The sequence below is a fragment of the Phasianus colchicus genome, chromosome 3 (genome assembly GCF_987193195.1).
Source record: "Phasianus colchicus chromosome 3, bPhaCol1.hap1.1, whole genome shotgun sequence".
Lineage (NCBI taxonomy): Eukaryota > Metazoa > Chordata > Aves > Galliformes > Phasianidae > Phasianus > Phasianus colchicus.
In genome coordinates, this window is record NC_143438.1 from 90,109,281 (window position 1) to 90,253,459 (window position 144,179).

Here is a 144,179-nt window from a genome sequence, read left to right on the forward strand (position 1 = left end):
TATTTGAGTGTACTGTTTTTGGCTGGGATTGCATTGATTTTCATCATTAGCTCTAAGGTGCTACATTTTGGATTTGTGACCAAAACATTGCTGATAATACGCTGATATTTTAGCTATTGCTGAACCGTGTTTACACAGTGTCAAAGCCTTTCACATTTCACTGCCTCACCAATAGCTAGGTGCACAAGAAGGTGGAAGGTGACACAGTCAGGACAGCTGTCCCCAAGTGACTGAAAGGGCATTCTATATTGTATAATGTCTTGCTCATCAATAAATCTGAGACAAAGAAGAACAGGGGGGCATTTGGAGCTATGGTATTTGTCTTTCCAAGTTATGTGTGATGAAGCCCTGCTTTCCTGGACCTACCTACAGGTAGGAAGCAGTAAATAAATTTCATATTTTGTTTTGCTTGCATACACAGCGTATTATCAGCAATGTTTTGGTCAATGTTTTGCTTTCATACACAGCTTTTATTTTACCTATGAAGCTGTCTTTATCTCAACTTGTGAGCTTTCTCATTTTAGCCCTTCTGATTCTTTTCCCCAAACACAGGGAAGCTGCCTGCTGGGGTTAAACCTCAAGAATGAATCAAGAATTTTTGCAGAAAGTTTGGTAGGGTGAAGAGTCCAAAAATTATCCAAACCTCAGTGATATGCAAAACACCAGCTAGAACCTCTACTAAGTGGCTGAATGTTTCATACCTTTGACATGAAATAGTACTGTCTACTTCCTTGAACATTAACAAGATACAGTTATTTTCATAGGTTCGTGGAATCACAGAATCATAGAAGATCCCAAGTTGGAAGAGACCCACGAGGATCATTAAGTCCAATTCCTTTGAAATATCCCAGCTCACTTCTTCCCATTCCTCCCCCAAAAAATCAGCATTTTTTTCCACTGATTCTTAATGTATGTGTTTGTTTCTGGGATCCTACTTTTTGGTACTTTATTCAGAAGCTCCTTGAGTCTTTGGGTTTATGGATAATTGAATTGGAAGCAAATTGGCCTCGGTCCCATGTCCTAAATTTGTATTCCTGCAAGAATTCTTTTACATTTAGTAGGCACTACCATACCCATGATCCTTCTTTTAGAAAAAGCATTACTGATATCATTTATCCTAAATATGTAGATAATTCATATTTCCGATATCTCAAACTTAAAAAGGATTAGTAGATATTAAAAGACAAAGAGATAGAATGTCCGCATGTCCACACAACCTTTTGTTTCAGTAGGAAGTCAGGCTAGAATTAAAGAAATCTACCATGATTTCTACTCATTTTCTGCATTCCAATTTATAGAAACTATTTCTGTAAGGACACAATTAAGAGCTATCAGTACGAATATAAATTATCACAAGGGAATCACTTCAAGAAAAGTGACTGCAAACATCTGCATTCTGTTTCCCTGTAGGCTAAGACTCCCATGGAATTCAACATACATCTCACAACCATATTATTAAGAAGCAGTTAACCAAAAAGCCAATCCAGAAGCACAGTGAACCACAACTACTGTGCCAGATCGTGTGAACAGACATGGAATAGCATCTCTATTTTTGCTTCCAAATTTGTCAAGTTTAGGTGCATTTTGCCTCACCAAAAAAGAAAACAAAACAAAAAAAAGGCCAATTCAGTTTACTCTGGATGCACAGGGCAGCAGATATAGAAAACAAAAGGAGCCAAAGGAATCTAACTTGCTAGTGGTGCTGCTCTTCCCACAAAGAAATGAGAAGATTACGAGCTTAGCCTAAAATAACAGCTTTCACAAATGCCGGCCTATCTGCCCACAGGGGACTTCCATTCATGCAAACTTTCCTTCACGACTGTGTACACTTGAATTATTTGATTTTGTCTTCTTTTTCTTTGTCTTTTCGAATGAAGGCTGAGAATATCAAGTCTTTACAGTTGATTCTGGCAGCGGGGACTTGTTCTAAGAAAAACATCAGCCATTATGTGACTCACAGCTGTGTCACAAAACTTCACAAGAATACCAGTACCAGCCTTTCAGACTGCTTTGTTCAAGTATCTATACCATTTTTAAGGTGTTCAGAAGGCTCTCTCTTTTCTGCCTATGCCTTCACTTACATTAAATCAGATAAGCTTGTCATAAATATTTAATTGCCAGCAAAGCCTACAGCGTGGTCTTGGTTCATATTAACATGCCTTTTCCTGGTGCCATTAAATGTGTGGGAAGATGACTTAACCATATGGATTTAAGTTGTTTATTACCCTGTCAAAGAGCTGTCATTCTGAACCTTTGCTTTCACAGTCCTCTTGCCTTACTTGGGTCTTGAAAGATTTCTGTAGTATCACAACGTTGCAATTCAAAGGAGCTTTTCAGCTTTTAGAAATGCATTAGTACTACTATCTCCCTTTTCCTCTAATTCTCTCCCTCTCTTCACCTGTGCAGTTAGCCAGATGGTAACTAAGGCAACCTGGGTTTATAGCGGGATGTGCAGACCATGCAGTGTGCTGTAACTCTCTAATTCACATTTCTGTAAGAACCTGTGGCATAAACAAAACAGGAATAGAAGAGCTAGTCATGCATAATACAGCTATCCCAATCTTCAGTATGAAACCTGCAATGGGTTAAATAGATCCTCTAATTTCCCTCTTCAGATACAGACTTGGCATCAGCCATCTCCAGAGACTGCCTATAGCATATTTTTGGAAATGGCACTGCTTTTTCTCCTGGTTTGCCACTACTTAATTTCCAGTTTGATGGTTTAAATAAATAAATAAACAAGAAAAAAAAGAGAATTTAATTTAACTAGATGATCTTAGAAGTCTTTTCCAACTCTAATTATTCTGTGATTCCTTGAAAAAATAAAATCTGCTTGCCTCAAAAATGAAACCCCTTAGTTTGGGATTTAATCCTGCTCTTAGCTAGTCATTGGATAAACCTTACCCAATAGCTAGTGTGAAAGCTGATGTTTTGTGTTGCTGCAACACTAGGAAATAGAAGTGAGATTTGCAAGAGGTAAGGAGCTATCTCTCCAGGGATTCATAGGGTGGTGGAAAATCTGGATGAAATGGGTCTCACAAGCAGAATAGATCACTCCTGTGTCTTAAGGTAGTGGAGTATATACTCTGTTAATAAATACCATCAGAGTAGTTTCCAAAGTAAAGGAAGATAAATTCATTTCAGAAGCCATTTGAGGTAAAAAACTCATTTTGTTCCTCTCCTCCTCAGTGCAGCTTTTTGGAGACCTGTTTCAATACATCTCATGTGCCACAACCAGAGGATCAGAAACAAAGCACGTTGTTTTCATTTTGTGTCTGGACAGCATCAGCCTAGAACTAGAAGCACTTGTCTTCTTTTTAGATTGCTAAAGAAAGATTTGAAAGAGCTGTTTGGGAAAGGTTATTCAAGGTTGGCCAGATTTGGAAAAGGATGTAGGAAAACATTACAGTGTGCTCAAATCTAAGCCAGTGTCTGGCCTTCGCCAAGGCACTCACTGAGCTAAACTCAGGGAGTATCTCAGGTGCCTGTGCACAGTCATGTCCAGGAGTTTGACTCTGTGAGCCTTATGAGTCCCTTCCAACTCTGGATTTCTATGATTCCTATGATAGGACAATACAGTTTTACAAAATAATAATAAAAAATAACAGTTAAAAGAACACACAAAAATGCAATAGAGAAGCCTCCTGTTTCAACGAATGTGACAATATCCTTTCTACTGTTTGGCTGACGTTTTCTTGCAGAGATACTCAAGCTGGATAAAGTTTTGAACTCTGCAACATCAATGTCACCAGTGGTTTGATGATGAAAGCTATAACTGTGATACTTTGCAAACCTAGGAAACAAAAGTACTGCGATCAAGCATAGAAGATGAAGCTGCAGAAAGCTAGGGGGTCATGCAAGCTATGATGTCTGTACTACACACAAGAAATTCAATCCCTTCTCCCAAATAAGAGCCCTACACACTACATTCTGGGTGAAGTGATATTATGTGTCTGATGCCTAGACGTTTATCGAAGCCCAGGATTACAAACTGTAAATCATTTAGCCTGCTCTAGATAAGTATCACTTCCAAATCGGATTATAATTTGCAAAGGAACAACATGTTCAGGGCAAAACCGTGTCAGGCACTGAGATAAGGTTTCCAAGAGGCTCCTCCCCATGTTCGCTTTGTAGATGATGAACCCAAGTGTGGGAAACATTTTAGTAACACATGCACTGAAAAAAAAAAAAAAAAAAAAAAAGCATTTTTTAATTCACCTGGAGACAAATGTGATTTATCAAATATCCCAAGAAAATTGCCATAGGAAGCTGAGGAAGACTGTGCAACAAGCAGCTGTGTATAGTGCTTTGGTACACAAGTATGTTACTAATATCTCTGTTGTTAAGTCTTGTCTCCCCGTGTGTTGTGGGAAAAAAAAGCTACGGCATTCACCGCTCTGCCAGTGACCATCCTTTGAATGTATTTTCATTTCCCCATTTCCCCTGTGATGCATTTGTCTATGTCCAGTGGAACAATCAGTTCTGACTCAGAGGGATGCTGGGTGCAAACAGCATCTTCCCAGTGGAAGCAAGAGAGGAAGTTTCTCCAGCACGAGATGCAGATGGTCTCAGGCAGTCTTTGCCAGCTTCGCAGAAAATCTGGAATATAAATGAAGGAAACACAGGTCTCCCTCCTGCCCCTGCTTCTCTCAACGACGTCGATGGAGTGAGTCAGTGCTGAGCTGCTGTTGCTGCGTCATCACTTCAGTCATCAGGGAAAAGCCCGAGTCACAAGGAGAAGCTTAAGCCATCTTGTTAGTCCTCAGCAGAGTGCTGAGGTGGGCAGGGGAGGATGACACTCAGCAGTGGGCTCCGCTTCAACTCACTCAGAAGATTAAGCTGTTTTGATGAAAAGGCATCATCTTCCCCTTGAGTCTCTTCACTGCCAAACTTTGCATCAACCTGCAAGACATTAATGCCATCCATAGCTAGATAAGAAAAAAAGTTTTGGCCGTTTAATTCCAGCTCTTGATGACATTAAAACAAAAACTGGAAGTGAACAGACACAATTGTGGTTGAGTTTTATGTTGAGCTCAGTGTGGAGATATGGGAGGTTATGGGAAGATCTGGATCCTTTCCTTGGCTCTGCTACAAGCTTGAGTGAACTGGGTTAGCCACTGACACTCAGTTTTTGTCTTGACCAAAGAGGCGCTTCAAGCCATTTCTTGAGCATCAACATTCATGTAATCTACATACTGGGACACTTAACCTACATTTCTGGGATTGTTTAATCTGGAGAATAGAAGGCTCGGGAAAAACTTTATTGCTTCCTACAACCACCTGAAAGGAGGTTGTAGCGAGGTGGGAGTTGCCCTCTTCTCCAATGTAACGGTCATAGGACAAGAGGGAATAGCCTCAAGTTGCACCAGGTTGGATACTAGGAAAAACTTCTCTGAAAGAGTAGTCAGACACTGCAAAAGACTGCCCAGGGACATGGTGGAGTCACCATCCCTGGCAGTGTTCAAGTAAAAGTAGATGTGGTTCATAGGGACATAGTTTAGTGGCCAATATTAGCAATAGATGGATTCCTGGACTAGATGCTCTGAGAGGTCTTTTCCAACCTTGATGATTTCATGATTCAATGATTATAGGATGCTTGGGAATATAAGTTTCTATCAGACACGCACTCAGAAAATACCACCATTGCAGTATTTGTTCAAGACCTCCAGCTGATGAGCCATTCAGAGCAGCTCTGAGAACAGTCTCAGATCAGGCCAGAGCAGAATTTGTCCTGCCCATCTTACCAGTAGGTTTGAATTTTGGATGCAGCATTTGCACATTGAACGTCTCATAGTACAGGAACACTTGTGAACATTTAAGGACTTGTGATGCATGAGAGCATCATCAACGTTTCTGAATTCCACATGGATATACAGCAAGATACTCCAGGTGGGCCTCTTATATTCTAAAGAGATTCAACAGATTATCATTTGACTGAGATTTTTTCCTTTATATGAACCTGGATTTGCTCTCCTTGACTTCATTTCTATCTTCTATTTTATTCTGGCGCCTGCACTTTACTACTGAACTTTTCAAGTATGCATTACTTCTCTTGATTTATGAGGTGAGAGAGAGTGACAAGCCTCACTAATCACTCTATGTCAGACCTCAACATCAAATTTTCAGAAAGATCAAGGAGAATCTGCCATGAGAGTCACAGTCTCTTAAGAGTAACTGACGCTGAAGCTGGATTTATAATAGCCAACCCCACTCATGGCAGCATGAATTTCTGCCTATATTTGGGAAGTATAGGGGTCATGTCCTCCTGCTCCGTGAAAAAGATCAGGGCCCAGAAGGACTGATCTATTTTACTTAGTGATTCTTCTTCCTACTATCTCTGAACAACAAATTCTCCTGTTTCAGTTGGCTATCTCAGGCTTTCCTGTATGAGGGCATCATAGTCCTGTAGTTTCCTAGTGTAACTACAGAAGACTCAACAGGTATTGCTGCAGCTCAGAGCTGTCTCACATAAGGGAAGCACAAGGCCTTAGCCTTAGGGCAGTGTGAGGATTCATTAACTCATGTTTACTTAGTGCTAAGTATTAATTATTAAGCCAAGCTGCCAGTGAAGGGAATGAAAGATCTTGGCTTTCTGAATGGTAGGGCAAGCACTTCTTAGAAGACTCCCACAGCCTCTTTGACAGATATGTGGTGTGACATGGCATCAAGAAAACTGCAGCTGTGTTTTTTCCTATGTCATATAGCTAATTAAACTCATGAGCCTCACCAAATAGTGTGGTGCTTTGAATAGCTGAAGCTCTGTAACAAGGCTTAATGATGACAACTGCAAAGACAACATCTAATAATCGGTGCATATTTTTTTAACGTTTTTTGTGTGTGTGTGAGTGCGCGTGTATAAAAGGAGAGGGAGAAGCATAAAGAAAGAAATGAGTATTTCTATTTTACAAACAGTTACATCACCAGAATAGCAGCAAAGCCTAATAAAGATAGGACTCTACTGAGCAAAATAGTAAAGAGACAGCCCCTGATTGATGTCTTCTATTCTGCAGCTGAAGGGAGTGGGGAACGCCAGCCATGGTGGCAGGTTTCCATTTGCTCCACAAGTGCTTGGTAACTTCATTGGTGAATGCAAGTCTGCCATTCAACAAAAAGAGCATCCTAAAAAACAGAAACAACAAGGACTGTGTCGGTCTGTTACCCCTTTCTGCCCAGTTCTGGACTTATCTCCTTTAGACTGGAAACAAAAGGTGTCAGGGGCCACACAAGCTCTTCACTGGCCTATTTTGTGTACTCAACATGCCTCAGCACAATGGTAACCTCAGAACGCTATAAAGGTCAATGTTTTACAAAATGAGTGTATTTCAACTTGTAAACACAGAGAGCAGCCAGACATCTGGCTATATGGATATCTTTTCTGCTTTGAAAATTATCGCTGAGGTTCAGAGCACATTGATGTGAATGAGGCTTTAGTCAGAATTTTATCATTATGGACCCTAATAACACGCTTGTTATTACTTATAACTCCAGGTCATCCTCTCCCACTGATGAATTTATCTCCCTCAACTCTAAGCATGTGGGTGTGAACAAATAAAAATAGTCTAAAATACTGCTCTGCTCTCACACCATTGACCTCTCACATGGATAAACTGCAGCTATCCGAAGTCAGTTGGTGCTCAGGAGTCAGGATTAACTTTTTTATTCTTGCCAGGGAACTTTTAGTGTTCAGGAAGAGTGAGATGGAATTATCTTCATTATTTTTCCTTCTTGTTTTATCATTAGCACTGCTAGGTATGCTGTATCGTTTATTAGTAATAGTAGTAGTGGCCTAGCAATAATGATATTAACAAGGGCATGATTCTTAGGCACTGTAGTCACGAGTTCACCTTTACTCTTATCTGAAAAATAAATCTCCCAAAGCACCTCAGTTTAGTCACACTAGGGAAACCAGATCAGATTCGGGAGGGGGATTTTCTGCTGATGCATTTCTCACTTGAAACTAGCATGGCATCTCTAGCACATTTCCCCAAGGTATCAAGACACTATCAGATGACAATGGCACTTAGTGAGAGCCAACTCAATCAACACTGGAGATAGAAAAACAAAATACAACCAAATGAGTAAGGAAGAAGCACAAGGAGATCATCATTTGTAGCATACAGGCTCTGCTGATTTAGTGTCAGTAGTTAACTGGTTCTGTAAGGCAACCACTTATGTGTAACTGATAGGTAGTAAAAAGAATTATTTGATGATTATCCCATTGCCTTTCCATTACTGGCTTGACCTGATAAGAAGCAGCTCCTCTATCCATCACAGCTTTGACCGTTCTAACTGAACTCATTTTTCAGACCACTATCAGCCAGCCTTGGCTATTTTTACTCCTAGATTTATGGGGCAAATTCATCCCCTAAACTCAATTTCTTTGATGAAAGCTTTTCAGAGTTTTTTTTTCCCCCTTTCTCCACTGCCTGTGAGTTATACTTTGCTTTCTCTGTCCCAGGTGTGAGTCCCAGAAGGTTATCTGCATCTGCAGGGAGATTGCATTGCCTTCCTATATTTCTTTCTAACTACAGAAGTTATTTTCAGAAATAATGTTTTTCATTCAAATTTCACTATAAACTTCAGGAAGTAAGGTAGGATCTGTATTTGTCTATGCGGGTTGCTGTTTTCCTTCTCCCTACTAGACCTTGGATCTGCTGGTGATACATGAGCTTGTACAGAACAGAGGATATCAGTGAACAACATGCTGGAGGATGTTCACAATTGACTTGCATTGTTACTTCAGTTACTTCTGTTGAGCAGACTCAGGTACTGCTATCTGTGTTAGGCACTTTGCAAACAGCTTATCAGTCAGTTTGAACAACAGACAGTGTGTGACTGATAAAATAACTTCAACAGAACAGAAGAAAATGTGGATGCCCCATACCCAGAAGTCTCCAAGGCCATTTGGATGGCAATTCAAGCAACTTTGTCTGGTGGGTGGTAACCTTGCTCTGCAGTGATGCAGTGATGCCCAGTGAAGGGATTGGAACTGGATATCTTTAGGTTCCCTTTGAACCCAAATCACTCTGTGATTCTATGATCTTACAACCTATTAAAAAATCATGTCAGACCTAGAATTTGTGACCTTACAAGCTTCTTGACATTGAGGTATGATGCCTTCTGTTGAATTTGTAGCTAGTGTTTAGCACTTTGGCTTTCACTTTGTCTTCAGATGTTATGCCAGGAATAAAATAAGCTAGGAAGTACACTGTTCCTTATACTACCATTCCAAAGGGCAGAGCTGGAGCTCAGGCCTAACACAGGTCTCATCCATATCAAGCTTCATATCTCAACCACTCACTGCTGCACTGTCTCCACAGAGGCAGCCAGCTCAACCATGGCAATGCCACTCTCTAAACTGTGTACCCCATATGGAGCCTGTGGAGATAAGAGGAGGCAGGAGCCCATTCCCCCTGTTCTGGCACTTGTGTATATGGGAGACAGGCTGGTACAGTTGGAGGCCTTTTATTTAGTTAGATTAGGTATGAAGGAACACAAGCACTACTCGTGCCCCAGGAGATCTGATTTAACTTTTGCCTTTGGCAGAGTACAGAAATTTAAAACCAAAAGCCCAGGTTCCCAGGTGGTTATATGGGATGCCTGCAATCAATTCTGAGTTTTCAAGTCATTTTTTTGTCTAGCCTTTTTTCGCCTAAGCAATACTTTGCATCTTGATTTGAAATATCATGGCTTGTTTTAAGAGAACGAAGCTCCAAAACCCAAAAAGTGATAATTCTCTGTAGTAATCAGATCACTCATAGTTTCATGGCAGTTCTCAATTCCTGTTTATAAACCACACACTGAGGCCCTGAGTAGTGATTGTCCATCAGGAGAGAGCATCAGTGCACTCGCCCACCATCCCAAGAAGTGACTGCACACTTGCACTATGGCACTATAACTCACTGCTGGGCTGACTCATCATAATTTTTTCCCCCCAAAGGCCCCCCTATACTGAGATAAGGCCACCATTTTTATTTAAGACATCTACAGTGCTTATATGTGAGATATGGATTTCTTTCCTTCACTCACCAGCAACCTGGGGAAAGCAGTGACTTTGAAAGTGGCTGATGGGAGTGGGCAGAAGAGCAGGCACCATCTTGTTGCAGGGCATAGATAAGTGTTAATTGATACCAAGAGTTAAAAAAGGCTTCAGATAAAAACTGCACAGTAATAAATGTTTCCTATTCCCTCACAAGGCATCCCCAGCTCCTTGTCTGATGACAGTCCCCCTTGGTTGTCCAGCTTTCTCTTCCCACCAAGCTTCTTCCCATTTCTCCTTCTGGCTTTCTACTCCCACCCTCCTATGCTGCACACTTTTCTATGCATCTGCCTGTAATTAGGCTCTCCTTTGGAAGAAAATCCCTGCTTAACCCCCCTCCTTCTCTACATCAAGAGAAGGACCAACACACTCAAGGAAAGATCCAAAAGCCTATCAGCACATGCATTTACAATCAGGCCTAATACTCTTCACTACTTTTATTTTACTGGTGACAGTATCTGCTACCAAGCTACTTAATTAAAAGAACAAGACCCTCTCTGTAGCTGCACATGCTGATATTGGTTCTCAGGCAAATTGAAATACCTCAGTGTATTCTTGTGCCAGCAAGCCATGCAGTTCAGTGTGGGTTAGTTCTTCCAAAGAGAGGGCCATCTTCTCAGGATTCGGGGTCCCCATCCCATACCGTCTGTTGCCTACATCTCTGCAAAGTTGCCGTAGAGTCCTTGCAAAATCAGTGATCTCAGCACAAGGCTCCCAGGTCACTGTTGCACACCAAAATCTTAACAGTGACCAAGAGAAACTTCTCCTTGGTCCCAAGTACCATGATGCTGCCTGGCGTCCAGTAGGCTCTATGGAGATGTATATCATAGAATCACAGAATGACTTGGGTTGGAAGGGGCCTCGAAGATCATCTAGTTCCAAATCCCCTGGCATGGGGGTGGAACTAGATGATCTTCAAGGTCTCTGATATTACCATTCTTGATGATACCTTTGAGTCTCTTCCAACTCAGGATATTCTATGATTCCCATGGGATTTCCCAGGAATTCTGAACTGTTGGATCATCTCAGTAAATTAATTCTCAGGACTGGAAAGCACTGTTATTAGCCAGCCATATCACTATCTCAAGCTGGTCTAAGGTAAAAGCAAACACTTGTAATGTGAGATAGAGCACACACTGTAGGAATAGATAATACAGTTTAGTGAGACATTTCTATAAATATACTACTTTCTAGTCTAGCAGGTTTTGAAGTTTCTTTCACACTCTGTGGTTCAGCTAATAAGCTGAGAGATGCTCCTCAGCCTTCCTATTCAAGGACTCATACAACTCATTCACCATCTGGCTGCCTCACAAAAGGCAACCTGTGCATACAGCCCTGTGCTCTTTTATAATTTAAGTTCTTTCTTGCAGTTTTCTTCAGATCTAAATATTTCCCACCCAATCAGGAAGTGTGTTGCAGCATCCTAACCCCACACCGTGGCATGATCCTGATAGCATTCAAAAGAGTAATGTCTTTTGGACAAAGCCTGGTGCAATTTCTGTTTGTCCAGATGGTCAATAAAGATATTTAATAAATATCCTTGTGGTCAGGGGCTATCAGTAAAGGCGTTATTAAGAATATCATTAAGATTAATGAATGTTCCTGTGGTCAGATGATAAATTATTAAGTCACTGTAAAAGAAATATTCTTCCCTGCACCATCTCTAGTCAAGTGCCAAAGTGAAGCTTTGTTATTCATCTTCAGAATCATATAAATTGTCAATACCTTTTTATCCAGTTAAATAAATGGTTCTGAGGTGTGTGGCCTATTGTTGCATTTTGATCAAGTCCATAATGACCTGTCAAGCAATCTGAGATGAAATGACCCACAAATTCTGGTGTTAATGGAAACAGCAACAGAGCAATGCTAGACTTATCCTACCACTAACCAGACTGCATCCCAGCTGGTGAGCTTCTGTATGAGAAATATAAGAATGCCAAAAGAAAATGTAGATCTAATGGAGTCTTACCCCTGGAATCTAACCAGACAGAGACATTCTCAGGGTCATGATTTAGTGGAGGGTTGTTAGTTAGGGTAGTATGGTTAGGTTGTGGTTGGACTCGATGATCTTTAAGGTCTTTTCCAACCTGAGTGATTCTATGATTCTATGATTCTGTGATTCAACAATGAGCACAGAGCAGTCCACTATCAGCTCTGTGGCTATTAGTCCTTCTTTGGCACATGATTTGCTGATAGGTAAGTTTATTTATACCACACTTCTTTGAAAGACTCTTTATTCTTGGACTTTGCTGTATTTTCCCACTTTCAAAAGCTACATTGTTTAATATCTCAATAGGATTGTGCATCAGCTATAGGAGGTTGCTCAGGGCCACATCAGTTGGATTTTTATTATCTCCAAGTATAACTCACACACAGCTTGTTGTCCTCCGGGTTCTCCATGTCTTTTTCTGCAAAGTTGTGTTTAAGCCATTCCACAGCACATACTGGTTCCTGGAGTTATTACTCCCCTGAGGTAGGACTTCACACTTCCCTTTGTGGAACTTCACGAGGTTCAGTGACATCAGCAGTGGAATTGAATGCACCCTCCACAAGTTTGTAGATGACACCAATTGTGGGGTGCAGTTGACATGCCCAAGAAATGTGTTGTCATCCAGAGGGACCTAGACAGGCTTGAACAGTAGGATCTCATGATGTTCAGCAAGACAAGTGCAAGGCCTTGCAAATGGGTCGAGGCATTCCCACTACCAATACAAGCTGAGCAATCTAAGGTTGGAGCACAACTGAAAAGTTCCTGGGGTACTGGTGGATGGAAAGCTGGACATGAGCCAGCAATGTGCCCAGAAAGCCAGTTGCATCCTGAGCTGCATCAAAAGAAGCATGGCCAGCTGGGAGAGGGAGGTGAGGGAGGTCAGGCACTGGAACAGGTTGCCCAAAGACACTGTGGATGCTCCCTTCCTGGAGGCATTCAAGGCCAGGTTGGATGGGAATGTGAACACCCTGGTCTAGTGGGAGGTGTCCCCTATAGCAGGGGGGTTGGAACTAGATTATCTTAAAGGTCCCTTCCAACCCAAACCATTCTGTGATTCTATGCTTCTCTGATCCTGCCCCTCTATTCTCCACTGATGAGGCCTCACCTGGAGTACTGCATGCAGATGTGGAGTCCTCAGTACAGGAGATACATGGACCTGTTAGTGCATGTCCAAAGGAGGGCCACAAAAATGATCCAAGGGATGGAACACCTCTCCTAGGAGGACAGGCTGAGAGAGTTGGGGCTGTTCAGCCTGGAGAAGAGAAGGCTCCAAGGTGACCTGACAGCAAACTTCCATTATCTAACTGGGGGGCTATAAGAAGGAAGGGGGCAGACTCGTTAGGAGGATCTGTGGTGATAGACAAGAGGAAATGATTTCAAACTTAAAGAGGGTGGATTTAGGTTGGATGTAATAACATTTTTTTTTACAGTGAAGGAGGGTGAGGCACTGGAACAGGCTGCAAAGAGAGGTGGTGGATGCCTTCTCCCTGAAGACGTTAAAGGTCAGGTTGGATGGAGCTCTGAGTAACCTGATCTAGCTGTAGGTGTCTTCATTCATTGTAGGGGAGTTGGACTAGATGACCTTTAAGGATTCTTTCCAGCTCTAAGGATTCTATGATTCTAAGATGTTTATGATTCTAAGATTCTAGGATCCATTTCTCCAGCCTGTTGAAGACCCTCTGAATGTCAGCAAAGCCCTCTGGTCTCTGAAACTGACCTCCCGGTTTTGTATTGTATAGGACATTTTAAATTCTTCTTCAGGACATCTCATTTCCATACTTTCAGTCAGAAGAGTAGAAATTAGATAACACAGAAAGTAATTTTCAAGGGTCAAAGTTCTTTATTTGTTCTGGATCGGAGAACAGCTTTCCCTCATATTTTGCTATCCTTCATTGCTCATGAAAAGATCGTATTAAAATACCACAGCCCTGGTGCACGCACTTTGTTTTAGCCTCTCTGCATGTTAATATTATTAGTATTGATTTTCTGAGATTCTGCAGCAGAGATGACAAAGGGGTCTCTCTCTGTCTCATGCTGTCTCCACAGCACTCCACTCACACGTCATTGCTTTCGCAAATACAAAAGCTCCATCTCAATTCTCCACACGCCACAGAAATTTACTAGCAATGAACCTTGAAAACAAGCCACCTTACAGCTCAAATCTTTTTTTAAAAAAATTATTCACTTTGCATTGGCTTGAGTTTTTTGGCTGCGCACTCTGCAAGGAGCCTCTGCCCCTTCCCTTATATCACCTCTCATCCTATCACTGTTACCTAGGAAAAGAGGCCAACCACCTCCTCACCACAATCTCCTTTCAGGTAGTTGTAGAGAGTGGTGTGATGAAGTCTCTCCTCAGTCTCATCTTCTCCAGACTAAACTATCCCAGTTCCCTCAGCCACTCCCCATAAGACTTGTGCTCCAGACCCTCTCCAGGATCTCATTGTCTTCCTTGTAGTGAGGGGCCCAAAAATGAACACAGTACTCGAGGTGCAGCCTCACCAGTGTCAAGTACAGTGTTCAGAAATGTCATTTTATTTGTCAGTTTGTAAAATAATGAATCTAATATGCTTATTTTCTTCAACATTTTCTCTTTCTTCCTCACCTAGACTTTATACCTTTTTGTTTAAAGAGCTGAGACTTCAGTTCATAATAATAGTAATAAAAATAACAACTGCAAAAATAAAAAATTACTAAGAATGCTTTCATTGCTATTAGAGAAAACAAATAAATGCCTGCTAACTTTCATAGAACCGTAGAATGGCTTGGATTGGAAGGGACCTTGAAGATCATCTATTTCCAACTCTCTGCCATGAGGACAGGGTCACCAACCACCAGTTCAGGCTGCCCAAGGCCCCATCCAACCTGACCTAGAAGACCTCTGGGGATGGGGCATCCACAGCTTCTCTGGAAATTCTGTGCCAGTGCCACACTGCCCTCTGGATAATAAATTTTTTCCTAACATCTAATCTTAATCTCCCTTCTTTTATGTTAAAGCCATTCATCCTTGCCCTACCACTGTTAAATTTCAGGTGCTCTGACTCTTTTGATACTTCCACGGTGTTCCATGAATCTCTGTGCAAATCAGTTTCCCTTGTATTCTTCAACCAGATGATCTCCTGTGGATCCTTTCCAAACTGTATTATCCTCTGACTGTGGTACACTAATGCAATTGGCTAATGATGCTTGAGTTGGACATTTTATCTCAAAAGTTATATCCTTGTCTGGCTGTCATGATATCAAAGGTCTCCAGTCACTGATGTAAACAGGAAATACTGAGCTCAGTTAAGTGTACTTAACTCTGAGGTGACCTGATAGCAGCCTTTCAGTATCTAAAGGTGGAAGAAAGAAGAGGTCAGACTCTTTAGGAGGGTCTTTGGTGATAGACAAGAGGAAATGATTTCAAACTTCAAGAGGGTAGATTTAGGTTGGATATAAGGAAAAAGTCTTTTACAGTGAAGGTGGGGTGAGGTACTGAAGCAGGCTGTCCAGAGATGTGGACACCCCATCTGTGGAGACATTCAAGGCAAAGCTGGGCCAGGCTCTGGACAACCAGATCTAGCTGTGGATGTCCCTGTTCACTGCAGAGAATTTGGACTAGATGACATTTAGAGGTCCCTTCCAACTCCAAGGATTCTATGATTCTGTGGTTCTATACGCAGTGGAGAAAAGGAGCTTCTTGATCTGCTTGTGACAGGGAATCATAGAATAACAAAATAATTCAGGTCAAAAGGGGAACTGATCATATGGGAATCATCCCATCTTTCAAATGCTGAGACAGCTCTACTGAAAATCAATTGATCTGCACTGGTCTAAAATGAAGGGATGAATTTACCACATCCTTCTGTGCATTCACAGGATGTTGTATTTTCTCAGCAGTAATCCTCAGTGTAACAAGTCTTCAACATCCCTGCATCATTTCCTGACTTGCTTTTCTTTACATGTGTACATCAGTAATGCCTTTCAAGAGGCAGAGAAAAAATACCCCATATCCCAGCATCTACTCTTGATACCTCACTGGTATATTGCCATGGAAACAAGGAAAGTTTGAAATAAAGGCAAATGTGCTCACTTTTCTTATTTTTCAGTAGGGACTTCAAAATTTACAGTGATATTAAACAAGCTGTGTACCATCTGCTTATTGAAAATTGAATGCAAACGTTTCTTTTCTGGCTTCTGGAGTTGTAAATTACAGCCATGGCATATGCCCTCAAGAGCATTCTTAGAGGTGGTGTGTGAGTTCATACAGCTTTCTGTCCAGAAGTTTAATATATGAAAAACAGTGTCATCCTTCAGCAGTGGATGGCATGGAACAGACTGAACCAAAATGGAAGGAGACAAGTACTGGAGACAAGCAGAGCCAAGAAATCAGCTGCTGACAGAGAATCTAGAATGTTTAAGTCACACAGCCTCCTGGTTATCTTTCAGGAAGGGGCATTTTTTCAGATGGATGAAGTGTGTAAAAGAGTCTTCACAAGTGTACAAGCATCATTTTTCTCTTCTGGGGTCACTGTCTCCGTGAATAAGTTGAGTCAAGCTCTTCTAAACCAGAAAGTTGAGTCCTCTGCTTCCAGAGAGAGCAGTCTGAGTCTCCCAGATGATGTGGATGATTTATTCAGATTTCTTTCTAATAAGAGACAACAGAGTGTGTTTTTTGATTAAGTCAATGGGGATAAGTCAGTTAATTGGAGGATGCCAATGTTCCATGTACAGCATCATTTCTGGCAACTCCCACTGAAGTCTAGAAGGGATTTTGGTCTCTCTTGAAGTCATATGCCATAGACCTAAGCCTGTCTTAGAAAGAATCCTGTTACTTTTCAGATCCCTAATCTCTCTCACAATATTGAGAATTCCACTAAAGGAAACTTTTGGCATCACTTTGAACACTTTATGACCCAGACACTTGCCTGTCTCTCCAGGGTGGGGTACTGCTCTCTGCTCAAGAACCACTGTTATGGAGCACAAAGATATTCCTGAGGTGAGACAGTTCATACTCAACACTAGGCCTCCAGCAACTTCCCAGGGGACCGGCAAGATATGGCAACAATGATGATTGCAGTTGCTTCTCTGCCCCAAAATTCCCAAGCCCTTTCCCAAGTTATTGATCAAAGAGCATACAGCTCTCCCAGTTTCCATGCAGTCAGGAGCGGGGTTGGCATGGAAAGGCTGACTTTCAGCTGTCCTTATGTACAGAGTCTTCTTCCCCTAGAAGGAGAGGGCACAGCCCACTTCTTTTTTTTTGCTCCCCACTCAGCATGCAGCTCTGCTTTGCAGGCAGCAACCATTGCAGGGCCATTTATCTCCTGCATGACTTTGCCTTTCCCCAGCGAGAGGCATTCGGGTAGCACTTGCAAACAGATTGTGTTTTGTTGCTGTTTCTCTGGTAATCAGACAGTTACACTAATAATCATGTCCTTAACAACCTTGGCTCCTGTTTTTCACAGTCTTCTTTGAGAATGAGAGCACCCTGTTCATTCAGCCATCCATCACTTCATCACCCTGAATGATTAATGTCTGCCTACACAGCCTTCACACAGCTCTCCCAGAGAGGCCCTGAAGCCACATGTACAAGGTCTTGTGTCCAGGAGAAAATAGGCATGAATAGGGTGATAATTACCAGTGCCCCCACGGCCCAGAAAGCCAGTTGTATCCTGGGCTGCATCAAAAGACGTGTGGCCATCAGGGCAAGGATGATGATCTTGTCCCTCTACTCTGCCCTGATGAGGACTCACCCGCAGTACTGTGTCCAGATGTGGAGTCCTCAGTACAGGAGAGACATGGACCTGTGTCCAGAGGAGGGCAACAAAAACGAACCAAGAGATGAAACACCTCTCCTGAAAGGACAGAATGAAAGAGCTGGGGCTGTTCAGCTTGGAGAACAGACGATGATCTTTGAGGTTTTTTCCAACCCAAGCCATTCAATGATTCTATGATTCTATCTATCAAACTAGTCTTGATTGCAGGCGACTCTTTTCTGTTTCATGCTGAGGTAGTTAGCCTGGCCAAGGGCCAAACTCCTACCCAGCTGCTCTCTCTGTGCCCCTCCTCAATAGGACATGGAAAGGAATTAGGATGAGAAAGTTGTGGGTTAAGATAAGGACAGGGAGATCAGTTGCAAACTGCTGTCATAGGCAAAACAGATTTTAGCTCAGGAAAATTAATTTAATTTATTGTCAGTTAAAATAAACAGTGATGAGATCCCCTCTCAGTCTTCTCTCCTCCAGGCTGAACGTTTCCAGGTCTCTCAGACTTTCCTCATAAGATGCTCCAGGCCACTCATAATCTTCGTGATCATCTTCTAAACTCTCTCTAGAATCTCTCTGTCTTTCTTGAAGTGGAGAGGTCAGAACTGGACATGGAATTCCAGATACGACTTCACCAGGGTGTAGTAGAGAGGGAGACAGCCCTCCCTCAACCTCTTTGCAATGCATCCCACGGTTTCATTGGCCTTTTTGCCACAAGGGCACACTGCTGGCTCATGGCAAACCCATTATCCAGATAGATTTAGACTGTGAGAACAACAACAACAAAAAAAATTAAGCAACACTTCTCTCCCTTTCCCAGGCCCAGTTTTGCTCCATATCCCCTGGTCCCTTAGCAGTGCAGAGAATGGGAAGGGGATTGCACTCAGCCCATCCCCATCCCTCCGGGCTGTTCCTTCCTCCTCACACACTTCCCTGCTTGAGTGGGACCCTGCCACAGCCAACAGCCCTTCAGGTGCACCCTGCTCCCGTGGGGCTCCTCTCAGCCACAGCTCCTTTGGGAAATGTCCCCCTGCAGTGGTGTGGGCAAGAGAAAAGTTAACTTGCTTATGACTACATGGGTGCTTTCATTGTGGGTTTGTTAGGATTTTTCCATTAATTCATAGGAAGACTCTCAAGACAGTGGTACATATTAACAGATTACAAACACTTCAAGGGAGCAATTTGCCTCAGTGCTGTCCGCCTAGATGAATGGCCTCATTTTTGCATGGCATTAAGCACAACTGCAGTCAGAATAACATAGAATTATGAATAGAAGACTGAAGAAAGAACAGGGAGCACTTTCTGCACTTGCTTTTTTCTCTGCCTTGAAACAACCTCAGTTCTACTGGTGTATTTGGAACAACCTCAATTCTGCTGATTCCCAGGTGGGTCCATTAGCTGTCTTAACCCAAATGTGTTTTGTTAGAAGCTAGTAGCAGTTGAAATGGGAAGAGTACTTCTGTTCCTGCTCTTTGAAAAAGCAATGGATGTGAGCTGGCTTTTCCACATTGCAATTTTTGACTGGGTATTGGAGAAAACCAGTTTTCTACAGAGACCTGAGTGAAATGGCACCAACCTGAATTTGCAGTTGACACAACAGAAGGTAGGGATGCCATCCAGAGGGACCCATACAGGCTCAAAAAGTGGGCACATGGAAATCTAATGAGGTTTAACGAGGCCGAGTGCAAGGTGTTGCACATGGGTCAAGGCAATCCCAGATGTGAGTACAGACTCTGCCCTTGTGAGACCCTAGCTGCAGTACTGGGCCCCCAGCACAGGAAGGATACAGAGCTGTAGGAATAAAACAAGAGGAGGACCAGGAAGATGATCTAAGGGCTGGAACACCTATGGAGAAAGGTTGAGAAAGATGGGCTTGTTTAGCTTGGAGAAGACAGGGTTCCAGGAAGACCTTATTGCGGCCATCCAGTATTTGAAGGGAGCTCACAAGCAGAAGGAGGACCAACTTATTACATGGTCTGACAAAGACAGGACAAAGAGAAATGGCTTTAAACTAATAAAGGAGATATTTAGGTTAGAAGTTAGGAAAATATTTTTTTTTTGGAGGGTGGCGAATCAGGTTGCCCATAGAGGTTGTGGATGCCTCTGGAGACATTCAAGGCCAGGTTGGATGGTGCCCTGGGCAACCTAATCTGATGATTGGCAACCCTTTTCATGGCAGAGGGCTTGTAAATAGTTGAACTTTAAGTTCCTTTTCAACTCAAGTCATTTTATGAATCTATGCTTCTATAGAACAGGTCTTCAATTCATTTGGACTTTCACATACCTGTAGGGCAGGCTTCCAGAACTCTGCCTTTCATTCAGTCTCTGGTTGTCTAGTTATACTTCTTGTCAGTGGATCTGTCAAACTCAATTGACCTGTCTGCTTCTTGGAAGCCTCACAAAACTGTCTCGCAAAGCCACACTGGTCTACAAGCCACTGCAGGAAGAGACTCAACTGGAGAACATCCACAGGACAACAAACATGGTGTGATTTCTGTTCTAGATTTCTCTCTTTCTGTCCCTCACCCTCAGAAGAGCAGACACTAATCATTGCCTCTAACAGCTCTGGGTGATTAATATAAGTTATTTAGCACCTGGGGATTCACCTTCACACAGAGATCGATGGTTTGGATGTTTTCTACATTATTGCCCTTTCAGCAATTACCTCCCACAGATACTTGCACTCGTGTTAATGAGCCAGAAGTTATTAGCATCCGTAACCACCATCTACATGTTTTACAGCTACAGGAAGGCTCTTTCTTTATGACCACATCTTACAGGCAAGCAAATCTACAATATGAATGGAAAAGTCTTTTTTGGAGGCATTTTGGAAAGGAAGAAAAATAAAGGTGAATTTTGTTAGTGTTAGGATGGGAAGGGTAACATGAATATGAAATCAGTACCAAGGACAGTTCAGGTCTTTGGTGGTGCAAACAGTGCTGGGATTTGCCCAGTTCTAAATGTTATGGTTTCTGTTTAATTGGGTATAATGCTTCATCCTGGAAGAGTGGGAAAAAACAACAGGGAAGAGTGTGAATAGCTCAGGCAGGAACACCGTACAAATAGAACTAGCACAGTGGTGTAATTTGCACATTTGCTAGATTGACTCAAATGAGCAAACTTCAGCATCAGACCAGGATGTATGAAGATTAAACTGCTTTACACAGTGCTAGAAAATGACCTGCTGAAAGAAGCTCTACAGAGCTCCCAGGTGTCCTGGTGAACAACAGGTTGGCCATGAGCCAGCAATGTGCAATTGTGGCCAAGGACAATGGTACCCTGGGGTGCATTAAAAAGAGAGTGGCCAGCACGTCAAAGGTGGTGATTCTCCTCCTCTACTCTGCCCTCATGAGACCACATTTAGAATACTGTGTCCAGTTCTAGTCTCCTCAGTTCAAGAAAGACAGGGAACTGCTGGAGAGAGTCCAGTGGAGGGCAACAGAAGTGATAAAGGGCCTGCTCAGCATGAAGGAGACTGAGAGGGGGATCTTATGAATACTTTTAAATATCTATAAGATTTGGAGCCAAGTGAATGGGGCCAGACTCTTTTTGGTGGTGCCCAGTGACAGGGGAAGGGACAACAGGCACAAACTGGAACACAGTCAACAGAAACACTTTGTTTTGGTTCATACCATCCCAACACTCATACTGGACAGACAGCGTCTTACAATGGCAAAGCCAGTATAGAATGGAAGGAGATTGTGTTTTTGCACTATCTTGAGAAAATTCTTTCGATTCTTATCTTCAAAGGCAGAGAAGAGTACATTCCCTAAGAAATTTTTGAGGTGATTGCATGTTTTAGCATCCTTTTATTTATACAAGCAATTTTTTATAATGTAGAAATTATGAAAGGAAAGCATAGCAATAGGATAAATGTGAGCATCAAAAAAGTTTTTTTACAATAAGGACGGTGAAGCACTGGAACAGGTTGTCCAGATACATGGTGGATGACTTGTCAATGGAGACATTCAAGGTAAGGCTGGATGGGACTCTGAGCACCCTGAGGTAGCTTCCTTTTCACAGGTCCTCTACAGCAGAATTGTGCAAAGTGGGTACAGAGCAAGGGCTCTGAAATTCCTTGTGATCAAAATGTATTGGATGCCCTCCTTTTATTCAATCCCAGCTCAGCCAGAGCTGTAACACATAACCATAATGCTAAGAAATGGCAGCTTGTCTGAATCTGTATCAAGTGTTAAAGCCAAGAGTTTCCATTAATAGTCACTATGTAAGCGGCATAGTACATCGACTTCATCTATGGGAACATTTTCTTCCCTTCCTTCAAGTCAGAATTCCCAGCAGTGAACTGCTAGAGCCAAAGTTAGGCAGAATATAAGGAGCAACAAGTCCTTTGTACCTCCTTCAGTGGCTGAACTTCAACTGAAACCTCTACCAAAGGATTTCCAGAACTTTGGTTTTCTGCCTTATAATCTGTTTTTTTGTTTGTTTGTTTGTTTGTTTTCCTGACTGAAGATCCTAGAAACGTAACTTTCTTTTTCCTAAAAAGTTTTAATATATATATGTAACTGAACTAAATGTTTCCTTCTCTTGGTTCTCAATGTTTTGGTTTCTGTTTAATTGGGTATTGCTTTGTCCTGGTGGAATGAGAAAGCACAACACAGAAGAGCTCATTTACCTGTTCTGTACTGCTCATTATTTTGTATGCTTCCAACACAGTTCCTTCATTTTTTCCCTGTCATATGTCACTGCTTTTACAATAGGCCAACTGAACTGAAGACATTACCTTAGGAGAGAAGGATGCAGCTATTTGGTCACAGCATGAACACAGAGATCCATTTTCAGCAAGTGAAATATTTTGTTTGCTGTCAGCTAGTTGAAACATACTGAGCAGGCTCTCACATTTTGCTGTAGGATGCTTAATTTCTTTCCACTTCTTAGACAGGACCCAGGCACATAGTGGTAGACAAACTTCGAGTAGTCAAGCATATGTGACTTTGATTCAGATTTATAAAGCTCATAGAATCATCGAATCATTAAGGTGGGAAAGGACCATTAAGTCCAACCATCAACCCACCACCACCATGTCCATTAACCACGTCCCTCAGTGACACAACTACGCTTTTCTTGAACACCTCCAGGAACAGTGACTTCACCACCCCACTGGGCAGCCTGCTCCAATACCTCACCAAGATTTTTATATGCCTACAAGATGTTGGATTTCTTAAGTTTTATTTTTATTTTTCTATTTTCCAGATGTCTATCTTGCCTGTCGCTCTTTTTCAGATTCTTCTGTGTATGCCTCTGCTACCTGGGTCCCTTTTAAAATGTGGTTTTCAAGTCTTTATTATTGATTGCTCAATTAATTACTCTAAAAGGCTTTTTTTGCTTGCAAAAGGAGTGGATGGGGTTCAATGACTCTTTGGCTTCTCTTTCTATGCTGGATAAATTGAGATTACAAAATATGCTTGTAAATACCACTTCCAAACCAAATAAATTTTTGATCCTAATTGCTTGCAGAGATGTTATCTGATGTAGCACAGAAAATGTATATGAGATTGCCCAGTTATATTTATCTCTGTGCTTAAAGTGCTTGTTCTTTCTGTGCCTTAAAAGTTTCTGTCTTCCCCATTACATAATGAAGTCTTTCTGAGCATTTTTCATTGTTGCTTTAATGTAGGCCAGGTTGTACATAAAGCTATGTCCCACCATATAGGATATGTTTGCCCTGTTCATTCATTTGTAAGCGAGCCTCATAAACAACAAGAATGACCATCTAATCTACAGATCAGAGCTATGACAACCGGTGAGTTGCAGTGGGCAGAAATCACATGATAAGGACAATGTGATGTCCTGTATCTGACATCAGTTGAGTTTTAACTGGAAGGGAACAACAGTAAAGGTTGCCCAAAGCTCTTGTCCCAAATAAGAAATCATGCCTGTGCCTTGCAGTAGCAGGGAGCTAAAACTAGTATGGAGACTGATTTCCTATCTTCTGCTAGGAAGCATTAGATAATTCTATGAGTGAAACTCACAGGAGGTTATGCTGTTGAATTCAGTGTCCTAAGATCTTACTCCACAAAGGTGAGGTGGGGGCAGTCCCAACAGTTCACCATACACTGACTGTCCTCAGAAGTGCTTCCCTAAACACGTTCCTTTTCCTTATTCCGTGCTGTAATCTTTTGGGCACAGCATGGTTGGATATTCGATGAAGGTTCATACTTCACTCTGCACGTACTTTTGTCAAAAAAGCTTTTATTGCAATGCAAAATATCCTCTGTATATGACATCTTTCTTCCCCCCAACCCCCTTAAATTTAATGAGTAATCCTTTCTGGGTTTTTACATTGTGTTTCTTGAGTGTATGTATGAATATATATACATATCTATATATCTATCAATCTATAGATATTATATTAATACAATCATATATAAATCTGGACCTATATCATATATATACACATAGCACTAGATATGTGTGTGTGTGCATATGCATATATATACATTATATATACACTGTATGCACAGATATGCACACACATACATACTGTATTATCATAAACATCTGTTGGTTGTCAAGGAACTTTTCTTTAACAAAATAGGTTCCATCAGTGGATTTTACTTCTGTAGTGCAATTTTACAGGAAGTTAACATTTCCACATTCAATATAAAAGAAACAATATACATTTGAAAACGTGCCATAGGATTTTTAATGAAAAAATTAGAAAAGTGCATTATTTTACAACACTACAGTAAATGATTCTGTTTTTTTTTTCTTCTCTGTAAAGACATTGTAAAATATATACAGGGTTGCTTAGTGCATTCATTACAAAAGAAAGATGCAATCCCTTGCATAAATTACATATTGTACAGGGGTTCGCTGTCTACTTGGACTTGTAAACATTTGTGTGATACAGTTTTCATTCTTTATGTAAGCTGCAATACATCTTATTTTCATTTCACTGTTGTTGCATTCTAACTCCAGTACGGCATTCTAAGGCCATGTGTGAAGGCATCCTCTCCCATTATGGAGGCAGCCAGAAAAAGAAATGAAAACACAAGAGTTTTTAATTTGGTTCTCTGTAATCAAGTTATCATTGATTTCACAAATCACATCTTGATGCTTATGACCTTCTCTTTCTCCTTTGCTAGGACCAGCTCAACAACTATGTTGAAGTTAGAGGTCTGAAATGAGCAGAGAAAACTGCTTACAGGAGGTAAATTCTCAGTGCAGTCCACAGCCAAGCATCTATAGCATGCCTCTTTCCAAAGGACTATGCTTCCAATGCTCTGTGTGCTGCACAGAAAACGTATCAACCAGGGCAGAAATGTAGAGACTTTTGCTCTGTGTCAGGCTGTCGAGGGCCTTTAGAATGCCGTCAATATGCCATCGGTAAGTACTCATATGCACATTCAAAGAAGTACAAAAATGCACCAAAAAGTGTCAAGAGATCCAAAAGAGACATAGCATCAACACACACTCACAAACACACACATACACACACGCTTCTGTCTGAGCAGGAAGGCTCAGTCTCCAAAGTAGGAATCACAATTTAATTTCAACATGTATGTGTGTTTGGAAGAAATCCAAGAATTTCCATACAAACTCCTTAGGTCCCAAATTGAACACTTTTATCCCTGTTTCTCTTAGATGAACAGTTTGTTGATGTAAGAAATTGCACCTTGAAGAGACAGTATCCACATTCTTTTGGCCTACTGGAAACAACTTTTAAGCCCCCCTCCCATTCCCCTTTGACCTATCCAGCTCCAAATAATTTCCTTTGCCGTTACAACACTGAGATCAAAAGTTTTAGTCCATACTCCTCAATGGCAACAAACAGCCACACAAATCTTAACAAGTCAAGGGAAGAGGAAAAAGAAAACAGTTTTTCTTCCACAGATCACTCCTGACCAAGCGAAAAAGCAGCAGCTGGATTATTGGTTGTACAGCACATTATAAGAACCTTCCTGCTTTTACCTTCTATAAAGGAAATTCTGATTAGGGTTGCATTGTAAAGAATGAGCCAGTCTCTCATTACTTCTCTTTATTAGCTACTTGTTAAAAAAGTCTGTAGTAGACAGAACTCCTTCTGAAACATTCATGAGTTTGTTTTTATCATACAGGGTTCAACCCAACAGTGTCTGCACCCAAACTAACTTTGGGTGGACTGACCAAACTTGTTAAAGACTGAGCACAACTAACAACTTGGGCACAACGTACGTGCAGCTGAGCAGTCAAAAAGGAAGTAAATCAGCATGAGATCAGGATCACTAAGTTGTGTTGAGTTCTCAGTGGTGAACACACCAGATTCTGTTGCACTGATCTTCAGAAAAGAATAGAAACAGCTCAGTATTAACAATAAAGAGAAGTTTCCTACTGTTGTCTCTGACTGCAGTTATCATTCCATGCTGAGAATTGAAAATATATGCTAAGAAGGAGCAGTATGATATCCATCTTTGCTGGAAAATGTATGTGACAGGAATTCTACAAAGAGTAGTCACATGGAAAGAGATGTCATTGAAAAGCAACTGGAGCCAAGAAGCTGAAAACTGCTTCAAATCAGAGAGATCAGAGAAGCATACAAATCTCTTTAAAAGATACACCAGAAAAAAAATGACTGTGGATCTGTCCAAAGGCTCTGCCACCAACACAATAGAAAATCTGGCTTCTTTGTGATGTTGGGGAGATTTGTTTCCTGTAACAGGAGGTATGGTGCCTCAAAAGAAGTCACAAATGAGAAAAAAAAAAGAAAAGAAAAAAAAAAAGATAAACGTTAATCTGCCTCCTTTTTCAAAGTACAAATTGCTTGAGTATTGCTTCCACCTCTCTTTCATAATACTGCAATTCTTCTCTAAGCCAAATGCTGAGCAATGAGACCCACCACGCACTAATTTCACAATCCTAGACAGACACTTGCTTGTAAATCTTTGCAACTCACCTATGAAGAGGAAAAGCAGTGTTATTCATATCTTACAAAAGAAATGCAGATGGCCCTACCCTTGGATTCCCAGGCATTTGCTGCTCTGAGCTCTTGCCCGGTGCACTAGAAACATGTGTTAGAAATAAGCCTCAACCTTCAGCACCCTCACTCAGAAGCCAGGAAGAAATCTACTCTGTTGCTCTGTTAACCTTACTCAGAGAGGGCTTGGGAAGATACACTATAAAATCAGCTCCCTCATCAATCCAGCTTGTGATGGAGGAACTCAGTTGTACCATCTCCATTCGCCAGTTTGCAAACCATCCCTATGCTCAGCCCTGCCAGGCTGACAGATTTGGGCTCTTCCTTAGAAGCACCAGCTATCTCACATAGCACAGCTGAGAACCTTCAGGATGCTCTAAAAGGGTACCAGTATCATGCTCCATCCTGAAATACTCAACCCTCTAGATCATGCCATCTCTGTAAGACACACCACTGGTTCTTTTCTCTGCAAGTAAGACCACATCAGGCTGAAAGCCGACCTCCACAAATACATTTAAACCGCTATTTAGTTCAGTGGGAGTTAAACACATCACTCCATATATCAGACCTGAGCTAAAATCCTTTCCTCGCATGCTCCCATGAGCACCTCCAGTCAATGTGCCAAGATGACATTGTCAACAGGGCACCTGTGGCATGACCTCCATGTCAGCAGTGACACTACCAAACAGGCCTTTTGGAAACTAGACTTCAGACTTAGATTTCAGACTCTGGGAGGCCAAATCATCTACATGCTCTACTTCAGCTAATCTAATTAAATAATGTTATCAAATTAATTAGCCTTTTAACAATAATTATGAATAATAATGAATGATTATGGAGATGTAGTATCAAAGATGAGCAAGGACACCACAATCCAAGTCTTTCTGAGCCACAGTACAGATTTTAATCAGGTGACAGGATGGATGATGTTGCTGATCTCTTCCAAGGATAGCAGAGGGAAGAGGCTTTGGGAGACACAATTTTTCCTGTTCTCAGTTTAGCATCAACATCGTAATGTGGTCTCACCAATGACAATCCACTCCACCATGAAACTGCTACGCTCCATCCTTCCCACTCCTTCCTGCCACTCCTGCCTGGGAGGACAGTGGTAGATGGCTAGCAAAAAGGCTAAACAAGAAAACACGTGGTTTCTCCTTAATTTGGAACCACATCACAGACTTTATCTACCTACAGTGAGTAAAGCACTGTGTCTTTCTCTGAAAAGTGGATTTCACCCATGCAGGTTTGTGCACTTCGCGTTTTGTATTTGACTCCCCACATCTTGTTTTTAATCAATCTGTAGATTTCTTTTGTCAGTAGTAATTAGAGTGGAACATTTCCTTCCCCAGGGTGCAGTTCTGTAACCTAATGCTTTTCATTAATACATGACGGGGGAAAGTACAGAATGTGGTGATCCTGGGTTTGAACATACATCTACAAAATGGCAAGCTAATGAGTTAATGTCTGAGTAGGGAAGGGGGGGGAAATACAGAAAAAGCCAGAGGGGCCACTGCCTGTGCAATGGATCTTTCTTCTAGCCTCAAGTATACCGCTCTGGATAGAGCAATTACTGCAAGCTGTTCCACAGACCAGATAAACGATGAATCAAAGCCAGGCTAGCGGTATCAGAACTCATGCACAAGGAAGATGCATTATGGTGCATAGTTTCAATTATTATATTTGCTTGTTCCACTTGTGAATTAGCCAGCTATAATAAATGTTATCATGCTGCTGTTTGCTCTGCATTTCTCAAAGTGAACTAAAAGACGAAAGAGCTTCAAACTGTGAATATTAATTACTAATAAAATTGCAGTATTAATTTTTCTTTTCTCTCTTTTTTTTTTGTCTTCCCAATCTCTTTTGAGTCTTAATGTATGACAGCACTCCTTACATGGTCAGAAAGTAAGGTGAAGGAGGGCTCTGGGATATTTGCTAATTACAGTGTTCACAAAAGGAGAGACAACAGAATGCTGAAGACTCTGGGGATAATATTTCAAGCCTAAAATTAGCAGCCAGCTTTGGTTGCCTGGATTCCATAAAGCAAACTACAATCGCATTGCCTAAGTTGTACATGTTGACTGCTATCTTCAAGTCTTTCTACTCCCATCATTAGGTTTAGGAAAATTTATTCATGGCAAGAACTAGTTGGATACAGATATATCTCAGAGTATGTAAAAAGAGTCTCTGATTGCAGTTTCAGTAAGACATGTATAAATAGAGACTCATCCTAGTTTTGGGTGTTGCAACCAAATTGACTAGCTTACCATACTGAAAGACTACATGACAAAAAAAATTGCTCTTGAGATTTTTATTTCTCTTTAGCTTACCAGTTCACAGCAACATAAAGACACCAACTCCAGAGGATAGTCCGGCTAGGGCCAGCTCAACAGCTGTAACATTCACCTCGGGTATGCAAAACATATCAGCATTACTCAGGCTGAACAGCATCTTGCTTTCACTGAAGAAAGCAGCAAAAACCTGACGCACGGATCAGGAGAGTCATGAATGTGAACTCAGATATGAGTTAGGAAACAGGAGTGGTGAGCAAAAATCATCCACAAGACAATTTTTGTTCAAGCTAGTAAGGCCAAGTCTGAGCAGAGAACATCTCCCACTCTGATTCTACCCAGATCAAAGCATAACAGTCTTCAGAATCACCTCACTGGTGTTTCTGATTGGAAACTACCCCTCCTCTTGAGAACACTGTCTTTCTTTTCATGGTGAAAGGTTTTTTTGCCACATAGATGTTATCTATATCTTAAATAATTGCAAACTGCGTTTTTTGGAGAAAGCTGCCAACAGTTTTCATGGCTCTAATTCAGTCTCAGAGCTCAGATTAACTAGCGTAAGCATCCCAAAGTGCCTTCCATCTGTAATCAATTTCTCTGTGTCCAATGTCATTATTCTATTTATTCTTATTTTGGTGCATCATTATGGTGGTTAATCCTTTTCACATGGTTTGTCTTACTGAAGTTCCCAAAATAAGGTTTGATATTAAAGACAGATGACAGGCAGGCTGCTTAGAAAGACTATTTTTTTTCCAGCTCTGTGAGTATTATGCAGTTCTAGTTGTTGACAGTAGCAGTGGCACGATTCTCATTGTAATTTGTGCAGATTCCAGTCAATAACAGTGTCTTGTTGAAATATGCATTAAAAAGTCCATAACATTACTGTAATGGACACACTCCAACACATCTCTCTGGTCTCGCTTCCTCATAAAGATTTTAAATGACTGTCTTAATTGGATCCTAATATTAACAGGAATATTACATAAAGCTAAATGAGGACATAAACTTCAACTGAAAGCTACTTCCACCCAAGCCCTTGCTCTCTGGTCCACAGAGGAGCAAATCATTCTGGAACATTTCCCTTCTCCATCCCGATTACACTGGCTGCTCCTTTTTAAGCTTTCTACATTGAATGATTCCTTTTTTTTTTCCCCGAACAAAAGCTTCAAACTATCACCGAAAACAAGAAATTACCTTGCTCAAGATGAATGCACAGAAATCGAGATTATTGCTCTAGCATTTCTTCGATCGAAGCACTAGGAAACTAATGAGACAACCTATAATACAGTAGATTAATTTAGTCACTTTTTTTTTCCTTTAAGCTGATGATTCTGTTCTAATGAGCTACTACAGAGGAATCCAAAAAGAAGTCTATTGCTGAATATCACTGTACATCTTCTCCATACAGTAACAACCAAGAACCTATTCTGTATCCTTTAACTAACATCCAGACACCCCATCTTGATAAGTTCCATTACAATTATCCCTGTAAAGCATACATATATATACAAAGTTCTGGCAAAGAAGCCCTAGTTAGGTCAGTTGGGATCTTCCTTGTGTAGTGATGCAGACCAAGCAGAGTTGTGCCTCTACAGTTCTATTGTTTCCCCTTTTGTTTCCACATCACAGCATGCTCAGACAAAGCTATTTTGGTGCTGCACTGATCAAACTGATTTTTTTTTCTTTTTCCTTTGATAATAATATGAAATATGATAGGATAATAGGGTTGTTATGTAATCAAAGTTGACAGCAGGGAGCTAAATTTGTGTTGTTTTGATGAACAGCACATTAGCGTGACATAAATAGATTAATCTGATTTATTATTATTATTTCTAATGCTTAATAATAGGGGAAATGAGACTCTGGGGAATGACAGTGCATCACAAAGTGATATCAAAAGTCTGTGTGCTATGGAAACATAGGTTAGGTACTTTGGATATTAGAATGTCTTCTCATAAGACATTCTAAAGAGTGAGTAGAGAGCAAGAAAGGCTCTCCTGAAAGAAATAATAACTTAAGTGGAATAAAACCAATAGCGTATCAGAGAAAATATACTATGAAAAGCAGCACTGTGAGAAGAAAGCTGATATTCACATAGGTCAGTAAGTAGTCAGAAATGGAACAGACAAAAATCACCTTTCACTGACTGATTTTGCGCGTTCTGCTGGAAAGCTGGTATTAACCCTGACAAAAGCAACTTTTTTATAATGCTGCCTGTCCTAGCTCCAGACAGCCCAAGCCATTATTCACACATCAGTCAAGTACCACAAAAAAAAGAGAGAAGCATTTTCAGCATATTTTGCCTGGTTTACTGATGCTTCACACAAGCGTTCTTGTATCTATGGCTGCTCACAAAGAAAAGTTCTGTAGGAGTTCATGTGAATATCTGAATGCAAGGAGGCTTGCAAAGGAAATGTCCTGCCACTTCAAAATCTCATGCGCACCAGAAATATAGAATGGGCAGAATCGTGAGTTCTTCAGACAGAAAGCAGAACTGTATGAAAATAGTTTTAAATCCTAAGGAATGCAGACACTTTTCCCAAATGCTCTCCCACAAACTCACTGTCTGAAAAGTATGGCTATGGATATGGCCCCTTCCTATCAGCACACATACATTTCATCATCCACATCCATAAACTATGGCTATGCTACACAAGAGCATTTAGAAAGCCACTGTGTTTTAACACAGAGACTCTAACTGGCAGATAACCCATGACCCTCTGGATAAGTTGCTCCCCTGGTTAAACACTACCTGTACTAAAATACATCCTTCATTTAACTTCATTTATGGTTTCAGAGAGGAGAATGAGTAATAGCTCAGCTGGAATATGTAACAGCTTTGAAATTCTGGAGTTCAACACGATTTACAGCACATTTAAAATTACTTTTGTATGCAGCAGAAATAGAATTTTCTTTTTCTAAAAGGAAGAAATGAAAAGTGAAGCGATGCTTTCAAAAACGTAACTGGTTTTTGACAAAACTGTTCAAAGTTTTGGTTACAAGTCCTGTTAAAAACGTTCTTCTTCAATAGGCAGATGGCATTTCACCCTCCTGAAATCTGTAACATCCCAAAGATTTCCTGCTTTTCCCAAGTGTCATGTATACATCAGCACTTCCACATGATGTGGACGTGTACATACTCTTTCTTATCTCCTTAGCAGGAAAAGAAACCTACAATTATTTGCAGTTCTGGGATACTGTCAGCAAATCTATGAAAGAGAATTTGACAGCACTGTGAACCCTATGGGCCACTCTTCAGAAACTAGCTTCTAGGTGGTTTTCACTGGAGTGCTTTAATACATCCTGAAGCTGCTTTTCTAGGTACTCTTGCTTCAACACTTTTGCCCTCAGCATTTGCCTCAGGACATGGTGCAAGCAGCACATCATTAATGCACCCAGCATGCTCTCCTACTACACTGACAAAAGTAATTCCCATATGCTAGGCTAGAAAAGTCCATTCTCATCCATCCTCATTACATTATTATCATCCTCGTTATTTTTTCACTAATCTTAATGGAGATTTTCATGCCACAGCATTTTAAAATCCCAAAGGAAGTTACATGTTGAACTTATAGGTACGGATCCTTGCTTTTCATTTACTTGTTGAAACACAAATATCAAAATTAGGAGAACACAAACGTGTTTGATATTGTTAATAACTTAAAGTCAAGGAGAACAGAGAAAGAAGGGCATATATATATCCTTATATTCCTTTTAATGCTCTTCATAGATGCCCTTTTGAAAGGATATCAATGTCCATTAGCACACAGAGCTCAGAACTGGGTTTTTTGTGAAAACATACTATCTACCAAAAAAAAAAAAAGAAAAAATTAAAATATAGAGGATTATTGCTTTTACACTGAAAGCACAAAATAGTAGAATCAGCAGGAGGTGCATAGTGCCAAAAAAAGATGTGCTTTGTATGACAAATTAACACAGAAGGCGATTTAAAAGATAGGATTAAATCAAAGACAATGTTGCAGGTTTATAAAATTCCCAGTCCTACCCCCGTGAAATCAGAGATAAATCTCCCAAAGCAGTAAATCTTATGTAATCACTGCAAATTCCTATTGTCTTAAAAGGGAGCTGGATTAGGCCTCTAATTTGGTTTTGTAAAGTCTGTTTGGTCCAGATGAGTAACCAAGCAATGGACGATCTCCAAGGAACAACTCTATCACATGGTCTCAACATTGCCTACTACAGCTTGCCAATGCAATCACTCCCAGTGTTAACCTCTAAACACTGGAGTAAAGCTGATTTTGCCCATGAGTGCTAAATGCATTTTGCCTTTCCACATAGCAAAGAAGCAACATCACGTCTAATCTCACAAGTTCCCAGTGAGCCAAACACAAGATACTGTCCCTTGAATTCTTCCTGAGACCAACAAAGGCTTTCCATTATTTACAAATCAAAAGCATTTAGAGACAATCATCTTTATTTTTATTTAAAACAAGGAATGCTCTGTCACTATTATATAAGAAAAAATATACATCCACCTATTTATACCCATCCTAATCCAAGCATTCCAAAAAATAGAATTCCTATTCATGCAGGTAATTGCTGCACAATAAAATAATAATAATAAAATAAAAATAATATTATTAATAATAATTTTTATAAATAAAATAAAAACAACAAAACACACTCCTTAGTTCCAACAGTTCTTCCAATTTACCTTAAATAATTCCATCTGCAGATTGTTGGAACAGTTTCAAATGATGAAAGTAAATATAGTTAAATCAATAGGATTACTTGCTTTTGATTATTAATTCCATTGCTAGTTTTTCTTGTGTTTTTATTATGCATACCAGTTTTACAAAGTGCATGCTTTATTTTACTTTTTAAATTTTGAACTGGCAAGTTAAAATGATCCATCATTTCCTGCCTTTTTGTAATGATAATACAATCTAAAATCTAGCATTAAAAAATTTATCATGATACACCTGGTATATTGACTGCTTATGGCGCATGCTTGTCTTGGCAAATAAAAAAAAACAAATTGGCTCCCCTCCCCACCTCCCCATTCTGTTTGGAAGCAATCAAAAAGATAAAAGCAGGCTGGAACACAATTGCCTCAAGGGAAAAAAATAATACCTGATGCTTTAATTTTTGTCGCATGGCACTAGTTGTGGACTTGCACGCGCACGCACCCACACACACCCAACACACACACAAGCACGCACGCACACTGCAACCTGCCCATGAGGAAAATAGTTTATTAGGTCAGGAGTGCCAGTGGCACATGAAGGCTCCCAGCTGTGTGTGCAACTTTGGATTTGGTACCCACTTCACGTCACCTTGAATCCTCTGACATCCACCGAGGGGGTAATGTAAGGCATACTTTGCTGGAACAGTAATAATCCATGCTTCATGCTCAAGAGCTGAGTCTCAGAGGAGGACTGGCTTTCTCTACTCCCTTTGGCCTCACTCCGTCTCACTCAAGGAACAAAAAAACCAAAACAACAGAGAAGGACTGGAGAAAACAAGGAAAGCAAAAGAAGACAAATCACTTTAAATGGACTTTCGCCTTCTCATCAGCCTGTGGTTATCTGTAAAGCTGTGCAACCCAGGTGAGATGGAGCTGACAGGAGATGGGAAAAGGCTGTTTTTTAATGTGCTTGGCGAGATCTCCTCTATCTTGTAAGAGATGGAGTGAAAGTACTGGGGGTTCAGCTTCGAGCTGAACGAATTTTGGTGGGACACCACCCGGCTGGTGTACTCATGGGACCTGTAACACATGCAGGAACAAACTGACTGAAGGTCTGTTACTTCGGCCTTGTACCGTGGCCGACCATGCTGGGAGTCCTCTTGGATGTGGATAATCATGCTGTTGCGGTTCCCTGCCAGGGACGCCCGTTCCTCAGCATCCCGCCTCTCGTCCTCACTGTTCATGGTTAAGAACCTGAGAACAACCAGATTTAGAAATGCCCCAATGACTGTCAACCCCACTAGAATGTACATAAAGCTAAAAGCCACGTAGAGAGGCTTCTTTTGAAGGGCCCCTTTGGTCTGCAGGGCCACATAGTCTCCAAAACCTATCGTAGTCAATGTTATAAAGCAGTAATAGTAAGCATGGAAAAAGCTCCATTCCTCGTACTGGGAAAAGGCTGCTGCTCCAATGCAGAGTGTTCCCATGCAGGAGAAGAAACCCACAGTGACCATGTTTTCCATGGAGACCTCGGTGCTCCTCATCCCACAGCACTTTTTGATGCGTTTCAAGAGGTACTTGACGAAGGTGTTCATACGCTCGCCCAAGCTCTGGAACATGACGAGTGTCAGTGGGATCCCCAGGACCGCATAGAACATGCAAAAGGCCTTTCCCGCGTCTGTTCCTGGGGCAGCATGTCCGTAACCTGGGAGGGACAATGAAAACACAGGACAGTCAGCAATTAGTGGATTACCACAGCTCCCTTTTCAGACAGGCTGCACGAATCACAGTGACTCCAATGCTGCAGGCAGGTCCAAAGCAACAGCAGCTATGAGGGCATCACAGTCACAGGATTTTCACATTTTCTTCACACATATCCCGTAGCCAAAGCAAACATTACACATTAAAATAGGATTGTACACACGGGACTGGGAAAGATGAAAGAATCAGCAATCCGCCTTACTTCTGCAGTCTTCTAAATACTGCATTTATTTGCTAAAGAAATTTCATGTTCATCCTGCATCACACGCAATACTGTAAATATTGAAAATAGGTGACCTCGACAATATTTGTGAAAGGAGTTGGTGTTGCCCTGCCCCAAAACCAGAATATACCAATAGCATCTGAATTTTGTGTCTGCTGGCAATGGCGAGTCAACAATATTGTTGCCAGCAGACACAGAACAAAGGAAGTCTTTTTAAAACTGTCTTCTATACAGAACAAACCTTTCTCGCAGGCACCATTCTGAAAGCCACTCATTTCTGAAAACTGGAAAGTCACAGGATTTTAATATCTTCTCTACCTTCAGTTACTGAAGAATAAAGAACTTACCAGCATCTCTTAAGAGTTTTACAACTTCTTCAAACAATCTGGGAAATGTTATTTTGCCACAATGCTAAACTAATCCAGGACAGAGAATGTGTCATGTTTCATAGCATACTTTCCAGAAAGTAAAATCACAGCTAGACCCTCATTCTAAATCCAACAAGCATAGGGGTTTCTGTTTCAAAATGATGTCAATTTTTTCACATCACACTGCTTTACATTTCTTAAGATGGCAAGTGATAGTACCAGAGCTTCCAAAATAGGATGGCTGGGAGTCATGCAGGCATGTTATGCAATGACCATGTGGGTACTACTATATAGATTTCCCTTAAAGACAATGAACAGAAATCCTTACTTCTCAAGTGCAGTATTTCTCATCTACATCTAGATGCCTAAAACAAGTCACTAACTTATTCTCAGGATACACCTATTTCACTACAGTGATTATAACTGAAATCACTACAGACTTCAGCTGAAGATTAAAATACATAAGTCTAGGGATCTACATGTGTAGTCCAGGCTACTTTTATAGTCAACAAAGATTTAATGAAAATAGGCAGTGATGAGTTACTTAACTGCCATTCCAACACCTGTCTACTGTACATTATGCTGTAGAGACACTGCTGACTGTTCCACTGACTGTATTCTCTAGGTCCCCATCAGACTGACTAGATACCTAATGACTTCAGAACATTCTGGGTATCTACTGCGTAAGTTCACAACCACATGGAAACACGCAAACATCCGCATTTTCATTAAAAGCAGAACTCCACCTTCAGTGGCTACCACCAACGTAGGTGCCTGCACTGTAGATACTGAAGATTAAAATCCATACAGAGGCATCTAGCATAATTTGAAACCCCTTAGTTACCATGATATCCATACAAGGATGGTTAAGGAAACACTTGGTATACAGCCGACAATCTTCAAATTGAAAAGCAACAACAGAACAAAGAAAATAAAATGAAAGAAAAAAAACAAAGAAAATAAAATAAACTGGGCTAAGGAAGTAAGCATAACTTTTTGGAGGATGCAAGAACGTCCTCCAAAAAGTTATGCTTACTTCCTTAGCTCAGTTGCTAGTTACTGGAACATGCATGGGAGGTAAGAAATTATTTGCAAACGAAATATATAAATTAAAAACAGGAAGCTCTTTTCAGGTGACAAAACAAATTGTTTCATCAGTTATAATGGGATAGGTAGCCTGTTCTTTGTAAAAAGCAGTTTCCAAATTACCTGCAAGTGGAAGTGTCTTCAATAGATGGATGCTGAATTTGTTCCACCTGACTGTCCCTCAATAAAGGCTATAATTGCCTCTCATTACTAAGCTTTTGAACTACAGGGGTGTTAATTAAAGCAGGGACATCTTCTCATTTTATAGTTTTAGTTACAGCTGATAAAGAGAAGGAAAGCTTCAGAAAATGTTATTTTCCAGATGGTTACAGAGATGGCAGTTGGTGGAAACAGCTTTCACTTTGGGTTCTAAAGAAAAGGGTTGGGGTGAAAAAAGACTTCTTTTGATATCACTATATTCCTCTCACTAAAGATATCCACAGAGACAGTTTAGAGATATAATATTATAAAACATTAATATTATATACTTACACACTATGTTATTGTTGAACTTCTAACATTTATCACAGACTTTGTAATTAACTCAAATTTAGTACTCTTAAGAAAGGAATATACTATATCCTTGTTCTACAGATAGCAAAGCACAGACAAAGGCAGGCTGTAATTTCTGTCCAATTCACATAAGTAGACAAAAATCCAGAAATTTGTATTTCTATTTTGTCCCATTTCATACTCAATACTACAATATCAGATACATGCCTTTTCCCATATTTTGACTACGACATTGGAGAAACGGAAGGACTTTAGTCATGAAGCTGAAATTAGATTTTGCAATGTTGCAAATAGTTTCATATATAGGGGATCAGAGAAAAATGCATTTCTCTAGTGCAATGCTGCTTTATGGAATAGTCACCTTAGTCATTGCTTTCAGCAATCTAGAAAGATAGAAATCCAAACACACGAAAGAAAGACTAAACTCTCTATTTAAGAATCAGTCCAATACACACAATAATATTTGAAAAGCAAGTTCCATCAGTACATGATCTCTGAAATTCAGTAGATCTCAAATCTAAAACAAAACACCATTGTCTTAACATCAGAGAATGCCCCTAGGAAAATTGAGAAGGTTGGTAATTGCAAGAGCAAGAGGGGCACAGAAAATCATCAAATATCCCCTCCTCAGTGCATTGGAGCTTACTTGTGTCAAGGAAAGACATAAGCAGAAGAAACTGCTTTGGTAGCAGATCTCAGCCTTTAAGTCCAGTGTAAATTCCTCCTCAAAAATGCTACTGCCCTTTGCCAGAGTGTAAAGAGATGGCTTCACATGAACTGCAACGAATGCAAGAATGCAAGGCTTCAAGAGAAATATAACATTGGTATTTCTTACTCTTCTGTGACTAAGGAGGAAGACCAAACAGAAGTCCTTGAATAAAAGAGATAGCAAATGCATCACATAACAAGCCAAGAAACTGGGATAGCAGTGAAAAATATATAGAGAGAACGTCATATTGGGTCACTGCTAGGTTAATACTAGCTATACTCCTCTAGTACACTATCAAGTTTGCTGAGGTCCCACAATACAGCAATATGACCTCAGCAGGCAGATTTGTCTACTATTCAATGAGATATCATTTGAATGATCAACAACAGCCATTAGTAGTCTCTCTTTTATAATCCCTCTCAGATGGTTTGGCTATCAAGACAGAACTCATTTGGTTTGGCATGAAGAACAGTTAAGCATGAAGAAATATAGTGTCTCAGAGTGTCATTCCAGTTCCAGAGGATGGAGCACCAATCCATCACAAAAACGATCTTCTCCCAATTATGGAAGAGCTGTGCTACAAGCATCAAGCAAAACTGCAGGAAGGTGTTGGCAGGACAGACAAAGAGTCAGAGCACGGAGGCTGACATCAGATTAGTACTCTTGATGGCTTTTTTGCCATTAATTTTTTTCCAGCCCTTCTCTATTCTTTGACCATACCTCTTAATGACCAAGTGCACCAATATTTAATTATATAAATACAGTTTTCTGGCTTTCAAGAGCATAGCTATGAAAGCCAGTGGAAAATCCACCCAGCCACCTTCAACTATGTTTTCCATGGTAGCTTTCAAATGAGACACAGAATGAAATACTTCATTACAATTCATGTGTGAGGTGGACAACCCCAATTGCTTCCTTTCACTTCCTAAGGGACACGGTGCAGTATAGTGTGCAGAAGAATTCAGTGCTGATTCAGCCACTCTGAATCCAAGTGACCAAAAGAAGATGGATAGGGAAGAGTATAAGAACAGAGTGCAACGTTATGCCTCCGAGTATTCAAGCGCTCAGCTTTATCTTCAGGTGCTCATGGACTTCCAAAGCCAGACATGGTTTCATTGATTTTAGTAATGAATAATGAATTTCTTACCCATGGGTTTGGGCATTCCTCCTTGAACCTGTATGAACTTTCAGCACCTGCAACATCCTGCAGCAAGAAGGCCCGTACATCAACAAAAAAATTACCATCACTTCTTTATTCTAAAATTCTCTCCCACTGTTTCTTGAATCCCCACTACCACTATGGAAGAGACCAGTGACAGTCATTCTTAACCTTTTTTGTGCCACTCATGAATTTATTTACATTCTCAAGACAAATGTCATGCCTTGGTATCTTGCACTTGGGCCCTGAGCAAATATCTCTGGCACTGACAGACTCACGTGGATAGAGCAGCTTGCTTAGATCTACATCAGTGATCTTTGCACCATGCTCAGCTGCAGGGTACAGACAGGCCCAGAAAATCTGTCATGTCTTCCAACATAACTTCTCCTGAATAATACTTTACTTCTAGAGCAAACATTGTCTGAATAAACAATGCTTTTACAGTGATGCAGACTACAAAGAACAAATGAATACATAACAAAAATAAAGAATTATTGGGAAAAATCCTGAATACTTCTAGTATGTTGTAACTACCTCTAAGACTGCATGGTGATTCCAGTGCTAGCAAGCTAAACTGGGGCAATGGATGGATTCCAGTACCAATCTGTGGCTATCCTCACTGTTAAATCAGCATAGATCCCACCATTCCACCACGTTTTTAACTTGGGCCAATCAGAATTGTCCAGATGTGTCTCTAGATGAGCACTGGTACCAGACCAAAATCTTGGTCACTGTCAAAGAATAAAAATAAAATGTGGCAGTGATAAACTACTTATAGTTTATGTTCAGGAGTGTGTGTAGCTGCAGTACGGCTAAATCTCAACTTCACATTTAGTGTACAACAGGTTTTAGATGTAATGAATCTTGAAGCAACACTGTGTTATTCATGAGGGATGTTTTTTTCTCTCAGGAGTAGGTTTCTCCATTCATTTATCTACACATCATTCACCCCCGTGACAGACATTTGGGCATGGTCGCCTTTGACAACAGCCTCCAGAAAGAAATGAACTACTCCATCCCCATGAGTCAAACCTTTCTTACTCATGCTGGCAGCAACTCTGGACATGAGATAACAAAAAGAAGATAACAGCAACGTTGCTCCAATGGGCAAGCATAATTCAGATTAAAACAACTTCCTGATGTCATACATTCACTTTGGAGGTTCAGCTGTGCCAGGGAAACTGCCACAGAAAACAGTCTGGCTCTTGCTGGATTTGCTGCTTATGCTTTCAATGTGGAAAAGAAACACTGTCTCCACAGTACAGGATGGACTGGGGAGATGAATCATCTGGGTAACTGGTACTCACCAGTAACTCATTTATTAGGACATAAGCATTCTCTTGCAAGTAAATCAAGAACAAATCACTGGTTCTGCTGTAAGTGGATAAAAGTTGCTGTGTTAAAAATGCCAACTTCCTAGCACGTAAGCAACTGCTCCCTTTTCTTTCTACCCATGTCTGGGCTATCTCTAATCCTGCCACATTTCCTCTTAAGCATCTCCAGGATCCCCTTTCTCTTTCATTCCCTTTTCAATCAATATCACTGCAGAATATCACCTTCATAATCTCTCCTAGTTTTGTTGGGGTTTCCCCTTCCATCCTGCCCAAAAGACAGTTGTGATAGGTCAAAGCATTGTACACAGCTCTCTACAGGGAGAACTCTGGGAGGATATCATTGTGTGCTGAAAAGAAATACATTATGTAGGAGGAGACAGGATGTGCTCACCTAACGTGCAACATAAGATCTGAAATCCCTTTCACCTCTCTTCTATTATGACTGCTACCACATCCTAACTGTACAGGTAAGGCCATGCCATGCTGGAAATTACATGCACTGCTTTACATTGCATCAAGCCCTACAGAAGATCTATTCCAGATGCCCGAGGACACAGTTGGCTTCTCTTGTTTTCTTCTCCCCATGAGCACTGAAGTCTTTTCTTTTTGATGTTGGAATCAAACAATCAGAGCATTCATAAAAAACAGATTCCAAGGCAGCTTTTAATAAATAAGCATGGACAGTGCCCAGCAAGGAAATGAGAAGAAATAGTTTTGCTGTGTGATCATATGACTGGCACGTCAGGGGAAAGCTGAAGCCATTCTTATAATGGGTGAGCGGCCAGCCCTGACCCATGTTCTGACCCATCAGTCAGGACAGATAGAGGACTCAGCCTCAAAAATTGCCCCAGAGCAGTAACTTCTGCTGGTCAGCAAGCTCAGCAAATGACAGCCCATCAGGAGAGCTGAAGGGCTATAGAAAAAGACTGATAAGACCAATAATTACCAAGTCATCCAATGGCAGCTTCCATGCCACCCATCCTCACTGCCTCCATTTGTCTGGTCTGCAGTCACCACACACCACCTCCTGCCTTGCAGAACTTGAGCCTCCTGCCCTGAATCATTACTGATAGCAATTGTTTTCCACAATTTTTCTTCCACACTTACGTGCAGTAAAAATCAGCATGGTAAATATTTTTCATTGCCCAAATTGCTGGTATAACTTACAGGTACTAACTGACTATATACTATTAGAAGTCACAATCATAGGAAAACTAATATGTAAACCATCCATGGGAAACTGCCTAAGAACACAATCCTGAACTCTTGTAGCCATGATGAAGCAAGAACCAAAACCATGAAATGGCCAAACTTCTGGGTAATGCTTCTGTGGCACAGCTTGAAAGACAATATATTTCTCAAACTACTTTAAATTATAGTGGTTCAAAGGGAGCAATTTATTTTAGTGAAACACAGTCATGTACTGTTACACTCATTTTGGATGCAGAGTAGGGCTTAGAACTTTGTTACAGGCATTACCTATAAGAAGGTGCCTGTATGGGAACTACTGAGTCACGGCCTGAACCTCTGATTGATCACCTGAGGCAAGCAATGATTCAAACAGGGGAGCACAGGTGAAGGCAATTCACCTGTGCTGCCTGAAGGGGTGGAGCCTGGCTCCATCTCTCCTAGACCCATTTAAGAGCTGACTACCAGGAGGGAAGGATCTTTTCTGGAGATCCTCTCTGCTGGAGTTTTGTAAGTGAGCCCAGGATATGGGTAAGCATCCTATCCTCTTTTTGTTTTTATAACCTGCTTTGTCTAACTCTCTTGTTTATTTCATAATTATAACATCTTAATATTAATTGATTGTACAATTGATTATACAGTACCCTGCTGATTCCTCTTGGATTTTTAGAGGACCAAGGCAAATAATGCATCCCAATAAGGCTCTCAATAAGGTTACTTCCATAGGACATGTTGGAGAACAGTGTTTCTGAAGTCCTCAGACTGCTTACACTAGATTTTCCTCATCCTTCCCTGCCTGGAGTCTATCAATTTGTACACAGGATGGTCTCTCCTTTGTCCTGCTGTATGACTACCTGGGACAGTGGGGATAAAAATCTGTTCAATTCATTGGGGTAGAGTAGTTGGAAGTGCTGATCATTCACTTGTGTGCCTATCAGAGCTGTGTGACCCAGCCTTGCCACCGTCTCCACAGCTGAGGGTCCTTCTTTGTTGACTCTAGGAAAGATATTCTTCCTTAACCTCAAACCACAACACAGCTCCACCCTTTTCAAAGCTCCTTCATAATAGGAAGCACAGATTTAGCTACTTTTGCCCCCTCTCAGGCTTCCAGAATGAACCGTCTCTCAAGTTTAAAATGAGACACAAGGAACTTTTATTTCTCTAAATCATTCTGGTTTTATTCTCTTTTTTTTTTTTTTCTATTCTTCCCAATAGTTTTGAAGCTACTTATCCATTTCCATCACTTAAAAGAAACTGTAATGTGAACTTGATAGTAATCTGTTCTGTTGGGCATGCAATCTGGCCGATCTGTGAATACACTGTGAAAATGGGCCAAAAAAACAACATACACATAGCACAGACTCAGCTGCAATGTGATAAACTCCTTTTCTGTTCATACACATGAAAAAATCAAGAGCTGGAGGTCCTACGTGAGAAGTAGGGGCATGGGAGAAAACTGGAGGAAGAGAATTCTCCACCATCGTATAAGATACCATGTGATGCCTCTAAAGATGAGGATGTAGATAAGAGTTCAAGAAAACTGGAGAATTATAGTAGAGTTCACAAGAAACCAGGCTTTGCTAGTGCTCAGGAAAAGCTAAAACTTGAAAAATGTTGCTTAAAAAAATAGAGTTCAGTGTTTGTTTGGTCTTTGTGCTTATTTTTCTTTTGCATGTGAAACTTTTCCTTTTTTGTGTGTGTTTAAAATTTATATTATGAATGGATTCACTAAAAAAGACCAGTAAGTGAAGGAAACTGGATATTTTCAGTCAGTCACAATCAATCTTCCTGCTTATCAATATGCTGTAGATGCAGAAAGGCTCTAAAGGCTCCTCCTGTTGAACTTGAACAGTGTCTACTTTAACTGCCTAGACAAAAAATAACTGCAATCACTGTCAATTCTTTTGGATAAGAAGAGAGCATGTAAGGTAACTGCCACCTGGTGAACCACACAGGAAATAGGGGATGCCAACACTTGCCAGTTCACTTTGTCCAGACGTGACAGCATTATCTCTACTCCACTGCAATTTCTTTTGCCTCAAAAAAGAGACTGGGAAGAGAAATGATGTTCTTCTCCAGCTCCATGAGTACATCAGCATTGATCTGGCAGTGATTTGGGCTATGTTTCTGGTATACCTTCCTCCAGCACTTTATGAAACCAACAGACATTCTGTTCTGGATTTCTGGCTGGTCAACAGTTCTTTGGACTGTGGCTGAGCCTGGCCAGTTTTCTGAAGAAATCAACAGCAGTACACAATCTGCAGTTAGACAGACCAGGAGGAGAGCAAGTGTGCATCACAGAGACCTGAAAGACAGATCAGGCAGCAAGCTGGATTCTCATGATGACAAGCCAAACAAACATCCAGTGTGCAATGACAGGATGGTTGACAGTGACTCTTCAGGTTTATGTGTCAGGAGCTTTGTGGTAAGCACCAAATGATCAGGTTCTCTGGAGCTTGCGTGTCACCAGCTGGGCATAAAACTTTTGAATCTGGACCAATGTGTTCTATATCTCTTTGGCACTGAGATACGTGAGTGCACAAAGCCCTGGAGCACTTCTGAGTCAACATTTTCCTGCTCAACTCGTGCTCTCTGTTTCTGACTGCCCCTGCATGCCTTTTCTCCACATCCTCATCTGCATTTTATTCTCTGAAACAGTCTGAGGATTGACCTGAGGCTCACATCACATATAGTCCCAAGACAAATCATGCCCAGAACAAGATCTCATTCTGAAGAGAATCGTAGCAACAACTAGGAAAAGACTTACCAGGTCATGTTATGTATTCCCAAGGGCCAGCATATGATTGTTCCCTACAATATGTTCTCCAGGGCTTTGTCCAGTTTTGTTTAAATGATTGAAATAACAGGGTTTCTGCTCTCTCCCTTAGGAAATTATTCCATCATCTAAGAAATCCAGCTATTATGATTTTTTTTATACACAGCCTGTATATTTCTACACTGTCTTTTATCACGGTGTTCTTCTATTGCCCTCTTTCCAACACACCCCATTTCTTCCCATCACTATTCACTCCTTTGTGCTTCTTGGAAACAATAACAGCTTCATCCCTTAGTCAATATTAGCTATAAACAGTTGTTTTGGTCTTGCAGTAGGGAAGAAAACAGATTAGATTCACATTTTGAATGCTGCTTTAGAAGCAACTTCTTATGCAGTCATTTTTACTCTTTAACTTTTGAGATCCTTTCTGTTCTCCACAAACTTTCAGGAGCTTTATGCTAGAGTTATGTGCAGTCCTCATACACAAATGGACAAGGTAGCATGATAATCAGTTCCCCAAATTGCTAAATACCCTCTTTGGGCTTGAAAGACTGGTCATCTTCACATCCCGAACTGCACTTTATTGCTGTAAGTATTATTTTTCCTCAGTCTCTGCTATAAATGTCTTTCTTCGGCAATTCTAACTGTTTTCCTCAGTTGTGGTTTTGGTTGCTCTCAGTTTATTGGCAATGATCTGGATCTCTCCATAAGGGGAGACAGACAAAGGACTCACCACTTGGAGGGCTGGCAAGATGATGCAACCAGCACTCCAGGGGATTAGGAAAAAATACATAAGGAAGAATCACAGAGGCTTGTGCCTTAACAAGAGACCAAAAATGACTACTTCTTCCTTTTGTTCTGATGACAGAAAATGAGATATAGGGAATTTCTGATTTCTCTTTGTTTAGAGGGTTAGTTCTTTTCAAACTAAAAGCACACCAACCCTAAGCCTTCGTGGCATTAAGCCTTTCAGACTTGTCTGACACTTCTCTCAACTTGACATTGCCAGGGCTTTGGAAGCAGGATCTCAGCATAAAACCCTGCTAAATAAATGTTACCAAAGGCCAGCACACAGCAGAGTGGCTCAAAGCATCAGGCACAAATCATTCCTGCTGTAGTAATCACCTCCCCAGTACCTGTGATGTCATTATCCATAGCAGTCCACGCAGCTCTGTTTGCAAATTAGTGATATCCATAGCTGTCAGAGCTGCTGAGAGATGCAGAGTGGCTTTCAGTGAAGCTGTTCAGCTGTGATTTCACTCAAGCAACTGCATTTTGCCTCTACGACTCCCTCTGCGCAATGAAGAGATTTAGAAGAGCACAGACAACGTGCCATGAATTTGCTTGCTTATCTGTTTTTATTCTGTGACGTGTCTATTGCAGATTGTTCCCATGCCAGAGGAAAAAACTTTACAAAAATACTAATAGGCATATGATATTTTGAGCAGTCTGTCTGCTTCTAGAGAAAGCAGGGCTTCCACCATGTAAAGGGGCAACTAAAGATTCCCACTGTACTCAGCTTTGGTCCCCACTAGATAAACATGTCAATAAATCATTTAAGAGAATTACTTTTAGTGACAGATAATATGATATGAACTTTGATCTGAACATAATTACAAAGATGCAAAAACACTGTTGTGTGTGTCCTAGCAGTTTAGCTTGGTGGAACCACCAATTCCTCCTCCTCCTTCTCTGACCCTTTGTTTGTGACCACTGTAAGGAATTAGTCAAATGGGCACAAGCTTCCCTGCTTCTAGGTCTTTGCCATTACAGATTTCATATCAGTTACAGCATTTGTTGTACCCTTCTCTGAACAAGGAGCTCTCAAACACGTATTCCGAATCTGGCTGGCTGCATTTTTGGCCAAGGCTATTTTCCCCACAGACACTCTAATTTTCTAGCAGCGTTATTAGCTGAAACTTGACTTCAGTGAACTGACAGCCAAAGCAAGTGAAGTTGATCATAAATTCCCCCATTACATCACATCACATCCAGATCGAGCAGTAATTCAATTGAATTTATAGACAGATTTCATCCAAGAGATACACGTTTGGTGTTTTTTTAATGAAAAAAAGAAAAACATTTTGTTCAAACCTTTGGATTAAGCTCACTCTTACCAACGTAAGATTTCAGATTTTTTGTTCTTATTCTCAAAGCAGACTTATATTTGGGAATACAAGTAAAAAGAGATGTCTAAATTTTCTTTCACAAATTTTAAGTGTATTCTCACAATGAGCTTTGAAAAATTGAAATAATTCAACCACAATACTTCTGTGAAAAAAGAAATTAAATTATTTTTGACAAAGCACTTTTCCATATCAGAAAAAAAAAAAAGTTTATGAAAATATATTTCCCAACTGTGCTGTCCTATTCAGTGAGCCAGTACTATCTCAGAGTTAAATTTATCTTTGCATTTTGAAGACAGAATAGCTGAGCTAAAACACGAAAGTCAAAGTTTTGCAATATTTTTGGGTTTGTCTACAAGAAAATTTTCTGGAATTACAGCAACACTGCTGCAGTTATACCTGTCTAACTCTCTAGGTTGGCACTTTCATAAGAAGTCACCTCATCACACTTTTTTTTTTTTTTTTTTTTTTTTTTACTAATAGCACCATTTGTCTCAACTAAGCCAGCACACACCAGGAGTGTACGCTGCCAATACCTTTCTGCATCAAGATGAAACCAGAGTCTTCTCCCATGGCATTTTGTCCCAGCCAGCTGAAAGTGTCTAAGAGCAGTCATGTGTACTAGAAACTGGAGACTGAGAGATAATAAATCCAGAACTTGCCTTTATATACAATGAAAACCTCCTTCCTCAACAGGTGGAGCTCCAACTCAGCAAAGATGTTTGACTCTACAAACCAAGCTGTAAGGCTGCCCCTAAATTCATTGCTGTTATAGCTAAAAATTTCTCTATTCTAAAACCAAATTTGTTTGTGAATTGTTGACATAAAAATAAAGCCCCCAGTGTGTCTTCTCTATTTCCATAGACTAATAGCAGATATACCCCAACAGCCTTTTTTTTTTCTTCTAGGATGAATATACCAGCCCCTGCTAATCTTTGCATTAGACAGTTTCATTTTCATAGTGTTTTGTGTCTTTTCAGCTTTAATAAAATTTTTTGTACATCAACAACCCAAATTTAGATACAGAAGAACAGAAATCCAATGCTCCATTTGTGCAGATTTTGAATAGTATTTCATACTATTTTAGAATAACATTTCATCCCATTTTAGACAGATCTTGGAGATAGAACTTGCATTAAATTTCAAATAAAGTGCTGAATCTTGAGCCTATCAGCCTTTGGATCTCAATACTAAAAATCCATGAGAACTTAATTTGTCTCACATTGATGAAAATTGTGTAATTTTTGGTGACCGTGAGCTCACAACTCAAATGCACACAAGATTATGGTTGAACTAAAGACAAGTGTTTGAGCTAATATGTTAGTATTAAATGGATGCTAAGAAACACTGCATTTATTGCAAGTCAATCTCCTGTGAACAACCTATGACAAGAAGGATGGTATTGAAGCTGACAGGCATGTCCCAATTAGTTATTCTAAAAGTGCTCAGTTAAACCTCTTCCACACATTTCCAGTTCCCAGGAAATTCTTTCGCTGAGACCAGTCTAAGATCTTTCACCTCCCCTTTTATTTCTTTATTGTTTACAGACATCTACCTTTCCCATGTCAGCCTCGATAAGCACACTGAGCAGCAAGATTGCAGGAGGCAGCAGACTGAGACACCATTTAATGCACCTGACTAAGCATAATCAGAGCAATCCATCACTTCAGTTTTCTACTCCCAGCCAAGAGGAACAGTCAAAATGAGTGGGAAGAAATGCGAAGCCACTTCCATGAACTTCTTCATACCCCAACCCTTCTTCACTTTTCTTTTGCTGGGTTGCAAACAGTATGTTACTGCAATATTCTAGTACCATAACTGTTTGAGTTCCTTCTTTCATTAAATCCCTGAACTCCTCCACATAATGTATCCCAATAAATTGAACTGACAAAATACTCCAAGTGATTTTTCTGAGCAGACATAACCAACATTTGAACAACTCTTATACCTGAGAACCAGAGTGGTAGTGACTATCAACAACACAGAATAACACAAGATGATACCTGACTCTTCAAAATTCTTCTTCCACATTGGGAGCAACCATCCACACTTCTCAAACGGGGATACAAGAGAGCAAGAGGTTCTGATCATGAAGAATACAGATCAAACTCTCAGTAAGGATCTGAGCACAGTTTTGTGGAAGTCAAGGTTTGTTCTCCATCTGCACATTTCCTGAAATCAATATAGATAATCAATAGCTATTCTATTTGCTTGGTTGGTTGCTGTTATATAATATTCATTTCCAGACTTGCTACCTCACTTGTTGCTGGGTCTCATTTGCTTTGCAAAACCCAAAGCAGGTTGATGAGCTGATGCCACTGAAGCTGAAGTTGTTCCTGAGTACTGAAGACCTCCTGACTTCCTGACTGTGTTGCAGAAGCAGAACTTCAAACTTAGCAATGTTTTATTTGTTCTTGTGGAGGGCCAGCTCTCAGCCTGAAAAAAACCTGTCTCTGGGGGAAGACTCCAGTAAGCATCAGCATATCTAATAGCTAACAGTTGATTCTCTTACTATGCAACTAGGTGGAAAGCGGCCTGAAGACAATTAAGCTGTCTTTATTCAAATTAAAACAGAGTCATCTATGGCTGCACAGCATCTCAGATGCTCCCATATTTGCTGCCCTTTTTCTTCCACTATTTTCCTTCTCCTGCTTCTCCATAACCTCTCCCTTCTTGTTGATGATATTCATTCCTCTTCTTCTCCTGCTCCACCTGAATCTGTCTCATGTCATTCTCTTTGCTTTTCCTCACTGGTTTTCATTTCTTTTTGCCCTCTTTTCCTGTTTCCCTCCCCTCTGTTGCCCATGTTCCTCTCTTTCATTCTCACCTTCTTTATCCTCTTTTCTTGACCACACCTGCCTCCTTAAGCAATTCACAATAGTTGAGAGAACTTCACAGCCTATAACCAATCTACACAACAATTGTTCTATGACCATAATTGCCAACTATAAACCATCGGCCTTATCTTTGCAGACAGGATTAATTCTGGCATGATGCATTATAAAATTAGCCATCCTTGGCAAAGCTTCTGGCCTTTAGTTTTCACAAGAACCCAATTAAATGCCATTTGCACAGTCAAGCTAGAGCAAAGCTAAGAGGAGACAGATATCATGAAGTTATTAGATTAGAAAGTAAAACAACCACGTCTCAGTTAGTTCAAGTGTTTGAACACATTATATAGCATTTCAGAGGTAATACAAGCAAAATGAAGCCGCTCTTAGGCATATTCCTCTTTTCTTGCCTCCCTAACAAGCTGCAGGGAAGCTCATGTAGCAATAGCAAATGAAATGCAGAGGAAAGTCACTTTCAGATCCCCGGACTCTGGGTTTGCTTAGAAGGCAACATCTACCATGCCAGCAAAAAGGTTAGCTCCATGGGGACTCTAGAGCATGCACACAGCTTGTGGTCTTTCCTAATTAAACACATACACACGCATCATAATAAGAGCCACTCTCTCACCTCAGGGCTGGACCCCCAGCTCAGATAAGTCAGCAGACTGCCCCAGAGGAGCTACTTTGATTTATGTCAGCTAAAAACCCAATTCCCAATCTTCTGTGCACACAGCAGAATGGTAGCGTAGCTGCTAAGAATCCAGGTTTAATGAAGCCTTGCTCACTTAGATTTTCATCATTTGAACACGCATCTGTATATATATGGATCACAACCCAAGCTTCACCTCTTCTCCAAATCAGCTTTTGATTCTCAGTGGATAGTGCTCTGGAGCTGGCATCCACAAGCTCCATCCTGCTGGAACAATTTCACCCCTCTACCCTGCGTATGATTTAATGGAAAAAAAAATAAGCACATTTGCTAAGCATGCCCTATTTTCTCATCACACAGGTCCCCCAGATCACTGCATTTGAGATGATTTTGAAATAAGGTTTCAAACCGTAAAACAATTCAACCCAACAGTTTTTTATACAACCTGCAACATGTTTTGTTCATGTGAATTGGAAAAAATTAACATTTGTCTGGTCCCCATATCTATTGCAATGCAAAAAGACAAGCACTAGTACCACTAAGGAAAGACAAGATGCTGTTTTTAGAGTAATATCTGTAGACTCCTGAAGTTTGTGGAGGCCAAACATCCTGGCATTCAAATGTTATAGAGTGATAGCATGTCCTTTGGGAACTTGGTTCAAGCTGTGATGACCTACGCAAGTTTTACATGAGAATCCTGTTCAGCACAGCTCTCCACCCACCCACAACCAAAGGAACAAAACTCATGAGCAGATCAGTTTAATTTATAGCTGTTTAAAAACAGATGCTGGCCCTCTATTTATCTCCATCAAGAGAAAAAATACCCAACCTCCTCAAATGAAAAGCCCTGCAGGACTTTGCCTGCTTGAATGTGGAATGGAGATTTGACAATAAAAAAGACATTTCATTTGTCTTATTAGTGGCTGACTACTGTGGAAGGTGTTCAATCAATTAGACTGATCTCGGACTCCTGAATTATGGATAGAGAGAGCTGGATTACACTCTCAAATGCTTTTAGCTTAATTGCCCAACCCATCATTGCTTCATTTTCCTTTCTTTATGCATATAATTTTTTTCTTTTCGTTTCAGTTTTTAGCTATAGCAGGTCACCAGCTCTGATCCTGTTGTTTTGCTGTTGCCAGCATTTCCAATGCAAGGAGAGAGCACGAAGGGCTTGCCTGGGCAGTACTGGTATCCCCCACAAACTGAATGAGACCAAGGAGGGGAACAGCATCTTCTTGCTATAAAGAAGTGTGCAGAGTTCAGAGGTACTCCACTTTCACTCTCCCTTCTGCTCTCTACATTTTACAGCTCGCAGTCCCTTTCCAAGATCTTCCCCTCATATTCATGATCCTCTTCACTTTGTGCCCTCTTTTCTCCCCTTCCCTGATACCCAGAAATGTAGTACAGCACTCAGAAATATGGCAGCAGCTGACAGGTGCCCAAATAAGCATTCTCACCCTATTGCTGGCCATACTTACTGCTGCAAACCCTGCTAATTTCCCCCTCCCCGCTCACAATACCTTCCACCCTCTTCTCATTTCCTCATCATAATTTCTCCTCTTCTCCACATTTTCCTCCATTTCTCAGACTGAACACATCCACCCCCTCCTTCACTTGTAGCAATGGCAATTTGGTGTAAAAATCAGCAAGGTTAAGGAACATGAGCAAAACAGTCAAACAGGGCTGACAGAAGTAAAAAGTGCAGGGGCTTGGAGTAATCCAGCATGCACGCAAGCCCCGAACAGCAGTGACCTCAATTGTTTAACTCTCATTGACGTGCCAGGACATTAGCAAAGACAGATTCACTGTATTTGAGTGTGCTCCATAATTTATGGACTAAGAACATATTAAATGCCTTTAACGTTGGTTCCCTGCAAGTCTTTAGGAGGCAAACTTAAAGCAGAGAGACAAGTGCAAATGGATTTATAAGGACATGGGAATTATTTCACAGTGAGAGAGGAAAGGGAGAAAGAAAAAGAGCTGAGATGGGAAAACTTAGGGAAAAAATGTTGAAATGGACAGAGAGAAGAGGTGTAAATAGAAGATATGAAGGAACAGAGATAGAGAAAGAAAGCAAGAAGACGAGGAAAAGGTTGTGGAAAATGATGGATACACACTGTTTGGAAGGACTAGAAGTGCTGGTGCTGGATTTGAAGTTAGTCATTTATCTGTTAAAAGCAACATGATATGATCGACATTCTGAAAAGAGCACAGTACTGGGGGACATCATTGGAGGAGAAATAGAAGCTACTGCGGTAGAGCTGCAGTGCAGGTGAATAACACAATCACTCGTAAGGATTTAAAAAAAAAACCTCATGGTTATAATAGGATCCATCTGAATATAACTTATTTTCTGAGAAGCTGTCACAGATCTCTACTGTTGGATCTGAACAAGATAAGAAATCTCCGGAAAATTATTAGAAAGAAACATAATGCTGGGAAATGTGTCATTTTGCAATTTTCTAGACTGCAAGTGGAGAATTATTGTAGACAGCAATGCTTAAGCTCTGTCCTGTCTGAAAGAAAAGGAAACAGATTTTTCCCCCTGAAATAGTATCAGTTTGCAAGATGCAATTCTATTTTAGACTTGGTTGAGATGAACAGTGAGGACGCTATGGAAAAGTGTTTGATCAAGTATTGACCAGTTCTATTTAAATTACAGAGAAGGATAAGTAAGAGCAGGTACCCAAGCCCTTAATGAAAATGTAAAGGGATTAGAGAGTGAGTCAATTGGTACAAATAAAGCAAGGATGATGAAAAGAAGACATAAAATTTCTCCATGACAAGTGCATAAAGAATACCAGGACTAGATTACAATAATTACTTATTGCCACATATCGCAAGATTGCAGTACTTGTTGCAAGAGAATAATTGACAGAGGCATTTAAACAGAATGGGAAAATGACAAATCAACAAATACATATCTGTTAAATTGCTATATGAAAGAATGAGAATTGTCTAACACTGAAGGAAATAGAAAAGGGTTTTGAGACGTGTAAGGAAGTAAGGCACCTAAAGCAAAAGGAAAGAGCTTTGGTTTTCAGCAAAGAGGAGATTACTTGATACCCAGACAAAACAGAGATTGATAACTGGGGTAGAGAACAGGCAACAAATCCTGAGCAGCTCCCCAGTGCCTCAAATGTAGGAACTGAATAACCTCATATCATACCTTATTTAAAAAAAAAAAAAAAAAAAAGAAAGAAATTGCAGGCATTTTCTTATTGCATTCCAGCGAGATAATTAGCATGCTCCACATGCAGAATCCCTAATGAAAATGCTAACGGATTAAATAAGAAATGCCAACATTTTGTGTGAAAAGGAAGATAACTGGCCCAGAAAGTGCTAATGGATGTGTTTTGTGGTTAAAGAGATGCCTCTGTGTGGAAGCTTATGAGCAAGACAAGACTTCAGTATGACAATGGATAAGCAAACAAACGTCAGAGGAAGGACCAGATGACGCAGGGGCAGCTATCCATGGATCACAGAAGGCTGCACAGGGCTGGATTCTGGTGGATTCTGAAGCTAAAGCTGAGCTGGAGAGAGGTCCCATCCCTGCAGGCACACATGGAGCTCCTTCAGGTGGGGCTCCTCTTCGCTAATATGTTCATCTCTTGGATAGAAGTGGGATGCCAGCGATGAGAGATGACAGCTAGCAAATCACAAACACAACTACAGCCAAAAAGGACCCTGTGGCTCATACCACCAAAAACAACACCGAGAGCACTGCGAAGGTTTGCAGTGACAATATAGAAGGCAAGACACAGCCTGAAGACTAACAAAGAGTTGAAATGAAAGGAAAATCATAGAATCGTTGGCCATTCTGAGTTGGAAGGGACCCACGAGGACTGTCAAGTCCAACTCCTGGCTTCACACAGGACCACTCAAAATTCAAACCACTGTCCAAACACTCTTTGAATTCCAGCGCCTTAGGGTCTGACACTGCCCTGGGCAGCCCATTCCATGTCCACCACCCTCTGGTGCAGACCCTGTCCCTGACCCCCAGCTGCCCCTCCCCTCACACAGCTCCATGCCGTTCCCTCGGGCCCTGTTGCTGTCACACAGCGCAGAGCTCAGCGCTGCCCTCCACTCCCTGTGAGGAGCTGCAGCCGCCATCAGGCCTCCCCTCAGCTCCTCTGCTCTGGGCTGAGCAAACCAAGCGACCACAGCCACTCCTTACAAGTCTTGCCAAGAACCCATTGATCCCTTTACTCAGGGTTTCTCTCCAGCCTTTCATCCCCTAGTCTGTAAATGATACACTATAAACATTTTAATCTGTGAGTGCATTCCGAGTGAATTTGGGGTGCACGCCGAGTGAACAGGCAGGCAGAGCAGCATGTCCCTGCCCTGCCCTGGATCTCAAAGGAGATCCAGAGCTGTCCTTCAACAGGTCAGAGCCAGCAGAGACAAACTGTATGAAAATGAGGAGATTTTTTTGCTTACTTCAAGGCATCCCGGAGAATGATTTCATTCACAATAAATCTTTTTTTCATAACAGCAGCCATAACAAGAAGCTGGGCTGTTCTTCCTCCATGCATTTAATTCTACTGATTGCATTTATTCCCAGTTTAAGGTGCTTAAGTGCAGAATAGGGTCCAAATTTCCTTTGTTACTACTTCACGGTGCCCCCCTCTTTAAATTTTTCACTGCCTGTGTTTGCCACAGTGCAAAGAAATATTCTGATAGATTCAGTCTTGGAGTTTCCTTGGCCATTGGCATTGTCTAGCTGACGAGATGCTCTCCTACTCTCAAGAAGGAGCTGGCACATAGAGCTGGAGTTGCTGAAGACATGGGACCTGGATGGTCCCAGTACAAGGTTCTTCCTAGATACAGCCACAGGTCCACCCTGTGACAGCACCACGAGATCTGGGTTGGCCTCAGTCCTTCATGGCTCCCTTCCAGCTGCAGGCTTGGTAAGATGGTGGTGCGTGCCCAGATCTCAGATCTCAGGGTATTCCCAAGTCTATACCCAGGACTTAGCTGGAGATCTTAAAGATGCCAACTGCCAGGTCAAACTGCAAGACTCCGGGCACAGAACAATATTTGTGGTCTATATCTGAGGTGCTCAGACACCAAGTCAGTGGGGGCACAGCTGTATGTGAGATTAAAGCCTTTGGAAATGACTTCGGCATAGTGTATTAAAATAGTGACAAAAGGAGAGTAAATACTCTCCTTTTATATTAAATTAAAAAAAAAAAAAAAGACATGAGTAAATACTTGCAAGTCTGGGTAAAAACATAAACTTTTTGCTTTTTTTTTTTTTTAATTCATATTTAAAGAAAATGTGACCACTTTTCCAGAGCATCTCTCAGAACTGAATATTACTCCCTTTTTACTTGGGATCGAAGCATTATGTAAAATATACAAACTCATGCAAAAACATTCATCTTTTTCACCTTTCATGGACAAATTGAGACCCTGATTTTTTTCTACGTTGCCAGTGGCAGATTCTCCAGCAACTAACAAAACCAGTTGTAATGCAGCCCCTCACACTATTGTACCTCCTATGGATGGAATACTACTACCCCAAACCCCATATTTGCTCACTTATCCTCAGCATCCACAAAGACATAGCCTAATAGAAAAGCAAACTCATTGCATCTGTGCTCAAAATGTCAGTGCATCCACTCAGGAATAGTTCTCTTTCACAGTTATTGGCAGACATTTTCCAACACATTTCTTCATATTACTTAAGCTATTATGGTCATTACCCAAGGCATTTCCTGGGGACCAAGGAACAACTGAAAGTACTGGGCATGCAGATGATTAACCCCAGACTGTTGTTACCTGCCAGCTTGAGTATCACAGAATACAAGTCCCCCTGCATCCTGTCAGGGTCTCCAGCTGCTACCACAGTACAGGTAAATACTATAAAAGTTCCTTTTGCACAAGTGAATAAGAGAAAATGAGGGGAAAAAAAAAAGCTATTGTGGGTGAAAAGAGGGATACTGAACAGACAGGTATAGAGGAAAATCATAGAATCATAGAACATCCCGAGTAGGAAGGGACTCTTAGGGATCACAGAGTCCAACTCCTGAAAAAGGCCGTGAAGAAGGCATGAGGACTCTGGAAGAATGTTTCCTTTCAAAAGCTGTCATATCCCCTCCCCTCTCACAGATTTGCACACTGCACTTCTGAGTTGCCAATGGAAGAGAGTTTGGGCCATGAGTCTGCAGAGAAGCAGCAGAAGCCTCCTGGGACTGCTATGTGCTGTGCTCCTCCAGCTCAGTAGTCCCTGTTGTTGCAGTTCTCGAACAAGAAAGCTAAATCTGATGAAGTCTCACGGGATGAAATGCAATCCTGCACTGTTAGTTCTGGATTTTACACTCACCCACAAACCAGAGTAGTGGAAATATTAGGCAAGGGAATCTATTACGTGCACTGCTCAATGAGGCTTTTTTGAAATCCCCTGTCCCCCAAAGAGAGATGCATAGTATACACTGGGGTGTTGAGATACACTCATTTCCAATTCCAATTCCCTTTTAATCTTTCCACAAACGAAGAGCCTTCCTCCCCAGACCAGTCTTCACAAAATTATCACCCACTGACCCCTGCCCAGCTTTTCTGACCTTCACTTGCATGCCTTGGGGAGGAGCACAGCTTTTCATATTAGCCCTCCAGTTCCTCCATCACTTCAAACAACCTTGCCCCTCCTTGTGCTGGAGCACCTAGTGTCTTCAGTAAACACTGCTTTCAGACCCTTTTTCAACATGGTTTATTGTCCCCTAAGTAGCCCTTCACAGTTCCCCTTCTCAATCAGCACTGGGTAATGGTTTCCTAGGGACCATAATACTTAGCAGCACAGTAATTGAATGATATTATTAACAGCAGCAGCATCTGTGTTGTCTGTTTAATTAACTGGAGAGCAAATGAGGCCCTAAGAGTCATTAGTCTGATCCTTTATTGTTTTCCTAATGATCTGCGGCTTCTCTTATTTGATTATTGGCTAAGAATCCCCGTTACCAAAAAATGCACTTTTAATAAAATAATAACAAGTTTCTATATTCCTGAATATATCCTGACAGATATTAGTGCAGATTAGATAACTGTGAACTTCTACTCTAAATACTCCAAATACACCATCTCTGCACTCCTAGAGCAGCGTAAGGGGTGCTTACACTTCAAGGAAAGAAAGAGAAAAGCTGCAATAAATGTTGTGTTGGTGCACAACTGGTAAGTGATGAAAGCCAGGCTCATACAGCTATCACTTTTGACAATTCTGCAGGTGCTAGAGGAGGCAAGACCACTTTTGCAGACTGCTGGCCACCAAGAAAGACTACTAACCCAACAGTGCTAATCACAGCATTTCATTCTTCTTCTCTATTGAAAAAAAGATGGGAACCAAAATACAAAGGCATCCTCTCCCCCTTCATCTGGGCTGAATCCATGAGCAGTCCAGCAGCAATTCCTACATCTCTATCTGGGAACTTTTCTCACCCCGGAACATCCACCCGACAGGAACACAATTCCACAGTGCAGTCCTGCAACCCCACAACTCTTCTGTCAAATGGGGATAGGAACTAGATGTGACTGTGGAGTCACTGCTCCCTTCACACCCATTAGCAGCTATCCTCCTTGGGTGTTTGGGCTGAAGTTCATTGCTTGACAGCTGGTTATTGGCTTCTCCACAAGGGGCATATGGAAATTTCCACGAAGATGATGTGAACTGCAATTATTTAGCTTATCAGGAAGCACAGGCAATTGGCACTAACCAATTAAGACAAAAAATCCCATCTCAGACAGGAAGAAGATCTTGCTGTTTGCATGCCTAGGATATTTGCTCCTGGAAAATCTGTAAGTAAAGGGTGTCAGATACAATCACATTCAGATCAAGGCACGTACCACTGCATCCTATTTCATAGGCGTTCCTGGAAGCCATACCATTACATAGCCTTTCTTCTGCCTAACCTTGTGTAGCTGATAAAACCCCTGGTATGTTCACAGCGACTATCACACTGCAGCAAGTTCTTGGGCTGCCAATTGTATTTATAGCAAATCCTGCCCTCACACCACCATCACACTAGATCCTTTGTACTTGTGAACTTGGTGGCACTCCGTCTCCAGGTAACAGTTTGGAGATTACCATGCTCAAACAGACCTTAAGTAAGAGAGATGACTTCTCCTTCCTTGTCATCAATCAATATCAAAGGCAGATGGAGTGGAAAGACATGGCTCTGTTGGTCTGTAAAGGTTTAGAGACGTGGTACTTAGTAATTTTTTACTGTCACTTGTGAGCCTGATAATCCAAAGAGACCTTTGCTCCTATTTTCTGGACATTTGTTTGCAGCTTAGGCTGACTCTTCACTAGACTAACTTCTTAGCTACTGATCAGCCCCTTCCAGTTACAGATGGCTCTGTTTCTGACCATTTCAAATGGTTCAAACTTCCAACTGGGTAAGGGATTTACTTTTAATCCCCGATTTCCTCTCTCTGGATCATGGTGCAACAGCTGTTGGCTACTTCCTACTCACTGTATCGATGAAAGATAAATGAATGAACACATGAACTTTCTGGCTTCCCAAAATTTAGAATACAGCAGCTCCTTCACACTGGGTATAGTAAAAAGGTAAAATAAGAAGTCAAAGAAAGCTGCCTGTTCCCTGGATGATGCTATCAGCAAGAAGTCAAAGAAAGCTGCTGTCCCCTGGATGATGTTGCCAATGTGATTGCTCAAAGGACCTCAGACATCCATTCTTCTGGGTCATCTACAACTTCAAATATTGTTAAAATGTCTCCAAAATTGTCTGACAGGTGCAATCTTTTTTATGATTCAGTTGGAGATTAACTCCTTCCAAAAGATAGCTTCCCAGCAGCAGTTTGGTACAGCAGGTTTCAGTACTGATTGGAAATGGAAAAAGGGATATGTGTGATATGCTTCAGAGAAAAAACTGAAATATAAGACATAAGATCATTTTTCTGGCCAGCTGCTAACCAGCTACTCTACAAAGAGTCCTGGTCTTCCACACCTGCTCTTTACTACCTCTGTAAATTGGTATCTGTCCATCAGAATGTGAAAAGGGTTGTGGGATCTCTGAACAGCAAGCAGTAGACACAAAAATGTTCCCAAAAAAGTCTGATGATTTGAGATTCTTCTTGTTAGAGTCCTCCTTGAGACAGCTGCTTGGGCAACCACCCCACTGGATTCTCCCAGGCTCTTCTGTTCATGTTATTTCTATGCAAAATATCTCACAACACGTGTATTCATATGTAGAGAGACCTGCTCCTACACTGTTCCTTTCTACAGATGCCCAATCACCATTACCCCTTTTGTGCACTTACCTAGTTACAAAATACCAGCCAACTACCACACATCGCCATGGATGGTTATTTTCTAAACTCACACATCTGACCACAAATTCATAGTGTATTCAACCTGGATTTTAACATTGCATAATTTCTCCTTATTATTGCTAAGTGCTATGCCCTTTCACTAAGCCAAATCATTCCCCTCTTTCCCTGCTTTTTACATCCATTGTATTTTTGCAGCTTGGTAGCAAAACCCCTTTTACTCATCCGTTGGATAAGCTCTCCAGATTTAACCCTCCACTAATACTTCACATTACCTTCCCAGTGCTTTTTCTGCATTTCCTGGTAATATACATCTTTTTTATTTCAGTGCAATGAAGTCTGAATATCTGCTTTTACTGGAAGCATGAGAAGGGGGAATTCCTTTTCTCAACACGATACAACACCAGCTTCCTTGTTTCCTTCCAGTGTCTATATGGTGACTGTTTCTGCTTGCCATACTTGTGCTTGCAGGAACCATTGCACATTTTATCATAGAATCATAAAATTGCTCAGGTTGGAAAAGATCTTAAAGATCATCAAGTCCAACCACAACCTAACCATAGTACCCTAACTCTAACAACCCTCTGCTAAATCATATCTCCGAGCACGACATCCAGGCGGCTCTTAAACACATCCAGGGATGGTGACTCAACCACCTTCCTGAGGAGCCTATTCCAGTGTTTAACCACCCTTTCTTAAAGAAGTGTTTCCTGATATCCAACCTAAACTTACCCTGCTGCAACTTGAGGCCATTTCCCCTCGTCCTGTCACCTGTTACCAGTGAGAAGAGACCAACCCTGCTCTTGCTGTAAGCACCTTTCAGATATTGGAAGAGAGCAATAAGGTCTCCCTTCAGCCTCCTTTTCCCCAGGCTAAACAGCCCCAGTTCCTTCAGTCTCTCCTTGTAGGGCCCTTCACAAGCCTTGTTGCCCTTCTCTGGACCTGCTCCAGCACCTCCATGTCCTTTCTGTACTGAGGTGCCCAAAACTGAACACAGTGCTCGAGGTGAGTCCACACCAATACTGATTACAGGGGCAGGATCACCTCCCTAGTCCTGCTCACCAAACCATTCCTGATACAAGCCAGGATGCCATTGGCCTTCTTGGCCACCTGGGCACACTGCTGGCTCATATTATGTCTTAGCATGAAGCTATCTACTTATTTCCTAGCATTTACAGCACATCTGGAGGTAATGGCAAGAGTCCAGTGGGATTCACAAGCTGCAATCTCCAAGCTTCCCTACTTAACAGCTTTCCACTTGCACTGGTATGCCACAGATTTAAAGACTGAAACTCTGAAGGATACAGGAAGGAATAAACAGGGAAGGTTCCCAGCTCTGTAGAAGGGATCCAAGACAGGCCCCTAGGAAGATGAATTCAAAGGAGGCCCCAGCTTTCTACCAAGTGATAGAGCAGGCAACAACTTCACATGCTGCAAGAACCCAGCCACTGCCAACAGGCAGCGCAGGAAATTAGAAATCTTGGCTCCCAGGTTCTGTTCTCCACATGAAGCCATTGAGCAAAACTACATAATCCACTTAAACATGACTCTCATTTTCTGATCTCTGGATGTGAGCAAGTGGCAAGATCAGTGGCCTCACAGGCCACATCGAAAAGGTGCATAGGGAAGGGATGCCAAATTTGGATTCACAGGGCGTTCTCTGCTGCATTTGTCAAAACAAGGAGAAAGCAATGCCCAGCAAGAGAAATCCATCAGGTGATGCAAACATTATACTGGAGTCTGCAGGATTCTTTACCCAGAGGATGGTCAAATTTTAGGTAAATCACTTCCAGAAAACTTGTTCTTTGCCAGAATTGCTGTCTATTTCACTGACTTTTGCATTGAAACAGCTACCTCAGCCTATTCAGCAGATCTTCTCTGGTGTGTTTGTGGGAGCAGGAACTAGCAGGAAATAATAGCACTGCTAATATAGAGCAGGACATGCATGCTCAGTCCTTCTCTCTGTTGGTGGCTGTACATCATTTGCCATTCCTCATCATCACTAGAGCTCTGGATGACTGACAGATTAGGGATAGTGGTCCTCGCACTGTCTTGTGTTTCAGCTGTGGTGACATCATATTCAGCTTTGCTCCTGAATACATGAAACAAGTCTGTCTTGGTTAGTGGAGCCTTTCACACACTGTCTCCTGGCAGTCTGATCCTCTCACACCATCTGAGCTAGGATGTTCCAAACCAAGAGAGGACAAAGTCTGATTTAGGATACAGTAAGACAGGGTAGAAGAAGGTCTAACTTGGGGTAGAGCATGCCTGTGGCATACTGTGGCTGATGCTGCTGTGCTGGAGGCATCTGGAGTGACGTGGTTAGCTTCCTATTTTCTTGGTTGTGTCATGCAGAAATGTCTGGCAAGGGATATTGGGCTTATTTTGATGGGTGGTCATGATCAGCTCTTGTTTTATCTTGCTGGAAGTCTTACTGTTCTCCATGGCCAACCAAAGACATCAGAGTAGAGAAGGCATGGGTACAGCTACACTCTTACCTCCCTACCATCTCCTAGAGAGCATGCCCAAGTGACAGGCAGAGGCAAGAATGATGCCTTTACAGCTACACATACACATACACACACAGCTATCTAAACACATATGTATACACACACATATATATACAAATATAGCTATACAGTACTAACCAACCTTGCTGCCAGCATTTCTCTCTCAACCAAAACCCAACCATTTCTGCCATAAGCTTAAGTCTTTAGCAAAACATTTCATTCCATATATGGCCACCTCTGAAGCAGAAATGAGGATGTGCTGAGGGCAGCATCAATAGCAAATGAAGGAGGCTATGAGCCTGCAGCCGAGTGAGGAGCTAAACCCCAATCCAACAGCTCTGCTGGCAATTGAAGTACAAGACTATCCTTCCACTCAGCCACAGCCTAATTGCCTCCTAAACTGGTTAGCTTGCTTTTTGCCCATGTTTTGACTTCACAAGATTGTCTCTTGCATGAAGCAATATGTCCCATCTATTCAGCTTGCATTTAGAATGCCTTGTTTGTGATGCTGACTGCTCCCAGCAAGGACTGCTGATCTTGTTTGGATTTCCCAAATCACTTTGTAATGCTGAGTGCACTTTGGTTGATAAACTCACAGTCACTGGTAGGAACAGACCCGAGCCCTTAATACTTGCATAGATATAATAAATATTTTTATAAGCGAAATGCAATGAACCTCATTGGCCAGCCACAGGATTGTTTCTAGTACAAGAAATGTCCCTCTAGTAAAAAGTGATCAGTCTTGCACACAGACTCAAGAAAAATCTTAGCTGTCACCATAGGATAGATTTGGATTTGTTGCCTGTTCTGCCATCGAAAAAGCAGCAGTCACTCTTTTCAGCTCTACCTTCTTAGCTACTTGCCAACCCTTATCTGCACCACATAACACACCCAGGATGGCCATCAGGAAATTTGCCCAAACCTGCCAGATATTGGTATTAACATCCACAGAAGGCCACAGCATATATGCTATCACTATTATTCATTTGTACAGCAATGGCCCACAGAGCTCAGAGGCATGTACCAAGTTCTTTTAGACCTGGATTTTGGTAGGTGATAAAGCATGAGATGTTTAGAATGAACACCCATTTAAGAAATACAGGTCTCAGAAATAATGGGTCTTCAACACTGCTGGCAGATGAGCCTGTTGGTGATGACTGTTTCGAACGTGAGACATGTCTAGTGGACCAACCAGATCAGTCATCATGGGCACGAGCTCTCTGTGAAGATCCTTCACCATAACCAAGCTTAAATGTGTAAGAAGGATTTGGAAAGCAGCATCAGTGGCTAGGTGCTAAGCATAGGACTAGAACTCCATTAGCTAACATATTCTCAGAATGGGATTTTAGGACTTTGATCAATGTTTGTGAACATGTTTGTTGTGAAGTAAAGACAGTATTCTACTGGTATGGAATTACATGACACAGAAATAAGGATAAGCCTTATAGGAAATAGGGCAATCTAGCCTGAAACTTAAAACAATCTCAATTTTGTACCAATCACACACACAGAAAAGGTAGATCTTCTTCAGCATTATGCTTCTAGCAGCACCATTATATGACGACTCAAAGAGGAGCTCTCTTCATGTAAAAACTCTTCCATAGTGGGTAATCGATATACTACCTGGCAGGGATGTCTTCTTTCTTTATCTTGCAGAAAACATTTTTTTACTCTGAAATTCATAACCAGATATGTTATCGCTGCCCTCAGAATTAGTCAGCTAGAACTCCCAAAACTTGGCCTCATCCACTGAGCAATAGGCTGCTTTGCATGATGATCAAAAGAGGTAAGAGGTAAATCATGCTTCAAGAGAATCATTTCAACACCTACAGAGACAGGAGAATAACATTTAATTTCCGTAGCCCCTGATGAGCCTGATTTCTTCCCCTGTCTCATGTAATCTAAAATAAATAACCTATCAGCCCTTCCAGCATGTGGCCTGCTACAAAGCTGTTCAGTTTAGCATATGCACTTTACTGTCCCCATTGCATCGTTTGATATGAGTTCACATATAAACCATTTTGTCCATCGAAAAGCTCACTCAGAAAAGAAGACATGCATCTCTCATGGTCTACATTAACCACCATCACCAGTGACTCATCCCTCTGCAGCAAACTGAAACAACTTATCCTGGATAATCCAGTTTCATCTCATTTAACTCTCTGTGGTCCCTTCTTGTTAACTATTTAACTGCTGCCTTCTGGGTTACTGAAGATACTGAATGTACTGAGGGGCAATATGAGACAAAATAAGTTCAAATTTGGGTTTCAGATGTTGAGAGGAACATCACCATCATGCATTCACCAGTCCGCTGTAGAAAGGAAAATGATGGCATTCTTTTGAGACACGGAAACTTGCACATAACAGTCTACACTTCACAGCACAGAGGGCAAAACAAGTCCCCTGCAAGGAAGCACAACGGATTTGCCTCTAAATGCGTCCTGTTTTTATATTAGAATTAAATATGCATTGAGCACCTTTGTGCCTGCAACAGATCAAGCTGGTAGTCAGCAAGCTCTGCCTGCCACAGACACCTTCAGAGGATCCCTTTTGTCATGCTGCATTAAAAATGGAGAAGACAGCTCTGACCTGGACCACACTGAGGCAAAACCTCGGGTGCCCTTGTCCTTCAGGTGCGTGCTTACGCTAACTGGTGGAAACAAGGCTGCATGGCCTCGAGGTGAAGAACTTCAGCATGTGCTGCAAGTGCTCATGTTTGCCTGCAAACATCTGATGCCTCTCAGGTCTGAAGAGGACTCAGGAGAGGAGCTCCTCTTATTGTCAAAATGGGCATAAACTGCAAATAGCCACCTGGTAGAGAAGTACTTCAGTAAAGCACAACTTAGCATGCGGGAGAAACAAATCTATTGCCTCTGAACTTTCCCTGTGCGTGAAGGAGCCAGTACAAGCAGCAGCTATTCATACCAATATGTTTTCCACCTTTACCTCGGGTAACCCCTAGATTCTCACTAAATCTTGCTGGGACTTTGGGAGGAGAGAGGACGTCAAGGCCAGGACCAGTACATTGTGCTCTAAATGATTGATCAGAGACTTACAGCTTGCTTAAAGTAGTAATTTGATGATAAAAATCCTAACAATATCCTGCTCCCTTCAACTTCAATGCGTTATAATCTTATTTAACACAATGAAAAAAAAAAAAAAGAAATATTGTAGTGAACAGACACCAGAGGGAATGTGGGCTAGAAAAGGATATTACAGTATCACTTCAGAGAGCGCCATAAATAAATCTTCACCAGAGATAGGTAGGCAGATTGGGGCAGTGCTTCACATAAAACTGCACTGCTCTGAAAGACAGTGACTCATCAAACTCCCCACCTCTGATAATCAGTCCAATCAGGTTTTCATTAAGCAAGGAAGAAAAGCCAGAGAAGGGAACCGTATCTGAGCCTGGCTAGAAAACATGGTCTTGCCATCAAAGCATCAAGTTGGGATACCTGAGTACAGTTACTCCGTCCCCTGCTCATTTTCTGCTCCAGCTTACCCTTGTCTGAGCAGGTGACTGGACGTGACAACTTCCAAAGATGCCTTCAGCCACTTGATGACTGTGGGTCTCCCCTCAGTTCACTGGCTGTTCTAGGATATTAATAGCAGCTACATAGTGGATTTGGCTGCTTAAAAGCAGACATATATTTAAATAGCTGAGGCACCTTGTTAAATTTAAAATTCAGGGTATTTACTCTTGTGCCTGTAAGCTTATAAGCTAATGTCTAGCCATGTCTCACAAAAGGCTCCAGCTGGAGAGTTTGGGTCCCTTGTGTTCAGAGCTCACTTCTCTCTCTCAGACTACACTCTGTATTACAGATTGGTAAGGAATGCATAAGAGAACCTTACTTAGTGCCCATCATCAAAGTAACTGGGCATTGCTCGGGTGTACGTATGCAAAGCAACACCCTTTTACATCATGTTTTGCTCTGATTTCCCACCTTAGCTATAGGATGGCTGTCTTGCTCCAATTTTTGGAGGAGATGGCTGCTATATTCACAGACAACCAGAAAGGTTTAAGATTCCAAGACAACTTGTCTATCCTCAATTTATTGCCATCTTGGGTTTACTCCCTCCTGTACACTCTCCAACAGATCTTTAGGAAGTTATTAATTGGCTTTTATTTAGCCAACTATACACACCATCTCCTTGTAGAACTCCAGCTGGTACCTCCACTCCTTGAACTACTTTACAGTGCTTCTAAACTCAGGTTTGGTGAGGAACACAACAGGAAGAACTAAGCCTCTTATCCTTAACCTTTGCAGACATCTCTATCCAATTCCCCCAGACATATTATTTGTTAAAAACAAAAACCAACAACACAGATAATTTCACCTGTGTATAGCCCAGGCCACACGAGCACTCTGCAGGTCTAAGACTTGTTATTGTTTGTTTCCCTTTTCCAAAATCTTCTCCTTGCTCGGAACGAAGAGACACTGAAGCCAGGTAGAGACTTCCCACTGATTTCAAAGACCACTGGGCTAGGCCTCCTTGTCAGAATGAACTCCACACTCCAAATACTCAACTCCTCAGGCTGACAGAAAAATCCAATCACCCTTTTCCACTTGTCTTTTTCACTTTTTTTCTCCAAGCCGGGAGCTTTCTACAGCTAGCCTCCCAATACTAAGCCAGAAGAAAATCGACACTAAGCAATAGCCCCTTTATTTGCAGTCCTTCTTCCTCAGAAGCAGTATTGACCCAGGGACTCAAGATGATGCTGAGGAGGAGCTGCACTGTCCGATGTGCTGCCATGTGGATTAAGTGAAACGTAGAGCCATGACCACATAAGCTGTACAGTTTCTAAGCATTCACAAGCTTAATTCCAGTACTCTGGCAGGATTCCAGCTGTGGTGAGCCTGGTTTGTGTTATTTCTTTGTCCCCTAGTATTTCCTCTGAATACAGCATTCTGCACTTGCCACCTTGTGTGGGGCGTTCTATTGCAATCAGACAATCAACTTGAACTTCAGCTGGGATAAGTACATGAAGCACTGCATTCATTCAGTTATGTCACCCCATGGCAGCTGATGATATGGCTTAGATGACTTCAGAGAGCCTTTAGAAATAACTGAGCTTGGGAAAATAATACCCCTGTGATGAGTTTGATTAATTATGATAACACTGATGATCACAAGAACATTGTGATGTTACCCCTCAACCATCTTATCTGGACTCCTCCAAATGACTAACACTGATTTTTGTTTAAAAGTTCTTTTGTATACCTTTTCCTTCTTTCTCCTTCAAGATTAGCCCTTCAAGGTTCTCCCCTGCCCAGCTGCACCTTCCATAAAAATGAGAAGGCAAATTCAACCAGACAGAAGTATGTAGTACAAAATTGTCACTCTGTGCCCTGGTTCAGACTCTGCAGCAGAAGAATAGGGCAATTCATGCCCAGGGAAGAAGAGCTGTGCACAGCAGCACATATCACTCGTTCTCAAATTAGGTCGTTGATTTCAAAGGCGAAGCATTTATACATGCAGAACAGCTACTTAAGGTTTTTCACAGAAACTTTATGGTTGTTTCCAAGCTCCAGAGAGCTCAACTCACGGTAAGTAAAGCACCTCGATTTCCAAGTGGGAGGATACTAATCTAAATCTAATTTTACTATATTACAGTTGTCTATAATGTTTGCAGAACAGTTTCTTTGTTAAAAGAGCACATACAGAAAGAATATTAGAGGATGAAACAGGAAGAATTTGCCCATATCTGTTTGCCTTCTGCATTTCTAGGCCTCTATACTTTACTTAGTGCATGACTCCTACAAATGGGGTAATTGTCTTTTCCATTCTACGGAGCCACTCTGGGTCTTGCATGATTATCAGACGATTACTACCAATCAAATTATCCCATGAAATTTGCATAGTTCCTCTTCCTCAAGACCTTCCTCAGCAGGAAGACAGCAGACATAGATGCAGAATCCACCAGAGTCCCTTTAAGCACAATGAAACTATATTTTTACCCAGCTACCACTTTCCCATGTCATATTAATCAAAGGCTGAGATCCAGTCACCCAAGCACTGGAACCAAAATCTGACCAACACTGGATAGCCCAGGAAGGGCAGGAAGTTTCCCCATTTGCCTGAAGTTCAGAGATATCCTTGCTCACTTCACCTTGGAATGCTGTCCATCTCTATAATTAGCTCTTCAGATTAGGGACTTTTTCCTCACACCACCCTGAAACATGCTTAACTACAAGTAAGAACATATAGAGAAACTCAAACTCATACTCCTGAGTCTGTACTGAAGCAATGCCCTCCCTGTATGATCTTCATGACAGAATGAACTCTACAGTCACACTGAGCATTAGTACATGTAGAGATCTTACTGCTGTCTGTGAACAGCCTTCAAAACATGTTAAAACCAAGATCAGCTGCTTGTGTTACATATTCAATGCAACCATGCTACATAGGAAGCTCTGAATCTACTTTGGTAGTTGGACACTGAATGCAGCCAATAAGCTCTCAGTTCCTGGTGAAGTATATTTCTGACTGAGATAAAGAATTTCTGTTCTGAATTCCATGCTTTCTTATTTCTGATTTTCCAAAAATAAGTTGGAAAAACAACTTCTGCACCATGTGGCCAGGAGATATTACAGGAAAAATATGAATAAAAGTGCCAGAAACCGCTGAATATAATTCTGCTTTCCTTCTGATCTGGGACTGAGTGTTCATAACCTTGTCCCATGGGCACACAGTGGAGATTATCACAAGGCACATCCGTGTGAGGAGGCACTTTGAACATGCGGTTACCATATCACCTCCAGAGCCACAAACATCTGTGTTTTTCCTTGACAGCCCTTCTGCATTTTCAGCCCTGATGATATCCATTAAACTCTCCTCTCTTCATCTTTCCTTCTTGCAGCTCCAAGGAAACCATTTGTGCTTTTGTCATCTACATTGGCAGGAGGAAAAAATAAAAGGGCGGTACAGAAAGATCAAGCTTTTCAAATCAAACAGAACATCTGCAAGGGTGATTTATAATAAGGAGAAAATAAAACCTTTGATAAACATATTGTAGAGATATTACAAAGTCCTCAACACTGTCAAAGTTAAGCACTCTTCACCTTTGGGTAGATTTCCCTTTGCACCTCTTCAGGAAAACAGATCTGCCACTTAGTTGTCTGAGAGCTGGTTTGAATCAAACAGCACAAATTTTATCACTGTGATCCAAATGAGCTCAGAAACTGAGCCTGAGCCTGTATCAGGACTGCTGGATTTCTCCCAGCTGCAGCCATAAATGGGCAAAAGAAAAACCACCAATGTCCAAGTGATTTTCTGATGAAGTCCTGGTGACTGGAAAAAAGGCACCACCACACCCATTTTTAAGAAGGGTAAAAAGAATGACCCAGTGGAACTACCGACCTGTCAGTCTCACTTCTGTGCTGGGAAAGATCATGGAGTAGTCCTTCTGCTAATGCACATGGAAGACAGGAAGGTGACAGAGGAGAACCAGCATGGCTTCACCAAGGGCAAGTCCTGCTTGACCAGCCTAGTGGCCTTCTATGATGTTGTAACTGCATCACTGAACAAGAGAGAGCCACTGATGTCATCTGTCTGGACTTCAGTGATGCTTTTGACATGGCACCCCATAACATCCTTCTCTTCAAACTGGAAAGATATGGATTTGATGAGTTCACTATCCAATTCAAAGGATTCTATGATTCTATGATTTATTAAGCACTAAAGAGAATCTTGGTTAGAGGTTTATTTGTTCTTTTTTTTTAAAGGCTGACATACATTATCAATGAATGTTATTGGGTTAGATATAAGGAAAAAATGTTTTACAGTGAGAGTGGTGAGGCACTGGAACAAATTACCCAGAGACGTGGTGGAAGCCCTATCCCTGGAGACACTCATGGTCAGGCTGGGCCAAGCTCTGAGCAACCTGATCTAGCTGTGGTGGTCCCTGTTCATTGCAGGGGAGTTGGACCAGGGGAGTTGGACTAGATGACCTTTATAGGGCCCTTCCAACTCTAAGGACTCTATGATTCTATGATTTCAGATTGGTTTGAGACACTATGCACTGGGTCCAGTCAATATCTAGAAAGCCTGTACTACAGTCCAAAACTACCATCAAATCTCAGCCATCTGCAGTTTGGAAGGAGGAAACCTATGCTGTGATGCTAGCTCTGCACAAGAGCTTTTGCATGTAGCAGCTTTTGTGAACAGGGTAACATCTGCACAGTGATATACTTTCCTGTTCCCTCGTCTACATCAGTCCACATCTTGAGTATTCATAGTTTATGAAATTTTATTTCCTTCAACAATACTTACCTAAAATATTTATATATTTGTATATTGATACTTAAATATATAAGCATAAATTACAAAAATATGCATTTGCCTCCAAGAAATACTGTACTCACCATGATCCACAAACTGAAAGTTGCTGTCACACAGCCTCTGAGAATTTCTCCCCTCTGAAACCAGCTGTCCTTAATTTTCTGCACATTTCTCTGTACTTATCGCTTCATGAAAAGGATTAAAAGGCCAAAAGCAAAAGAAGGGAGTGGCAAACGAGCTCTTCCATGTGAGTATTAACCCTGTTAAATACGTCAGACCTAACTTATTCATCTTTCCACATGGATTAAGCCCCATCGCTTTCCTTTCATGCTGTACAGACGAACCACATGCTGCTCCTCACTCTCGTTTTTTTCCTATTTGCACTGTCATTCCCCTTCTCAACAGAGGACTCAATACAGCAGGTGGTAAAGATGAAACAGTAGTTCATCTGATTATTATTAGCCACATCATTACTATTAGCCACAGCTTCCTCCATCCTTTTCTCAACTCAGCTGAATGGTCCTTCCACTGCTGAAAGCCTCCACTGTGTACTGAGCAAATCCCTTCTTTCAGATGTTGACAACGATGCCCTGAGGTCTAGGGTAAAATGAATGCAGAAATCATCACTGAGTACAAGGCATTTAAATCAGCCTTTTGAGAGGCATTGCCTTGTGCTTGGCTGTATTGAAATTCATACTGGCATTTTTTCAGGTTTATTTGGCCTTTATGGAGTAGCTTTCATTCCTCAGAAGTCTTCACTAACCTGATTCAGGGTGGACCTTGTTATTAACCTCTTCCCATGCTGAGAATTGAACTCTTAGCCCTCGTCTTTACCGTACTGAAGCCATGTCTGTACCCTCCTTCTCCCTCTACAGTCACCAAATTTCTTTAACAGCTTCTCATAAGAAGCTTTTTCTAAAACATCTTGAAAATCTAAATTAATCATTTTTACCAGTCCTCCTTTATCTGCTGTGCTGTTAATCTTTCTAAAGAAATTGAGGAGTTATTAACAATAGAGACATAACTTATTATTTGTATTCAAGTACAGCAGCATTCAAAGACATTAGCAAAGATTAGATGGCAACATGCAAGCTCTGTCTACAGAGCAAAGCAAAGTCCTCACCCATTTCTTCACAACCTTAGTCAAAACAGAAAAGGCAGTGAAAGGAACAATTTTTTACTCTACTTTAGAAAATGTAAATGAAAGCATGCAGAATTTTATCCTTAAAAACCATGGAAATTTGTTGCTATTAACTTATACTGGTGCTTTATTGCCCATTATAAAACTAATTTCTCAGTTTTCCTTTCAGCAATTGAAATAAAACTGAGAAGTCTATGATTCCTTGGATCACCCTTAGTTCCTATTAAATAGATGGATACATTGGCCTCTCTCCAGTCCTCCCTGGTCAAATTATTCATCATAAATAGTATTTATTATGAATAAAACCCTTTTTGGTTAGCAGAATGTTTGGGAACCATCTGATTTTCTTTAAATGTATTGATTATTTATAAGGACTTGGCAATAGACCCGAAGTTATTTGCAACCAATCTTCTTTGACTCTTCACTTTTAATGGTCAGTTCCAGGTTGGTACCCCAAGTCCATGATCCTTTATAACTGTTACCATAAATCACACACTACGCTGGAAAATCCTTGATCAGTGATAAATTTATTTATCATTGATGAAATTCTGAATGTCACTGTACTTTGAAGATTGGAAGGTGCTTTCACAAATTTCTTGGGACTGTCAACGTACTTGCAAGGAAAACAAAGTGAATTGAAGAAAGTTAAATGATCCCAGTCACAAAATACAAAAACTGCATTTTAACTGCATCATTCTTCCTTTTCACCAGATGGTTATGGCAACATGCCCATAATGTGCTTCTAACAGAACTGGAGCCTTACAATCTCCATTTGTTCCACTGCCATATTGACTTTGGCTTCCTTTCAGTTTCTGTGTTGTCCTCTCCTCACTAATTCTTCTGTAGGCAAAGCATGAGCAAAGAAAGAAAAAAGCCAGAAAATGGGATCCCAGATTATCTAAACACCCAGTGTCGGGACAGTCTGTTAGTTGCTTTGATATGATGCATTTACAGGGGAGACATTATGTCAGAAATACTCTGGCTTACAGGCACTGAGCTTTGCTTGTAGGAGTAGATCAGTAGTACTCAGAAATGAAAACCCAGGTAAGAAAAGGGATTCCCTCCCACACATCTCTTCTCGCCCTGTCACCCAAACCTTTTCTAGTTATAATATGAGCACAGTTTTAGAGTGAAGATTGATGCAAACAAGTAATTGAACTCCTCTGCAGCCATTTTATTGTCCACGATCGCCTCCCCTTCACCTTGACAGTTCAGTATTTAGAGTCACTGCAACTAGCTTGTAGCTAGGAATAACAACATGAATCAACTGTTTATTAACCTGAGCAGGAAATGAATCTGAAATGACGCATCACTTGGAAGCCCAGTAGCTTTATGAGAAGCCCAGTAACCTCTGCATGAATGAAGCCTGTAGAAGGGGTCCCCACCTCTATGGAAAGGAGATCTAGTTTCTTGGCAACTTGCTACTAAGCTACAAGTCAACAGTACAAACGTTGTATTTCAAATTCGTTTTAATACATGGAATCACCAATAAACTGGGGAGCATATTACCCTATCAATTTATTGTCATTGTAAATTTTATATATGCGAATTAAAAAAAAAAAATCACCTGGGGACTATATCTTAGGAAAAGTGATGTTATGCAGCTTTCCTCTGTACTTCCTTACAGCAAAGCACAAAAGCTGAAGGGAGAAGGGGAGGAAAGTGATATGGAAGATGGTGAAATGCTTGGGCTTGTTTCCGTGCTGTTCACTGACTCACTAAAACCAAAACTTTCTCAGGCTGTGATTTATTACCATTTCACGTATTCAAGTTTTTCCCTGGCTTCCAGCAGTAAAATCTTTGAGGTCTGCAGTGACACAGTTCAATGGAAGCTTTGCAATCTGTGTTTAAATAGCCAGTATTCAATCAGTATGAATTAGGAGATTTTTTTTAATTGTATCTTTTACATATTTCTGATTGACTTACTTTGCAAGTAGACACTTCAGCTTTCACAACACAAATAGATCCCTGATCTCTATAAGGGCTGGAAACTGCTAAGAAGTCTCCAGCTTGTTTGGGCTATATGTTTTGCATCTATTTACCTCTCTGCCAAGAATCATAGCCAAAGTCTCCTGAGATAATGCCTTGCACACCAGCTAAAGGCTAACACTTAGCAGGCAGAGGTGGTCTGAGCACAAAGGGTGAAAATCTAGTACTGCACAGCAGCCAAGGCCATCTGTTGCCATCAGGCTTAGACAGAGGAAGAGTTCTGTCTTGCAGAAAGAACACAAACATCCCTCAGTGTTTTGGTTTTATACCCCCATCATATTTTCAGTGCCAGTGAGAGTAAGTGGTCAGCTGATGGATCTCTGAAGATCAGCTGGATTTGGCTTTTTTGGTCATGGTTCAGTGGTGCACATGTAAAGAAGCAGGGCATGGCACAGAGAGTTAGATCTCAAAGATAAAAACAACCTATGTTTCCAAGGGCACATGAAGAGGTGAGCAGAGATGTGAAACAGGGAACTTCCATTAGTGCTTCCTTCAGATAAAGAGAAAACAGGACTAGCAATTTTGCAGAGAAGAAAATGAATCAATAAAGAAAAAGAAATGTTAAGTAGTTACAATGCCAGAGCTGTGCCGAATAGAAACATGTGTGCCATAGAATGAAAGAGAGATATTTGGGGCTTAGGATATTTATGAATTTATATATTTAAGATATTTTAGGATTACATGTAACCTTGCTGTTTCCAGTGAAGGCGATGGTGGTCAAACAGCCCATGGTTTGAGGAGCTGTAAGAAAGAGAGAGACATACTCTTTAACAGGGTCTGTTGTGACAGGACAAGGGGAAATGGTTTCTAACTTAAAGAGGGGAGATTTAGATCGGATATAAATAAAAAATGTTTTACAATTAGGGCAGCTGGACCAGGATCTGAGCAACCTGATCTAGCTGTGGACATCCCTGTTCATTGCAGGGAGGTCCTTTCCAACTCAAACAGTTCAAAGATTCTATGATTCTGTGGTGCAGAACAGAATCCAGTTAGTCTACTCCATCCTGACTACCCTCTGGTGAGGCCTTGGCCATACATTTTCAGAGTGAACAGATCAGGCATCCCACCATATTCAGAATGACACTGAGTGAGACACCGACAGCAGCAGATTTTGGAACAATGCTGCAGGGAAAGCTGAATGGCCATCAGCTCCCCATCTCGCTCTTCTCCAGAGCATCTACTGCCTGGTGATGACATCGTGGGCTTGGGGGACTGAGGTCAACAATTTGCAAACTGACAGGCTTGAGTTGTTATTCTGTGAATTTTTCATGGCCTATCTGCACCTCTATCAGCAATGCTTCACTGGTGTGGCCTGTATTAACTCTTGATCTAGAAGGGATTTTTGTCTTTACTGTTACCCTCCCTCCCATCAAGACTCATTTCCTATGATTCCAACACTCCACACAGTACCAATAGTTCAGACCTCTCCACATGACATCAGTGGGCTTGCAGGTATTTAACCCTTGCTGGGTCACCTTCAACATTTCACCTGCATTTCAGTGATACAGAAGGTGAGTCAGGCATGTTGTGCTGCTATTTTTGGTATGCTGCAAAGTTCCCATCCTGCCCACTTGGGATGGAGGCTGAGAGTTTGCTGCTTCCCCCTTTTGCCTAAGGACACTGCTGCTACTCAAACCCCTGGTGCTGCCAGGTTTTCCCATTGCAGGGGAATCCCTATGTCAAAGCTAATTTATGGAAGGAACAAAGCAGAGTGAAACGATGACTCACAGAGGCACCATCTCAACCCCAGTCCATCTTTGTCTCACAGTTTGGGCTAGGTCCACACTTCCAATTGGACCTCTAGAAACTAGGATATCCTCTACTAGAGATCTGTGTAACAAAGATATTGGTGTGGTCACATAGCTGCAGTTATCAGGATGTATTTCCTTGTCTATGGCTGGCAACTTATATCCTTGCAAAGGCTGCCAGGTGTGAAATGTGCTGTTTCCCAGCCTGCAATAGCCAGGATCTTTATTTTGGTGAAGCCCACCTCTAATTCAAAAAAATGAGAGGCCAGGCTGAATTTCAGAAACAAGCCCAAGTGAGGAACAGCTTTCAGTAAATTGAACCATTAGCTTTACAAAGAATCACAGACTCATAAAATAGAGATTCATCTGATCCAAACCCTGCTCAAACACGAACACCCAGATTCTCCAGTCATTTTAGTGAGAGATACTCCACCATTTTAGTGAGTTTTCCTAGACTGTCTAAAGGATGTCCATGTCTTTCCTGTACTGGGGAGACTAGAAATGGGCAGTGGCCTACTAACCCCATCAGATCAGAACCAAATGAGTAACCAACCCCTGAGAAACCAATATTATTCCCACTGTAAATTATTCTTGAATCTTCCCAGCCCCTCATCTCCCATGTAAGCAGATGCATCCCTTGGCTAATAAATCTTTGCAGAACAATTTGGTATGGAGTCTAAGGATTAGGAAAATGTGTCACTCCTATCTTTCAGTTGAAGAGCAGCTGAAGTTTCTGAGTCAGATTAAGGCATAATTGTGCTTTATATTCACTAGCTGGTTAGAATCACTTTCACTTCATTGTCTGAGACCTTGGCTTAGCTGTGAGTACTGACTCTTGCACAGATGCTTCTTTTAAATAAAAGAGCACCCAACACATTGGCAAGGCAATAATTTTGTCATCTGACATTTAAATCATAATCCATCTTTCCATCTCTTTTCTCATTAACAGGAGAGAAAATTCTTCAGGTTTTCCTGGTGTCTAACTTAGGTGGGAAAAGAAAAAATCATAAATGTCCTTGCTTTTATGAATATCAGCTAACATTTTCCCCTCTGGTTCTGGCAATCTTCCATCTACCCAAGGAGATAGAGATATAACTCTAATATTGAACCAACCCATGCCACTTCTGGAGCCACATGGAAAGCTGAACATATGGACTGGATTCTGTTTTCACACTTGCACACATAAGAATTGATCTCATCAAGGTCACAGAGAGCTTTAGTTCCAGCAAAAGGCTGCACACAGTGTTATTATGTGCAGTATCTAAATCTAAATCTAAATTATATCCCAACAGGACCCTTGATCTGCTACTGTTCTAACTATTTTAACGTAAGAAGGGGTGAGGCATCTCCACATGTCAGTCACAGGCCAGAAAATTCATTTTTGCACTAGATTTAGTTCAAGTTTTTACATGGATGAGGCTATACCTGTTTTAGAGTCCTTTCATGCCAAAGGAACCCAGGTCTGTGTAATGAAATCCTACAGTCACAGGACAAAATTCTGTATAATTACCACGACTTTTGATTTCCCTTTCATCTGTCCACGGGGTTGGTAAAATGCTTCTGAAGCAGATTCTCTCTGTGACTTATGTCCACTCCTGTGGAAAATGATGGTATGAGGTGGGAACCAGGTTAGTGTGCACTTATTTAGAAAGAATTCTCCCTCAATTGCACAAAAGATGGGAAGCTGCTCTCAAACCTTGCACTGATCAGCACCCCTCAGATTTATTAGGGTCACTAAAGGGTCTCTAATTTTGGCTCAACTTTCATTTCACTTTCCTGGAATCACAAAGCCACCAAGAATATTAGCTATCACTCACCTCACATCTATTTCCCCATAATTCATACCTAGTTCTGTACTTTCCTGTAACCCCTGGTAGTTCAAGGTTGAATTCTGTAATAATTCTTTTCTACTTTAAATACTTCTGACACCTTAGCGTTTGTCTCAGATCAGTTATATCTGAATGAAAATGTTACAAGTAACATGTTACAAATGAGGATCTCCTAAAAAGAAGAAAAAAGAAAGAGAGAAAGCTTTTTTGAAGGACTAGCAATGTGGGGGTATGCTAATGAACTGATCTGATACCAAGAGACCTATTTGAATTCTTGTTAAACTCATGCAAAGACATTGTATGAGTGCAAAAATATCTTCTGAGCAACCATCTGTCTGTAGCGAGAAAAAAAAAAGAAATAAAAATGCAGTGCCTTATGAGTTCCCAAAAATTTCATTCACACCAATATCCTGTCCATTTTTGGACACTTCCCTAAGAATATTACAGGATCTCTCTGGCTTGGGGATAAAGCCTTTGTCCATCTCCAGAAGATCCCCAAAACTCACCTTCTAGAGTAGATGCCAAGGATATTTTTGGCAAGTCTAAAACAACAGCAAAGGGTATGGGCATTTTTCAAAGTCATTTTCAGAGGTTTTTACTGTGCTGATATCCAGAGCAACTGATTCCAAGTAACCACCATAGATTTGCCCCTTAGGCTCTGCAAACGCAATCCTCCCAAGGATGGACAAAGCAGGTACCTTTGGTCATAAAGAGGATGAGAAACCAACCTGAGAGACCACACACACTACAGTTTGACTATTTAGTTATTCAGGAGTAAACTTCAGAAGTAAAACTCATCAACCAGATCCTATGAAAAATTTCCATAGCCTGCACTGAAATTAATATAACATATTTATATTACTAAGGAACACTATCCCTAGCTGTAGAATAACAGCCAGTAAAACAAGGCAATTCATTTACTCCAAGTGCTTTTTCACAAGCTGAAGAGAGACTAAAATAGTTTATTTGCTTATGGAAAGTAGCTCAGATCAAATAGACTCTTTCGTGGCACAAACTTCATTCTGCATTGGGTCAGAGCTGGTCCTCAGTTTGCAAAGCAAGCATGTAGGGAAAGCAAGCCTTGAGAGATTTTCTTTAGAGCAGATCTTGCTCGTCATCAGGAAAAAAAAAAAATTGAAATTAGCCTCAAGCCTTCTTTCAGAGCTCAATTCACAGCCTGGGACAGCCAAAACTCTCCATTCGCCTGTGAGTATAGTTGTGATAAAATCCTTAAAATCTTTTCACCAACTATTCTTGAAAGAAAAGACCATGTCTGGCCTCAGAACACTGGGAGGATCAAAAGTGGACTTGATCTCTCTTTTGTACCAACAGCCAGAGGGCTAACATAGAGAAAGACACATCATATGGATCCACTCGCATTGGCTTGAAAAATCTGACTTTTGCCCAATGGTGTGGATTTCTCTGCTCAGAATCCAAGCAGAAGTAAACAGAGAATGAAAAGTTGGGAAAAGATGTGAGTTGGCTGGAAGGAAAGTTGTGGGGAGACTGGTACAGAGCAGGGTAGAAATACTACCCACCCAAAAGATGGAGGCTTTCAGACATACAGCACCACTTCCAGAGAAAAGGGAGCTGAGAACAAGACAGCAAAGCCACTTAAATGAAGTTAATGAATAAATGAATGAATATGCAATGAAATGGTTGGCAGCCACCAAACACAAGAGGTGTTCCTGTGTGGTAATTGGACTTGGCTGCAACTTACAGTATTGCACCATCCTGTCTTACTAATAGAGACTTCACTGATACATAGGTGATAGCTTCATTGTGTAATAGGTAACAATATGCTGGGCTAATAATTCATTGGGTTGATAAACCCAGCTAAGCGAGTGAATTGTTTTGAATATTAGCTAATTTGCCACTAGCCAATTTCATTCAGCAGAAAATGAATTACTGTGCACAACAGTGTTTCAATACTTGGGTTAACAATTAGCACTTTCAGAGATATTTCTTCCCTCCCACAGATCTGTATAAATGTTAGCTAAATAATCCTCATCAAGCATAGACAAAGAAAAGCAGTGGGTACTGTTATAGCCAGAGAAGAAACTGAGGCAACAGATATAAGCCAGTTACTCAGAATGACCCAATAAAACAAAAGAGAGAAGAAGAAAATAGAATCTCAACCCCAGTTTACCCACTAAATCAGACTTTCTGGTCAGGTTTTAAAAAAATGATTTGCACTTCTTTGAAATAGTTTTTTTCCCTCTTTTCAAAAGGCCATCTCCATCCATGGGGCAGAAAAGGACTCCCAGGAAGGTCTGTCTGTCCCTCTCAATATCTGTAGAGAGAAAAATAAAACCGGTGTGGCCCCTCTTCTAACAACACCATAAATACAAGTCCACCCTCCTCTTTGCTGGATTACTGTCAAAAGACTGCATTCAGTAGATAGTACAGCAGATAGAAGTCTGAAAGAAGAACAAATGAGGACTAAATTAGGGTTATGTGGATTTTAGCTGGAGGGATTTATCCTCTTGCAAGGTTGTGTGAGCTTGGAGCTAGTTTTAGAGGAGAATCACAATGCATCAGGGATGAGAATCACAGAGTGTGGGGTAGAAGTCAGACTGTGACTGACTGCCATTCCTAATTCAAAGAACAAGCAGCAAGTGTTGCTTTAATTATAAACATCTCATTATTTACACCTAATATTTCAGTAGCACCTTGGCTAGGAAAGAAAAAAATCTTTTGTTTGTCTTCCCTAAGATTCACTGTTTCATTTCCTCTTCCCACCAAAAATCATTTTGCTGATACTAAAAATGGTCACTTATGATTATGATAAAGTAGCAGCACTTCTGAATAGTCAAATCAAAGGGAAAAAAGAAGAGAAATGAATCTGTTGATGAAAAGTTGAATGATTCAGACAAGAGAATTGATTATTTGAGTCAACTCCTTCAGAATGTGAATGCCATTGTTGTTCTTCAATTTTATTTTCTTTTATCGAAACCTTGTGGTTTAGAAAGTGAGAAAAAAAATCAATACTGTAACAAAATATCAACAGAGACCTAATTCTGCATCATTCCTGTGAAATGCTTAGGTCGTTGTGAACGTGTATTTGACTACATATTGACTCCATTATTTGTGGAGTCTCCCTTTATGGAGATGATTCACGACCTGTCTGGACGCCTACCTGTGCAATCTATTGTAGATCCCTTCTGCAATTCTGTGAGTCTGCGATATACTTAAAATAAGTACTGCAGTGGTTTAAAGTTCTTTAAGACATTAAAACCTCCTTGAGTTAAAGCAATGCACCTATTTAAAAAAAAAAAAAAGTCTATTTTCCACAATGTTTTATGCTCTCATAATTTTTTAAATGAAAAGTATAAAGCTGCATTTATTTAGGTTCTGAGTTTTATTAAATATCTATTAACCAGAATATAATCTGATCTGTATTTACTTATTAATACATTCAATGAGGTCGATCTTTTTTTTACTTTATAGGTGTTTCATAGTCAGTAAGCAGGTCGAATATAACTAGGTTTTAGCTAACAAACAACACATCTTGAATGCAATATGAGATCTGCACACACTGAAACAGTTTTACACGTGACTAATGTTCTTTTAATCCAGTTCTCCATTATCACTCGTGGCATTCATATCTTAGAGGCATTCAGAACTCTTAAACACCAACTATTTATTTCTTGTTTAAATGTCTCCACCTCAAAAACCTGTTAATTTATTATAATTTACCAAAACTTTTGAAATTATGTTTTAGAGAAGAAAAAGAAATGCTTTCCAATTTCATCCCCATTGGGCATGGTTACAAAGAAGAAGGCAGGTTTTTTGGTAAGAAATGCCAGACAAGTGAATGTTAGGTCTGCTCTGCTCTGGCAGATATTTCACTGTAGCAAGTGCCAAAACCTCTCTGATGTCTACTCTTATGATTCTGTTAACCAGTGGCTGCAGTGACACCATGGCACAGTTCGTTTAGGGAACTGGACTGACATCAAACATTCATTGCAGAACATGCTCCAGTCTTTAGCATTCAAGAAAATTCTAAATAAATTCCATTGACTTGAAAAACATAATGCCTGATGGAGAACCTCCTGACAGCAACTCAGAGATTTACCTTGGTTGATCCATGCAGCACGCAGTGGTTTCTACTACTAAACATCTTGTCCCATGATACATGAAAATGGGAACCCTGAGAAGATTTTAACTGACAGGGTTACTGATGACTTGGAGCTCAGATTTCCCATTGGCTTCAAGTCTAGAGTAAGGAAGTTTGAAAAGAAGTGAATAAACTCCTCACTAGACAAGGAGAAACCACCTCAAGCTCTACTCCCTGCCCAGTACAAAAAGTTAAGTGACTTGAATAAAATGTCTGACTTGAATAAAAATGTCTGCCTTTGCTCAAGACAGGCAACAATCAAACTGCATAAAATGAAGAAGGAAATACCAGAACACAATCCTTAGGAAGTGTAGAGTTCATTGTAAAAAGTCTATCCCAAGTGCCAAAAAGCAATCCAATAGAGAATCCATCAGTCTGTGCACATCCCAGCTGAATATGTAATAAATTTAACAGTGGGAAGAATGAGTATACAGAGCACCAAACAAAACAAATACAAGCTGAGAAATGATAGTCAATAAAGCCACCAGGCTGACATGGGAACTCACTGCAAATAAACTGGCATCTCCATAATGCACTTCACTTTCATCTCACTTATTCTCTGAGGCCTGGCCAAGGTCTTGGTGGCAATGCAAAGATTCCTGTCTTTTCTTCCTTCATCTCAGAGAGGCTAATGGGGTCAACCAAATGTCAATCACTGTAACATAGGCTTGGGAGTTTAGTACTGGCAAAGCATTAGCATCTCTCATTGTACAGTCCCTTACATGAAACCCACGAACTTGAAGACACCCTACAAAATATTATTTTTATGACTGTATCAGCCCTCTCCACTCATTCACTTGGCCAAATCATCCCCACACCAGTCTAACTGATGTTGCTATTCTTTCTGGCTTGTTTTTCACCATCAACCACCATTTTGGGGAGGAAAGCAAAAGGGGTGGGATAGGGGGAGGCACTGATACAAAATTCCACAGCAAAATGGAAAGAAAAACACAAGCTTAATCAAGCACATCCCAGAAACCTATGGAAGTCCTAAGGACACAGGCAGGAACAAGTATTACCTGGAGAAACAAGACTGATTCCTAAAAGTGGGAGTTCACATTGGCTAGGAACCCAGAGTCAGTAGGAATCTCTAATAGGAGGCTGTTCAAAAGCCGTAAGAGGCAAAACTCAAGTACAACTGTATCCCTCAAAGGACTATGCACAAACACCCCTTCTGGCTCTATACCCTCTGTTACTGTACTGGAACAGTCTGTCTAAATGAGTTTCATCCATTTATAAATCTTTTAACCTGAAGTTTCTCCTAAAAAGCTAAAGTCAAAAATTAAGCAGTTAAAACTGTTCAAAGTAGAATTTTGGAAGTCTTTTTTTTTTCTTCCTTTCTTTTCCTTTCTTTTCCTTTCTTTTCTTTTCCTTCATTTTCCTTTCTCTTCTTTTATTCTCTTTCTTTTTGGGTTGGTACTTGGGGCTGGGGATTTTTTGTATTGCAGATAGTGAAGGATGCCTTATTGTATGGAAAAAAAAGCATCCATCTGTAAGGAAATGAATTATGTGCAGGCAGTGCTCATTTCTCCCGAAGATCAGAAATGCTTCACTTATCTACAGCTTAGGGGGGAAAGAAACAAAGGGAAGAGGGGAATAAATAAGAAAAAATGGCTTGGAAGCCCTGCCGAGGCTGGAGGGGAGCAGGCACGCCTCTGGGGGGAGCTCGGGAACCGCAGTTCTCCCCCCACGGGGCTGTTACCGTTTCGCTTTCTGTGCTGTCAAATTACGGGAGGAAGGAGAGCAGCTTTCTCTCCCCTTTATCTCTCGTTTAAAAAAGAAGCATCATCTTTCCCTTGAAATTCAGTTTGGAAAGTCAGATATCAGTGTTACAGCCTCTTGTCAGCAAGCTCAAGAGTAAATAGAAAGACAAGAGCTGAGCCCTGATATGTTCCTCTCAGTGAGTATCTCTTTGGGGTGCTCTTTGGATTAAGCCCACGAGAGCGATATCCCTGGCTAAGCCACTCAAGTGCAACCACAGGTACCAGCAGGGATGCCAACTCTGCTTCACCTGCTCCCACGTGGCACATTTCCCACCAGTTCCTGCATGGTTCCTCAGAGCCTTGGGCATTTCCAATAGCTTTGGAATGAACTAATCTCAAAGTATGCCACCCTGGTCATTCAACACCCTTCCCAACTATCACCATCACTGAGAAGCAGACTAGTTCACTGATGTACCTATGGTGAATGACAGGTACTTGACAACCTCCTGCTCAGAAGGCTCCTACAAGAGTGTCAGCACACCAAGGCATATATACAAGTGCCACAAAAGAAGCTTGACAGCAATTGTTTCGAGCAGCTCCCCCAGAAAAGGTTCCTTGAAGATGCACTGCACACATTTCAGATGCTGCACTTGAATCATGGACTCTTCTGCTCTGCCATTTCAAGGTGGGAGAAGGAAGGAGTTGCCATGATTTTGTGAAGGATGTGGCACTACCATCCCCAACAGAGCCTACCAAGGAGTGCATGTTGTGCATCCTATCTCTCCATGGAATAAGAAATCTGTGGCCATGCTTTCCTCATCCCTGTTGCAGATCTGTCTTTGGGCTGTGACAGTCCTTGATGTTAGCTAAGCTGAGCCTGGGAAAAGCCATTTTTCTAATCAGCAGAGGGAAATATGCCTGCATACTTCTCCTCCATGTCAACCTGAGTCATAGATGTGGCTTTCAAAAGACTCAAGATTTTTGCTGGCTTAGCTGCACAACTCTTGCATTCACACCTTCATTAGGGAAGGCATAATCAAAAACTAAAAACATTGATGAGATATAATTGAAGTCAATATTCTGATGAAAAAACAAGAGGAGAAAAGCACACCTCTGATTGCTTCTCTACCGTACCTCTAGTTCCAGAAGAAGATGACTAATTGTAGAAGATATGGAAATTCAAAGACAGGCATGAGAAATTATTTCAGTGCTGAAAAGAACTGGCAAACAAAGGCAAAAAACATAATCAAATAAACATACAGTTTGACCAAATGTGACCTATAGTGTGGACTTTATAGCAGTCAGTAAATACTGGCAGGATGTAAACACTTCATTTGAGGCAGTAAAACTAGAAGGATATTATGAAAACAAAACGAAGAAGGCTAAAAATTAGGAGCTCATGACAAACACTGGCCCTATACATCAGTGAAACAGTCTCTCGAGGAAAGTCATCACGGAAAAAAACAAAGATTTTATTTAATATGGATGTAGTCTCAGCAACATCTTTCATCTACAAGGATTCAGCAGAATCAGTCGAGGAATTGCAGGCTCTGATGTTCAGCCTCACACTAACTGCTTAACATAGCATGTTCACAAATTGTAACACTACTGTTACAACTGATAATGTGCAATTTTTTAGCAGCTCTATAGTAGGAGAGGAAAAAAGCATCACTTCAGCCATATAAAGAAGCAACACTGCCTGCATCTCGGTGTCAGATCTTGCATTGATGATCTTCCATTCCTTTCTTCTTCATCCAGACAGATTTCCAGCCCTTTCTATAATTCCCTGGAAGGAGAAATGCTGAAAACAGTCATGAGGGGCCCAAAAATCACCACGACTGATTAGCAAGCAGCTTTACAGAAAAAGATCTGGGTCCCAGTAGACGATAAATTCAGCAGGAGTCAGTGGTGAGCCCTTGCAGCAACAAGCACAAACCACACCAGGTTGCATTAGTAAGAGCATAACTAGAACATCAAGAGAAGAGATTATTCCCCTCTATTTAGCACAGAGAGAGCTGTACACCCGGAGGGGCACACTGAAGCAATGGTCACAAATTGTGGAAAGAGAAATTCCAGTTCAGTTGTAGAAAAAAATACAACAAATGCCAGAATAGGAGCCCAGAAGAGGTGAGATCTCCAGCTGACTTGGAGATGATCAAAATGCAGCCAGACAACCTCTGATCCTGGACTGGATTTGAAGGAAGGGTTGGATTGATGGCCATCTGAGGTGCCTTTCAACCTAAGCCACTCTTTTTTTACAGAAGGAGTTCAACTGAATCCAAACTTGGAATCAAGACTGGGATCAAGAGCCCACAGGAAACACCAAATGGATTTAGAGTTGTGTCAGAAAAAGCTCACTAAAATCAATTCTTCTTCCCCATCCCCATAGCACCATTCAAGTACTAACCAGCCACAACATCCACTTCAAACCCCAAGGATAGAAATGAAAGTCTAATGCCACCTTTATATGCTCCCCTTTGGGGCACTGTCTGAACAGCAGCCATCAGGATAAAGCACACCCCAACCTAAACATTCTCTAATGTACAAGTGGGGAATCCCTTCCTCTAGAAAGAGAGAAGAAACTTAAATGTGTGGGCTTTTCTTCTTCCCCACTACACAACAAGTACAGATGCATCAACTTTTTACCACAGTGAACTTTAGATATGAATGTGAGAAGTGAAAATAAAAGATAGAATTCTGTAGTTAACACCATATCAATGTAAAGAGCAGCCTCATCTTTCTCAAGGTGACATGTCCCTAAAATAGGTCTGCCTGATTTATTTAGAGGAACCTTAACACTATAAGGTCACTGCAGTTGGGAATGAATTGGTTCCTAAACTGGCTCATGTACTGGCAGTAAACATGTTTTCCATGTGCTGGTTGCAGAATACTGCTGGAGATGGTAGCTGTGAGGAAAATAGTATTGTTTGATTTAAAGAACCTCACTGGAAATCTATGTTTGGTAGCTGAAAAAAAAAAAAAGTTGACTTGAAAATCAAGCAAATCCATTCTAGAAGTCATTGAGGGGGAATAAACATGGAGTCCCAAGACACCTTTTGTAGAAGCACTTTACCACAGATAAACACACTTTGGTATGAGGCATTTTTCCAACTCCATTTTTTTGTTCGTGTCAACTTTAGGTTTTTACCAGGAATAAGGAGCTTCTTACAGCTTTTATTTGTCAGTTAGATAAGAATCAGCTTTTGCTAAGTGCCCTCATCCTTACCCCACAGGGGACATTTCTGAAGTCCTTATTGCCTGAAAGTCAACTAGGAGTAAATGACTCTGTATCATAACCAAGTCACAGCCCATCAGAGAGAAGAACTGTCAGGCTCGTTCAGGTTGGCTGAGTCACAACATCATTGCTTTCGTCTTTGTGATGAATGTCAGGAATAAAAGAAAAAGCACTACAGTTACAATATTCCTGCTCACGGGATATTGGAAAATGCATTAGATGACTTTGAATTGGCTGAAGCATAACGCTTGTCTCCCTGAAGTTTGTCACAACAAAGTTCCTACCTCAACAGATTAGGGAATGTTTTGGGAAACACTTTCCAGCTGCCTTCCCAGCGTCCAGGATCACTGTGGCCACATCCAAAGCTTTTAAACCACTGTATGGTTCCCTTTGGCTCCTCTTGCAGTTACATGGCTCACTGACGGTTCAAAAAGCAAACTTCCTCAAGCAGCTGTAAGGTTGTGACAGACATTTGGCTGCCTGGTAGTAACAACTCTTCCAGAGTATGGAGAGCAGTCACTCTCCTAATTACAATAACCAACTGAAGCAGAGTTGAGAGGACAGTCCCTATCACTTGAGCTGAACAAGACATTCATTCTTCTTTCTTTTTCTCTGTCTGCTTAGATTTGACCTCAGGATGAATTTGTAAGAACATACTAAGGATTCTCTTTCACCCTATGACAGAACTCATTGCACTGGGATTGCGTTCAACTTTAGCACTAGAAAGGTTGCTGCTTTCCCTGAGTGATATAGGGGAGACCTAGTGCCCACAGGCCAGCTTAAGTCCCTTGCAGCAATTAAGACTGATGCTGAATATACAGTAATTTTCTAGTGTTTCTTATTAAAAGTGTCCATTCAGCCCTTGACTCCTTGCTTGGGAATACAGCACTTTTGGCATTCAGTATCTCTTAGGAGCAGGATGAAGTTTCAGGTTGGAAAACATTATTGTTAGAATCACTGATGCAGCTCCATTCATGAAGGATCTGAATCGTGGCCTCACAGTATCAGGTTTCCAATAATAACTACTTCTTTCCCTTTCCCTTCAACATGTTCTTTATGCAGTCAACTGAGACATCAGTAGAGCAGTAAGTCGCAAACAAATCTTACCCAAAGACTATCTGCAACTGGACTAGTTCACCCATCTCTTGAAGATTTGCTTGAGAGCAGTGATAAGCAAGAAAAAAATGACCATTCTGACAAAAGAGAATCATTTGTAAGTCCAGGGAAACCCTGGCAAACCAATGTCACCATCACAACTGTGGCACTGAACCCAAGCAGACTTGCAAATGAAGTCACATGCTAAAAAAAAAGTTAGTTCCCAGTGAAACGCGAAGCCCTGGTCTTCCTGGGAATGTTATGAATGCCTAGCATCCAGTTCTGCAGGCTACCAAGTAGTTCAAACAAGCATTAATTGGCGCTTTTCTAAATTATTTTAGCCATCATAGTTCACCTGGAAGTCACAGTTCAGACACATAACAGCTGCCTTCTGTATAATCCTTTGGAATCTGATCCTGCATAGAAACATGGACTAGACATTACATGGACTAAGGATCAAAAAAGAGCATATGAGAGGTATAGTTTCAGGTGCAGTCAAAAAAAGTTAAGTAACACAGCAGGAGTGAGTTTGGCAAGAAAAAAAAGAGTAGGGGATGATCTGGCTGCCTAGAATTCTGTAGAGTATGAGATTACCTTTTTTTACAAGAGCCTGGCCCTGTGATGCATGGACCAAATGTCCATGCCTCCTGCACAGTCCTCCCAGCCAAAATACACCAGGAGGTTCTCTGCCCTCTGCACCCTGCACAGGGGTACTAAGCCCTCGTGCTGAATTTGAGGCTGCTTTGACAGTGAAGGAGCCTATAAAACTGGCTATGTTAGTAAGAAGAACATTCAACTCACACCAATTTATCTCCCATTCTACAAACTACAGATTCTTTCCCTTCCCATCTGTCCCCCAGGATGACTTTTGTGCTGTTTTATTACCACCAGTGAGCACTAAGGTTAACTGGTTGTGAGCTATATTTGTGAGTATTTTGTAGGATGAGCTGGAGATACTGTTAATTAAAAGCCATTTATAGCTAGATTGTAGCTATGTTATGACAGGAAGCATTTTCCTGATACACCATGCTCTCATACAGAAGACCACCATTACCACTTAGAATGCAATGGGGTATTTCTGATTCTGCCTGATACCAGACAGCTCCACTATTATAAATCACATGCTTCATCACAGTTCAGAGCACTGTGTAGGATAAGCAGTTATACAGTACAGCGATAACTTGAGGTAATAATTTAGGTTGCTGCTTTCCTTAAGTGTCTGGATTTTTACAGTCCGTCTACTTTAATTCTCCCAGCCCATTAAGACCTCTTTGGGGAGTATTAGAATGGATTCATAAATAAAAAAAAATTAAAAAAATTAAAAAAAAAACAAAAAACAAAAAAAAACTGCCAGGAATTTGGAGGATGGTAACAGGTGTTGTACAGAAATTAAATAATGGATTAGTTTACTGGGTTTCACATGGGCTTTGAAACCCCAACCAATCACAAACATGAAAGACAAAGGATTCCTTTTCAGTGCAGACTGTACAAGGAGAAAAAAGGGAGGCACAGGTTGTACCTATCTCATTTTTAGGGAACTGAGACACGGTGAGATTAAAGGCTAGAAGCATTAAGGTCCTTGGGCACTCATAACAGAGGTAAAGCAATGCCGATGCTCTACGTGTCTAGTTCACAGCGTAAAATTCTAAACTTTGTCTTAGGGGCTTGGAAGAAAAAAACGATATGAACAAAACAAAACCGCAGAGTCATTATAAGTGCAGAGAATTCAGTACTTGGAACCGAGCACATGAGCAGAGCAAGCTGGAGCAATGAAGACGCACTGTCTACATCCCAAACCACCAGCATCTAGAAGACCGTGCTGATTTAGTTTTATGGCAAATGGGAGCTGGGAAAAGGGAACTACCTGGGACATCCTCACATTTCTGGCATACGCTCTGGTGCTGAGCCTGGGCTCCTTGAGAGTTACTTCACCTTTTCCTTACCAATCCCCAAGGCTTGAACGCACATTGGATTTTACGGTTCTTATCCACCCGAACATCTCTGAGCGTAGAAGAGCTAATATACACCCTTCTCATGTTTTTCATGATTCTTGTAACTTATCAAATCTCTCAAGTCTCTTCTTCCCTCTCCCCTTTGTATTTTCATTCCAGCTGGCCACTTGCCATAGAAGTGAAAAGCAGCACAAGCAGCACATGGAGCCCAGAGCCTGTGACAAAGCAGTGCAGAAGTTAACACAGTGCTGAGATGCCAGTCAGATCTGCCATCTCCAGACAAAAGCAACAGGAAAAAAATCACTGAAATATTTCCATTCCACTTCTGAATTTGCCCTGGGCGTTACTGACTTTTCAAAGACTTGCATAGATTGCTCTCTCCCTTATCAACACCAGGACTCATCTTTTCAAGCTAGCCTGCCTAGCATGCGTTTTTCAACAATAACCCCACAAAAGCAATTAACATTTCCTTTTAAAGTTTTTGAGTCAAGGTAAAAGCACTCAGCTTGCAGAGTGCCACTTTCATCAGAAAGGGCTGTTGTGCTTTTCAAGAGGCACAGAAGGATCGTTAAAACATCTAAATACATCCAGGCATAGAGACTGATTTGTAAGAAATAACTCACACAGTGAGGTTTGGAAGGCAGCACGTAAATAAGACCAGATTGAGTGTCTTGGCAATGGACATCCTAAGAACAGATGAAGGAGGGCAGCAGCAAGCCATGGATTCTTCACCTAGGAACTGAGGAGGAAATTGTAACCTCCAGGCAGCACAAAAAAAACCTTCTGTTTCTTAGCTGCTAAATTTGCTGCAAGTCCTGAAGCTTTTTGCCTGCAGCAAAACATGAGCCACAGTAAAGAAAAGGTTAAGTGCTGTCCTAACACATCCCAGACAACACCCATGTTCCTGATATGCCTGAAACACCAGACCCTGAAGAGGTGCATGTCCACACGTCCACCCTATACGGGGGATGCACTGTGATCCTAAGACAAGACACCATGCCTTCTAGTTGGCATGTTGAAAAGATGGCACCACATGCCAGACAAAACTGGTCATGGTATAGCTAAATGTGTCTAACACATGGAGACTGTGTGCAGGAAGAAATCCCATGGCAGTTGGCTTCCCATGAGTGTAAGATCAGCAGTGTGGTGGAGAGAGCAAGAAGAGCCTCTGGCTGCACATATAGGGTTGACAGGCCATCAACATGTCCCAGCACTAGCCCAGAAGGAACCCAATGGAAAATGAGAAACGCTCCATCTGGATAGAAGGTGCTAAGGCAGGTGGCATCATATGGGGAAGAGGTGAAGAGCTTGGCACGAGCCCTGGAGGGGGCTGGGTGAGGGGGTGGCTTTGAGTGATGTGAAAACCTGGCTGCCAGCAGTTGGACTGAGATCCACCAACTCATTCCACACGGCTCCCCAAACAGACACTCTTCCTTTTCTTAGAAGCACAGATGTCTATATATATTTAAATCACTGCTCTAGTCAGGGGTTGTACTAGCTGTAATTTTGAAACTAGGGGGAGGGGAAAGGCACTGAAGATTTCAATATGTAATTTTCTCTTTTTTGGCTTATTAGATTATACTCTTGTTTAAGAACTAACTGTTCTTTTACTTGGTGTCCTTTTGGCAACCATCTCTACCTAGCAATATGTGGGTGTGTGCACTCCCCCAAGTTCACTTGTACTTGCATAGCAAGTTCAAATGAAATACAGCTCAAAAATTGTACTCTCACAGTCCAGAAGCACGAGTATTTAGAGCAATTAATCATTAAAATGAAGAAAAGGCAATGACTGGCACTGTAGAGAAAAAAAAAAAAAATGCTAACTCAGAGCACTACTGAAACATGCTCAAAATATACAATCCAGAGAGGAAGGAGCATGCCTCAGCTTTACAATGACAGCAGAGAACACTGTGACAGCTTGGAGTTGTGCTGCTCACAGTCAAAATTCTTATTCGGGGCAAAGGGGTTGAGAGATTGGATTCAGTGGTTCCTTTTTTCTCAAGGAAATTTTGCTTTCTTCAGTCACACAAGCAATAGCAACAATATCTAGTCCTCTCCAAGTGTGGCTGAGCTGAGAGAAAAGCTCCAAGAAAGCTTAAATGGCCATGTCCTCACTTTTCAGACTGAAGAAAGAAGGATCAAAGTATGTGCCACAGCAGCTTCCCTCCTTGGAGGTCCATTTTCAAGACACCCAAACCTGAAAGGTTAAATCCATAAATCCAGATGAACTCATAAAGCAATATTTGTGCTTGGAAAATTAGGATTGCAGATTATTGATTGATGATCTGGCATCAGTGCCATGAGCCTTAGGTTTAGCATTTCTACACCCACATTGTCTAATCCTGCTGAAACAGGGCTTTCCACAGCCAAGTAATTCCACAGATCATAATAGTGGGAACAGATTAACAGCTGTCTCACCAGTGCTTCAACTCCAAAGTTTGCTGAAAAGTATTGAAAACCATTCAAAAGACTGGGCTACTAATGAAGCTGATGCTAACCCTATAGCACAGAGCACACAAAAACTATAGTTTCAGGCAACATTGTACTAGCATGATTCAACCCTGCTTATATTGCAGCTTTGTGTGCTGTGTGAACCTCTTATTTTGTACTGGGCTACATTACACTGTTAACTGTGCAGTGCAAATAGTCTGGGAATGGTTATGGTAGCGTTTTTCTCTGGAGGCTTAAAAAATCATATCTGTACCTTTAGACACTTAGAATGGAAAATGTGTCCTGCAAGCAGATCCCCATAACCAAGCAAGGCACAAAGAAAGCCCTCAACCAAATACAATTCCAACTGGCATGCTAGGGCAGGTGAATCAAGTTGTAATTGTTCTAAACGACACACATGCTGTGATGCTCTGTACCTGCAGGCTACCAAATTCAGGTGGGATAACCTCACCTATCTTGAAAAAAATATCAAAGCTAATCAATGTCAACAATCCTTCCCTGAACAGCACAATATCCCAGGAACTTCACTCTTCATTCACTATGTTTTTTTTTTCTCTTACCTACAACATCTTCAAGTTTTTCATTACCTCAGAGCCTTGCTCCATCCTTCCTAGCTCCCATTTCTCATCTCATCACCCACTTCCCCATCTGCAGTGCCATTTGTGCCAGTTGTGACTAGCATTTTTTGGCTTCTCCAAAAAGATCTCTCCAGGCATTGTTCTTCACAGCCTCTTTGACAGAAAAGATGTCCCTGAACTAACCCACAAGGTGTTTTTCTTGAGATAGGCTATTCAGCTAGTAGTGATGGTGACAACTGAGAGCAATTAGGAGAAATGTAGTTTTATACATTGACTCCTGAACAAAAAAAACATGCAACTTAATATTTTCATGATTTCTTCCCCTTTCACCCTATCACTTGTTCCAGCCATTGATGTCTTGTTTCAAAGTGAGATATTTCTCCAAAGTAGTTACTTATTCCCAAGTTTTACAGGTATTCGCCAAGCTTCTGTGAATATCAATAGAAGTTTGATCCTCATGCACGTAATAACTGGACAGCAAATTCCTCCATGGGAAGTTTTTTTGGCAGGTGCCTGAAGAGGGAGATTACCAGAGAACTCAGTTACCACTCATTTTGAAAACTTTAAAGAAAGTATCCTTTCTTTAAACTGTCCTGAAAGGCATATTATTCACATCTTCCTCAATGACTTCACACCTCAACCAACCTGTTTTCCAAACTCATATTTGGCAGGTAGGAACTTACTTGGCTTGAAAACTAGCCTCCTAAGTGCAAAAGCTACTTTTGAAAATAGAGCCTTAGTTCTATGATCTTTTAGACACTTTTTCAAAATTACCCTGAATTTCATGCTGGTACAGAGCCCGGTGCAGCAGGGCATGTGTCCAAGGACAAGACCAATCATCATGACTAGCTCTAAGTTTCAGAGAGTGGCAAATTAGAAGAAAACCAACATCAAATCCAACTGCAGATATAGCTATGCTATTGTCACTGCCAAGCAGCGAGGCACACAATTCAGCACACAGCAATTCACCTTCTTGCTGGGTAGATCTTACAAGCTATGCTGACCACTGTACCAGCAGTATCCCAGCTAGGAAGGCTAAAGCTAGCAGGAGTATAACTGCAGTAAGGTCGTGATTTTGTAGCAGATGCATCCTGGCATCTTGAAGGTTTCAAAAGACAACACACAAGCTCAAAAAAGAGACACCTCCACCCAGGTTCCCTATACCAATGGCCATTGGTCTTTCTGAAGGAACCTTCAATGACCCAAATCCATTGCATCACTATATCCCTGCTGTTTCCTGGAACTAGTTAGTGGTTCTTGTCACTTTGGTGGATCAAAGCAAGGCCACCGCTTCTTGCCATGGCAACAGCTTGGATGTGAAAGAGTTGTCACAGCTCAAGCTCAGATCAAACAAGGGATGAGTTAGGAAGTGGTGAGACTATGTATGTTATGAGCTGCTGCCTGTCAGCCTTTACACAACCCTACTAATGTTGTTGTCATGGTCGTGGCCACCAGCCGAACTACCACAGCAGGCCCATGACTCTAATTTCACACTGACAAAGAACTGGCAGCCAAAGCAGCCCCATATTCATCTTTTCAGTGCTGCTACCTGCCCATGAAGCCCTTGTGCCCAGCATGGCCTCCAGACATTTCGAAAAGATGATCATAGCCTTGTGATTATGCTCATCTCTGCTTATTCTACACACATGCTCTGTTATCTCTTACAAAAGTATTTCTTCCTCTGACCTCCAACTAGTTCTGAGAGAAGTTCTTCCGATCTCAAAATCCATCTACTGCCTTTCAGCTGGTTATGTAGAGTAGGTCCATGGTGGCATTATGCGCTCCACCATTTTGCCCCTTGCAAAAAGAGATATTTGGGATTAGTGAATGGACGAAGTCATTAACCCATTCTCTCTGCTCCGTGCCTCACTTTCTTTATTTAATGGTCTGCTTTACTCTAACAAAATAAAGAAGTAGAAATTTTCTTGATGATCTCAGTATCTAGCTCTGAGCTTGATGGGTCTCTTCTTAAGGTACTCTGAAGTAAATAAAGTTTGTACAGTGACACAAAGATTGGGTGATGCTTTGCAGCTGAACAAGGATCTCTGTTCAAGCAAAGGTTGGTCCTTCATTAGATCAGCCCACGAGTGAAATGGAAGTGTGGTGACATTAGTGAACACTCTACTAGAAGCAAAGAAAAGACTGCAGACCCACAGATGAGTCATGAAATCTGTCTGTTCCAGTGCTCTAATTACATTGCTCATCCAAGAAAAGCCTCTATTGGAGCCATTAGGTCAGAATCTGTTCTCCCCCAGCCGTAAATCCCTCATAACTCAGTGAAGTCAATCGATTCATACTGGTGTAAGCAAAATCAAGCACAGCGCGCTTACACAGCCTTTGATCTTTCTGTCTCTCTCTGAGTATAGACTCAGAGAATGCCATTAAAAAGACAGGAAACCCAGGCCCCAAGTCTCACTCACGCTGCAGGCACTCTGAGCAGCAAGACCGACATCAAGCACTGCAACTGGGAGGTGAAGGGGAAGCCAGAGGAGAGACAAAAGCCTTCAGTCTCCCCTTCAAGATGAAGGGCTGTGGGTGTCCCGAAGCGCATATGGACAGTTGTAAAAGGGTTGGAGCGTGTTGCATTAAAGAGCCCTGGACTGTGAATGGAAGCAAAATCACCAAAGAACACAGGATGTTCCCACTATATTTCGTATACACGAAACAAGAGGGCACCAAGTTCTCAAAGAAAGAAAAAAGCAGCCAAGAGCAGGTTGGCTTGAACAAATTCAATACAGAACCCTGCAAGAATAGCTTGAATACTACTGACAGAGTTGGAAGATATCAAGAGTAAAGGAAGACCATGAGACATAGACCGGAAAGCATAAGGATGTTCCTCAGTCTAGCATTTCCTACAAGCAGAAGTGGAGCTGAAGAATGTAAAGCTTTTAGAATGCAGAAAGGTAAAAGGCTCTCCCCTCTTGAATGTCCTGAAACAAACACTTGTTCTTGCAAAGTCATTTTTTAAATCAGTGGTGATGACTCAGGAAACAAGAGTTCTTGAGGAATTGTTTCTAATAATATTGGAAAACCCATGAATATATATCCATTCTGTATATATATTTACACTTGGTTGTTTTTTTTTTTCAGTTAATGCTCTTTCAAGGGAGAAAGGGGAAAACCTCTTCTGTTATTAAACATCCATCTCTGTCAGACCTTCTCTCCAAGACCCTGCACTGAATACATCAGCTCTAAGTTCTGAAATGAGGTCCCTTGGGTTATACATTTTGAACAGCACTGAAATGCGCATAGAGTGATCAAGACAAAGACATATCTGTAAAGGCTAATATGGAGCTGTATTGATTGTGCTGGTTATATTTACTTTCTTAAGCCCTGTTTGAGAACATTTTCTGTTCCTTTCAGGCTACTGCAACATTTTCCATTTGCTACATGAGCTAATATTGATGCTGTATTGTGTGTGTGGATCTGTTGTGTGAGTAGGAGGGGATACTTCCTTTAAAATACAGGCTCTCAAGATCAGATTCCACACGCGTTCATCTCAGTTTAAAGCCAACAATTCCATTGAAGCAACCAGGTTCCACAGGATTACAAAGAGCAACTGTGATCAGAATCTGTCCCAGTCTGTCAGGTTCCACCATTTTTGTCTGTTGGGAAAGACGTGGGTGATCTCTCCCACTCCCTGTTGATGGGAGGGGGTGGAAACACAATACCACATGGGAATAAAAAAGCAGCTTTGTGGTGAACTGATATATGAACAGGAATTAGAGGGGTGGTGGGAAGGGAATGAATCAGCCAGTCCCAGTGAAGACAAAGAAAATTTTCAGACACTGCATCTCACCCACTCAGCCACAGCACCTTTTCTTGGTCCCTGTGATATATCATCTCTTCCTCTCATAAATACGTACTATTGCAGTATCAAGAAAACCTAGAAAAATGACACTACCAGTAACAGATCAACTGATTCTGCACTCAGCCAGTGATGTTACAGTCCATTCATGCATGCAAAGTCAGCCTCAGTCCTCTAGAATTGTTCGTGTGGTAATGAAGCCTGGGCTAATACTGAAATCCAAAAATTATGGAACTCAGATAAAGTTTGGGCATCTGCACTTTCAGACTTAGGGAAGAATTCACCTAAACCATGGAACATGAGGAACTATATGGTCATGACTGGATTATTTCAAGGATAGCATGTATCTATCTATCTTACTGTTACGGAATAAAGAAAAGACAAGACATGAAGCTCATTAAAGAGAAAGTAAGTTGTGAGATTCAAAAGAAAAGAAAAAAAAGGGGAGGAGACTTGTAGGCTTGTACATAGGCTTAGGAGGACTGTTTTGGAAAAAAAAGAAAAGGTAAATTTAGGCTTAAAATCTGTGTAGTAAATTATCTGTTCTCCCCTTGGTACAGGCAAGTAATTCCTCTCACTTTAATGGACAATTTTATGGCTGCTAATAACATTTGTGGCTAAGATAATGACAAGGATAATCAAATCCCATGCTTGAGGGCATAAACTGATTGCTGCAGGGGTTAGCAACGAAATCACCATCACCATATATTGCATGGGTGTATTATGGGATAGAGATCTTTCCTCCAATGCAGAAAGGCACCAGTGTCTGCCAAGATAACAGATTGGATGATTGTCTGTGTTCTGGAAATTGCTGGTTTGTATGCATGAGATTTAGGGAAAAAGGAGAAACCTCTTTGTTTCAACATGACAGAATTTGTAACCCAAAATGCAAAATGAGCAGGAGCTACAAGATGCATATTGATGCATGTTCTAGCAGAACAGTTCTCTTAAAGACAAGTTCAGCCTTAACCATACTGAAGTTCACTGCTACATAGCAAATGTTACTGTGCATTTAGCATGGAGCTCTGCAACATCCATAGAGTACAAAAGACCAGAAGCTGAGGGCTAGGAGGAACCTCATCACACTATTTGACCTCTTGCAGGATTCTTAGATCTCAGTCCATCACTGAGAGGTAGTTCAGAACTTCAACAGGTAACTTATTCACTTAGCAGTGAAGCAGGCTCAAGTATACCAAGCCCATGTCTACTGGACAACTAACCTACTCAGATAAATCTCCTACCATTGGCACTTTGGAGGCTCCCTGTAAATCATATTACAGCTGTTTTCATTGCTGATAGAGCCTGCATCTGACATGCTGCACTGGAAACACTCTGGGTAAATATATGGGAGAAACCTATCACTGTCCTCTTCACAACAACCTTTTACAGATCTGAAGATTGTTACTATTCCCCCCTTCATATACTGCTATTCCAGATGCAACAATACCTCTTTTCATTTCAGTAGTGGTTTCAGCTGAGATAGTGTTAACAGTACACCAGTGTTTTGGCTGTTGCTGAGTGACGGGTGCACACTCAGGATCAGGTTGGGCCATTCAAAAGGGGAAGAGCTATCACCTTTATGGTGTGGCAGCAGGCGGTGAGGCAAAGCCAGGACAGCTGGCCTGAATTAGGCCAAGGGTTATTCCATAGCATGTGACATGCAGAAGGCTATAAAGCTGTGGGGAGTTGGCTGGGAGTAGGTCGCTGCTTGGAGAGACTGCCCACTGGAAACTACTGCTATTTTCCTGGATGAACACCCCTTGTAACTCACATACAGTGCCTGTAGGGTCAAGGTGGATTTTCCATCCTACTTCCTCATGTCCTCTCCGTGGTCCTGCATGTAAAGTTATTGTTTGGCACATGGCTTCATCATGTTCCATCTCTTTAGCAGAGGAACATTTACTTTTAACAGATGAGATACTGGTCCATACAGGTAAAAAGTTGGGCATATCATCTTTGAATTACTGGAACTCCAGGGACAATCTCTCAACAGCTGATACAGGCTTGTAGGAAGCAGGAGAGGTTTTCTTCATATTGTTGAGGTAGGCTAGACAGCTCATGCACCATTGGCTTTTCTTGAACTTTCCAGGCTATTGCTGCTAGTGTATTACCATACAATAATGATGCACTTCATACAGATTTCCACCACATGGGTCATGGACACCTGTGATCATCTGGACTCTGGGATAACTGCTGACTGTCCAAGTCAATATTATATATCAACTCTACCATGTTAGGTGCCAAACGTGGCTGTTTTGGTTTAACCTGGCAGGGAGTTCAGCACCATACAGCTTTTTGCTCACTGCTCCCCACGTGGGATAAGAGAACTGGAAACAAAACAGAACTCATGGAGGCCAAAGTGGGAATTAATGGCAAAAGCACCCCATTCTGACTGGCCACAGAAACTAGTGGGCTGTATATGTAAGATTAGAGAGATGGCTTACAGACTATGGGAATGAATCTGCAATTAATCAGGATGTATGGGAAAGTGTGGGACCTGAATATGATGTAAAAGATATGGAATAATGGGTAGATATTGTCCTGGTTTCAGCTGAGACAGTGTTCATAGCACAGTGATGTTTGGTTGTTGGTGTATGCCCAGGGCCAGGCTGGGCAGCTCAGTGGGAAGAGCCACCACCATTACGGAATGGCAGCAGGGACAAAGCCAGGACAGGTAGCCCGAATTAGACAAGGCATTACTCCATAGCATGTGACGTGATGTGGAAGGCTATAAAGCTGTGCAGAGGTAGCCACAGGTGGGCCAGTGCTCAGGGATTGGCAGGGCATCAGTTGGCAGCTGATGAGACATAGTGCTGTTAGCGGGGCGTCCATCAGAGAGCAGTTGAACTGTTAGCTGGGCATCAGCCAGCAGGTGGTGAGTAACTGAAATGTGGATATAGAGATGTAGAGAGATATACAGATATGTTATATATAGCTTACGTCGCATTTTTGTTTCTGTTTCCCTTTTCTGCCTTAATAAATAGTTTCTTCTCTACCCACAAGTTCTATTTTGTTTCCAGTCCTCTCTCATCCCACTGGGGAAGGGTGATGGGAATGAGCAAATGGTTGTATGCTGCTTAGCTGCCTGCTGGGTTAAACCACAACAACTTCATACGAAAGCTAGGTCATTTTATCTCAGCATTTTGCTTCTCTCTCTGACACTTCGATTTTTCTGTTCCTTTCTCAAAAAATTGTCCACCCAAAACTGGCCCCAATTTTCAAGCTGAAGTCTTACAAATACCAAGAAAACAGAATAACTGCTTTCTGTGACTTACATCCAATACTTGCCTATTTTGAACATCTTTCACTGCAGAGCCATATTTAGACTGCAATCCACTTCATTACCATGTTTTGGTTGCGGTACTTGCATTTAGTCAGTTTACATCATTTTTCTTTGGATGTATTTGATTTTTCCTTCTGCAGTGTAGTACTTTGCACTTGTCTTTATTGAATTTCATCAAATTGATTTCAGACCATTTTCCAATTTATCAAAATCATTTTGTATTCTGCTTCTGCCCGCCAGAGTGCTAGCGACCCCCCCTTACAATTAATAATATGTGTTCTCTCTGTTCTACTAGTCAAGCCATTAATGAGAAAATTGAATAGTATCAGCCACAAGACAAACCCTTGTAAGACCCCTGTACATATTATGGCCATCCAACCTGACAGAAAACTACAATAAAGATTTAAGCATTTTTTTAACTCCTGTTTTGAAGTTATCCAGTTGTAGATTTAGCACAGGCCAACCCAGTTTGTATTTTCTGTCCAATTTACATACACCTGCATAGAGTATTCTTTTGTCACAGATGGGATAAATGCAGATGCAGTGCAACCTCTAGTTTACAGCATGTGTGCTTCCAGACCTTGCACCCTCCTCTACTAACTCAATCCTGCCTATGTTTTTCTGCAATGTTTATAACAGCATATTCAATAAAAGTCAATAAATACCGCTTCCCCAATATCAACTAAGCCAGCTATTCCACTAAAAAAAAAAAAAAAAAGAAAAACAAACAAACAACAACAAAAATGAACAGAAAAGTCTGACATGAGTTACTCAAGAAAAATCTGTGTTGGCTTCAACTTGTCCTTTGCTATCCCCCAGGTACTCTCACACTGATTGTTTAACTGCTTAGTCAAATATACTTCTGAGTATCAAATTTAGGCTGATTGAGCATTAACTCCCCATGTTTTCTCGTGTTGCTTTTTTAGAGATTGGCAGTGTGTTTGCTTTTCCCTACAACAGCCACTGGTAGAGCCGTTCAAACAGTAGCCATAAAAAAACTGGCGACGCTGCTGACAGTGAGCAGTTGCTGCTAAGAGAAAAGTCTGATTCTTATCTAGACATTCAGCTGGAGACAAAATGGTAGGATGCACTAATAATCCCTCAGGGAAGCAGAAACCTTCAGCAAAGAAGGACATGATAAACTTACATAGATACCAAGCAAGATCCAAGACAAACTTCAAACAGCCTGTGTGTGTACAGAACCATAAAAAATAAGGCAGGAGGAGATGAGTCCATAACTTGCCGCGAGGTAGGACGGTATGCATAGGTCATTCTTGACAGATGCTTGTCTATCCTGTTCTTCAAGGCTTAACAAAGAAGAGCACACCTTCCCCAGGCAATATAGTTGTGTTTCACTGGTATCATGACTAAAAAGATCTTTCCTCTGTGGCTACTCTAACTCTTCTTTGCTGTGTTTAGCCGTTTCTCTTATTCACTGTATCAAAGTTAAGCTCTTCAGGAACAAACTGGGGCTTTCGTTGGATATTAAAAACTCCCCAGGCAGGATTTTTTCCAAAGAGATCAGACAAATATTTTTAACTAGTCAGCACCCAACCCACAAGTTAGGTTTCTACAAGTCATCCAAATCAGGACCTCAAATATTCAAATGCCAGAAATTTCATTTGTGACATTTCCTGCTAAATACTCAAAATTAAGCTTGCATCCAATCCTTCTACCTCTTCAGTATCTCCAATCAGCCTTTGCTACAGATCATCTTGAGAAAAGAAAAAACAATTGGAATAAAAGAAAAAATCCACACCATAAAATATTAACATTCCCCTGCTTTGGAAGCTGTGATACAGAAGTGAACCACCCAAGATTCAAAAAATTATCACCAAATAAATACTAAAGTGCCAGCAGCCAGCCTATCCACATTGTGCCTATCCACTGATAACAAACTTCATACAACAAAAGCTGTGTAGGAAGACTGAGGCTTTATGGAAAATTATCTCTGGTGCCAGTCCAACAAGTTAAGCCAGAGCTGAATACAACCCATGGAGATTAAGCTATCACACGGACAGGAGTGGTACAAAGGCTTCTAAATGAATATAAAATATAATTGGTGGTGGATATTTGGGAAGAAAAGAAAAACAAAGTCATTCTGAAACCTAGCAAGTGCTTCTCACACATGAAAACAAACCTGCTGGATGCGCAGTACATTCACAAACTGACTTGTAACATCGCTAATTTGTTTCTGTTGGCCTACATGAGTAGGTATCAGCTTCTGTTGCTTGCTCTGACTGGCAGAGTGCACTCATTAAGGCAAACACATTGCTCCTAAAGCCCTAATTGTTTTGAAAAGTGCCCTTTAAATAACAGGCTTTTTACTACTAGGCAGGATGTGTTTTAAGAGCAAATCATGAGCTTAAGCCTTTGCTGCCAAAAGACTGAATGCTCATTTGTTTGTCAGGCAAAAATACCAAAAAATAATGTAAAATCTGACAGAGCATCAGCACAGACCAAATAACTATCACATCCATCCTCTTCTTGAGATTCATTGACACATTAAACAGAGAAGGAAGGGAGAAACTCTGAAGGTGAGAGCTTGAGAACATCACTGAATTCTTAATATATCAGTTGAAAGGTCAACTAAAGAATTCAGGTAAAATCTGTGGGATTTCCAGGTGCTTCCAATGGCACAGACTACTATCACTGTTCTAACTGTCAGTTGTCTAGCATTTATCATATTTCTAAAACAAATAAATAATACTGCAGAAAAGACTATAAGTATAGCTCCTGTTTGGTGTCCAGCAGCAAACAAATAGTAGATCAGGTCCTTCTACAGAGGACATGTTGGACTGATGGTGAATAAATGTCTTTAAATGCTGGGACAGCCGCCTCTCACTTCTCAAATGCTGCTTACCAAACCTTCATGCTGTTTTTCTCCTTAGGATTCTACAGCAATTCAGATTTTTTGACAGCCTGTAACAAATCTGGAAAATAATGAAATGACATCCTTCTATTATTTCTAGTCCTCAGAAGAAAATACTGGTGTTTTTAGCATGAAAGGTACTTTTCTACAACTTCTGGTCTACCTCTGAAAACCCAAAAAGTTCCCAAAGACCAGAATAACTATGGAGGAGCACTGAGACTTTGAGTCACTTCTGCAGGTACTATGTCCTTCTCTGATGCAAGATTATAATCGATCACCTTTACTACCTCAAGAGTTTAAAAGCATTTCAGATACAGTACGTTACACAATATAGCTATCACACAGAAACTTATAGTTAAGGTTCCATGTGGCTCCTGTTCCTGGAGTTCATTTTATTGCAGGTCCCCTAAGCTTCCAGAGCAGAGTCAACGTATGTACCACACTTCAGATTTTTTAAAATTACTGCTGTCAATAACACTATTTTTACTCAGTGGAGCCCAGCTTGTTTCACCATATAGTCAGAACAGTTAGCAGCAAACACGAACTGTTTATTAATTCAGTAGAGGTCTAGACCTCTGAAACAAGAGTATTTGATGTTTTTTCCTACTGGGTCTGGTCCTGAAAAGTCCCAGATGCAGCAAAGTGAAAACTCAAACTTCTTGGTGGTCATTGGTTTGTTATAGTGATTAATTTCTAATACAGTACCTACAGCAATGACTGATGATTTAAACATTGTAGGAGTACATCCTCACAATGGGAAAACAAAAGAAAAGGTGGTGGAAGAAATAAAATACCCCATCTGCACCCAAACATCTCCATTAGGAGTTAATGATAATATATATTGGATACTGATGACAGTGCCAATCGCCTGGGGCGTAGCTTTCTTTTATTTCTACCTCCCTTCAGTATGTTAAGAATATCCCTAAATTAAGAGTCTACAAACATTTCCTTGCAGCTGATCTCTTGCACTATACAATTACATAGAGCTGCTGTAGGTTTCATTCATCAGTCTGTGTCCTAAAGCTCCCTGTGAAATTTTCCTGTCAGAGACATCTCACAGTTAGCAAATGGAGCAATCCTTTTCTGCAACAGGAGAACAAGTAGACAATCAACTTCCCATCAAGATACCTTTTAACCCCAATATTTGCCTGCCTTTCTCTGAAGTTCTTCTTGCTGGTGCAGCTAGTTGGAAAGACAATACAGACTATTCCCAGCTAAACATCCTAACAAGTAAGAAATACATCAGTTCTTAATAGAGATATGTCTTTCACTGATATGCCCAAATATCTCACTATTGAAAACAGTTAAAAAGGATACTGAACGCTTTAACCAACTGACTACTGCATGTACCCCTTGCAGCAACTGGCAATACAATAAAAAATGGTCAGTTAACTCCGAAACAAAAAAAAATTAGTAACAATGAAAAGAAATCGGAAGATTTTTCCCCTGAAACGAAAGCATGTGTTGCACTACCAAAAAGAAACAAAAAAATGTCTCAGTGGATCAGAAGAGATTGTCAGGCTGCAATGAAAGCAAAATTAAAAAAAAAAAAATCACCACCAAAACAGATTAAAAGAATAAAAACACATCAGCATTTGTCAAGATTTTTGTTGCTGTACGTTAAGATATTTAGTAAGTATATACATGAGCCTTCCACTTTCAATTAAGAAAAGTAGAAACCAGTATAAATGTTGAATTCAACAATTTGAAATTCAGATTTCACAAAAAATTTCACTAACTCTGCTTGCTTCATTATTAAAAGATAAATCTGAATATTTTTATTAAAAATATTTTTTGGGAAATTGGTTTGCTACAGAATATATCTCCTTGCACTGTAGAAGTCATGTCAAATAATAGCCTGATCCAAATCAACTGTGAGTTGAAACAGCCTCTTCATTATTTACAGCAGACTTTGGATCATGTATTATTTTCTTTTTCTTTGGTTGGTTTTTGGTTGGTTTTTTTTTTTTGGGGGGGTGTTTTTTTTTTTTTTTGGCCACAATTCCCTAACCCACAGATTCCCTAATGTGGCTCTAATAAAAAAAAAAACTGCCATAGCTACATGGTCAACATCAACATTAGTTGTAGCCAGTCAAGTCGTAGAGATTTAGGAGAACACAGGTAGACTGTGGGAAGGCTCCACACTTTCTAGCTCAGAGTCAGTATATCCCATTGATTCTATCCACAGAAAGCAATGAAGGCAGTGAAGCACTGGAACAGGTTGCCTAGAGATGTGGTTGATGTCCCTGGAGACTTTGAAGGTATGGCTGGATCAAGCCCTGGGCAATCTGATTTAGCTGTGCATGTTCACTGCAGGGGAGTTGGACTAGATGGCCTTAAAAGGTCCCTTCCAACTCTAAGGATTCTATGATTCTATGAATGATTTAAAATTAATTAGCATTAAACTAATGTACATGTGTGGAATTTCTGAATTAGTCCATGGCTTCATTCAAAAAATTCCACAAATGAAAGAGATGAACGTGCCTGCTACACACAGCAAACATCTGCTCTAAGTTCACAGTAAGCTGTAGCTCAACTTAGAAGCAGCAAGGTCTCTTACAGATTAGTTCTGCATCATCAGCAACTGTCCTTGCTAGCATCTGTTACAAAGGATATTTCATGTAGCCATTATCCAAATCCAGTCAAGGATTCTCAGGAAAAATCCACTGGAACCAGGTAACTAAAAACCCTAAAAGGTCTTTCAAAAAGAGCCAGAATTGTAAATGTTCCTTAATATATGAAAACTCTAGGTTCTTTTGTCATTGCATGTCTGCTAATGTCACCTGGAATTCATTATGAATCTGTGCCTTTGGTTCCCCTCAGCTGTTTAATCTGGTTATAAACTACCACATGGTCTGAAAGACAAAGAAGTGAGCTGCTAGGCAATTAGAAATAGTTCCTAACCTGAATCTTCAGAAAGACATTTTATCTTCTTGTCTCTAAATTGAGGATAATTTTTACAGAGGTGTTTTGAAGATGAATCACCTAATGTCAGAACAGCATTCTGAATATAAAGTGCTGTGTAACTCCAGTTTGAAGCCACAAGCATCACTTTCAGCATTCATGAAAGAATATGCTCCGGCACTGAAGGAACTAAGCACCTCAGCTCAGACTGCCTGCAAGAGAAGATGACAGCGCTCTGGCTCTCGCTTTAGCCAGACCAGTAGGGTCGGTCCCAAAACACGTTGCCCAAACTGAAAGCTCTCCATTAATCAATTTTCCTTTAATTCAAGTCTCACAGTTTTGCTGCTGTTGCCACAGAAAACAAAGGAGTTCCACTTTCTAGTGGAAACAAGCCAATAGCTAGCAGACAAACTTAATCCAATATCCTTAGTCTAGAACACCTCCTCTCCCTCCCAGTTATTGCCCTACATATGTTTGCTATCTGTATCAGGGGGAATCACTTTTTTTCAGCTAATTACTACCCCAAAAGACTCACTGACACCTCTAACTTACCACCTTATCAGTGGGCAAACAGACATTTCTATGGTGACACCTACAAAGGCACACAAATGATTTCATTGAACAGAAAAATACTGAATAAGAGAAGACCACATTATGGTGAAAACAGAATGAAAATATTTTTGGTTTTCTTTCTCAAGAAAAACCAAACAATGTACAAACTATTAAGAGATTGAGACATAGCAAAAGAAAATTGCTGAACATAAGGCTGATAAAGACTCGAAGAGGTCAGCTACTCCATCATCTTCCCCAAGGGCAAAAGCAGCTGTAATTTAACCATTCCTGACAGATGTTTGTCTAAACTCTGTTTAAAACCATCCGATGATGGAGATTCCACGGCCTCCTTAGGCAATCTCCTCCTGCACACAACTACCCTGACAACCAGAAAGAGTGTGCTAGTGCCTAATTTAAATCTCGCTTGCTTCAGTTAAAGAAGTGAAGGATAGTCAGAAAGAAAATAGGGGGCACCAAATTCTAAAAGAATACAAAATGCCAGCTTCTCAAGACTGGGGATGCCAAGGAAATCTCCTGACATCATCACAAAGTAGAGTGACTAGAGGTTTCTCGATGCTTTCCCAGAAATGTTTCCAAACTTTTACTGGATATTCGCCCTGTCAATAAACCATACAGCGGGTAGGTGCAGTTCAGCATCAGTCTGAGCTTCCTTATCAGCCATTTTTAAAAAGCTTTTGCTAAAGTCCCTCTGTCAGGAATGTCAGGTATCATTGCAAAACCAGTTTTCAAGAACTCAAAAACTGTTTCTGTGAGCATGTGAGCAAAGGAGGTATACAAAGTCCCTTCTGTCTTAGTAGAATATTATTTGGATAATCTTTTTTTTGTTAATCCTCTATGAGACAAGAATAAAGTATGAAAAGATATTGCAGAATATCTTAGTTTTGGAGGAGAGCAAACTCTAGAAAATGGCTCATGGAAGCTGACACCCCTTTGCCACAAGCAAGTCTTACAAATTCTGATCATCCAGTATTCTCCACTGATGCTTCAGATGGGATAAATCAGAATAGATTCCTTACTTTAGCGGATCTACAAGCATTCATGTCACCAGAAAACCTTACTCTCTACTTTCACCTGAGCTTATTAATAACAGAGTGACTTCAAGCCACTCTGTCTTGGTTGTTTGGGGTGTTTTTTGTTTGTTCATTTGTTTTGATTTGATTTTTTAAATGAGCTATGATCTTCAGGTTCCTGGTAACTCACAAATGCAGCAGGTAACTGAAAAAAAGCATTAATGTATTTGTTCTCTGTCTTTCCCCTGCTATCTTGTTTTCTTCCTTTCTTTTCTTTATTTCCATATCAAATTATCCATCTGACACTACTCTCTACTCAAAGTTTTTCATTGGAATGCATTTAAATATTACTGGCTATAGAAATATCAGAAATGACTCCATTTAGTGGAGGCTGGCCTTATGGAAAGAGAAATACTGACAAAATAATTCACATGTAAAAACACAACCTTTTCTACCCCAAATTAGAAAAAAAATGCAACATTATCATCTTGGTGAGTATTTTATACCCATTTTACAGAAAGGTAAAGTGATGAAGAGAAAGGATGAGCAACAAAAGTAACTAGCCTGACATGGATATAAGCATGTGCTTGCTTAGTCCATTAATGCAGGTTCAAGCTGGCTGTCAGGCCACCATCTGCCTGAAGTAAGCCATCCCCTTCCCAAACCTTTAGATATCAGTAGCCAAACTGCTGTCAGTAGGTGGTTATTCCACTCATCACTGCAGATTTTGCACCATATTCTACAAAACTATTTTGTCTCTGCTCACCAGGAACATTCAGCAACTGTTTATAGCAACTTTAAGACTCAAAACAAAGACCTAAAAGCTAGAAAAAGAGACTAAGCAATTCACTGCACACACTGTTTCAATTTTGCTCTACTTACAGTAACTTCTCAGGAAAAAAATAAATTAAAATCCTCAATCTGTTTGTTGTTTCAGTTCATCTTAGGGTGACATAAACAGCTTTCAGTTCTTTATATTCTACACAAGCCTCCAGAAATATTCACTGTTTACTAGAGCTCGGTGGTGTTAAATCAAGTATGACTATCACTCTTTAAGGCCAAAATCATAGAGCAATACTCATACCAACACATTTTGACAGTGTCAACATCTTCTTACATGGAATCAGTTTAGCCACAGATAAACCTGTAGAAAAGGGCATAAAAACTTAGTAGAAATCCTAGGAACTACTTTCTAGTTTCAAAAGTTGGTGTTTTCATTCACTGTATCCAGCTTCTTGATTAACTCACTGTGAAAATCTACAGCGCATCTCACAAAAGTTAAATAGGAGGATGGAGAACTGGCTTAATTCACTTTCTGTCATCATTTTGGCTGTGTAATTGTAAACGGATAGGAAATTATACTAACTCCAAAGTGGTTACAATCCTGAAATAAACTCAGCAACTGGTGAGAGTCAAGAACAGCTTATTAGTTCATTTGATCACCTAAAAACTTTCTCAGAATAGAATTCAAACATGATCCAAACTTTGCACGATATTTCTCTTCTGATACTGGATTTCAAGAGCAGAGTCATCAAATATTGTAGCACCCGCAGTTGTGTTAAAAAAAAATAGAAAAAAAAAACCACAACAATGTTGCACCTGGGGAGTAGGAAAAAAACACTGTCACAGGTGGAAGAATACCCTGCTTCTGTTTACTTGATCAAATCCCTCTTGTTTAGTATTCATGACAAGTGAGCAACAACTCCCCACCATCCCTTAATAAAAAGCAAAATGCAAAAGATTTGAGGAAATGTTGAGAAGAGCTGATCAAAGCTCTCTGCCTCACACGGGAGGCTTTGAGTTTTCTGTACTTCAACTCAAACAGGTCCTTAATGCAGTGCTCTCCGGGGAGGCAAGACTCGGAGCCTCACCAAGCCCCGCAGCCTTACTCAAGGCGGAGGCTGCCCAGCAGGGCGGCCGGACCCGGCGGCGCGGAGCCTGCCGGAGCTGTCCCTTCAGCACCACGTCCCGCGGCGAACGCAGATCGCGGCTTGGTGGTGTCAGCGAATAGAGAGGATCGCCTTTGATTTAATTAAAGCTACGCAGTTTAAATCAACACGGTAAAGAGGTAATCGCATACGTTGCTAGCACGGTGATATAAGGAACATAATTAAGTTAGACATAAATTAGTCTGTTATTATATGCATATTGGTAGACTATGTGGTTCCATTGATTCCTCTTGCACTTCTCAGAAGAGAAGTTTGTAGGGACAGATTTACTACTCTGGAATATGCAACGATTGTTTTTACTCACTCTGCTTCAACAGTCAGTCTGAGATGGTTATTTAGGGGCACTTTACATGAGTACTTACTGACTACAGCACATTCTCTAATGCATACGCTGCATGTGCTTCTTGAAGGTTTCAGAGGGAGAAGGAAATGTATATGAGAGCGTACACACAGACTAAAAATAGGAGCCATCACAAAAGATTAAGATGAACATCTAAGATAACTGTCCAATGCTGGAAACACAGAGAAAAAGTATTTTCTTATTTTCCTGAGAATTGTAATATATGAAGTTGTACTGTCCCCCTGTGAAACAAATTCTTTTAGGATAAAATTAAAAAATAAAGAAAAATCTTCCATGCTAACTTACACAGACAACAAACAGATCCCACAACACTCCAAAACTACTTCAGTACGAAGAGATACACAAAACAGAAAGACACTTGGCAAAATGAAGATAGTAACTATTAATAAACTTTCCAAAGACAGAACACATATCCTCCTGGAGCAGAGCTTCCCAAATGAACAATCATCAAACAATGTCTGTCTTTCTCCACCATTCTTTATTTTCACCCTCCCTCCCAGTGGCTCCCCGTTGCTATACACATGTAAAACTTAAACAATTCTGACATCTCAAAGTGCCTCTGCCTACAAAAATGTACACTGTCCTCTGCACAATGATGTGCTCTGAGCTTTCTAAATGAATCTCACCTCTTTGCATGAGAGAATGTCATGAGCTCCAAGCAAGTTGCACTTGTTTCCAGGTAAAATATGGTCAAAACAGCAAACTACTGTTAAAAAAGCCTTTTCTGCTTCTTACCAACAAAGCTTAAGAACACAAAGTACTGCAGCCACCACTTAGGCAAGAGTACAGAGCACTATGAGTATAGAGGCATGTGTGTGGAAGCCTTGCTGTAATCCAGGGCACGACAGTCCTGTGTTCACTTAGCACAAATAAATGACAAGACACAAATCAAGGAAAAGAGTATCCGTAAGTAAAGGAGGTAAGAGAACTCTGATATTGTAATGAGTAGGAGAAATCCAAGCCATCTGATAATTAATATATGCTTATTATATATATATATAATATCAGAAAAAGGAGATTGCTGTTTAAAATCTAATATTTGTTAGGACAAATAGGCTTCATGTTGCCAGAGTTTTTCAAAGGAAAATTTCAATGCAACACATATAAGACAATCAGGTGCAAATTTAAGTAAATGCAGCTCAAAGTATGGTGGATGGCATATTCTGCCAAAAATCACCAGGAGCTTCAGGTGGCAACATGGAAATTGGCTGTAACAAGCCCTAAGTGGTAAAAAAAAAAAGACTGAGTCGTTCTATCTTAGTAAGGAAGCGAGTCTTTTGTGTCCTGCTCTCTGTGCTACCAAACAGCCACTGCGCATGAAGGGTCTTTCAGAGCTCCCCAGATGTTAGAGGGGAGCATCTACAAGTGCTGGGAGAAGGACAGGTCAACTGTCTTAGTAAATCCACCCTGAATGCAAAATAAGGAAGAACACACCTGCTAATCAAGCCAAAGTCAGAGTTGTAGCACAGTTCTGCGTGCATGCTGCAACCTCCGGTTATCATGGTAGTTATTTTTATAACAGGGAAGCAAACTTTATGCAAAATGCCCCGTTTCAGCTGAAGGAAGCAGAGAAGTACAAAATGACAGCCTGTGGCTGTGTCCACTCTATTGTCCTGGGAAATGGCACACGAGGGAAATCTGGCAATGTAGATGTGACAGAGAACACATCGTTCCTCTGAGCTGTATGCCCGCAAAGAGGAGATGCACTCTGTGACCTGTTGACACTCCAACTGCAAAGAAAACTTCAGGAACGCATTTAGGAATGCCCAGGACAGGCCCAGCAATGGGAAAACAGCTGTGGGAACCCCTGCTGACAATGCCAAGACAAAGTTTGGCAAAGTAGGGCTGCCCTTAGCCACAGCTACATCCAGAGGTTTCCCAGCTTAGTCAGTTCCCATGTCTTCATCATTTTCATACTCAACCACCTGCCTTATGCTTAAGATTTCTCTGCATCTCTTAAGTGAAGGTGCATGTACATCCCAGGAGGAGCATGATGACAGGGTCTCATTCTTCCTGCAGGGAACCCCCAAAGAGCCTCATCCAGAGAATGTGACCCCCCTCTCGAGAGTGTCATCACACCTCTTCCCTCTTTCTCTTCACTACCCATGCCACAGGTTGGCAATAGCCACCAAGTAGCCACCATCCCACCCAGGTGACACCCAGGCTCCATTATCACAGGAAGGGATGCGGGATAAATCCAAGTCCAACAAGTTGTCCATGGAGAGCCACGAATTGCATAAGACAGGAGGGAAGCCAAAAAACTCATCCACCACTTAACCCGTTGCATGCCACAGCGCCCCTGCCCCTTTTCCAATCTGGAAGAGCTTTTGCCCCCTCCCCAAATTGAGACACTCACCAATGGTCGTGATGACCGTGATGGCAAAGTAGAAGGAACCGGCGAATTTCCACTGGACACCAGCCCGGTGTGGCTCGGACTGCATGATCACCAACTCCAGCTGCCGGTAGTCCTCGCTGGTGATGTTGTACTTTCCTTTGAGCCGGATCTCCTCGGCTTTGAGTTTCTCCTCCTCCCGCATCTCGTTGTCGGACTCCAGGGCATCAAAGACGGCAGCCCCGACCAGCAGGTAAGTGAACGTGCAGATGATGAGGGACAGGGTCCGCACGTTCTGCCTCTTCATGGCCGCCAGCAAGGGGCGAGTGAGGGGACCATGTCCCCCCCTGGCCGCCCGGGGATCCGACAGGCCGCAGCAGCCGCAGCAGGGGGGCAGCTGCCGGGGGGGCTGGCGGCTGCTCCGGGGCAGCTTGTGCTGCGGCGGCGGCCGCTCCCCGCCCGCCTGCTCGGGCTCCTGGGAAGAGGAGAGGCACAGGAGGCTGCTGGAGCGCCGGGACCAGGTGCCTTGAAGCCGGGAAACTCTGCGCAAGACCTGCCCAAACCAAGCCGTCCCAGTGCGCAGGGCCATCCAGGGCACCCCCGCTCCTCCCCAGCACCGAGGCCAGGGGCAGGGGGTCCCCGCCGAGCTCTCGCCGAGGGAAGGGAGCGCTGAGCGGCGGTCCCGGCCCGGAGTCCTGTGGCAGGCGGGTGGGTCCCCCCGCGAACTTGGAGCGGGGAAGGGTCCCCCGCAGCCCGGGCGGGGCCGTCCCCGTCCCAAGTTTTCTTCAGGCGGCGGCGCGGCGCGGCCGGGGGGAAACGAGCGGCGGCAGCGCGTCCATCCGCGTGGAACCGCGCAGGGGACGAGGAGAAGCGACCGCCGTCGGGGACAGCCGGCGGGGCCCGGCCCGCCCCGGCCTGAAGGAGTGCCGGCCGGGCAGGTCGGGACGGGCTGAGCTCTTTATTCCTTCCGCCGCGGCGCGAGGCGCAGAGCGGGAAGCCGGCTTGCTGCAGGTGGCCGCGGAGGGAGCAGCGGAGCGGCGTCCGGTGCGGAGAGGGCGGCGGCGGCGGCGGCGGCGGCGGCGGTGTCAGGCGGCGGGCGGGGAGTTGAGGGCAGCATCCCCGGGCGAACCGGGCCGAGCCGCCGCTCCGGCGGGAGGAGGGGGCGGCGGGCCGGCGGCGTGGCCCTGGCGGCGGGCAGCCAGCGCCCCGCAGGAGCCGGGAGGAGCGGCGCGGAGCCGCCCCGGCCGCCGGGCGGGCGAAGGGAGGCGGGAGCGCGGCGAGGAGGCGGCCGGCAGCCGCGGAGCACCTGCCCCGGGCGGGAAGCGGAGGGGCGGGCGGAGCGGAAAAAGCCGGAGCCTTCCCCCGGGGAGAGAGAGCGGCGTGGGGAGGGGGGCTCAAAGCTCACAAAGCCGGAGGAAAAAAAAAAAAAGAAAAAGGAAAAAAAAAAGGGGGGGTGGAGGGAGAGAGAGGGGAAAAAAAAAAAAAAAAGGGCTACTTTCACGGCTGCTCTCGGGGCTGGGGCTGCTTTATTTCGGATGGTTTTAGAACAAAGCCGTTAAGAAAAAGAGCAACCGTCCTCCTCCTTTTCCTCCTCCTTCTCCCAAGCTCTTGACATCATCTCGGGGAAAATGAAGCCCGCGCCCCTCAGCCATCGCCTGCGCGTGTGTGAGCGTGTGCGGGTGTGCGCGCTCCGCCGCCGGCACGGGAGGCGGGAGCTCGGCTCGGCCCGCCGCGGGGAGCGGCTTAACCCCCTCGGCGCCGTCCTGTCAGGGAGCGGCCGCGGGGCTCCCCCGCCGCGGTTCCTTCCCGCCCCCCCCGGGCTTGGCCACGCCTCGGCCGCCGAGCGGGGCCGGGCGGCGGCTGTGGTGGCGGCGGCGGGGCGGGACGGGCGTGCGGAGCTCCTGCGGGGCCGGATCGCGGCGGGAGCGGAGCAGCGCGCACCGCCCGTTGCCGCCCACGGGGAGGGCTGAGGGTTACGGGCGGGACAGGTGGGGCCGCCCCTCGGCTCTGCCGTCGGCCGCTCACCGCAGCCCCGAGCGGCACAGTTGTAAGACTCGGCTCCAGTCGGCACGGCTACAAACGGAGCGATCTGCACGCGCGGCCCCGCAGCCTCAAACACTGCAGTTTCTTCAACACCGCACCCTCAGAGCTGTATAGGCAAATACCCCAAGAACGCAGCTTTACACACACAGCTTCGAGCACCTCAACCCAGTGTAACAGAACAGCTCTCGATATCACAGCTCTGCACACACAGCCCCAGTCACTACAGCTTCAAACATTACAGCCCCCAAAAGCATCACAGCCCCAAACACCACAACCCCAACTAGACACTAAACACTAGAGCTATACTTGCAAACCCCCTAACAATACAACTCTACACACACAGTTCAGCACCACAGCCCTAGCCACTACAGCCCCACACATGACAGTTCTGCAGCTCTACACACAGCTGTAAACACCATAGCCCCAAACGCTACAGCCCCAAACACCCGGTTCTACACACACCACCCCAAACATCACAGCTATAACACACACACAACCTCAAACACCACAGGTCAAGACAGGCAGCCCCAAGCACCACAACTCGACACAAACAACCCCAAACACCACTGCTATACACACTAAGCCCCAAACTCCACATCCAAACACATACAGTCCCACAAACACCACAGGTCTATAGTCACACAGCCCCAAGAACCAAAACTCTACACAGAGCCCTGACCACCACAGCCTGAAATACCACAGCTCTGCATAGACGGCCCCAAACAATGTAGCCCCAAACACTGCAACTTTACACACTCAACTATGCCTAACCCTAACCCCAATCACCACAGCCCCAAACAAACACCACAGCCATACAACCATACAGCCTCCAGCTCGGGCTCCTCCTGACAGCCTGTTCATCTCTCTGGGTCCCCCACTTCACCATCGGCACTCGGTGCCACCACGGGAAGCCTAGGTATGTGTTTATGCTTCAAGGCAAGGCTGTCCCTCCTGGTATCACCTTAAAATGGTAACTGTAGGCCCTCTCCTGTATCAGAGCTGTGCTCTGCAGTCTTATGCAACAAAGGCTGACTTGTTCTGGCTTCTCTTGAGCCTCATTGTAGATTTTTCTCAAATCTGAGCACACCAGGGCTTGTAACTGTTGTCCTCCATCCTTAAAACACATCTCACTACATGTTGCTTAAGGTCTTTGGACACCCTTCCTTTAGCATGCAGTGGGAATGTGGTCTCTTCAAAATGGATCAAATCGACTCTGTTTGAGAGACTAAAGTCCTCTGAAAGCAGCACCTCAGGCTGAGCAGCCAAAACAGGTCACAGAGCCCTCCACGAACCTCTTGGACACAGCGAGGAGTGGGGATTTGTTTCATTAATTCAGCAAACAGAATTTCACCCAGGGCAAAGTCTGGATCATGTCACCTGAGCATTACTGAAATCATTATGAATGCCATGCGGAGCAGGAAGGTTTCGCCTACTGATAGAAAGCTTGTGCATAGCAGCAACAGAAAGAAGGAAGGAAAAGGAAAAAAGAGGAAATATGTGGTTTTGATCAACTCCTTCTTAAAAATAGAAGTCTGATTATCGTTGCCCGTTTCTGATTCCCCAAGGGAGAGCAGGAAAAGGAGAAGGATCTATAAATAGTGTGCAACACAGAGAATCCTATAGCAAAGTCACTGGGAAAGATCAATAGCATGATTCAAGGAGGGCTCCAAATTACATCTCAGGGGAGGAAAGTGCTGAATGGAATTGATAAATGAGTTGCAAATGCTGTGTGTGTTGTGTGTATCTAATTAACAGAGGGTGACTAGGATCAATAGCAACGAAGGAGCTGGTCTAAAAATAGTGCTCAGGCTAGGACTGCAACCTGCGGGCAACAGCTTGGATGGAAACGTCCCCTGGAGTAATTAACCTTTAGCTGGAAAATGATGGCAAGCGTGAGGTCGAAGGAGAGCCTGAGGGCAGCTGAGGGCTGAGGTCTCAGTGGGGCTTTGGGTCACAGAATAGCATGACAGTCATGGAGAGTACAAGCACAGCCATGGGTCTGCAACCTTCCTCCAATTGGGGTCGAGCTGCAGATTGGTGTAGTGCTTAGTGGAGAAATATCCAAGCATTAGCATTTTGTTGGCACTGCAAAGTAGGAAGTATTTGTAGTTCTGTATACTTGCACATGTTTCAGTGTTGCTTAGAGAGGAGTTACATCCATTTACATCTACAGAAATTTATGATTTTCTTCTTGTTTTCTGACCTTGTAGCAGAGAAAATATGCACCTACCTGAGGACTAGCACTCAGTCTTTGCTCATTCAGACTCAGCATAACTCTCTGTTTGAACCACCGAGCAAGTAGCATTGGAAATGTTCTTCAAGCATTCCATATACAGCGGAGCAGTCAGGCAAACTTCAGGGAGAAGGAGTAATGTTGGACAGGACGATCAATGGCTCAGCCCACAGGCTTTGTTGTGGTGCCAGACAGTGCTGGCATCACCCAAGTGAGAGGCAGAGACACACACACCCTGGAACTGAAAGTCTAGTGTCAGACTGAGTGCAAGACTGGGACCCAGGGTTGTACAGTGTGACTGAAAGAGAAGGAAACCATAGAGATGAAGAATGTAGAAATTGTCTATTTTCAAAGCTGGTGTGGAAAGTATTGGAGAGATTAGAGTTTAGAGATTTCTCTCCTTAGTGTAGATGGAAATGGCTAAAAAGATCCTAGCCATTTTTTTTCTCAGTAAGGAAAAATGGTCTTTGTGAAGAACTGGAGACCTGGGAAGTTGTAAACTGAAGTAGTAAGCCTGATTATTCACCAAAAGGAAGGCTAACTCCAAGTGTCAACATGCATCTTCTCTCATTAGTCCAACTTGAGAAAGAGTGAGCAGGTTGGAAGATAGCCCTGAGTTGCACAGTGTTTGTGCTGGCTGCTGAGAGCTGTGCTAACTCTATGTTTCATAGAGTCATAGACTCTTTAAAGTTTGAAAAGGCCACTAAGATCATCTAGTCCAACTGTCGATCCATCCTCAGCATGCCCACTAAACCATGTTTCTTGGTGCCACATCTACACTTTTCTTGAACATCTCCAGGGACAGTGACTCTACCACCTCCCTGAGCAGTCTGTTCCAGTGCCTTATCAAAAGGTAAGTAGGTTCATCTACTCCTTTGAGAAGAAACTAGTGAGAGTTAGAAGTCTCACACATTCCAGATAAGAGTGTTACAGCCACTTACCTATTTTACCTTGAGTTTTCTCTGCAGCAAAGGCAGAGTAGGGAGAAATGCAACAGAACAAGTATATGGGATTCTTTTTCATCTCCTCAAATACTCCCAACCTTAGACTATTTTGATTCAGAAAATTTTTCGATCCTCAGTTATTTGATCTATTTAGTGACCCATAATGGATCTTAATTCCATGCACTTGTCCCTTCTTTACCTGAATCCAACTAAAATTTCTTCATCTTCAGCATCCCCTGTGAAGGCGTTTGACAGATTTGCTTTTCTGAGCAGGAATAGCATTTGCATTTGTCTGTTCAAACTGGACTTCCTTCAATGGTCCCCGGACCTTGTTCTGCAAGTGAACTCTACATTTTCTCCATGCCAATTATGAGATTTTGCAATTCAATTTGCAATTCAAGCAAGGTAATCTCAATTTCAGCCACTATGTCCATGCAAGGCTGTAATCATAAAATCACAGAATCATTAAGGTTGGAAAAAACACTAAGATCTAGTCCAAACATCAAACCATCACCACCATGCCCACTAAACCACATCCCTACATTTACAGATTTCTTGAAAACTTCCATTGATGATAACTCCACCACTGCACTAGTCAGCCTGCTCCTATAACTCACCACTTTTTCTTAGAATATTTTACTAATATCTGAACTGAACCTCCCCTGGTGCAATTTTAAGCCATTGCTTCTGGTCCTGTCACTAGTTACCTGGGAGAAGAGGCTGATCCCTGCTTTGATACAACCTCCCTCTGTGGCTTCTCCATCTGTCCATCCTGGCAGTAAGAGGTTCTGTGCCTAATTATCTACAAAAAGGCAAGCCAGGCTAGTCCTGTTTCACCCTATAAAATGTCTTGTCCTGTTTCACCCTATAAAATGCCTCTGGCCCTTTTGGGGATTCCTCTGAATTTCTGCAATGTAAGTACTATAGGAGGCATTGTCCTCTACAGCTCTGCATGCCCTAAGGAAGCTTAGATCATCAGATAAGAGATGCTTATCAGCAACCTGATGGATGTTGAAATTTGCTGTGAATGTTCTTTTGAGTAGCAATAAGCAATTATTCGTGGAAAGTGGTCACACACAAGGAGGGCTTAGTTGTTGTCACAATGTTTACATGAGCAGAGGGCTTCAGATCTGCAGGGATCCTAGTGAGGTCAGTGATGCATAAGAAAAACACTGCAATTTCAGTGATCAAGAATAGATTACCCGAGGTCCCCCATAAAAATTTCTCCCTGTAAGTTTGAAAAACTAGTTCAGGAAATGATCCAACTGCGAGTAAGGACTGTCCTTCACAGTGCAGCTGCAGCACTGAGGTAAACATTGCAATTTTAAGAACTGGGAAGTGGCTCAGTTAAAAAATGCAGTGATTAACTCAAAGCCTACCATAGTCAGAATCTTTCTATCTGCTGGCCTTTGGAGCAGGTGGTTATCAATAATGTAAAGATTACCACGGCATGTAGTAGAGACTGGACTGTAGAAGCCACACTTCCCTTTAGCTTCACAAGCTCCCTTCTTGCTTCCGCCAGCTGCGTGCATTTGCACAGTCACTGAAGTGTTCACGGACCATGGATTTATTTAGCTGACTGTGAGAGGAAGCCAAGCTCGGGTTACTAGGTGTCCTTAGAGCAGTAGCTGGGGAAAATGATGGAGGAGGGAACCTTCCCTATGCAGCTCTCATTTTATTCTTTGTACCATTTCCCATTGATGTTCAAAGTAGTGCAACCTCTATTGGATACACTCAGGCAGGTCTCGGATCATTCAGCAGTCTTTCCTTCTTAGGCAGTGTTTACACAGCAGAAGGTAGAACAGGAGTCTGATGCTTTAATTCTTGCTTCCACCCCCCCTGTGCCTGGACATGACAGGCCTTTGGAAAATAATCTGTAGTGTCAGAAAACATGAGCAAAAAAATTCATTAACTTAGGGAGAGGGTGCTAGCGTGAGGCATGTTCACATGTGGGAGAAAAAAGAACAGGATCAGACCTACACTTCATATTTTTTCCACGTTTACTTCTTTTTACAGTGAATTCACTAATATTAAATCAACCTAGGTGGCAGGACTGTGAGCATCTGCTCCAACCTAAATAGTTTCTTCTGTTCTATTTTTATATTCATGTATCATTTTTTATTCTGCAGAGCTTGTGCATGGCGGAAAGGGTGAGTTCACTTCTCAGTATACAAGCCAAAGGTCTTTTCCAGAACTACTGTGAGGGATTTGGAAGATGTTTCACACAAACACAGAACGTATATATAGGCACAAAGCTTTCATTAAACATGAACAGCTCGAGGTACAGTATCATTCACTGATAGTAATGTATGCCAGTCTTGTAGGCATACTATAGAGGAACAGGCTGCCTTGGAGAAATTAATACGGCAAGGTGTTGATTATTGATCATTTGTTAAAGAATTGACTGTTTCCTGAGCCAATGTGACTTCCAGAACTATTTGTAGCTTCCCAAATGCTCACAGTGTGACTGGCACTTTTGCATTTACCGCAGCTGATGCCTCAATATAGTCTTTGATGCATACTTTAGATGACTGCCTTGCATACTGAGACTGCCACTGACTAAGAACAAATCTTCGAGGACAGCACTGAAAAACTAGAAAAAAAAGACTGCTATACTGGTATGTGCTTGTCCATCACCACCATCAACACCTGAGCTGCTAAGAGATGGAATGCTAGGAAAGACAGTAGTCTTCCTATAGTAGGTACTATAACTTGATGCAGCAACCTCTGAATTAAGTTGAAGAAGTGTGTGCTGTATTAACATCACAGCTGATGGAGCAAATAAATTGCTTGGGTTGGGGGCTGGTTTGCTTCCTGATGAGTGAAACAAGCTACAACTATTACTATATCACTGTAAAGTGAAAATAGAAATTCATTATCAGAAGTATTTGGTGTAGAATAGACTTATCCAGAATAAAATACCCAAGATTGCGTAGGATATTTAATTAAGTCTGAACAAAATGCTGATTTACCTTACTGACTTCTCTGTGTTAACTGCTTGAGCTGCAGGATCTAACTTTGAATAAATAGTGAATGTAAACACATCTTTTTTATTTAGAAGAGATTGAGTGGGCTCTTCCACACTTCCTTCTGGTTTTTTTTTTCCTATTTTGAGAATACATGAATACATTCACCCTTCTGATACTCCATAGTTTTCAGAGTGGATTTTGTACTAATATTTTTTCTCACCTTTATTTCTATCATTTATGACCTGACCACATCCCAGTACATGAAAAGCTTTTTCCAGCCAACATTTTCCTTCTGCATATCCTTTTTCTTTTCTTTTTTTTTTTTTTTTTAGGTAGGGAACAGAGAGATTTACTAAAAGAGAAAGCTTGTGCAAGGTGAGATATCCAGCTGCATCCTTAGCCTTAGCCTAGATCTTTCACAAAAGAAGATGGACATCCTGTGGGGTGTCCCCACTGCCTCCACTGCTGCATCTCTCACAAACCTGTCTCAGTGGTCCAAGGCTTGAATACTTAATGTTATCTCCAAATATGCCAACTGCGGGTTCAGCTTTTGAATCCACCAAGGACAGACCAGGACCAAACAAGAAAATCTACAAGTGCACAAGTAGAAGAACATCATCTTTCCTCTTCTCCATTCACATGTTGGAAGTGTTAGCTTTAACTCACCAAATTCAGGCACAGTCCGAACTAACTAGTAATTAAGAATTTGATGCTAAACATTGTTATTGACTATGCTGAAATGGAAGTAAGAGCATAGCAATAGCCTAAACCTCCACTAATTCAATTACATTTAGCTGTGCCAGTCTCTTTACAACTATTTTCCCAAATAAATTCCAACCTGTATATGCACAAAAAACTAAACAGTTTCTTTGAAAGGAAGATTATAGTTTTGCATGCAGAGATCAGGTGGGATATATAGCCTAATGAAAACCTTTCCAGAGAAATTCAGAGAGCCAGGGCAAAGGCAGCACTACCTCATGGAGAGAATTTCCCACCACCTTATATTATCACTTATTTTGAAAATGGAGGAGGGAAGGAAAATGAACCTTTAATAACTGCTCAACTCTAAAATCAATTTCAGTGCTTGAGACAGCCTGTAAACACACAATATGTTTTCAAATAGGACTGATGCTGAGGAAAGTGAGGGGCGCATTTCCCTGCTGTTGAAGTCAAATAAGACTTTTAAATACCTTCAATTTTCAAGAATGTGTAAAGTTGCAACAGTATTAAGAGCCTTCCTCTGACTGAAGACGAAGGATTGGATTCTCAACTCATATTTAAATCAGGAATAACCCACTGAGAATTGAAATTGACCTGGTGTACATTTGTTATGAGAAAAAAAAAAATGGTCTGAATGCTCGTATAAAAAGAAATCTATCAAGAATATAAATTATGAGGATTTACACGATGGGGCCAGGAGTTGAGAATTCTTTTAAAACCACAATTGATTGATGAAGCCTCACAACATCCCTGTGATTCAGTAAGTGCTACAGTCAGTGTGCAGATAGTTGTTCTGAAGCATGACATGTTTATATGGTTACAAGTCCAACAAATGAATTAGTGGTAGAGTATGAACCAAGTTCGTGTTAGTGTACCCTAACTAACATACAGCTGTGCCTTGTGATAGCATCTCTTAATACAAGTCAGTCTGACTGGCTGAATAAAACTGCAATAATAACTAAAGACAGTAATCATTTCTGCAGTTTCACCTCTTTTGGCTACCAAAAATAACAACTCAGCATTCTCATGGTTCTCTTGCTGTCATACCTGAATGGTGTGTCACTCTGAGACCAATGGGTCTGCTTAACAATCTACTTCTTGAGCTGGAACTTAAAAAAACATAGATATAGGAGGCTTGGAAATGCTTGAGTGACATCAGATTCAGTAAGGACCTTTTGAAGAACCAACCAAGGCTGATGGCTCACAATCTATGTGTGCAAGACAGACAAAACTAGTAGTAGGGACAGACTGCACAGAGTATGATAGCGTTGGCCATGTAGGGCATATCTAGGAAGGTATCTAACTTATATGGGAAAAAAAAAGAACAACAACAAAGAACAGAAGGGAAAGAAGCTGTGGGAGAGAAGGAAGGAAAAGGATAGAGAAATGTGACAGCTGCATACTGAAGCTGAAGGAAAGGGACAGGAAGGGAGATGGTTGGTGCCATCAGCCATTTGGCACTGGCAGACAAAAAAAATTGCGCTCAGAACTGCAGAAAAAATTTGTTAATGTCCACTTCAGCTGTGTCTGCAGCTTTTCCAGCTGTCTGGAGACTCTGGCTGAATTCTCTTGGCATTTTTTTTTTTCTTGAAGGCAACAAAGAAGAGGAGAAAACAGCAAGCACCCAAATTTTAGTTTTCCCGGAGGGTCAGATAGTCAAGTAGTGTTTGAAATCTAGGGGATTCTAGTGAAAGGCACGTTATGTTCGCTGAAGTTAGCACTGTACTGAAAGGATAAAGTGAGCTCTCAGATGTGAATTATCTTTCCAGTAGGCATCATGACTTGAAGATTTCTGAGCACATCTACTGCTTTTTTCTTGCATGAATATCACACTACAGAGACTTTGCTTGTGCTTGCATGTCAAGCTGATGGTTAGAGTTAAAAAAGAGCCAGGGCTCCAGCAAGCCCTCAGCTTTCTAATCCCAGTCTCTGTGAGCACAGCTGGAGGATCCTGGTGTGTGCTGAGATAGCTGAAGGCTACTAGCCCTAATGTACCTTCCAGGCAACCCTTTCCCCCCATTCTTCTGAAAGCACATCTCAGGACACACTGTCCTGGAGGGAAATTTGAAGATTAATCAGACTTTCTTCATGATTAAACTTATATCTACAGTAGATGCATTTCCCTACTCCTAAACTAGAGTGTTTAGTTCATCTTTGAATGGAGGATATGCAGTCTGTTGCCTACAAAGCAGAGCTTTGCACCACCTTAGTAGTTTTTCCCTATTAGCAAAGCAAGATGTCTGATTAGAGCACTCCGCTTTAGCCATACAACTGTGCTGCTTTAGGACTTTGTGCAGCATAGCAAGACAGTCAAAGTTCACACCTCCTTGTGTCCCCAGGCAATGTCTCTAGGCCTAAGTTTGTGCTTAGCTGACTGGGTGGAGAGGCTGGAGCTGCTTAGGAGGCTGCTGAGCTGTTGCTTGCTGAACCTGCACTAAAGCCACATTAAATATGAAGCACAGGTTATAGGAAAAAACCTATGAAACAATAGCAAACTGTATTTTTGGCCTGAATCAGCAACAGAGATGGAAAAGGAGACTGGTCTTTTTTGGTTTTCTCTGAAGGTTTTGTCTGGGCAAGGATAATCATTGCCAACAGACTGCAAAGTGCCACTGAGGAGACTGGAAAGTTCTGGAAAGGTCTATTTGGGGCAGACTGAAAAAGTAAAAAACTAAGCACTGAATATGAAGCTGGCTGATAGCTTCATAAGACCACTTACTATCAATCTCATCCTCTTAGTAACTGTACGAACAGCAGGGAATATGATTGAATGTTTTTCATATAAATGTGAAATAAACTGCACTCCATTTCCTGCTGCAGGCTTCCTTCAACTGTAAATGTCAGGTGTATGAGATAAAACGGACTGAGATCCACTCCAGATTGTGGCATCTCCTGCATTTCAAATGTACGTAGAGCTGCATTTCCACAAGCAACACAAGATTGAATTATTGCACTTCCCAGCACTCTGCTAAGTAAAACAGAAGACTGATGTACTGCTAATAGTTGAAGCTTCATATAGCAGCCTCATCTGTTATCACATCCTCCGCCATCATCCAACTTCTACTCCCACCTCACAGTTACTCTCGCCCTCGTGCTCTGTTTATCTTGTTCTTCCTCTCCTGACTCTGTACCTATTTCCCCACCTCTCTTTCCTCAGTTTATTTTGCTGGTTGACTCTCCATGCCAACAGCTTCTTTAAAAATCACTTCTGTCATGACACAAGCCCAAAGCTTCTGACATCCTTTATGGGATGCCACCATAGATCTGTGGTCCTAGCTGTGCACGGGTGGCAAAGAAGAACCTCTAAGATGATGCCATACTCAAAACTTACATGTGGCAAGTTTCATTTTCTGTATGTTTTGAGATCTAGAAAATTCAGGGAGACTTAGACAGAATGAGCAGTGAGCCTAGGTGAACGTCATGAGGTTCAATAAACCTAATTGCAAGGTCTTGCGCCTGGGTCTCAGTAACTCCCACTATCAGTACAACCTGAGGGATGTAAGCATAGCCTTGACAAAAAAGATTTTGAGGTACTGATCATGTCAAACTGGACATGAGCCAGCAGCATGCCCTTGCAGCCCAGAAAGCCAACCGTATCCTGGGCTGCATCAAAAGAAGCATGGCCAGCATGGTGAGGGAGGTGATCCTGCCCCTCTGCTCTGCACTGGTGAGATCTCATCTGGAGTACTGCATCCAAATGTGGAGTCCTTGCTATAGCAGAGACATGGACCTGTTGGAGTGCATCCAGAGGAGGGCCACAAAAATGATCCAAGTGATGGAACACTGTCCCTCTGAGGACAGGCTGAGAGAGCTGGGGCTGTTCAGCCTGGAGAAGAGAAGGCTCTGGGGAGACCTGAGAATATCTAAAGGGGAGCTGTGAGAAAGAATGAGACAGACTCCGTAGCAAGGGGAAATGGTTTCAGACTAAAAGAGGGCATATTTAGACTAGGTATGAAAAAAGTTTTTTACAATAAGGGGAGTGAAGTACTGGAGCAGGCTGTCCAGAGACATGGTGGATGCTCCATGTTCCTGGAGACATTCAGAGTCGGGCTGGTTGAGGCTCTGAGCAACCTGATCTAGTTGTAGGTGTCCCTGTTCATTACAGGGGGTTTGGACTAGATGGCCTTTAAATGTCCATTCCAACTCAAACGACTCTATGATTCTATGATAAAAGAGTTGGTTTGGTAGAAGTGTCTGGTTTCACTGCAAATTTGTATGAGTGAAGACTGGTAGTGAATGAAAAGACATTTAAAATTCAGTGCAGAGCATTTATTATGAAGATACCATTAAATCAGTCCTAGAACAGCTTGTGTCATTGAGGAATGGGACATGTTTCTGAGGGGCTTGAGTCTGAGGGACAATTTAGTCTTAGGCAAGGTCACTATTAACTGCCACACTGTCATGATGCTTTAAAGCAAAGGAGAGAGGATGATTACAGAGGAGATTGGCAGCCACAGAACAGCAGAGCAAATGACAACAGGAGTTAAAACAGCACATTCCAATTTTCTGTTCTTCATTTTCACACAATATTTCTTTGGAACAGTAATTGGGATATTCATTTCGCTGTCTTGTGTTTTTTCAACACAGAACATCAAATTGTTTGTTAGTAGATAGATAGAAAAACATAGCTCTTATCTCCATATAAGTATAAGTACATCTGCAGTACTAGACCAGGTGCTCATAGCCACCATTATTCCATTACCTAAATGAGTTGCATTAATGGATTTCTCCTTGCATGATTCGAGTGAGGAGAAATTCAATGTTATATTACTATCCTCATCTTACAGAGAACTGCATCGTAGAGAAATTACAGCATTGTCTGGGAACATAGAGGAAATCTGCAGATGAGAAACTTCAATCCAAAGTAATACAGACAGAAAGGCTACAAACAGGAGACAAATCTCTCTTCCCATCTACATATGGGGACCAGATTTCCCTGAGACTTCTCCCACACTAGGCCCACATGAATGAGATTTCAAACCAACTCATGATAATCTCAAAGCCATGCTGGCTGAAATCTTTAGCTGACAGAAACTGGAGGAAATGCACATTTGCAAAGCTGCCAATTATACCAATTTACACCTGCTGAGAATTTGGCCTACTCCATTCACTGTATCCAATTACAGAGACAATAAATCACTGAAATTGTCAGATAATATATGTATTTAATATAAGATCAAAGCAGCCTTTTAGACTACGAGATATTAAGAAATGACTTTCTACTGAATTGGTAAGAAAAATATAGGAGGCAAATATTCTGGTTTTACAACATTTCTATCAAATTTACCAGAAAAAAGAGGAATTTCCTTTGTGAAGCAATGTGTTCTCATGACAAGTTACTTTTGAAGACACTTCTCAATGGCTCTATATTCCCACCAGACATCATTCCAGCTTCCCTATTGAGGATATTAATTAAGAGGAACTCTCTCAGACCCATGTAAAGTCTGGCTAGGGTGTGACTCACCTTTGGATCCCTGCTCCAAAGCTGATTTTGACCTCCCAGCTTTTGAGCAAAGATGTTGACACAGCACACTGCAATTATTCAGATCATAGATTCTCTTCTTAATAAAGACAAAAAGAATTTCCAAAAAAAGCCCAGAGATCTTGGCTGTAGCATAAGGTTCATAAAGCAGGAGTTGGTCAACCTTCAAACACAGCCAGGCTTCCTATAACACCACGTCTATTCAAGTGTGAAACGAACACCAATTGGTAAGTGACCAACATCCCTGCAAATTCCTAAATATTTTTACACTTCCTTTTCAAAACCATATGCCAGCATTTTCAGCCAGGAAAGAGAAGGCTGTGAGGAGACCTGAGAATGGCCTTTCAGTATCTAAAGGGGGGCTATAAGAAAGAAGGGGACAGACTCTTTAGCAGGGTCTGTTGTGACAGGACAAAGAGAAATGGTTTCAAACTAAAAAAGTGGAGATTTAGATTGGGTATAAGGAAGAAATTTTTTACAGTAAGCTTGTTGAGGCACTGGCATAGGTTGCCCAGAGATGTGGTGGATGTCCCATCCTTGGAGGCATTCAAGATCAGTCTGGACAGGGCTCCGAGTAACCTGATCTAGCTGTAGGTGTCCCTGTTCATTGCAGGGGGGGTTGGACCAGATGACCTTTAAGTAACAACTCTAAGGATTCTATGATTCTATGATTTTGGCCCTCAGTGACACCGATAATAAAACACTTCTAAATTCCAGCAAAGCGATGAGTTCACTTCAGGAATTTAGATGATACATACTGAAGTAAATCCACATACCTAGTCAGTAGCTAAAGCAAAAGCAGAAGTCAACCTGTGTAGCAGGAAGTGCTTTGGTGCTGGAATGATTTGCAAATTGCAGTGCTTTGGTAACTCTGTTCTGTTTCTGGAATTGAAGTAATTGTGTAATCCCATTTTTCTTTCTCTCTCAGCAGCCTGTTTTCTGTTAACATTGTTGTTAGCCTGTTGTAGTTGTTCATATCTCACAATAGAAGTAAGGCTTTATTTATTTTTTAAGAGAGGGGGGAGAGAGTCTGTGTGCCTGTTTTTCTTCCTGTGGAAATTTGATCAAATTTAGCTTTACAAATGCAGAAATAATTCCACTCAGAAAAGAATCCAGAGGTATTATTGGATGTATGTGCAATATCCAAATCTTTGGTTCAGAACTGCAGGAAACAGAAGTTCCATTTTCCAGCACCGTGACTCTACCTCCCCAACTAAAGAACCAATGAAAGCTTTTCACAAAATTTCTCATCTTGTCCCTGCCTGAAGGCTTCTCCAGCCATCTCTGTCTGCAGGTCATATCTTTCTAGTGTCTTGTCAGCTTTCAAATTGTCTCACCTTTTCATTCCTATTTCGTTATTCGCTTGCTCATTATCTCTCTCCTTCATTCTCAGCAATCTAGTCCTTGGTTTAGGTAAATGTCAAATATTCTCTCTACTGGCATGAAATGATATTTTAACATTTATGCTCTTTCTTTGCCTCAACTCATAATTAAAATGATCAATTTAGCTATTTCATTAAAATCAATGGACATACTACTAACAGAACCCACCTTTTAGTACAATTTAACATCAGCATACAATGCAATAAAGTGTCCAGCACTTAACATGTGCCAGCATCATTTGGAAAAGATACCAGTCAGCACTGAACCTAACTGAAATCATTTGATACTACTGAGTTGTGAAAAGATGTTTTACACCATATACTGCAATTTAAGTAACTGGAACCAAGTATTTCAGTGCCTCTACTCAACAGTATCATATAACTTGTCATATTTTCTCATCCAGATGTCTGCATTCAGCACACCATTAATCTGGTATGAATTGAGACTGCTTTAACCTACCTTCATATGGTCTTGGTCCTAGTTAGTGTTGGCCCAGACTCAGGATTGTCAATAGACATCCCACTGGGAGTAAAGAGCTAGAAAGCAGCACTACTCTGCCCATGACCTTCCTCTTCTCCATGAGACATGTCACTGGCCCCCTAGTATGACAGCTGGAGAGAGCAGTTCCTACAAAATCACTGTACTGACTCAGAGAGATACACGAGGGCTACAGACAGGAGCTAAAAACAGCTGTATTGTAATGAGAATAGGTCTGGCTAGTGAGAGACATGCTGAAAGTTTCCTTAAATGGCTAGGTTGGCACAAACAGGAGAATAAAGGTTTTGGTATTTAATCATTGTTTTATTCTTTGCCTTTTCAAAAATGAACCACTTGATACTGAAAGTTCTTTGCCTTTTCAGAAATGAACAACTCAATACAGATATGAAAAACTGAACCAAGCTTGCTTTCTGAGGGATTTGACATCCTTTTATACCTAAGTGTGCCCCACATTGTAAAGTTAATTGCATACAGACAAATTTGAATATTGATGCCCATACTGGGGTCTCATTATTCTCACTTTTTGGGAGGGCTGTTGGGACAGAGAGCTGAGAAACTCCCCTGACACCCAAATACTGTCTTCATTCTACTTTCAGGGGAATGGAAAACCACTGTTCATGTGCCTTATGCCCATCTTGCAGCCACATTAGCAAACCTCTTCCCACAGGGCTCCAGCATCAGCAAGTAGGCAAAGTGAATAGTCACTGGTGCCATTAAAGGCCACAACACTGTAACTGTACATCCCAATGTCTATGTCAGTCTGATCTGAAGAATCCCCCGTGACAATCATAACCATTACAGAGACTAATGTAAACGACTCTGAATTTATACACTATCATATTGCCTATGGCATGACCTGTAGAACAGATTTACTTCCCACAGAACAAATGCACTTCAGTTTCAGTGGAACATGGTAGGTTTTCTTCCTCTCCTGCCACGTTCTATATAGGAATCTTTTAATGCCACAAAAGTGCCAGACAACTGCAGAAAGTCACGTGTTTGTAATAGGTTGTGTGAGCACTGAATACACACAAAAGAAGTGATCACGGTGACACCTGGGTCACATTTTTGAGGGAAGAAGAAAAGCCTAGCTGGAGTGAGAAACATTACAAAAATCTACTCTGTTCATCAAAAATGTCTCTGTTTAATTTCTTCACTTTTATGTTTTCATGTGTTCTATCTCAGTGACATCTGTGCTGATGAATTTTGCCATTAGAAGTGAGAGCAATTATTATTAAGTGACTGCAATTATTTATTTTATAAGCAGCTTACTTTGGATAGAGCTTTCTGCAGACAAGTACTGCATCCAGTGTTTCACAGTTGCCTTTATTGAAGTTGAAGACTGCATTAACTACCTAATGAGTGCTTACAGAAATGACGGAGACAGATTTTTTTTGAAGGTGCACAGTGAAAAGACTGGAAGTGATGGAGTTGTGGTGTAGAGAAGCAAATTTTAGCTTTTTGCAGGGAAACATTTTTCACAATGAGAATGACTAAGCACTGGAACAGGTTATACCCAGTGAGGGTGTAGAATCTAGACCCTTAGAGATCTTCAACTCATCTGGACAAGACCTTAAGTGATCTGATGTAACTTAGAAATTAGTCCTTTGAGCAGGAGGTGGAACTAGAGACCTCCAGAGTGCCTTTCCTATTTATAGTAACATTTGATTCTCAAATGATTTGTAGGAGAATTTTACCGTCCAGGTTGTTGAGGCAAAGAACAATATTCTTCATTTTACATATCATGAAGCGTGGAACCTGGAGACTTCTATAGTTGAGCTCAAAAGTTTCTTCAGCTTTTGCATTAAAGAGCTGTCAGATGCTTTGTGAATGACAGTCTTTGGAAGGGAGCATGTAATGCACTTCAAAAAGCTTAAAACAGTGGCAAAATACAGCAGAATCAATCAGCAAGCAGTCAATATATATTTTTACAGCTGTTTTCCCAGAAGGCTTTAGTCTGAAATATGTTGCCATCCAGTGATGGAAAAGAAAGTCCACATAACATATGTAGTCAAGGCTGTTTGACCTTTGTCAATCATACATTCAAGAAAAAAGTTCATGATGGTTGGAGACACAGTGGCAGAAATTGTTCACCATGTAATTCCAGTCATATACTATTCATGGACAGTTTATGAATAGAAAGGAAGATAGAGAGAGTAATATTTATCACAGAAATTATTGATGGCACTTTACTCTCCCCGTTCTGACTGCCTATTCCCTGCACTCCATTAATGTTACCTTACTTCAGTGCTTGGAAGGAAGGCTAATATATTAGCCAGGCAACTACATTAAATGTCATTCAACAAATGAGCAAATCTCTATATTTGCAAACTCTGCATGCTTATAACTGTAAGCAGTCCTCAGAAACATATGCATTAGCTTTACTCTCATGCAACTCTTGGCGTGTCTACAAATAGTACAGGCATTATTTAATTTAAAGTTTGATTTTATGTCACTTTGGTTAATGTGGGCACATATTTCTCATTTTTTAAAATAAGCAAAATGAGTTTAATTTAACTTAAATCTGAACAAGTATTGTTGATGGTATTGTTTGACCATGAAGGCCTATAGAATAAGTAAGTTCGGATCAAAACTCTGAACAAGCTTATTTTTATATTTCAGATGTGTCAGCTGTATGTAAGCCATGATTACACGAGGACTCTAAGTCCTATGAATACTCATACTTGGTCCTCTCCAAAACTTGTTTTATATTGCCAAAAAGCATGAAGGTGAAAACAAAAAATTAAACTCAAGAAAATTTTGTCACTGAATAAAAGGCTCAGGTAGACATGTACTTGTGAATTCCTTGCAGGTGAATTTACTTACAGGATCCCGATTATTTATGACCTTAAAGACATTACTGAATAATGATGGGACTATTCACCATCTAACATCAGTGTACTTGAAGATGTCTTGAGCTCTAAAAATGGTGGTAAAGTATTAATCTATTGAACTGTGTACTCACAGTTTTAAAAAGAATTCACAAAGTCTTTGAGTGCAGTTGAGGTTATGATTTGGAACAGAATTTCAAGCAGAAATAAATAATACTCTGAGATCATACCTTGTCCTCCTGAAGTGCATTTCTCATCAGTTGATCATCACTGTCCTCTGTTAGCTTTTTCTGTCCCACATTGAACTTCTCTTTCTCACAGCTAGATTCCTGCACATGTCCACTTCTTTTCTTATGGCAACAGCTTTTCCAGATGGGACCCAAATTTTCTATCACTCACTGTGCCATCCCTGATGAGTGGATTCCTAGAAAAGAGAAATAGGTCAATATGTGCTGGTATTTCCCCAATGTCTACAAATTGTCACCAAAGAATTTCTGACCCAGATGTTGTGTCTTTTTATTTAATAGTATTTAGCAGATATTTTCTTCTATAGGCATGCCTGAACTCTTGTAAACTTTTAGCATCTACAGCATCCCATGGGAAGAAATTTCAGAGTTTAGTTATACATTACAGAAGGGACTGCAGTTCTTGTTTATTCTGGACCTGCAACTTGGCATCTGTTACTTTCTGACCTCTTTAAAATTTCTTTTCTACTATCCTTTTTTGAGGAGAATCTCAATCTCTTAATCATCCCTCACGTGCTTATCCCATTGTGTCAACATTTTTGAGTCTTTTTCCAGTATGTTATACCTTTTTGACAAAGACAAAATGCAAGTCATTGAGTCACCAAGAAGTGAGCACAGTGTGGAATTATGCAAGCACTAGGGAGTCTTTTTCCAAAATCTGATTTGTATTTTTGACTCCTACTGAACACTGTAGCGATGCTTCAATGTGAAGCATTTTTCTAGCCTCAAAACCTTGCTTCTGTGTGACGATAAATAGCTGTTGTGCACACACTCAAACATCTCAGTCTTCACATGCTAATGAATTGCTGCCTAAGCCCCAGAAAGGTTCAGAAATGGAAAGGTCCTTAATTTAGATCAACTAATCTTAACTTAGTTGTTGTTCTAGCATGATGATCCTATGAAAGCTAGTAAATACTTTCTGTCAACTATGGGAGAATATCGCTGCCTTTTTTTGCACTTTATTTGACAGTTTTGTAGCTAATGGAAAATTTTATTTGCATAGAGAAAATCTGAAAGTCTCTGGAGGGACTTAATCCTGCTGGCATGACTACACTGGAAAGGTTGAAGCACCACCTGCAAAACCCACTCAGAAGTGTTCACCTGTGCAAACCAGAAACCTTCACAATTGCTTTCTACTGAATGTGTATATAAATAAAGTTATTACACACCTTCCCACACACAGACATGCACTTCTGAGAAGTGCAGTTGCAAGATTTGAAATGAAATGTGGATTAATGATTCAGCCTTTGGGAAGATTTTGCGTGGTTTATAATAGACAGAGCAGAGGTCAACACCATCAGTGAATTTATGAGAAAAACAACAGATGAGCAAGTTAAGCACCAAACCAGAAGCATGGCTGTGTGAGCTTTGCTTCTCTGATGGTGTCACACACTTTGTGGCAGTGGGAATAAGAACATACATGAAAATTTTAAAATGTATTTTTTGAGAGAAGAATATGTTCTTGACCCAAACATAAGAACATCCAGACTGAGTGAGCAGGGTGGAGTATTCTTGCAGTGAGCTACATCTCATGCCTTTTTCTTCAGCTGCTCTGTTCAGTTCACTGTCCCGTTTTTGTGAAATGGTGTTACAAGAATGTGTGGTATAAGCAGTGGCAGATTCACTGAACCACAAAGGATGGTGACCACCTGAGAGCCTCTTCAATTGCATGATGCTTGTTAATGTGGCACTAACCTAACAGCATTCTTTAAACAAACGCCACCACCTTACTCACAGCTTCTCTGACTGCAATGTATACAGAAAAGAATGTTTTTCTTATATTGTAAGGACAGAATCCTTGAAAGGTTTCAGCCTGCCTTATTATCCAGGCAGACATCTCAATGGTTTGCAAAAACGTGCTGTATATAAGATTAATCTGATCTCAGTCTCATACATAAAATAGAGCAAAGTTTGGCCCAACATTAATCTAAAATGGTCAGATCAAAAGGGAAGTGAGAAATCTTTCAATCTCCTTGAATCTCCTCTGGTCTAGTACCAGATCTGGTGGTTGGTGGCCCTGCCTGTGGCAGGGCAGTTGGGACTTGATGATCCTTGGGGTCCCTTCCAATCCAAGCCATTCTATGGTTCCATTTTACAACTCTATGAATACCTTGATGATCTGTTCTTCAAAGCCAATTTATGGTGGAGCATACAGAGGTCATGATATAGCAGCCACCATAGATACAAATTTGCATAAAATGTTGGACACTGACCATGGCAAGTATGGCTGTTCTGCTGATGGCTCCATACAAGTTGATTTATGCTGGCACTGGTAGTTCTGTAATCTAAAACAGGTGAACCTCCAAATGCTAGGTTAAGGGATGCTTTTACTCCTGATATTTTTGCAATGCTTTCTTTAGATCATGTTTATCAATATCAATGGGAGGAACATGAAGCAGTGTCACAGAGGCTACACACTAGTCCTTCCACCAGAAAGGCTTATCTTCTGTCAAAACATCTCAGATCCATACATTTTTTCAAAATGCGAGCATTTCTATCTACATCTGCTGAAGGAAGAAATGAACTTGGTGAGTTCAGAGGATACTGGAGGAAAGCAGCTGTCTGCCAAACCACTGAGCTGGCAAAGATTTTGCTGAGGACTTCATCTGCTTGCATCTGGCCAAAGGCCTGTTATCTATCTACTGTGGTGACAACATTGTTATGTTATTTTCCTTTTTCAGGCAACAGGCTGGAGGATATTGTAACGTACTTGGGTTGTGGCCCCATGAAAGAAAGCAAAAGTTATATTTGCTCATCTCATGTCTTCTCCAAAACTATCGACAGCAATCTTCCACTTGCTTTAAAAGAAAATAATTCTGATAGATATATATTGGGGGGGGTTTATTTTATACCTTTAGGCTCATTCACAAATCATACAGAACAATGTGTCCTTGGGATTGTCAGTGTGACCTTACAAGTAAAAGTACTAGTAAAAGAAATTCTGGATTCTGTGAACTGAGTTTAGCTGGGTATTATCCAGTCAGAAGAAATTGAAATCCAAGCAAATATCCAAGCAAAAAAAAAAGAAACAACTTTCATTCAGCAAAGAAACAAGAATGAAAATGAATCACCAATTGAGTGATGCATGTACTGTTCTAGGAGGGAAAGAGTTTGAGGCTCCAGCTCCTCTCCAGAAGACTATGTATTTTATATATTCAGGTAATGGATGCTTCATCTCACATCCTAAGGCTTTCACCCCTCTCATGCTGAATCAATTACCTGCCAGTCAGACTATCAGATTAGTACACACACTTTTTTGGATGCTACCTCTGGTTTCCATAGAAACTGTGTTAAGCCTCATCCTCTCTCAATTAGAACTTTTTATAATTTCTCCACCCTTATGAGATCATTTGTGGTTCCCATGGTAATCAAAATTTGTTATCTCTCAAGTACTGCTTCTTAATCAGAGGCTTCACCAATAACAATGTCCTGCTGAAGCCATAAAGGCCACAAGAAGGATCTAATACTCTTTGAGAGTATAGTGTGTCCTTGAATTTAGATGCTGTCTTGCATCTAAATGCTGTTCCCTTTTCACTGGATCATAGCACTATATACTTTCATACAGAACAACTGTCAGTGGCCCAAATGTTCCCTATACATATCTCATGTTTAAAACACCATAGAATGTGAAAGCAATTATATATATACATACACACACACGCTATACTGACAATGTATTTTATACACTTCTTTTCTAGCCTAGCTAGTCATTTCATTGACCCATAGAATCATTAAGGTCAGAAAAACCACTAAGATCATCTATAGTTCCATCACTGTAAATATGCCAGTGCTTGGTAATCTGCCCTACTATAGTCCCTCACTCAGAAGTCTTCCTTCAGCAGTGCAAACAGCCATGTAGGTGATCTCAGCTCAGTCTTTAAAACATCAACCTATATTGCCTCTAGTCTGTGACAGTACTACGTCTCATACTTCTCCAGTCTTCAAAACACTAGTTGTACTTGCCTTTTAGAATCATAGAATCATTACGGTTGGAAAAGAACTCAAAGATCATCTAGTCTAACCACCAACCCAGTACCACCATGCCCACTAAACCATATCCCTCAGTGATACATTCACCCTTTTCTTGAACACCACCAGAGACGGTGACTCCATCACTTCCCTGGGAAATTCTCATCCTATACTGATACAAACCACATATATGATATCTAAAATTTTGATTTAGTATAAAATACAGAGATGCACATTTGTCTTTTGAATGTAGAAGCAATCACTTAATGTGATAAAATCCCATTCTTGCCTTTTCTAATGAAGGCAGGACTTCTGAGTTTAGACTAACTACATCTTTTTTCCCTCTACAGAATTGTTTTAAATGTTATATAGCTATGTTATACTAATCAATATCTGCTAATACAAAGTCTGCTTAGTACTAATGGTATTAAGCAGGACCTAAAGCCTAGCAGCTAGAAAAATGAACAAGTCATATACTAACAAGGTATATCTCTAAGTTAATAGATATGCTTTTTATTTCCACTAAGATGTACCACATATGAATACTGATCCTACAGAAATTACTATCTTGTACATCCCTGTGTATTTAAGTCTCTTCTGCCTCTGCTCTCTCAGAAATGTAAATCATCCCACTAAGGCTTAGAACATTTTAGGATTAATCTTACTGTACCTTTCATATGTGGATTTTTTTTTCTTAAGGTAATTCAAAATCTGGGCTGGTGAGATAAATGAATATTGTCATGCAGACTATGTATGTGTCAGGACCTCTCCTATGAAAAAGAGGAATGCCACATGCAGCAGAGGAGGTTCATTAATACAGAAAATAGTAGATAGTTAACAGTAACTTGATGAAGAATTGCTACATTTTTAAATCAGGTCAAGTTATCTCCCATGTCCATGGAAATCCAAGGTCCATAATCTGTTCACATCCAGGCCAGGAGCTGCTCCTTAAGATTTCCTTCAGAAAATTTACAAGAGGCTAAATTTTCCAGCTGGGATGCTAGCTGCTTACCAGAGAGCTTCTTCAGCAGTTTGTTCTCTCCATGCTTGACTAAAGTCAGAGAATTCTGACTGTATTGATCAGAGAGTGTTGAGATTATGTTAGTTTATGTAGCTGGTGGGCTTTAGGACCTGCTTAATATCATTAGTTCTACATAGGATGCTGTTTTATTTCACAGCTATATATAACATTTAAGACAACAGCATCCTAGAATTGTAAAGACAGATCAAAATTTAAATGAAGGCTTTGTAGATTTGTATTGAAAATAGGGTGGCATCTTGGAAACATTTGACACTTTTGTGTGTCAGAAAGTTTACATGAATACCTAATAACCATGTAACTGAGTGCTGCCATCCATTTGATACCCAAGTGAAGGTATTTGGAACCCATAGCAGATCAAAGAGCAGCAAAAATATTTCCGTAGTATCTTGAAAAGCCAATGTGATGTCACACTCTTCAAGGGCTTTGTGAACACTGCATCAGAACGGAAACAAATTGCCACAGATGCTTGTCAGCAGCTGTATTAGATACACACAGTAACCACAGCTTTGAAAGAAAATAAGAATAATAAATAAAGCAGCATTATTTCAGTACTGCTTCAGAAACTCACTAACTCATCACAAAGAAAAATAATTTTTTAAAAAACATAGAAGCTGCAAGTCATTTTCAGCTGAGACTAATGGCTCCCCACAAACATCTGCCCACAAATGAAGTATTGACTGTTTATACAAAGAGAGACATTGGATACATACCAGTGTGCAATATGCTTAGCTTACTTCAGCAACACAGCAGTCCTGTTTCCATCCCACCCCTGTATTACTTATTTCTACCTCACTCATCCTCAAAAATTACTGCCCATCCTGATACAAAGAAAAGCAAACCAAAATAAAACAAGAAATAAAGGAAGAGGAGCCAGGAGATCATGAAAATTAAGAAATTTCTGGTCCCCCAGCAGGGTTTGGAAATCAGAGCTGACAGAGGTGAATGAGATAGTAGAATATACACCTCGACATGGAAAAGGATATTGCACCCATTGTTTACCCAGAGATAAGTTTCTCCAAGGTTGAATTAACAAAATGACAGTGCTCTGATTAGATTACACTATTAATTTTGCACTGAGCTCAGTTGTGGTCCTAAGCTTTTTCCATGGGAACATGTAGGCACTATAATGCCTGCCTTGTATGAGGGATGCCAGGCACCTGGGCTCCAGGACACACCACTCAATGCTTAGGGAGACTTTGTGCTCCTGCATCCCGTTCTCATCCTTCCTTTAGCCTGCAAAGGGTAGCATGAAGGTTCTTCCATCTTCTCAGAGCTGAAAGTCTTGGAGCCGTTCCTCCTTCCCCAAAGGAGCAACATAGATCCATCTTCCAGATGACATGAGCACAGCCATCCATGTTAAATCAGCTTGGGCTTCACAAGTCCTATGAATTTCCCCGGTAGAAAATCCAGCTTCTTCAGCTGCATTGTCTCAGCTATTGCTGTAGTTAAAATCCCAGTACTGCAAAGCCTATCTTATTCTATTATATTTCTGAGAATAAATAAAGTTCATATATACTTCTGTATAGCTCAAGAGATTCTGCTCGAAACTGAACAAGTGATTTTTATTTACATCTGTGTCAATGAGGTCAGAATTTCATCTAAAATATTCAGCTTCTTGTGTCGGATAGCAAAAATGTTCACATTCTAACTAAATCTGTCTTATAAATCACCTTGACACTTCTCATAATTCACCATAATAGGGTTCTTTGGAAAAAGAATTGTCTCTCGACTGATGTGAGGGGATGGACAAGATACCTAAGAGGGTTTTATGTCTGTGAAAAATTCAATTCTTTCAATTCCTTTTCTTATTCCTCTGCAACTCCACCCATTCAGGTGCTGTTATATCCTTTAGCGTTAAGAATATTATTCTCCATAAGGTCCCCATATATTGCCTCTTTATATTCTTTGTTCCAAGACTCATTATTCTACAGTTATCTGCACCAAACTGAATTGTCATCTTTTTGCCCAATTACTTAAATGATCAAAGACCTTTCCTGTCTAACTGCATTGTTCTTCATTATTTACTTTTCCTCACCATTTGCTGTCACCTAGAAATCTTGCTTTCAATACTACCCAAGTCATGCCTATAAATAATGAAGCATTTGAAGAACCATGGTATAACACTCACAGTGAAATGTCTTCTCAGTTGAGACACGGAAAATAAACACCAGTTTTGTGTGTCTTACACATCTCACTCTGAGGCCTTCCTGTCACTCCCTGCTACCTGCAGCCCTCAGATGCAAAAAGCACATATGGATGCTGCCGACACAAACATTAATTTACGAGATGACTACCTCAAAGCCAGTAATGAAAGGAATATTTTTCACCTGCCAGGCCTCCTAAGTTTACAAAATAATTTGATAAGTACATTGATGGCTGTGAGATTTGCAATTATGCAGATACTTTCTGCCTACACTACTGGCAGAGAACAGAGCACGTGGTGACTTTCTTCAGAACTGCAATTTCCCACATAGCTGGAGAGGACCTCCTTCTCCTCACCCATATAGAATATTCTGGGATAAAGATACGCTGGTCAGGTCAAGCTCTTCATAGAATCATAAAATCATTAAGGTTGGAAAGACCACTAACATCATCTAGTCCAACCATCAACCCACCATCACCATGCCCTCAAAATCATGTCATTCAGTGTGACATTTAGCTTGTTCTCAGAGTAACATCACTGTGTAAAGCTTCTGAGAGATGTTTTTTACTGCACCAAGAGCCAGAAAAATATTTAAGCTTTTCCAAAAACCTAATCAGTACCACTAATTCGTACTACTTTAAGTGGACTGTATTTAGCCACTCACCATCACCAGTTCAGTGCAGAGTCTGTGCCCTGGTATTTAAGAATATGAAGAAATTAGCACAGAGCTGGACAAATAGCAATAAATTACCAGAAAAGCCAATCAAATAGAAACACCTGCCTCTAAAGCATCTTTGCTTCTTAGCTTTCCCATATTCCCCTGCCCTATTCAATAAGGAAAAATCCGTAATGAGTTCATTCTTAATTTCACACTCCAAAAAAATCTTTTAACATGTGTTTCAGTAGGTAGATGGGACAATCTGAACAGTTACATCAGAAGAACTGAGCCCCCTGTTCACTTATGGATCCTGGTCTTTAGGTGTCATAAATAAAAGTTCACTCAAAGGCAATGCTTACCAAGGTAGATGACAGAGGAAGACCAGTAGATCATGTCTTCTCTTACTTTACTTTCTTTCTTCCTATCAGAGTAAACAAAGGTAGCAGTGGGAATGTTGAGAGCTCAGTTCATTTCCTTGGTAGCTCTGGTTACTTCCTTCTTCATGTTATAATTGATGAGAATGCTGGAGCTTCTCCTTGACCTGAAGACTGGTATCTAGTTTCACAAAGGCCTGAATAATCACTGGAAACTCATCTAAGTGGGAAACATGGTAAGAAACTCCACTGGGCCATAAGGCACTTTGTTCGACATAGGAGATATACTTTGCAGGTGTCTTTTCAAGAGAACCCAATTTACAGTCTTGAAACACATACTGCAGCCAGTTCCAGCTTACTACAACATCAGGACTGACCTGTAGTATACTTTTCCAGTACCTTGTATAGTAGGATTTTTAGCATTTCCCAGAAGTGAGAACTATTGCCTTCCTATTAGAGTAGTTGAGATGGACATAGTACGTTGGTCCGCATTATGGTCTTAGTTTAGATCAGAGCTTGTTTTGGTAGTGAATTTCTCAGTTATACTTGCTGCACTTCCTTTCATAACATGGAATTGCACATGAAATTGATTTAATTTTGTATTAAACAGAACCGAAAGATATTATCTGGGAATGCACCTTAGAACCACTAATGAGCACTTGAGCCATGAGATCAGGATATGCTCCACACTTTCAGTGTGTGGATGTCAGGTCCTCAGGTCATGTGCTCATTATTTTATTGCAATGCTAGCAATCTGGAGCTGATTTCTTCTTATACCTGTAAGGTGCTTGCCACGTGCAGCAGGTTTTCATACTGACAAGTAAAATCCCTGTTAGAAAAGACCAGAGAGGATGCACTGACACAAGGTAAGTGGAAAGTCCTGAGAACCATGTGAAAGACATAGAAGAAGAATTAGGGAAGCAGGTTACTAGTAGGAATAAAAAAAGATAAATAGATTAAAGGGATAAAGGAATTGTAGGGAAATCAGAGGGATCAGAGTGACACTGGAGGAATGAATATAAGTTTGGACTCACAAAGGAGCCTGAGAGTGAGGAAAACAGTAGCAACTGCTACAGAAGAGATCTTAGGGACACGGTTTAATGGACATGGTGGTGATGGATAGGTGGTTGGACTAGATCTTCTCTAGCCTTCGTGATTCTATGATTCTATGGCAGGTAAGGGAGTGGAGGTGAAGTACACTTTCAGCAGTCAGAGAAGAGGGTACATTTCAAGGCAACTGAAGTTCCTTGTGAACAGATAAAAAGAGTTAGTGTATTTTCAAACGCACTGCGTTTTTTAGGGAGAGGACAGTACACCCTCCTGTTTCAAAAGACAAGAAGCATACAGAATGTCTTACTTGGCTGAATTCATTATTTTTGAATGTCTTTTATATGGATAGGAAAGAAAAAGCAACACACACACGAACATATCAGAATAACTCACCACAGACTGTGACCCACTGTGGCCCTCAGCCTTGTCCTCCTTTTCTCTGCTCATATCATATTTAAAGCAGGCTGTAAGGCCTTCCTCAACAGAAGTCATATCACAGTAATCTTCTTTCCCAGAACACTTCAGCACAATTTTTGCAAGTTTATACATTAAAAAAAAAAAAAAAAAAAAAAGGTAAATAATCTTCATCTGTACCTGTGAAGCCCAAGAGCAAGCAAAAACTGCAGCAGGGAGCTGTAGATGTTGGAGGCAGTGAGCAGTAAGTGAGATCTTCCACTGTGCACAGCAATCCATTTAAGTATTGATTCTGACCTCGAGTTTCCAAGCATATGGCGCTGCTGGTGAAGGGTACCTCCAAGCAAAATGTTTCAGCAGATACTTTCCATTCCCTCCTTGACACACTGAAAAAACTCACCAAAGCCATGATAGTAACATTGTTATTAGTAGCAATATTAGAATGAAGAACATTATTTTAAGTTTCTGATGAACCTGTTTAGCTTGCTGGAGATGTAACGCCTAGAAATGGACAGAACTTAGTCACCAAATTTGTTAAAGATATTTTATAACTTCTTCTTCCATACATATTTCTAGGTTAAGGTGTGAGGATCCTGAAGAAACTTGCAGAACCCAGCATCCCTGCACAGCATCACATTCACAGCCTGCCTTTCAATGCTCCTAATGGAAAAAAGAAGCAGGAGTAAAGCCCTTCCCCTCTCTCTGCCTCCTCCCCTTCACAGCAGAGAACAGAAAGAACACACAGCGGAGACATGCTGTATCCTATTAAGGGCAGTAGTGGTAAACAGGCTCTTCAGCAACACCAGGAACTGTCATGATCTCAAGTGCAGTAGCTAACAAACAGCTGAGGAGTTTCTGGATGAGCAGTTCACAGAGGCTGCAACAGGCTACCAGCACAGTCAGGCTTCCCACTCTTTGTCACCAGGGATTGCTCCTTTGGGGCTCTTGGTACCTTGTCCATGCTGCTTGTTGAGAAACCATCTCCTACAGCACAAAAATGCAGAGAGGTGACCACCAAGAGACCAGAAGAGCACAAGGCATATATCAGGATACCAGAAAATTTGCTGGTCATGTATCTGCAACCTCAGTTTCAAAGGAAAGGAAAGGGGAAAGGAAAGGGGAAAGGAAAGGGGAAAGGAAAGGGGAAAGGAAAGGGGAAAGGGGAAAGGGGAAAGGGGAAAGGGGAAAGGGGAAAGGAAAGGGGAAAGGAAAGGGGAAAGGAAAGGGGAAAGGGGAAAGGAAAGGGGAGAAAGGAAAGGGGAGAAAGGAAAGGGGAAAGAAAAGGGGAAAGAAAAGGAAAAAGAAAAAAGAAATTTTTCCCAGTATCCAACTTGAATCTCTCCTGACACAATTTGAGGCCATTACCTGTCATCCTACCACTAGTTACTTGGGAGAAGAGGCAAACCCCCAGCTCACTACTACCTCCTTTCAGGCAGTTGCAGAGAATGAAAAGGTCTCCCCTGAGCCTTCTCCCAGTTCCTCAGCAGCTTCCAATAGGATTTGTGCTCTAGAACCTTCACAGCTTCACTGTACATGCTCCAGGGCCTCAATGTCCTGGGGGCTCCCATTATTGTAGTGGGTCATCCTGCCCAATATCTTTTCTGGTCTTTAGGATGTATCTCTGTGGAAGGACTGTCCTGTCCTCTTTATGTAGTCATGGAGACAAATGTCCAACAACAGCTATTTCTTCTGGTCACCTCCAGTGGGGCTGCTGCAAAAATGTCTCAGTCATGCTTCTGCATTAAAAGCAAATTATTCTGCAGCCTCTTCAGTTTTTCTTTTCTTGTCAGCTGAAGATTAACCCCATGCTTGACTCCTTCTGGGACTCCTACAGGGGCAGATGCTAAATTAATTTTGCAGGTTTGGGAAAAGAGAGAATGTAAGGCCTCGAGGCACTGTGTTTCACCAGTTTCTTCTGGTGTGCCACTGTGGCTACTTGAGTTTCATGTAATGTCCATCATGAAAGCAAATCAGGGTGGGATGCATAGTATATCTGCAAGGAGTGAGAACACACAGGCTTTCCCGCTGTTGATCAGTAATATCCAAGCTATTTTAGCCAGTCTGTTAGACAAGAGCACCAGCAAAATTTGAGCTTAGGAAACCCAAAGTCACAGTCAAAACTAATTCTTGAATTAGCTTGTTGCATGAGTATTCTGCCACCTGTTAGACATGTGTTTTAACAGTAGGTGATCCCACCTACATTCATTTGTGTGAAAGAGATTTTTCTGCAAATTAGTCTTTATGAAAAATACCAGTTTACATATCATTGTTCATTTTGCTCTTGCACAATAAAAATTTCCACTATCATCTCACTGCTGCTGGTTAACTTGATAGTTTCTCAGGTTTGTATTTTTTTCCTTCTTCTCATTCTATTTTAGAAGTTGGTATGGGTCTGAAATCCCTAGTAGCCTGAGTTAATTTGGGAAGCAGTAGTATCAAAATTTCCACACAGAAATTATGCTGAACTAATGTTGAAGGCAACTGCAATTTCTCCTTCTAAGTATTTCATTATGGCAGAATCCCCAGGACATATCAAAGAATTGCAGAATTGCCGGGGTTGGAAGATACCTCCAGAGATCATCAAGTCCAACCCCCACTGCTCAATCAGTTGCTCCAGGCAAAATTCAACTCAGCTGACTTTACCAATCTGCAGTGTAGAAGTCTGGACCTGAGCTTTTAACCTCCCATGCAGAGTTAGTGGTGTTCCCACAGGAAGCTCAAGGTTCAGAGTAGATCTGACCAAAGTTAGAGTGAAATGAAGTCTTGAGTTCCACTGATGGCTGGTTTTCTCAGTTGGACATGGAAAGAGGTGCATTGTAGATGAATGCATTTAGCCATATGTATGTTAGATAGCTCTTAGTCTAGCCAACAAGAAGCTATTGTGAAAGGGTAGAGAACACTTGGAGTGGGTGGAATCTTAGCAAACAGCAGCTTACAGACTGACATATCCTACCAAGTAGAAGTGAACAGATATTTCAGCAGCTCATAACGAAGATTAATGGAAATGAATTTTAATAAGAGCAGCAGAAGACACATCTCTGGCATAAGGAAGATGTCATGTCTGCTGTGGAATGTGTGGATGCTTGATCTCCCAACAAATCTTGTGACCCGAGCAAAATAAGCCATTTTTCTATTTCCTTGTTACATCTTTCAGCCAAATTATTTTTTTTTCTGAAATTAAGGCATATATCTGGGGGGAATGGAAGGGAGGGGACGAATATATATATATGCATATATATATATAATGCAAGCAAACCAAACCAAACAAACAAAAAATCAGAACAAAGTAGCTCCGAAGTAGGCAGTCAGAATATTTTAGTGAAGTTAGTTAATTACTCCTAAAGTCTAGTAGATCTTTTGAAAAGATGGTCAGATAGAAGTGTTATGCAACTACAGAGTATGCACAGTCAGCTCTGACAGTGCTTATTTGAAAATAAAGACCCAGCAAAGACTTAAAGCCTACCATTAAAACTACTTTCATTTACTGCTTCATTTTAAGAGTGGCCTTTCCATAGACAAGAAGTTAATAATAAGATACTGAAAAGCATACAGAAGGTGATTGCATAGTTTAAATTAAACCAAGATTCAATGATACATAATCACTTGCTCCTGTAATTGCCTTCAAGTACACCTATATCCTAGTGCCCAGCTCTGCTTTTGAAACACCTTCAAAATGTTGTTCCACTACCTGTGCTGAAGGTAGTTATGAAAAGAATGGGATTTGATATTTTAAAATGCAATTTACTGAGCATGCTGCTAACAAGGGGGATGTAATACTGTTTTATGTTTAATGGGATGAAGCTCATCATAAGTTACTAGGGTCG

At 41.4% G+C, this 144,179-nt stretch overlaps 1 protein-coding gene and 1 long non-coding RNA gene across 2 annotated transcripts; one reads left to right on the plus strand and one right to left on the minus strand.

Annotated features, from left to right (window-relative positions):
• Window positions 1-33,629: 33,629 nt before the first annotated feature.
• On the minus strand, window positions 33,630-112,451 carry KCNK9 (potassium two pore domain channel subfamily K member 9). Its single transcript, XM_090138034.1, has 2 exons — window positions 111,382-112,451; window positions 33,630-35,325 (listed from the first exon to the last, which is right to left on the minus strand). The coding sequence occupies exons 1-2, from the start codon at window positions 111,944-111,946 to the stop codon at window positions 34,484-34,486; spliced, it is 1,407 nt and encodes a 468-aa protein (XP_089994160.1). The 5' UTR covers window positions 111,947-112,451; the 3' UTR covers window positions 33,630-34,483.
• On the plus strand, window positions 42,437-48,858 carry LOC149918737 (uncharacterized). Its single transcript, XR_016465357.1, has 3 exons — window positions 42,437-42,492; window positions 47,347-47,605; window positions 48,411-48,858. It is a non-coding gene; the product is annotated as an uncharacterized LOC149918737 (long non-coding RNA).
• Window positions 112,452-144,179: the final 31,728 nt, after the last annotated feature.

Coding starts and splice junctions, on each gene's coding strand:
- KCNK9 (XM_090138034.1), bottom strand. CDS start 111,946: ATGGCCCTGCGCACTGGGACGGCTTGGTTTGGGCAGGTCTTGCGCAGA. Junction 35,326..111,381: donor CACGGTCATCACGACCATTG/GTGAGTGTCTCA, acceptor TGTCCCTCCCAG/GTTACGGACATGCTGCCCCA.